The sequence below is a fragment of the Pinus tabuliformis genome, chromosome 4_1, assembly GCF_031772625.1.
Source record: "Pinus tabuliformis cultivar Carrire ecotype Pingquan chromosome 4_1, CPIR1, whole genome shotgun sequence".
NCBI lineage: Eukaryota > Viridiplantae > Streptophyta > Pinopsida > Pinales > Pinaceae > Pinus > Pinus tabuliformis.
The window spans coordinates 857768469-857912647 of record NC_142303.1 but is presented as its reverse complement, the minus strand read 5'-3'; positions in this window follow the sequence as shown (position 1 = coordinate 857912647).

Here is a 144179-nt window from a genome sequence, read left to right as displayed (position 1 = left end):
GATGTAGACTGCATTGAAACTTATTCTGCTCTGGCCATAGGAGCTGTGGGAGCGAATGAGGCTACCAATGTAGAAGGGACAACTATTGAGACTATTGGGATGACATTTACAGATGTAGTGGCAATATCACTTTGCTTCAATTGAATTAAAGTGTCCAATTCCTTCTCTATTTCCCTTAACTAATCATTGAGTTTGAGGACTAAGTCCACCAACTCTTCATGCCTCGTTTGGTTTTCCAAAACTTCCAGTGTCTGGGGATGCTGTAGCTGAGATATCTTCAATTTCTTTTTAAGTGCTGCAATGTCATCATTATTTTTATTAATTAGTTGCTTAGTGGCTTTGATTTCTTTGGGATCATGTCCCAATTCAGTCACTAAGTCTTCCAAAGACTTAATTATAGTATCCTTGGCTTGTGAGGATGCCTTCTCTAACTGATATTGAGTTGAGATATTGGTCAAAGAATTCTACAATTGATGGGCAGCTATGGCTTTACCTATAAGGGTGGAGTAAATCATTTCTCCAGCCTATTTGTTGAATTCAATTTGGTCTATGGGATGGATATCCCTTTCCAATATGTCAAAATCAATTTTCTTGTAATCTGCTGATGTCCTTGGTGGTTGCACAGTTAGCTTTATGAAGGACATTTGCATTTTTCCCTCCTTGATGTCAAATGCTGACACCAATCTAGTTTGGTTTGTAGGTGTAAGCTTGAGATATTGTGCATAAGATTTTGATTTTAGTTTCTCATTTCTAATTTTTATTTCTTTAAACCTATCTTTAATAATCCTTATTTTTATCAGCAGGCCTATTGAATGAGGAGACTTTGACACTGAGCTACCTTTCTAACATTTGAGTCTGTGATGTAGATGGGTCTTGAGTTTCTCCAGATGGAGCTGTGCGCCTGCTCATGTCAAACTAAATATTAGTTACTTCTGTTGAGCCTTCTGTGTCTTCCTTTTCTGAAATAAGATTGAGCCTTTTCCTTTTGCTCTGGCTGCCTTCATACTGCACATTGGATGTGTCCATGCCTGAAGTGGAGGCTCCCTTGTTGTAGGGAAAAGTATCCGATTCAGATGACCCTATCCCACTCTAAGGGTGATAGTACCTCAGAAACAACTGTAAAGAAAACTACTTAAGGTTTACTTCTTTATGAAAGCAAGAGAGAATGAATAAATGCACTAACCGCTGCCTTGCGCTTAATCTTTGCTCCAATCTCTTCTCTTTGCTGCTTGCTCCTAGCTCTTTGCTCTTTTGCTGGCCCAGCTACAATGAGATCCTGCAAAATAACAAAGAAGGAAACTACAAGAAGCATGCATCCATAACTGATTCAAGGATTAGCATAAATCAAATATACAATCATCACAATACATCATTGAAACAAATGCATATAGAAGAACCTCAATAGCTTTTATTAATGGAAGAAGTAAAGTTCTGAGAAGGTTACAACCATTGAAGGCCCCAATCCAGCAACACCTCCCAGCAGAAAGAATTTCTCCTCTTCACCTCCTTCAAGCAATCACCCAATAGTTCTCTAGTGAAACCAACAGCATATCGTTACTTTGCACAAAATTCCAGCCTCCTGAGCTCATAGGAGAGAGCTCAATATATAGATGAATTGAGAAAGGATGAGTCAGCTTGCAACTGATGTGTAGCTGCCTTGTGTCCTCTCTCTCTTTAGTTGATCTTCAGTTCTTGAGTCCACTTGGAGAACTTTGCTTCCACTTGGAGAAACAGAGCCTCTGACTCATCACAAGGCGAAATCCCTGATCCAAGTGTCATTTTTGGAAGATTCCAGAGCAATGACTCAGTGTGCCACTTGTCCCATCTCGCTCAGCGCAGGTGGCCTTTGTTCTACCTGCTTTGCAACGCAGGTACACCATGGAGGAGTTGAGTTTCAGCGCAGAAGCCTAGTGGAGCACCTGCTTTGATTTCAGGATTGCTTGTTTTTGAGTGTTTTCAGGTGGAGAACTGATCTGAGAGCTGTTGGTTTGCTGACCTTGTTCCTCTAGGGGTAGGAACATCATGTTTAGGGACTTTGGATCCCTTGGATTATTGACAATTCATGCCTGATGCTGCAAGGCACAAAATTGTCTATAACATCCCTCCCTATTCCTCTTCGGATTATTTTCCTCATTCTGAGGAGTTTGCAAAACTGTAGGGGTACTCATGGTTGCTTCTTGTTGTGGTACCTGCAGGACTCTTCTGATATCTTGGCTTATTCTGGGTGGAGGACTTCCTATCAGCATGGTCATGACTAGATGGACAAACGAATCAATGAAGTTTGTATAAGTGTATGGTGATGAATACTTGTGGAATAATGGAGTCCAAAATATGACAAACCTAGGCTGACCTCTAGTATTAAACTTCTGGAGGGTGAAGGGAAATCTGTCTTACTGATAATACAAAAATATATGGTATAGTATAGATAAGTATTTGAACACTCTCTCATTGTGCATTCTGGTAAACTGTTCATGCATCCTTTCAACTATGAACTAGGCATAATTGTATATAGTAGTAGGAGGCTTTCCTGGGGTGAAAATGGACATGAAGGCCAGGATGAGCTCATCAACAAATTCGTCAGTGGTGCAGCCCAAAGTACATGATAGCATAGTGAAAATATGCTTTTTTCTTTCAGAGAAAATGCCAGCAACATATGGAGGGGCATGTTTGGGAATGTGCTTCTCTTCTACAATGAAAGTTTGAAACAATTGGGCCAGTTTTGATGGAGTCAACTTGGTGTATTGGTCTAAGAAATATCCAATTGAGAGTGGGGTTAGGATTGGACCTGTTTGGACTTGTAACATCTCATTGATTGATTCAGCTATGATGGTAAACAGGACTTTCTGGTCAGGGGACATTATAGCTCTCCAGCTGGGAATGTAACAAGTATGGCACATATGGACAATTTCAGGAAAAACATGTACTTGGGGAAATTGGTATTTAGGCAAATTAGATTCCCAAAGACTAATGTCATCACAATGGTTCAGATATCTATCCCTATTCAAACAATGAAGTTTGAGCAGGACCTCATATGCACTGGTATCTCTAATTTGAAAATCCCTGTCTGCGAGGGGGAGGTGGTCTAGGTCCAAATTGTAGGTTTTAACCCCATACAGAAATTACCTGCATACGAATTCTAAAACACAGAAAATAAACAATGCGAGAGCATACAAAATAAAACACATATACACAGAGATTTCCCCCTGGATCCCAAAACTAGGACTACCAGCTTGATTTTTCATTATGTTCCGTTCAATGTTACAATACATATTTATACATGCCGAAGCATCCAATACCATGGACCGAAAACTATCGCGTCCAAAACCATGTGCGAAAAATCATGCACAATACCATAAGTAGGTCCGCCCAACCTAATATAGGGTCCAAAAACAAAATTTTCCGGGGCATTGCCCGGGACCCCATAGAGTGGGTTACCTGCACCTCTCAAACCCCCTATGACTACCCTCACTACGCAATTGGCACAACGAAGGGGGGCTCTGTCCCCCTTCTAACCCCCTGGTTAACTACGTGGGCTAGTCGTGGAAAGAATATAACACAACCCAAAATTCTCCCACTTCTTGTTTTCTTTCCACAGGGGGCCACAAGAGAGCTTAGTCATTTTTCCAACCTTGCAATGCCCATTGTTTCTCTACACCAAGAGAACTTCTCAGAGCTCACAAATTTTGTCAATGCATCTATAGTATTCTTCAAAGTTTCCACCTTTACCAGCAACACCTTTTTTTCTTCTATCATATCCCTCACAAAGTGATACTGAACATCAATGTGCTTTGTCTTTGAATGATATGTAGGGTTCTTTGCCAAGAAAATTGCACTTTGGTTGTCACAGTCTATCCTTATCGCTCCCTGTACTAACCCCATAATTGAACACAATCTCTACAACCAAAATGTTTCCTTGCATCCATGAGTAGCTGCCATGTATTCTACCTCTGTACTTGATAGTGCTACTACAGATTGTTTCTTACTCATCCAACTGACTACACCTCCAAATAGGTTAAACACATACCCACTTGTAGATATTCTCTGATCTAGATCTCCGGCCCAGTCTACATCAACAAAGCCACGAATATCCAACACTCTATCCAATCCTGGTCTTCCTTGGTTAATCACTAGTGCCACACAAATACTTGAAAACTGGCTTCACTGCTGCCCAGTGCTCCTCCCTTGGTTTTGACATAAACCTTCTCAATAATCCCATTTCATGTGAAATGTCTGGTCTAGTACAAACCATTGCATACATTAGGCTACTGACTACACTTGCATATGGAACATGGGACATGTCCTCTTCCTCTTCTTGTGTCTTGGGACATTATTCAGCAGATAACCTCACACCTAAAGTAATAGGAACCTTCACCGGTTTACTATCCTGCATATTAAACCTCTGCAGTATTGTCTCGACATACTTCCTCTGGTTTAACCAGAGCTTCCTCCTTTCCCGGTCTCTTTTAATTTCCATGCCCAAAATATATTTTGCAGCATGAAGATCTTTCATGTCGAATTTGGAGGACAATTAGGTCTTCAAACCCTAGATAATTGCTTTGTCATTTCCAACGAGCAACATATCATCCACATACAAGACCAGATAAATAACACAGTGACCAATTAATTTAAAATACACACAATGATATTCTTTGCTTCTAGTGAAGCCAAGTCCCCGTATAAATGTATCAAATTTTTGATACCACATCCTTGGTGACTGTTTTAACCCATACAGAGACTTATTTAACTTGCATACCAGTTCTTTCTTACCCTTTACTGTAAAGCCTTCAGGTTGCTTCACGTAGATCTCCTCTTCGAGATCCCCGTGAATAAATGTTGTCTGCGCATCCATTTGTTCTACCTCAAAATCAAAAGCAACAGCAACAGATAAAAGTAATCTAATAGAAGTTACATTGGCAACAGGAGAAAAAAATATCACCAAAATCAATTCCGACACCTAGGAATAACCTTTTGCTACCAACCGAGCTTTGTATTTCTCCACCTTTCCTTTTGCATTTGTCTTCTTCTTGAACACCCATTTGCTGCCAATGGGTTTCCTTCAAGCTGGCAACTCCACCAGATCCCAAGCCTCATTTTTTTGCCAATATGCCATTTCATCAACCATGGTCTCTTTCTAGAGTTTTCCATCCTCTGAATCTACTGCTTCCTTCATAGTTCTGGGATCATCATCAATAATAGATAAAGCAAAATTTGAATAGAAAGGAGATGGACTATACCTTTCTGGTTGCCTTCTTTCTCGAACTGATCTTCTCACACTCGGAGTTTGTGGCTCTTCATCTTCTGATTCCTCCTCTGTTGTAGAGTCTGATTCTTCCTCGTTTATCTCAAACTCTATCTTCTCAGGTTCCTTTGGTTGGACTTCATGTTTAATAACCACATCTTAGTTGTACACAACCTTCCTTGTTACTGGGTTCCAAATCTTATAACCCTTTAAACCATCCTTATACCCAATAAAGATGCACTTCTCAGATTTACTATCCAACTTGGTTCTTTTCTCCTTTGGAACATGTACATATGCATCACATCCAAATACCCTCAGATGCGAAAGAGAGGGTTTCTTACCAATCCATACCTCTTGTGGAGTCTTATCCTCCAAAGATGATGAAGGTGATCTGTTGACCAGGTAACTTGTTGTCTCCACCGCCTCTTCCCAGAATTCCTGTCCTAACCCGGCACCACTAAGCATGCTTCTTGCCCTTTCCATCAACATCTTGTTCATTCTTTCTGCAACTCCATTTTGCTCAGGTGTGTATGGAGTAGTCTTCTGTTATGGTATACCACACTTCTTACAGAATTTTTCAAATTCCTTACTGCAAAACTCTCCACCGTTATCTATCCTCAACACCTTTATCTTCTTCTCTATCTGATTTTCCACCAGAGCCTTAAATTCTTTAAACCTGTCAAACAGTTCAGATTTATTCTTAAGGAAATATATCCATGTATTCCTTTAGAAGTCATCTATAAATGATACATAGTAAATAGACTTACCTAGTGATGGAACCTTCACAGGTCGAAACACATCACTGTGCACAAGCTCTAATATTTGTTTCGCCCTCTTACCACCAGAGGGGAAACTCACCCAATTCTGCTTCCCATATACACAATTTTCACAGAAATCAAAATCTAGAGAGCTATTACTCATACCTTCTACCATATCTTTACCATGAAGTATTCAAAGGCCCTTCTCTCCAATATGTCCAAGCCTTTGATGCCACAACATGGTCTTCTCTCTAGAGACCACTAGATTTTCTGCTCCACTTTCAAGAACTGCAAAACTGTTCCACCCATTAACAATAGTGCTACCTTGCAGCTTGTACAGAGTTCCAATCCGAACTCCCTGCATCAATACCAGTTCTTCCCGAACCATCTTGCAGGTATCCTTCTCAAACACTGTTTTTACACCTGCATCATCCATCTTTCTTACAAAAATCAGATTTCTGGCCAATGTAGGAATATGTAGAACACCTGGAAGTGTTCTAACCCTTACACCTTGCAAATTCAACTTTATTTTTCTACGACCAACGATTCTAGCCTTCCTATCATCCCCTAAGAAGACATCACCACCATCATATTTATCATACTTGCATAAACACTCTCTATGGGGAGTGAAGTGAAAGGATGCACCTGAGTCAATCAACCATGCCTCATGATCTACATGTGTATTTGAAGAAGCCAAGTACACATCCCCACCTTCATCTGAGGTGGTTTTCACCTTTGCAGAAGGAGCATCATCAGATCCATTTCCTTTGTCAGGAGCTTTAGATTTACAATCCCTTTTGTAGTGCCCTTCCTTTCCGAATTTCCAGCACACCACCTTTACAAGTTTTCCTGGAGATTTAGATCTCCCTCTAGATTTAGATCTCCCACTCGATGACTTATTTTTGTTTCTATTATGGAACTATCCTCATATAAACAAGGCATCACAATTCTGGCTCTCCATATTTTTCCTTCTCATCTCCTACGTCAGCAAGGATGAGACTATTTCATCAAACTGCAAGGCAGTTGCATTGCTACCTATTGCAATAACCAGACTATCCCACGAATCTGGTAGAGAACACAACAAACTAATGCACTTATCTTCATCTAAAATTTTGATATCAACAAACAATAACTGACTTACCACAATATTAAACACATTCATATGTTCTATCACCGAGTCTCCATCTTTCATCCTCAAGTTATACAGCTTTTTCCGCAGGAAAAGTTTATTCACCAGAGACTTAGATTAGTACAAAGTCCCTAACTTGTCCCACAAAGCCTTCGCCGTAGCTTCCCTTGATACATTCAGCAATACTGAATCTGAGAGACATAGTTGTATTGTGCTCTTTGCCTTCCAATCCAACTTCTTCCATTCTTCATCAGACACTCTCGTTGTTTTAGTACCCGGATCTACCACGATCCACTGATCTCTATCCACCAACAAATCCTCCATCTTGAGTTTCCACAATTCAAAACTTTGACCATTAAATTTCTCGATCTCTATCTTTCCACTACTCACCATATTCTTTCACCACCAGAATCAATCTTGCAGATCTCCCACTGAACAGGGTCTACCACAGGCCCGAGAAAAACCCCTCTATTATGCTCCTATACCAATAGCTGTCATATTTCATGATCGACTCGTAAAATCCAAAATATGTTCATCCTTTCCATACTGCAAAGGTTCCATATTTTGAAAAAATCAAAAAATTAAAAAATGAAAAGAGGGTATGCCCTAAAAGAAAGATCTAAGGGCAAAAAAGAATGAAATGGTCAAAAAGAAAGGAAATGAACCCCAAATGAAGAAGACCAGGAAAGTGTGTTAGTCCAAAATGCCACTACTATTCTCTTTTTGTGAAGAATCTCATTGTGTGCAATCAATTGACTCTTGTCACAGTCGATGGATGGCCAAACAACTTAATATTGGCCAGTTCATGTTTCAAATTTCTTGTTTTAGATATAAAGAACAAAATCTATCCAAACAGTTCAAGCTTGGTAGATAAGTAGTTACGTAGAGAAGCAAGCTCAATAGCTAAATCTGAGCCCCTGGAAGAAATAAGGGCAGACTTAGATAGGATGGTAGTTGAAAGAAAAGAAGAGAGTAAGGGTTTGCTAGTTTAAATGCACCCAAGGAAAAGGAAGAAAAAATGTTAGGTATAATAGGTTGGGTAGGTAGTTTTGATGTTGCAGAAGCATGCTTATGAGTAATTTTGTCTTTCAAAGGTGATTCATCTTATTACTATCATAAATACCATGGCAACTATGTGGTCACAGATCAAGTGAGGCATGTCTAACTTCCCCTCACCCTTTTCCCAAAATCACTTACTAACCTCCCCACAAGGATGTTGGGATCTGCTCAATACTCCTAGATCACTCCATTTCATGAAAAATTTTAAGTGAAGTCACAACTTTGCTTAGGCACAAAGCCACATTTCTTGTGTAAAATCCTTTTTCTTTCCCTTTTGCCTAAGTTGTCAAACTTTATGCTTAGTGCATTCAATTTCAAAATCCATATTAACTCCTAACCTATACTATTTAGCTCCCTAGACCTATTCCCTCTCCCATATTAATATTACTATGCAATAAAAACCCCAAATTCTATTATCCCGACCCCCAGCTAAATTATAGCCATATATTAATGCTTATATGGGATCCAAGGTTTATCATAAACCCTGTGATAACCCTCCCCGGCACGCATAAGGAGTTAATTAACCTCACGTTAATTAATGAACCATATCACAAAACCCGCTACATCGCAAACCCATGGTAAATCACCCTGATATGTGATAAAACATTAAAATATTGAATGGGCCCCACGCCGTAGCCCTCCGCCAACTTCATTCACTGCCAACCGTTGGATCTGGCCCTCCTCATCCAACGGCCCAGATCGATATCGCAACCCCTCCATCGCCTGTACGTTACCGCCCAAGCAACGATGGTATTTCAACCGTACCAAGGATGTGTGGCGCCCTACCGCAATGCTCGCTGCCCCTCCTCCGATACCACCTTAGCTGATAAAGCGGTGCAGGCCAATACCACTTACCACCCCCGTTGACCCCCATGCTAACGTCATCACCACATCACCCCGCTACATGACAAAATACTTTGTCATGTTGACATCATTCGACCGAAAAGTGCCAAAAGCCCGCCAAAGTCAATTTTTTGTTGAAAAGACACGAAAACGTCATTTTCACTCATTTTCACTTGTTTTTCTCTGCATGACTATTGCATGCGGTTTACGTCCAAAGCAGCTGCTCGACCATATAGTTTTCCACCCAGCTAAATCAAGTCCACAGTCCTATTCTCCAACTCGTCCCGCAACCTGCAAACTGCACATTTCGTCTTCAAAGACAGGTATTTTTCAAGCTGTCTCAGCAAACCGGAGTCGGTACATCATCTGCTGGAACTTCACAGCAACCTACCCAAGAAAGCACTACACCAGCTGTAGGGACATCAAAGGGCAAAGAAGTGCTAGATACAGAGCAGCACATAATGACAGATCAGCCAGCAACATCAAAGGAACAGGGCCAAGGGCAAATTCCTCCTTTCCAGACCAAAGCACCAGAGATACCAGCATTACAGACTCCTCTAAATGAGGAAAGGGGTAGGAAAAGAGATAGAGAAGAGCCCACACCTGTAAGTGGACCAGCAGAGCATCCAGGGGCAAAAAGGAAAAGAATAAATCCTCTACCTGAAGAGGAAATTATTGAGGAAACCATAGAATGCCTAAGAGGCGAGAAGGAAACCAGCCCATGGATCTCACTGGTAATAGAAACATCCACTAGCTCTCATAGGCAGGACCCAGAAAGGCAGCATAGTGTGGAAGTTTCATCCACAAGGCCGCAAAGCAAGCAAGGTTCTGATATCAAAAGAACATTCATGGACATCAAGGCCCAGAATGACCCATTGAGGCTGCAACTTTATAATCAATTTCTCAAAATGACCCCCGCCAACCAGCAAAGGTTAATGTCTACATATGATATAAAAGAAGGAAAAATGATCTTGAGCCACTTTAAGCCTAAAGTGCAACAGCCACAGTCAGCAGCTGACTACATTAGAACAAATCTAGAGGTCCTTTCCAAAGACATTCATCCTATGGACCAAATTGAGCTACATAAGCAAACTGGAGAGATGGTCTACTCTACATTGGCGGATAAGGCAATGTTGGCTCACAAATTGCAGAACTCATTGAACAACACATCGGCCCAACTAGACTTGGAGAAGGCATCTTCTTTAGCCAAAGACAACAGAATAAAGTCCTTGGAAGAGATTATCATCGAGCTGGGACATGATCCCAAGGATGCCAAAGGAATAAAAGCACTGATTAAGAAGAAGGAAGAGGACATTGCTGCCCTCAGGAAACAATTGAAGCTGCCTACTACTATGCATCCACAAACTACAGAGGTTGTACAACAAAAAGCAGAGGAGGACATGATGGACTTGCTGATGAGAATGAATGAAAGATTAAGTGAGACAGAGCAAGCCTTGGAGAAAGCACTACAAGATAAGCAGGGAGAGTCGACCTCCCAGTGACTTGAAATAAATCCAACGGTCACAACTATTCCTCCTATAGGTATAACAGTAGTGCCTCCCACGGTTCCAACATCCATAGCTGAAACAACCACAGGTACCCCAGCAGCAGGCAGCAGTACCACCATGACCACAGAGCAGTTAATAAAAGCCATGGAGGAGCTAAAACTCCAACTGTCAAAATTAAAAGAGGCCAGAGAGAAATTGGTAAAGTTAGAAATAAGCTATGATAAATCCAAAATGACTGTGGCAGAAAAGACAAGAGAGGTGAAAGCATTAGAGAACAAGGTAAAAGCATTGGAAAGGGACCTCTCTTTAGATAAGCCTCTGGGAGAAATCAAAGGCATTTTGTGGGCTAACATCAGTCAATACTTTAGTGATGTATGGAGGTATATTCAGACCATTTATGAACAAATTGACTTGATAGCAGTAGCCCAAGTGGAAATTCAAAAGGCCAGAACTCTATTGGGACATAAGCCCGAACATAGCAACAGGCTAATCCATTTCTTGAATACTAAGACCAGTGAAAAACTAGCAGCACTGGACATCAGAGATAGGACAGGCACCATCCTAACAATGAAAAGAGTTCTAACCAAGAGAACCCTGATCCAGAATTTGGAAAGGAGGTGCTAGGATATGCAAGTGGAGATAGACTCTTTCATAGAAAGATTTGCAGTTTTGCATGAAAGGGGCTTGCCAAGTCTGTTGGGAAGCAATGAGTGCCTGTTGAGACAAGTTGAGTACACGCACAGGTTGGACAGACATGTTGCTGATCAAGTAAATGCATCATCAAGTACTTCAGCAGAGAAGGCCCTTCCATCTGGCCAAACTCTCTACAACAACTTGGAAAATCTATTTTATATTGAGCATGAAGTGAAACATCCTTTTACAGTCCAACCTAACTTCTTCAGGTACACAGACACTGATGAGACTTTGAGAAAGCTACAAAGACATCAATTACCAGAGGAGCATTGGTGGCAAATCATGTTGCAAATTCTATAAACATATTTCTGGTATCTTTTATATCCTTGGTAAATTAGAAGCCTTGGTACCATATGCCATAAAGAGGAGAATAGGAACAGATAAGGGTCACGTGGGGCAACAGTCTATCAAATCAAAATTAAATACGCCCGAGAAAGCAAAGGCAGCTGCGTGGAATATCAATGGAAACAGCCACCACCCGACTCACCCAGCTTACAGTCAACAAATCTCACCAACTGAGCAGCCAGCACAACAGCATTTACTTCTTCATTTATTTCTCCCTGTTTTCAAGATCATTTACTTCTCCCTTAAAAGTAGGTAGAATGAGTTATTACTAGATATTATCTATTTGAGATATTTTGTAAACACTTTTGTACAAATACCTCCCCAAGCGAAGTATTTTGGGTTGGTGATACATTTCTTAGACTGTGTTGTAACTCTGAAAACCTTCTGAATACAAAAGCTGCTACAATCCATTATTGCTAGACTTTCTGGATATGGAATTGATAGCAGAGGACCATGTTACAGAATTCTTGAATCATCTTATGGATCAATAATCTCTTTTACTTGTGTTTTCAATTTCTGTCTTTACTATATCATATATGTTTCATGATCTGAATAATAGAGAAAAAGAATAACTCAAAATTTGCTTGTTTGCACTCTGTGTTCAATCTCTGTTATTATTAATGTTTTCTTCAGAATTAGCATAAACAGGAATTCTTAACTGCTCCCTAGCAATAATCATCCATTTTCCCTCTATCTACATGATGAAGGATTCTTAATTGCCCTTCACCCACTGACTCCATCCCATCTGATTCTAGCTTATAAATTGTTCCATGATTGATTACCTTGCTCTGTAGTACCACCCTCTGTCAAAGAAACCATATCTAGCAGTTCGTCCTCATAGACTCCATTAACCCAATGGAATGAACTTCTCAGATTTACACCCCTGTTCTATCGAAGATCACCATCCAAAAATCAAACAAACCTTTGTACTTCATAACTAGCCTAATATAACTCAAAACAATGTTAAATCATAAAGAGAGAGCCCTCTCTGGATGCAGATAGGCTAGAATCTGTGTCTAAAAGATTGGTCTGTGATTATCTCGACCGTATTCCCTTTTCTAGAACTTTTGGGGAACAACCTGAGTGATAACACCCTCAACAACAAAGGCATCCCCTTGAAGCCAAAACAACTTTGATACCAAATGTAGGTTTTAACCCCGTACAGAAATTACCTGCATACGAATTCTAAAACAAAGAAAATAAACAATGTGAGAGCATAACACATAAAACACATATACAGAGAGATTTTCCCCTAGATCCCAAAACCGGGACTACCAGCTTGATTTTTCGTTATGTTCCTTTCAATGTTACAATACATATTTATACATGCCAAAGCATCCAATACCATGGAACGAAAACCATCGCGTCCAAAACTATGGACCGAAAACCATCACATCCAAAACCATGTGCGAAAAATCATGCACAAAACCATAGGTAGGTCCACCTAACCTAATATGGGGTCAAAAGACAAAATTTTATGGGCCACTACCCCGGACCCCATAGAGTGGGGTCACTTACACCCCTCAAACCCCCTGTGACTCCTCTTGCTACACAATCGGCACAATGAAGGGAGGGCTCCACCCCCCTTCTAACCCCCCAGTTAACTACGTGAGCTAGTCGTGGAAAGAATATAACACAACCCAACACAAATGGGGAGTAGTGATAGGTCTGACATCCATGGAAACCGAGGCAGCCATAAATCAGTTCTTGTGGATTTGAATTTGGCATTTTAGGGTTGTATCAAAGGGTTGGAAGGCAATTCAGAAACTTTGAGAAGGACTTGGGTATGTGGTGCTAACTTGAAAGTATTTTTCAATTAATTTTATTTAATTAAAGCACTTTAAGAGTGAACGTTTTCAAATTTTAAAAGGGCGTCTGGTAATTTGTTCACAAATACTTGGAATTCAGGTGAATTGACTTCAAACTAGTGTTCTGGATGATGGCAGAAGGTTGAAAGGGATCTGAGAGCATTGAAGGTGGTCTCTGCAACTTCTTTGAGGACTGAAATGGGGTTAATTGGTACTTTTCAGGTTTGCAGAGGTTTTCAAAGAGCTCGAGCGAAAAAGGATGGAAAAGGGCTTCTTGGCCTTTTTATTAAGCAACGGTAACTTTTTGGCGGGCAATTCTATGAATGAACAGTAGGTGGTTTATCAAGTTGAGTGGAGAGGCAGTTTCCCAGACCATCGCACCACATTTGTGGAGGGAGTGGTATTTCAGACTGGTCGCCTGACCTACTCCATCGACTGACACGTAGCAGTTGGGCGGCTGGGGAAAATCACATTATCGGGTGGGCAAAGGTCGACCGTCAGGTGCAACCGATATGGCTGTGGACCATCAAATGAGGGAGATGGTGATCAGACGACACTAGGGTGAGGGAGGTGCGCGAGTGATAAGAGCATGGGCTTCGGGGGGGCCTAGGGCTTTAATATTTGGTGGTTTGGGATTAATTAAGACTTAATCACAGGTTTAATCAATTGGGCAGGGTTTAATGATGAGATTTATCTATTCGTCGGGATATGGGGTAAATGGTATAGTTTGTAATTAAACTAAGGGTTGGGATATTTATATAGGGGATTTAATTAATATATGGGAAAAGGTATATGGGGATTTATATAATAAAGTTAAAAATTAATATGAAATGAGCGAAGTGAGCATACCCTTAGCATAAATGTAAAATTTGCGCATTTTAGTCATATACATTTCATACTTAGGATAAAACACTTTTTGTGGGTTTTGTGAATGAAATAGAATTTAACATGGAGTTGCTTTACTTTTCCTAGGAAATTGAAGTTTATTCTTAGGAAGAGGGGTTTTATTAGGGTAATGTAGGGAAAATGAATCTTATGAAGGGGATTCTAACACTTGATGTCCATAAGTCATTAAGCTAAGAGTCTGGTCCCACCAAAAGTTAGAGAAATTCTTTAAGCCTCTTTACTTGAAGGATTTAGAGTACTAGAACATACTTGTGTATAGGAAATTAGTAAGGGGAAAAATGAATGAGGGGGAGTTAATCAGATTAACTTGCAAACCTTTGTTTTTTATTTCATAATTGATCATACATATAGAAATATGTGTCTAAGCATGATGCATGTGTTTTGATCCAATCAACTTTATACTTCAACAACCTTTCTTCTACTTACCCATTTACTTACCTTACCATTTTTTTCTTCATTTTATTTGGGTGCATTTAGACTAGAAATCCCTTATCATCCATTTTTCTTTGGAAAAATAATCTATCTAATTCTAACCTTATGTCATCCAAGGGCTCAGATTAAACTGATGAGCTCCTTTTATTTTTTCTACCTATCTAATGATCTGCCAAGATGAAACTGTTTGGTCAGATTTTATTCTCTAACTATAAACATTAAATTCACAGCATGAAATAACCAAGATTAAATAGTTTGATTACCATGGATTGTGGCATGAATAGCAAGCTGCACACAATCATTATTATGCATAAAAGTAAATAGTAGTGGCATTTAGACTTGCACACTTTCATGGTCTCTTTTTGTTTTTGGGGTTCATATATTTTCATTTTTTGACCTTCTCTTATTCTTTTTGTCCTTTGATATTTCTTTTAGGACATACCCTCTTTACATTTTTTTAATTTTTAATATGGAAAACATTTGCAGAAAGCAAAGATATGTACAATATTACAAGGCTTAACCTTAGTCATTCAAAATTATGACTCCTATTGGTATAGGAACCTAACAGTGGCTCCACTTGGGGATGGCATCTTTTGAAAAGATGTCAAGAACTAATGAAGATCAGTGGCCTTTGAATTGTTGCTGATGTTACCTTGCAAAGTGTCCTTCTGTGAATCTACATTATTGATACTTATGACAGTAAATCTTTTAAAGCTTAGGGCCTTCTCTTCGGGCTTCAACTTCAAAGATCACCATCCAATCCAAACTAGACTTTGTAAATAAAGTATGTACAAATGGGAAATGAAAATTAGTAACTTGGTTCAAAGTAATGTTTTAGCATTCGACCATTCACTGGCCCACCTTCTACATCTGTACCATTAATTTCTTTCAAGAAGAAAGCATTATTTCCTCTGTAAGCATAAATGACATAGGGACCTTTCCATAGGAAATCAAATTTGCCATGTTTTCCTTTATATTCCCTCCTTGAATCCCACTTAAGCACTTTGTCACCAATGTAGAAATCTTTGGCCTTCGTTCTCTTATCAGAAATCTTTTTAATCTTTTCCTGCACAACTTGAGACCTCACATAGACCTCTTCTCTAGTTTGTTGTAGATGAATAGTTTGGTTGATTATTCTTTGGATACTATTTGGTTCAACCTGCAATTCTTGAAGTATCTTCATTACTGGTACTCCCAAAGAGGATGGAAAGATAGCTTCCATCCCATAAACTAGTTGATAGGGAGAAGTACCAATTGATTTCTTAGTAGTCAGCCAGTCCTCTAGTAACTTCTTGATGATGTTTACTAGGCTTTTGTTTGAGGATTCTGCCAATCCATTATCTTGAGGGTAATAGGTTGTGGAATGGCCAAGGGTGATATGGTATTTATTGCAGAAATCTATCATTCTTTTGGATTTAAAGGATGTTGCATTATTAGTAATGAGCTTAGTTGGAGATCCAAATCTTGATAGAATATTGGTTTCAAGGAAGGTTATGATAACAGTATCTGTGGCTTGCCTCAAAGGTATGGCCTCTATCCATTTTGTGAAGTAGTCTGTGGTTGCAAGGATCCATTTGTGCTGGGCACAGGAGGGTGGGTGAATTCCACCAGTGAAGTCTAAACCCCATTGTTGAAAAGGTATCTCTGCAGAGATTGGCTTGAGGGGTAAAGGTAAGAGCTTTTTCTGCCCCTCAAAAATTTGGCATTTGCAACAAGAGGTCGCATATTTTTTGACATCAACAAACAAGGTAGGCCAGTAGAAACCAGCTCTAATGATCTTATCTATAGTGGTCTTCCAGTAAAGGTGTCCTCCACAGTCACTTGCATGAAATTCTTGCAAAACTTTGTCAGATTCTTCTTTTAATAAGCAATTGAGAAGAATAACTTCATTATCTCTCCAAAATAGAGAATTGTTTAATATACAAAACTTAAAGGATTTCATCTTCAAAAAACTGCTTTTATTTCTAGATAATTCAGGAGGAGCTTGTAAATTCAGTAAAACATAAATAATATCAACATACCAAGGTGATTCAATAAAGGCTTGGCTGATTAGTGGAGTCACCATCTCCTCTTCATTATCTATTGCTGCAATAAATTTTATATCCAAGGCCTGACAGTTTGATTCAGCCATGAGTTTGGCTAAACCTTGGCCCTTGATTAACTTAATAGGTTTGATTTCTATATCATAGTCTAAAATAGAAACAATCCACTTTCCCCTCTTTCCATCGGGACCATCCAAAGTTAGGATGTCTTTAACTACTGAATTAGGAACGTAGGCTACTATATGAGAATATAAGATGTATACCTTAAAATCGTTAATGGCTTTGACTAAAGCCAAGGCTTGTTTTTCCATTATATTATATTTCAAGGTGGCATCTCTCAGGGATTTGCTGAAGAAAGCAATGGGTTGTTCATAGCCTTGGTCATTTTTCTGCAATAGAACTGTAGCAATTATGTGCTCAGAAGCAAAGGAAAACAAGATGAAATCTCTGTCAAATTTAGGATTGATTAACATAGGTGTTTTATTCAAGGCTAGTTTAATGTCTTCAAAGGATTTTTTAGCCTCAACAGTCCATTTTATGGTGGAGTATTTTTTCAGCATGTTATTTAGTGATCTAATTAACTCTGCCATATTAGATATAAATCTTCTAAAAAAATTAATTTTTCCTAAGAAAGATTATAACTCTTTAATGTTCCTAGGGTGTTTTATTTGCAGGATGGTTTCTATTCTAACAGGGTCTATTCTTATACCATCTTTTGAAATTATGTGACCTAACAAATTTCCTTCTTCTAACCCAAACAAGGACTTTTTGCGGTTTAAGGAGATTCCAAATTTTCTGCATTTAATAAAAACTTGCCTTAGATGATCCAAATGTTGATTGTCAGATTTTGAAAATACAGTAATATCATCTAGATATATCACAAAGAAATCATGAATTTCTTTTGCAAAGGCTATATCCATAGCCCTTTGGAAAGTGACTCATGCATTCATTAGCCCAAAAGGCAATTTCACATACATAAATGTGCCCCAAGGAGTAGTAAAGGCAGTTTTGGGTTGGTCATTTGGATGAACTAAGATTTGATTGTAACTAGAAAACCCATCCAACAATGAGATTCTGGTTGATCCAACTACCCTCTGTAAAATGTGGTCCATTTTGGGGAGAGGGTAATTGTATTTTAGTGACACTTTGTTGAGGTTTCTAAGATCCACACAGAGTCTGATCTCACCAGTTTTCTTTCTAGTTGGCACCAAGTTTGAGAGCCAATCAGAAAATTTGATTGGTGAAATTATTTTGGCATCATAGATCCACTAAAATTATTTTTCAATTGCAGGTAATAAGATAGGATTAATACTTCTAAGTTTTTGTTTGAAATGCTTTTGATTTTATTTAATAGGAATTGTGTGCTAACTAATGTTGGTGTCATAGGATTTGAGGTCCTTATAACTCCAAGCAAAGACATCCTGAAATTCTTTCAGCAACTCAATGTGTTTCACTTTTTTCAGTTGGGGGTAATGATTTTGAAAGTTTGGTTAGTTTAGGGTTTTCATCGGTGCATATATTACATTCCTCTACATCAGACCTTGAAGGTTCCATTTTAGGTTTCCTAAGAACATCATTTGAATTTAAATAAATCTTCCAGAGGAGTTAATCACGTTGGTAAGAAGTTATCCTTGAGATCAATTACTTCAGTTTCTTCACTGATTATTTCATCAGTCTCAATTTTCTCTAAGTTATCTACATCTAATTTGGTTAATTAAGTTGGGTTGAGTCTATCTATTTCATCACCTTCTATCTCATTTATTTCTATCTCATCCTTAGTGTCGAGATCAATTGATTTATCAGTATCTATATTGTTATTGGTAAACTCTTCTTCTGAAATTAAAAAGTTATTTATCTGTTCATCATCAGAAAATATTTGCCAATTTTTCAAATTAGCTGGAATTTCAGGTCTATGCCTAACTTCAACAGTGTACTGATGGTTGGGTTGGAAGGGTAATTTGTAGGAGAAGGAAAACATTGCTAAACTATGGGCTTGCATGTTATGTTTTCTAGGAATTACCGCAAACCTTGATTCTAGGAAAGTATTAAGTATTTCCACGACAGTTCCCCTATAACAACTTAATCTAGGGTCCTTTGTCATATATACACCGTCAATCTATTTTACAATTAGTTCATAGTCTCCCATGACAGAAACTCTTTTAGCTCCTATATTCCTAACTAACTTAAGACCTAAAATTAATTCTTTATACTCGGCCTTATTATTGGTACACTTAAAATTCAATATATATGAATAGCCTTTTGAGTGATTATTTTCCAAATTATATATCCACACTCCTACTCCTGCTCCTAACCTATTGACTGATCCATAAAAATCTAAATTCCATAACATCTCATGATCTATATTTACACTATCTAGTGCAACAAACTTTTCATCATTTATAGCAATTTGATTGTCTTGTTTATTGAACAGTTATGTTGTCTGGTCTGTTTCATTTTGTGTAGAAACTGCAATTTCTTTTTGTTCTACATTAGCACTATCTGAAATTTTTTCTTGTGTTTGATTAGCATTATACATGATAAAATAATCAATATATGAGTGTATGGAGTAGATGGGAAAGTTTTGAGGCTGATCATGGCTACTTACCATATATTTCATTAAGGTTTCTCGGTATAGTTTCTTACGTTGTCCAAAAATAGAGATTGTTGCATATGACATATCTAGTTGTAAGGATCCCTAAAGTTTGGCTCCCCATGATCTGGATAACAACATGCCATACTTTAGTGGGATGTCAGCAACTACAATATCCATAAGGATACTTTTGGCAGGATATTCGACTAAAGTGACACACTGGTCTTTAATCAATCCTAAACACTTTACCTAACTGGAGTCAAATGAGAATAAGTCATTATAAGGCCTTGTAATGTCTAAGTTTAATTTATCCATCACTAATTTGTGCATTAAGTTGTGAGAGGCCCTAGAATCCAACATTACATTATGTAGAATTTTGTCACGGATACTAAGGCTAATGTAAAAAGGTGGAACTCCTCCTTCTAATGGTTTTCCCTTAACATCTAGACCAAATATGAGTTCTGGTTGGTCATCAAATGAGTTCTGGTTAGGGACATTAGTATTATTTTTGCTTCTTAGGTTACACTGTTTATGAACTTCAAAGATGGCATAATCATATTCCTGTTTGTAATCAAATGATTCCGCGGACTGTAATTGTAATTTTTGTAGCATATACAATTCCTGCTCATCATGGGTTAGAAAAACAGTGTCCTCATCATTTATTCCCATTAGATTAATTTGTGTATCTTGTTCTGGATCTTCTAAATGGGATGTCTCTGCATAACTTTCTTGAAAAGAGGCCTAATGTTCTGATCCGGTCCATTTTTCCCAATGTTTTGGTTTTTTCTAAATCTGGGTTTCTAACTGGAGGTGCTTGTTGGTTATTCCATTGGGGTTTCCTTTCTTTGTTTTCTATTCTATCCATTAGTCCTTCCATACTTTTGGCTAAACTATCTATTTTAGTGTTAGATGGTGAAGTTTCATCCTTTGCAGTTCCTCTCCTTTCATTTCTAACTCTAGCCCTTTTAGCTAACAAATTGGCTTCTACACTAACTGCTACACTTTGCATTTCTTCTAATGTTGGGAAATTTCTTTCCCTAAGTTCGTATGCCATATCTGTGTCAAAACCATCAGGTAACTTTATTAACGTTAAGTCAGGTGGGGGTCTAAGGTTAACTGGGATTGCGTTATATATATTATTGAATCTAGTGCAATAATCTTGAATAGTTTCATTAGGCCCCCTTCTAATATTCTCATATTCTTAAAGGATTTGTAGGGGATTCTTTTTCTTTTCCCACCTATCAAGAAATAACCTTTGAAAATTTGCCAAGTCTACAATGTGGTTGGCCCGAAAGGCTTTAAACCACTTCTTGACATCACCAATTAAAGTTTGGGTAAAGAGTCTCATTTGGACATCTGCCTCATCTATTTCATGCAATTCAAAAAATTCAGACATCTTGTTTACATGTTGCTGGGTAGTGTAATGACCAGTAGCATGAAATAGGAAAATATTACTTTGATAATCTGCAGGCATAGCATGAAGTTGGGCAAATAAAACAAGAGGAGCATATATGTTTGCCATTGTTGTAAGTTGGGAGAGGCTAAGATGTGGGGTTGAGGTACCTGGAGATGATGCAGTAGTGGATGATGAACCAAGACTAGTAAATGATGAATAAGTAATGATAGGTTGGTTGGGAGTGTAGGTATAAATGGTGGTGAAGAATGGACTTCAGAAGGTATTATTGTTTAACTTGAAGGGAATAATGGTGAACTCAAAGTAGTGGACAATTGTTTAGAAAGCTCAGGGGTTGTGGTAGTATTAATGGATGATTGTGGATATTTCAGAATGTATTCATCAATTGATTTGTTGGCCTGTTGAATTTCAAGGTTTGCAATAAAATTAGGATCTAGAATAGTTTCATTGATTGCATTTTCATATTTTATTATAAATAATGAAAGATCAAATGGCACATCAAAGGGAAGTTCTTCTAAAAATAACCACTCATCAGGACATGAATTAGATTTAACTAACGGTATTTGGCTAACAGAACTTCCTTCCTTTTTTTATATTTTCTATAAATCAGGTTGGGATTATCAACTATTGGGGCATGGTTTGGATCTGGATTAGCCCTAGTAAAATGAGTCTTCCTAGAAGTCAAAATTTCAAAAATTTTAATTATTTTTGTGAGATTTTTTCAAAATAACTTCTAACAAATGACTCTAAGAGGCTCAGAATGTAGATTTAGAATTTTCTTAAAGCTTTATTAGGACTGAGGATTTGTTGGTCCCAAGTATGGTCACCACTATGTTATCACTCAGAAATTTCTCTAGAAGTTATTAGAAGAAAGAAAATGACCGAGGTAACCACAAACCAACTTTGGAGCATAGGCTCTACCCAACCTAGACTTAGAGAGGGCTCTCTTTATATTATTTAGCATTGTTTGCTTGGATTTCAGGCTAGTTATGATTGTTCTGAGGGTTTTTTATTTGTATTCAAGATTGGATGGTGGAATCCTTGAAACAAATGGATAGAATGATGTCTTTAGACCATTGGGCTATGGAGTCAATAGAAGGGCAGCAAAACTGGATCAACTCACTAAAGGGAATGTTCAAAGGGCAAGCTAGCAGAGTAAAGTGCAAGTCTTTGGGACAGTGGGGTGGAATGGTTTTAATCAGGGTGAGAGAGCAATTAAGGGTTCTCAAACTGAAATATAAACGAGGAATAGAGGGTAATCGAAAGCAAAGGGAAATTAAGAATCCTTTGATCTGGATTAGCAAGAAACAACCTAAACTAAGGAGCAATTAAGAATTCCTTAACTTAGATATCAATTGAAAACATTTATATGCATAACTGTTAAAACAGAGTGTAATTAAATAAATTATGAGATATTGTCCCAATCATAGCATTCAGATTTAGAAATACATTAAAGATTGTGGAAAAAATTTAAGAAAGTTAATGATAACAGATGAAAATACTTGTCCGCACTTCACTCAACACATGAATCCTCTGAAATATCTTGTCTTTATTCATCAATCTAGCTTGTTGGCTCAGTCAATGATCCAATAGATTTAGATTCATTTTGATCAAAATGCTATAGAAATGTCTAAGAATCCACACCTACATACCTCGAATTGTGAAGTATTTATACAAAAATTAGTACAAAATATCTCAAACTAATTTGAGATTTAATCTAGGATATAAAAATATCTTCTTTCAAGAAGACAGAGACAGCTATTGAACTGTGTTCATGATGTCCCTCTTATTGTGGTACTGTTGGCCTTTATGGTTTGATTTTAACCCTTTATCATGATTTTTTTTTTGATCTTTTACGTTGGAAGCTTCATCTGCTTTTGGCTTTCATCTAATGCTCTTTGACACTAATACTCTTTGACTCTTCTAACCTGTCTTCATCTTTTCACCTGGCTATTTTACTTTTACTATAAACTAACCTTTTTACTGCATATTTCTCACAGTAAATCAGTGAATTTCTCCCATGTCTCTTCATCAGGTAATTGGATCTTCAGCATCCTTCTGTGTATTTCATCTGCCTCAGTGTACTTGGAAAAAGTAGGCTTATTGACAAACAAGTGTTTTACCTCATGCTGGAGGTAAAACAAGTTTTCAAATGTCTAGTATAGTACTTTGCCTGTTGGCAATGCCCTCATTGAAGATGTGTTCACTTGGTCTTTTGCTAGCTCTCTGAGTTTGCTGTTGTAATCATGTTGTGTCATGAGATTTTCATTTATGACTAAGGGACAAGGTAACCCTTTCTCTCTCAAAATTTGAAACTTAGCCATAAATCTATCAATGGCTACCTGCATATTCTGACATTTGTCTGCCATGTTTAATATCAAGTTTCTCTTGGAAAGGACCTTCCTCACTTCCAAAATTGTTTCAATTTTGTCCTCAATTTCCAATTCCTGAAGCTCATATCTATTTTTACTGTTAAGGAATTGGATGATTTTGGTGGCATCTTCGGGCATCTCTCCCAATTCCTCTTTCACCTTTTGGATGGCTTCTGTAGCCATATTTATTAAATCTATCTGTTCAAAAATCACCTGAATAGATGGCCAAATATCATTGACAGAGTCAATGATATTGGCCCATAGTAGTTCCTTACCTTGTGCAAGAGGTTCTTTCAGTGTTAGGTCCTTCTCCATGGCTTTTATTCTTTCAGTCATTCTGGCAGCCTTTGCCACTTCTTCCTCGTGCATGATTTTGGCAAGCTTGTAATCATTTTCCAAGATTGACATATTCTCTTTTATCTTATTCATCTCTGTTGCCTGTATGAACGTCTCCTCCATATCTCTAACCAATTTTGCTGCTTCATCTCGTGTACCTGCTACTGATGTAGACTGTATTGAAACCTGTTCAATTATGGCCATAGGAGCTGTTGGAGCCAATGAGGCTGCCAATGTAGAAGGCACAGCTATTGAGACTGTTGGGATGACATTTACAGATGTAGTGGCAATATCACTTTGCTTCAATTGAATTAAAGTGTCAAATTCCTTCTCTGTTTCCTTTAACTGATCATCGAGTTTGAGGACAAATTCCATCAACTCTTCATGCCTAGGGATGTTGTAGCTGAGGTATCTTCAATTGCTTTTTAAGTGCTGCAATGTCATAACTATTTTTCTTAACTAGTTTCTCGGTGGCTTTGATGTCTTGGGGATCATGTCCCAATTCAATCACTAAGACTTCCAAAGACTTAATTCTAGTATCCTTGGCCTATGAGGAGGCCTTCTTTAACTGATATTGAGCTGAGATATTGGTCAAAGAATTCTGCAGTTGATGGGCAGCTATGGCTTTACCTGTAAGGGTGGAGTAAATAATTTCTCCAGCCTATTTGTGGAATTCAATTTGGTCTATGGGATGGATATCCCTTGCCAATACCTCAAAATCAATTTTCTTGTAATCTGTTGATGTCCTTGGTGGTTGCACAGTTGGCTTTATGAAAGACATTTTCATTTTTCCCTCCTTGATGTCAAAATTTGACATCAATCTAGTTTGGTTTGTAGGTGTAAGCTTGAGATATTGTGCATAAGACTGTGCTTTTAGTTTCTCATTTCTCATTTTAATTTCTTTAAACCTGTCTTTAATATCCTTATCTTTATCAGCAAGCCTACTGAATGAGGAGACTTCTACACTGAGCTGCCTTTCTAACATTTGAGTCTGTGATGTAGATGGCTCTTAAGTTTCTCCAGATGGAGCTATGCACCTGCTCATGTCAAACTCAATATTAGTTACTTCTGCTGAGCCTTCTATGTCTTCCTGTTCTGAAACAGGATTTAGCCTTGGCCTTTTGCTCTAGCTGCCTTCATACTACACATTGGATGTGTCCATGCTTGAAGTGGAGGCTCCCTCCCTATTCCTCTTGGGATTCTTTTCCTCATTCTGAGGAGTCTGCAAAACTGTAGGGGTACTCATGGTTGCTTCTTGTTGTGGTACCCGCAGGAATGAGTTTTCATGAAGCTATCTCTCTAGATCAATCAAGATATTTTCAACATCTACCTTTGTACTATCCCTGTCTACAAGAGTGTTTTCCAACCACTCAAGTTGATTGGCATATCTTTCTATCTCTGGTATGGGGTGATGGATGTAAGGCCCCAATTTGAACTTTTGTCTAAGTCTGGTCATAAACCCTTGAGGATCATATCTCCACATGAAACTGTTTTGAAATTTCATCTATTGTAGAATCAGATCTGTTTCCTACCCTACTTCTCTAGAGTTACAAATGAAAGGGCCTAACTGATTTTTGACTTTGAACTGTGTTCTTTTCTTGGCTGAGACAAAATTTACTTCATCAGAATTCATTATTTGCCTATAGTACTCTAGAGAAAATAACCTCATGGGGAGGTATTTGGGGAGTTTGTATGGGGCAAGTTGGCACCCATAGATTCTTATTTCTGTGTGGTTTTGGTAAAGGTACCAATCTCCCACCTTACTTTTCTTAGACAATTAAAGGACTCTTCCGATATCTTGGCTTATTCTGGGTGGAGGACTTCCTGTCAGCATGGTCATGACTGGATGGACAAATGAATCAATGAAGTCTGTATAAGTGTATGGTGATGAATACTTGTGGAATAATGGAGTCCAAAATATGACAGACCTGGGCTGGCCTCTAGTATCAAGCTTCTGGAGGGTGAAGGGAAATCTGTTTGACTGATAATACAAAAACATATGGTATAGTACAAATGAGTATTTGAATACTCTCTCATTATGCATTCTAGTAAACTGTTCATGCATCCTTTCAGCTATGAACTGGGCATAATTGTATATAGTAGCAGGAGGCTTTCTTGGGGTGAAAATGGACATGAAGGCCAAGATGAGCTCATCAACAAATTCATCAGTGGTGCAGCCCAAAATACATGATATCATAGTGACAATATGCTTGCCTCTTTCAAAGAAAATGGCAGAAACATATGGAGGGGCATCTTTGGGAATGTGTTTCTCTTCTACAATGAAAGTTTGAAACAATTGGGCCAGTTTTGATGGACTCAACTTGGTGTACTAGTCTAAAAAATCTCCAATTGAGAGTGGGGTTAGGTTTGGACCTGGTTGGACTTGTAACATCTCATTGATTGATTCAGCTGTGATGGTAAACAGGACTTTCTGGTCAGGGGACATTATAGCTCTCTGGCTGGGAATGTAACAGGTATGGCACATATGGACAATTTCAGGAAAAACATGTACTTGGGGAAATTGGTATTTGGGAAAATTGGATTCCCAAAGACCAATGTCATCAAAATGGTTCAGATATCTATCCCTACTCAAACAATGAAGTTTGAGCAGGACCTCATATGCACTGGTATCTCTGATTTGAAAATCCTTGTTTGCCAGGGGGAGGTGGTCTAGGTCCAAATGGGGAGTAGTGATAGGTCTAACATCCATGGCGACAAGGGCAACCATAATTCAGTTCTTGTGGATTTGAATTTGGCAATGTAGGGTTGAATCAGAGGGTTGGAAGGAAATTTGAAAACTTTGAGAAGGGCTTGGGTATGTGGTGTTAACTTGAAAGTATTTTTCAATTAATTTTACTTAATTAAAGCACTTTAAGAGTGAACGTTTTCAAATTTTGAAAGGGTGTCTCATAATTCATTCACAAATACTTGGAGTTTAGGTGAATTGACTTCAAACTAGTGTTCTGGACGATGATGGAAGGTTGAAAGGGCTCTAAGAGATTTGAAGGTGGTCTTCGTAGCTTCTTTGAGGACTGAAATGGGGTTAATTGGTAGTTTTAAGGTTTGCTAGTGTTGCACTGGTTTGCAAAGGTTTTCAAAGAGCTTGAGCAAAAAAAGACGGAAAAGGGCTTCTCGACCTTTTTATTAAGCAACGGTCACTTTTTGGCTGGAAATTTTATGAATGAATAGTAGGTGGTTTATGAAGTTGAGCGGGGAGGCGGTTTCCTAGAGCATTGCACTGCTTTTGTGGAGGGAGTGGTATTTCGGAGGGGTCACCCAATCTATTCCATCGATCGACACGTAGCAGTTGGGGGGGCGGGGAAAACCACCTTATCGGGCAGGTAAAGGTCGGCCATCGGGTGCAGCCGATATGGCTGTGGACCATCAAATGAGGGAGATGGTGATCGGATGGCAATCGGGTGAGGGAGGTGCGCGGGTGATAAGAGCATGGGCTTCGGGGGGGCCTAGGGCTTTAATCTTCGGCGGTTTGGGATTAATTAAGACTTAATCACGGGTTTAATCAATCGAGTGGGGTTTAATGACGAGATTTATCTATTCGTTGGGATATGGGGTAAATGGTATAATTTATAATTAAGCTAAGGGTTGGGATATTTATATAGGGGATTTAATTGATATGCAGGAAAATTTATATGGGGATTTATATAATAAAGTTAAAAATTAATATGAAATGAGCGAAGTGAGCATACCCTTAGGATAAATGTAAAATTTGCACAATTTATTCATATACATTTCATACTTAGGATAAAACACTTTTGTGGGCTTTTTTAATGAAATAGAATTTAACATGGGGTTTCTTTACTTTTCCTAAGAAAATGAAGTTTATCCTTAGGAAAAGGGGTTTTATTAGGGTAATGTAGGGAAAATGAATCTTATGAAGGGGATTCTAACACTTGATGCCCATAAGTCATTAAGCCGAGGGTCCAGTCCCACCAAAAGTCAGAGAAATGCTCTCAGCGTCTTTGACTTGAAGGATTTAAAGTACTAGAACATACTTGTGTATAGGAAATTAGTAAGTAAGGGGAAAAGTGAATGAGAGGGAGTTAATCAGATTAACTTGCAAACCTTTTTTTCCAGTTTTATAATTGATCATATATATTGAAATATGTGTCTAATCATGACGCATGTGTTTTGATCCAATCAACTCTATACTTCAGCAACCTTTCTTCTACTTACCCATTTACTTACCCTACCATTTTTCCTTCATTTTATTCGAGTGCATTTAGATTAGCAAACCCTTATCATCCATTTTTCTTTTGAAAAGTAATCTATCTAATTCTAACCTTATATCATTCAAGGGCTCAGATTAAACTGATGAGCTCCTTTTATTTTCTCTACCTATCTAATGATCTGCCAAGATTAAACTGTTTGGTCATATTTTATTCTCTAACTATAAACATAAAATCCAAAGCATGAAATAACCAAGATTAAATAGTTTGATTACCATGGATTGTGCCATGAATAACAAGATGCGCACAATCATTATTATGCATAAAAGTAAATAGTAGTGGCATTAAGATTTGCACACTTTCATGGTCTCTTTTTGTTTTTGGGGTTCATATATTTTCATTTTTTGACCTTCTCTTATTCCTTTTGTCCTTTGATATTTCTTTTAGGATATACCCTCTTTACATTTTTTAATTTTTAATATGGAAAACATTTGTAGAAACAAAGGTGTGTACAATATTACAAGGCTTAACCTTATTCATTCAAAATTATGACTCCTATTCGTATAGGAACCTAACACGAGTGAGACTATGATATTCTTGCAGGTCGTTGCTGAAAGGGCCAATGATTGAGGATTTTGTTGGTGCACAATATAGATTGAACCTGGGCCAGCTGAAACCAAGCCAAAAAATGGTTCCATTGCCGAGATCGAGATCTATTTAAGGGATATGTTGATGTGGCACCCATTGAAGAAGGAGATTCAATACTAGACAAAATTGAAAGAGTGAGAATTTATGGATCAAGAAAATATAAACCCTTTTCTGGCATCTGAGGCTTGGTTATAGAAGTACATTTTTACAGATAAATATGATATTTTCTTCGCTTCATTTCCTATCGATTTGTATGAGTGGATATTGAGGTTGATCGAAAGGAAGAACTATTTTAAAGGTGAAGAACCTATGGTAGGGACTCCTGAACTGATATAACGACTCAATAGCACTGACAACAAGATTTCAAGGGTTGTCAATATTTGGATTAATAGCATCTTGGGATGATTCATTACTGATTTCGTCGTAGACTCGACTGTGTTCTATAGCGAAGCTGAATGATGTTTCTTCAAAGGACTGCAATGTAAGTATTTAAAATCTTTGGAACTTTGGAATAAGATGCTTCTATGTGAAAATGGAGTTTTACAGATGCATCCAGATTACTAGTTTACTTATGTTTGGAAGATGAGAGAATAAATATGAACAAGAGATCAGAGTAGCGCAAAGTGTAAAGAGATATAGAGTAGATACCAGAAAGAGATCTCATGGAAAATATTCGAAGACCCTTATAGAAATTGATTATAGTCCTATTTTAAGTGAATATGAAAGTGAAAAAGGAAAAAGCCTCCCTGATAGCCCCCAGGTAGCTTCACAGTATTCGGCCTTCTAGCTTGAGAGTTACAAAAGCCAAAATCCATTAATATCCAAGGTATTTTTGGCTTTCCCCCTTACTCCTTCCCCTCCCCCTAACCTTCCAGGAAAAAGTATGGCTGACGATATTAAGCTACCTATTTTCAAAGGAACTAGATTAGAGGATCCATACTAGTTTTTGGTTTTTATGTGAAGTTGTATGGACAATGAAGAACATCAACGATAAAAATATAAAGAAAGCGCAACTTGTTACAAATTTCTGAGATGGAGAATTGACATGATATATGAAGTATTCAAATAATAAAAAAAGAACGTTTGCAGATCTTAAAACAACGTCGATAAGAGATTTTAAGAAACTAAAGTCTGAGTCACAGTGCATCACCGAGCTGAAATAAATCAAACAAAAAACTACTGAGTCCTTTTGGGAGTTTAATCAGCGATTTAAGGTGTTATTGGATAAAGTAAGCTTCAACATAGCTTCACAGCAACATCAAGAATGGTTTATAGATGTGGTTCTACCACATATCAGATTGTCATTGATGCAACAAAAGATAGACAGTCAAGCCAAAGCTCTGCAGATTGCGATGAAATTGGAAGCTTCGCCTATAAGAGACACTAATGCAGGTGTGCAACAAATTTAGAATTAGCTGGTGAACCTAATCCTATAGATACAAGACATCAAGAAAAGAAAAGAAGTTAGAGAAGAATTATGGTGTACGAAGTGCAAATCGAAGGGCCATTCTAAACAACAATGCCTTATCCTCAGGAATTACATGGCTAGCAGGGCACTGAATCCCTTGAATGCAGCATCTAGCCCATGGTTCGAAATATATAAGACTAGAGGCCAACATTGTTCAAAAGATTGTTACTTGTTATAGAAATATGTACAAACTCTGAGGAATCGATATTGCAAATTTTGTAAATCAGTAGGACATGATGAGAATAATTCTCAGGCTTATGAACTAATAATGGAGTGTGGTGCTGACACTTATAGAATGCAAGAAGAATATCATGGACATGAGGAAAATGGACAACACGGTGGTTGAGGAGGTTACCAAGGAAGATGTCGAGGTGGTGGAGCTAGTCAAGGACGTGGACATACCATTTTCTATAAATGTGGCCAAACAGGTCATTTTGTGAGAGACTACTAGAAACCCACAACGTCATGTAAGTATTGTAAATCCTTTGACCATGTAATTGAAGAATGTCATGTACTTATGGAAACTATGCAAGAAAAAAGGAATCAGTAGCAGACACAGAATATTCAAATGATGATTGCTAAAATGAGGGCCGACGAACCTCAAATTAGTATTGTCACTAGAAGTGGAGCTATGACTGGTAGTGATAAAGTGGATGAAAAGAAAGAACATGAAAGTTCATATGCTAGAAATATTGTTAAGAAAGTTAATTTTTTTATATTCAGATAGAAAAATAATTATTTATGGAAGTAAAGTGAAGTTTTATGGATACTAGAGCTTCAACCTCTAGTGCACAGCCAAAGCCCAGTCAGAAAAGTAACTGCGACATGTCATCAACTTTGACATAGGACTGTGCTCTGACACAAGATCAAGCTCTGACACAAGACCAGGATTCACCAAATCAAATAGGTATTTTAAAATATTTTTTGCAAACTTGTATGAAATTTTTGAGATATCAAAAGGTTCTAGAAGGGCTTCAGGAGTTGACAGATTCTTGTGCATCCAAAGAAACATCATGAAGTGAGATGTGAAAAGTCAATAATTTGCATTGACGGAAGAGAGTCGTAAGAGAGATGAGGCTTAGTGTGCAGATAAGAGAGTATGAGATGGATCAAATTATTCTAGATATGTGATCTAATCCTAATTTATTAACAAAGAAGACATGGGAATTAATGGGAAAGCCGAAGCTATAGTGGTCACCTATTTAGTTAGGGATGGAAAATTAGCAAAAGATCTTCCCTCTAGGAAGACTACCAAGTGTCACAATGGATATTGAAGGAGCTTGCACTACTATTGATTTTGAGGTAACAGAGATCATTGATGATAGTAACACTTATCCTGCATTACTTGGAATTGACTCGGAATTTGACAATATGGCCATAATTAATCCGAAGAAGAGACAGAGGATAATTGAAGGAAACTATATGAGAGTGATTATTCCCTTGGATCTGTTAGAGCCTAAATCTACCTCAGGCTGAGAAAGGTAGGATCTAGGGTAACATCAAACCACACTTAACCTGGTAGCTAGCCCTACCAGGTCAGGAGAGGGCTCTCGCCTTGTCAATCTCAGAAAAGATGGCCAATGAAACTGTTTTTAGGCTAGGTATGTGTACAGAGGTGTTTGATTGAATTTGATGATGTTTTGTTGGCTCAAATGTGAAAGGCAGATTTGGGTCCGAGGAATGAGGCTCAGTTTTGCAAAGATCTCTATGGGTCAAGGTAGGCAAGTGATTTGGTACTTCAAATTGAGTGAGATGGAGAGCTTTTAGATAGGTGAGGAGTTGAAAAGGGCATGAAAAACTCAGGGATCCTTCTCAAATAGCTGAAAACATAGATAACTAAACAAACCCTAGGTAGAGCACTACAATTTCAATGTATTCTACCTTTATCGTTGTTTGATTTAGTTGAGATGAGATAAAGAGAGATAATGGAATATGTAAAACACATGTAAACTTACAATTACAGAAGAAAACACAATACCAAAGCAAGATTCCACTTGAATCCCATAAAGTGCTACAAACCACTGGTCTATTCCTTAGCCAAACTGCTAAAATAAGTATACAATGAAGCTCCAAGCTTTCCCAAAAGTCCAACCATGCTAATGACTGACAAAACACAAGATATAGGCAAAAAACAACCCATCCTAGCCTCTATGGGTCGAGATCATGAGTTTAGGAGCTGTTCCAACAAATTCTAAACTGAGAACTAAAAATTAGGCAGTGGAATAGCTTGCCTCTAAAAACTAGGGAACCGATTCATTCAATAACAAACTACCTTTTCATGGATGAATCTACCTCTATGAGTGAAAATTTAGCATAATTACATCAAAATCCTTCTAGTCACTTTCAATTACATCATGAGTTTGACAATTAGAAGGATAAAAGTCAAACTATCGAGAAACTAGGCGAAAAACAATGTATTTTTGGTCAAACTGAGCAAATTTCCTCCAATGCGTTGCGCTAGTTTCCCTATGCATAGTGCCTTTTTGAAGCTGCGTTTGGAGACCTTCCCGGTGTCCAAATTTGCTCCAAGTGTGCTTATTGGAAATTTCTACCTATCTACTTTCCAGAGCAAGTGGAATTCTTGAATTTGGCCTCCATTTCCCCCCCCAAAGCTGAGTTCTCCCAACACTGCTTCATGTGTGTCCAAAAAGGGGCAGAAAGGTAATTTTTGAGGTGTTTTTGACCTTTTTGGAAGCTCAAAACCTGTCAAAATTTCTTGGCCATTGGTAGGCATGCATATTTTTCCATGAAAAATCCAAAAATGCTGAGTTTTCCTCAAAAGGAGGTCTCCATCAAAAGTGAGTGCCAGGTGGCACGGCACATCGGGCAGAAAGCCTTGTTTTTTAAGGCAAAAATTCCAAAATTGCAAAAAGTGTCCCAAATTTTTTGAAATTTGGGCTAAGTGTCCTCCATTAAGTTCTGTGTTAGGCCAAGGAAGCTTCAGCCAAGATCTAAAGCCTATCTTGCTCTTTTCGCCTCCATGATGCCTTCTTCAACTTGGCTTTCAAATTCCTGATTCTTGCTTTGCACAACATATTTCTTGACAAGTAGTGGTATGCCATGTTTCTCAACATATTTTTCATTGTTGGCCTTCTCTAGAATCTTCTCCACGTGGATATTTTCCCTCTTCAACCAATATTCATGATCGGCATTGATTTCTTGTTCAAGTGTTGTGAGCTTGACTTTCCTCCTTTTGGCAACTTGCTGGTTTTCTCGTATGTTTCATAGCTCCATTATGGTTTGCTGATCCTCTAGCTGCTTGTTTCTTTGCTCCAAATATTTGATTATCGACTTGGATTTTTATAGGTTGAGAGACAAATGCTGAATGTCATCTTGTTTTTCCTGGATGATCTCTCTAAGCTTTGAGCTTTGTGAGCCCAAATCGGTGTCATCATCCTGAATAAGAATAAAATCTGTCTCCTACCCTCCTGAAGGCCCCTCATCATGCAATGGCCACTTGCCCTTGTCCTGTACCTACTTTGTTGATGGAGGAAGCAAGACCCATTCCACCCCGAAAGGAGATAATACTCGCTTTGCTGCTGCAAACAACCTTCTAGTGCCCTTTTGGTAGGTGACAAACACTAGCACACTAGCGATTTGTGTCACATGAATCTCCTACCAATGTGAAGGTTCACCTGTCTCATGAAAAGCTGCTAGAGGTACTTGATGACCTGTGAAGACCTCATGTGAAATGAAATCCTCCCATGAGATGTTCTATAAACCAAGCTGATGCATGACCACAATCTTGATTACTGCAAAATGATATATGATGTTATACTGCTGTTGAGGAGTCTTCCTGTGCACTAAGGTGGTCATCTTCTCAATGTTTTAGCAAATAAAGTAGGGAGATTCATCATTCTCACCCTAGTGAAGTGCATCAACAATCTGATATGATAGGCATACAGGCGAGAAAACCAGTCGTCATAGTTGAAATACTTAATTATGAGTTTCATCAAGGGAGCATATAATCTTTCAGATACCGAAAGGGAAAAAATCTGCTGAGATGTCTCTGAGAACCAGCATTGATGTAAGGCTCATAATGTTCTCTGTCAATCTACTGCCTTCTATTCCACTACTCATCGACATTGGGAATGCCAGTTGCTAAAGAAATAGACTTTGGTGTTAAGGTGAATGTCACACCTACTAGAGTGACTTGGCCATTATGAAGATGGAGCACAAAAAACCTAGCCAACTCATGATGGTACTGGACTCTCTCTACCATCTCACAGAACTGATAATAGGATTGGTGTTGAAAGCATGTGACAGCAAGAGGACAGGCCTGCAACTCGGCAAATGAAGTAGGCTCCTCCCATATATGTTTACCACCCTTGTGAGGTCTCCTTGGTGCATGCATTTCTCTAGGAGAATCACGAGTGTCTCCTCATCTCGGTCATAGGAAGGATCAAACTCCATGTTTGCCATTGAATGAGTTTTCTTGATGAGTATGAAGAGATTTATGGTGTTTTTAGATTTCTGCTACCCAAGATGAGAATGTATGGGGGACTGCGAAGGGATAGTGTATGTGGGGTTTTGGGAATGGTATGCAGGCTTAGGGACAACAATTAGGGTTTAGGAATTTGTAACGAGGGTTTGGGATAGTGGGAGTTAGGGATATGGGTTTAGTGAATTTAGGGATATGGGAATTAGGGAATGAATTGATGAAATTGGAAAATAAATGAAGGAATCAAAGAGTGAGGGAATGATGGAGTGGACTTGGTAGCAAAAAGACAAATTGCAAACCCTAAGAAATTGTTTTTGAGCAAAAATAGAAAGGAGGTAGGGTTTGAGTTTTATCTCATTAAATCACCATAAACTTTAAGAGAAACTCATTCACTGGCAGTGGAAGAATGCTTGACTTACTTGCACACCTGAGGATTCAGTGAATTTTGAAATTTGGGACAGTTTGTGGGTGAAAACTAGCTTTAAACCCAATGCGTCGCACCACAAACCCAATGCACCGTGCCACTTCAATGCGTCATGCCTATGCATTTTTTTGCACTGTGGAGGGCGGCCCAATGCACCACGCCAACTCTATGCACTGCACCCACGACCCAATGCACCACGCCCCTAAAACTTGCACAGTTTGCTGCAATTTTGCCCGTTTTCTCCAACACGACCTTTCTCTTGCTCAGTCCTTCTCCTTTAGATGCAAATGAGCTCTTTGAACATGAAAAGTGATTTATGTACAAGAGATTTTAATTTTTCACTCATAAAACCCACTTTTGTAATGTTTGCATTTTGACTTACTTTTCAAACTCTGTTTTTGGGCAGTTTACTTTATTTTTGCCTTTGATGAACTGAATGATTTTGACTTTTTGTTTGCCTTGCAAGGGATGGAGTTGTTGAAGCTTGGAAAGGTGACCAGGGTTGCCATTGAAGTTATTTTCATATGAAAGAATTGAAATTACATCAAATTTATACATAAGAACATAAAATACTCTGTTTTTCCTCAAAACAGGATTTTGAGGAAAAATCAATCATTGAGTGATTATGGAATTTATTTTTACTGGAACTTTATTTGACTTCCTCATGCGCCTGCTGACAATTATTGAGAATTTTGAAGACCTCATCAACGAAACCCTATACCTAATGGTACTAAAAACCCTAAAAAAGACTTTTGCAGATTTAAAGACAAAAAATGGCTATAGATGATCTAGATGAATCGAAATGGGCCAGCAGGTAAAAGACATGAGGGAAAATGTATAATAAGTGTTAAATTGGAAACTAGGGCCAAACTCCATGTGGGTTAGCTTATTTCTGGCAGCTGATATTTTTATTGGATCCCTCTCGTCGAGAGGTGTAGGATTGATCCAAAGATCATCCGATTTCGATAAGTATTTATGGAGATATGAATTTATTTTGTTTATGTAATTATTATCAAGCCGACCAGCACTTATGTAGGCTCTAGAAGCCCAACCGATGTGTTTATTCAACCTCTACATTTTTAGTACAAATAAGAGAGGATTTGATGTCATTTAGAACACATTCTCCATGAGAACTCCTCCTCTCCACGTCTTGGGTTTTTGGAGAAGGAGGAGAACCAAAAGGATACGCTGGTCTAGAAGAAGCCCTAGCGGCAGATAAAGTCCTAATCACAGTCAACGTGTTGCCCTCAAAGTGATGCCCTAAATTCGTGTCTATGGAAACATCTATATGCTGGATATAATACAACGTAGCAATATATCCTAATACGTAGCAAGAAGATATGTTCTCGCAGCAAATGAAAGTACTGTCAAGGTGTGAAGTTGCAGTCATGTATTAAGGCATGAAGACGCAGTCATGGTAGCCATGTGAAGCACAGTTGGCCGCAGCATGAAGTGAAGCCGCAGGCATTAGAATCACAGTTGTTCTTGCAGTCAAAGAAGACATTGAATCCACGTGAATCTTGTGTACAGGTATACGCAGATCATGGAGAATACGCACAGGCAATATGCAGCTGAAATAGATATATACACACGCTGCAATAAGTCTTGTTACACACAGTTCTAAGTGAAGGTTATACACTGTCTTATACGCTGTTCATAATGGGTGAGACATGCTGTTCAAGAAGCCCTAAACGCTGTCGCTGTAATATATATACCTAGCTGCAGCGCGCTGTAATGATATGCATCATACGCTATAATGAGACATAGCATAACACACAGCATGGAGAATACGTTGTCTTCATGAAGACAGTCAGCGTGATGCCTTAACCCTGGATCCGTTGCCATCACTACACGCAGTTCATATATATATATACACGTTGTTCAACGTTGTTCATAATATGACATATCTATACGCTGTTCATATGCACAGAGATATCTACTTCTGTTATAACTGTTGTCCAACATGATTATGAAGATCGCTGGTCTAAGGAGGCCCTAACCATAGATAAGAGAGGACTAATACGCACATCCAGAGAAGTGTCCTAGTTTGTTTGAAGGACTGTTTTCAATAGTGCTTGGTACCCTAATCGTCATCATGATGACAACAGCAAAGTATGTACAACATAATGATGGAGGGCAGTAAAGTTGTGTACAACAACTCAGCAATAGAACAGTGTGATGCAACATGGAAAGCATGAAGCTTGGTGAGATCATGGGCAGCATGGGCAGCATGAAGCATGATGATGCATGAGCAGCTGAAGTATGAAGTCATGGACAACTTGATGTATGGGCAGCAGTGATCATGAGCACCATGAATATGCAGGATGCATAATGATGATGCCACACTATAAGGTGCAGTAGATGAACGAAATGGATAGGTGAAGTCGTCACCTAGGAGATTTAGTTGAAGCAGAATGTCTTCAACTGATCTCATCATAATAGGAAATGATCTATGCTCAGATCCAGATAAGTCAAAGTGTTGACTTCTATTGTAAATGTATTATCTCTCTCTCTCTCTCTCTCTCTCTCTCTCTCTTTCTCTGTTGAACTTTGAAGATAAAAGAAGATTTGATCAAAGGGTTTCCCCACACATTGTGGGGTTTGTCCCTGGCTTGCGCCACATCTTGTGTCCTCTTGTCTTGGCTTGTCTTCTGCGTTTTATATTTATGTTCTATCTGCAGTTTATCATAATGCTGATGTGATTGCTAACTGTGAAAATTTAAATAAATTTCTCTAGCATAGAACATACCTAATCTTAACATGGTATCAGAGCTGAGGTGAAGACAATGCCCAAGCAAGAGTGAAATAGCAATCACCGAAGACAGTTGGGACAAGACAGAAGGATCAATGGGTTCCTCATAATTCACCGAGGGTGAATTCAAAGCAAAGAATGTTATCAGAATGGCGCAGTGGAAGATTTTGATGGTCCATCTTAAGATCACTTCATTGGGAAGTTCGGATCTAAGGGTGGAAGGAAAGGCAGATGCCTTGTTGAAATAAGTTCGACTGTTATGCGAAGGATTGTCCGAATGGCAGAGACACATCTCTTAAAGATAACAATAATTCCTGGGAAATCTTCAATGATCAAAAGAATGATTGGTAATGTAGGTCATCAAGGAAATGGTTGACTCTTCCACGAAAGCAAGGAACCCCAAAATCTCTTTTATGTGCTTGATCGAACCTGATGTCCATCTCGGAAATGGAAGTCAAAGGTTGCAGGGTGGCACTTATCGATGGAAAGGTACGTGTTTGAAAATAGATCTTTTAAAGATGTTTCTGAGTTCAAGGTTGTATCACGTTGCAGGAAGTCCACTGGGGACCATGTCCATTGACTCAGCTCTAGAGGTCTGTGAGTCGAATGGTGACTAGGATGCCTGAATTCAAAAGGAAGCATGAAGGTACATGTCTGAAATGTACCAAAGGAAAATATTATAAGGGTACCATTCCCCTCATGCAGCAGGTTCACAGGTTTGGAACAACCCAAGGAGTTTGAGAATCATGATCAAGGAATCTCATGTATACAGGTGGAAGAAAGCCCTCTATGGCTTGAAGAAAAACACCTCAGGCATAATATGAGAGGATTGATAGCTGTCTAATGCAGCTGAGATTCACTAGGAGTGAAACCGATCCAAACCATTACTCGAAGGTTGTGGATGATAAACCTCTCGTACCGGCACCTATGTCTGACAGGTGCAAACCCTCTCTTTTATAGGAGACAGAGGGAGTTGGATTCTGAATGTGGGAAGATAAGATGCAAGCTTGTGACTGCCTTGAGGATCTTAACTTTTAGAAGTTATATGGTAATGATGTCGGACCAGATTTGGGAAATGCCTCTGAGTTTCATAAACTCATTTGCGTTGATGTTCCTGGAGAACCTCCATCCGGACATCTGTGTTGCAGTTAGCATGGTGAGCTCATATTTGGTTGAGCCTCACTAGATTGGTGCCAAGAATCTTCTAAGATATCTTCAGGGCACAATCTCTCATGAATCGAGATACACTGCTAGAAATATGAAACCACATGATTATTCAAATGATGAGTGGGCAGGAAGTATGGAGGATCACTAGAGCACTTCTCAGTGCTGTTTGGAATCTGCCTTGATATCCTGGATGAGCAGGAAGCAGAAGTCAGTGACTCTGAGCACCACCAAGGTAGAATACATTGCTGATAGTATGGCCTTCTGTGAGGCAGTCTAGTTGCTGAAGCTCTTCAGTGAGCTATTTGTACACATGATGAATACCACTGTGAATCTCTGTGACAACCAGAGATGGGATTCGATTATTGAGGAATCCCGTATTTGACAATTGCTCCAGCAGATAGACATCAATTATTGCCTTATCTGGGATATGGTAAGTCGATGATCAAGGAGGCTCCATCACACTGAGATGATGTACAGGACAGAACCCTGAGGAAAGATCAAATTTGTGATTTTCCCAAATGACTTGGAGTCGTCGAGAGACCTTTGTAAAAGGGTCCTGCATGCTGCATACATTGAGCTCTACGAGCTTTGGGGGGCTTGCAGTTCTATTGGAGCAACATATGACCACAGGGTGACTCACCCTCCCCTGGTGGTGCGCACTGAAACAAGATGATTCGCTCTCTTGTGGGACAAGATGATTCGCTCTCTTGTGTAGCAGGATGATTCGCTCTCCTGTGAGGCCTGGATTGATGTGTTCTCCATGGCGATTGTAGTAGGATTGATGTGTTCTCCTGTGAGGCCTGGATTGATGTGTTCTCCATGGCAGCCTGGATTGATGTGTTCTCCATGGCGATTGTAACAGGATTGATGTGTTCTCCTGTGAGGACAAGATTGATTAAGTTCTCCTGTCGAGGCATCCTACCCATGCCGTCTGGGACTCATGGGAAGTACCTCTCATATGATCAATGAGTAGGGAAATGAAGTTAGGGACCATGGTAGTACCGATGGATGCATCGTTGTATCTACCGTACTCCCTACGCTAGGATGTCCTCCATCGATCTAGGATCAATGATACTGGTCTAGGACCAATGGTAGGAGTTGTACATGCTATGACGCTGACTTCGGGTCAGCTGAGACTGGTCTGGGACCAGTTGTACATACTCTGAGACTGACTTCGTGTCAGTGCAGTACTGGTCTGGGACCAGTGAGAGTGGTACATACTATGACGCTGACTTCGGGTCAGTTGAGACTGGTCTGGGACCAGTGGTACACTCTCTGAGACTGTGATACTGGTCTGGGACCAGTGGTAGGAGTGGTACTTACTATGAAGCTGACTTCGGGTCAGTTGAGACTGGTTTGGGACTAGTGGTATGCACTCTGAGACTGACTTCAGGTTAGTGGAGAATGATATGACTCATTCTCGATCAATTCTTCTTCTTCATAGTTTAGCGGAGATGAGCAGAGCCAGCAGAGCAAAGCAGAGCTAGTAGAGCTAAGCAGAGCAGAGCCAGCAGAGCCAACAACACTGAGCAGAGCAGAGCCAGCAGCGCTGAGCAGAGCAGAGCTGAGCCAGCAGAGCAGAGCAAAGCCAGCAGAGCTGAGTAGAGCCAATAGAGCTAGGCAGAGTAGTGCAAGGTACTAATGGCAGAGATAGTACAGTCGTACATATGGATCAGCGGATGGAGTTCTCCCTAGTTGAGAGGGAGTGTTAAATTGGCAACTAGGGCCAAACTCCATGTGGGTTAGCTTATTTCTAGCAGCTGATATTTTTATTGGATCCCTCTCGTCGAGAGGTGTAGGATTGATCCAAAGATCATCCGATTCCGATAAGTATTTATGGAGATATGAATTTATTTTGTTTATGTAATTATTATCAAGCCGACCAGCACTTATGTAGGCTCTAGAAGCCCAACCGACGTGTCTATTCAACCTCTACATTTTTAGTATAAATAAGAGAGGATTTGATGTCATTTAGAACACATTCTCCATGGGAACTCCTCCTCTCCACGTCTTGGGTTTTTGGAGAAGGAGGAGAACCAAAAGGATACGCTGGTCTAGAAGAAGCCCTAGCTGCAGATAAAGCCCTAATCACAGTCAACGTGTTGCCCTCAAAGTGATGCCCTAAATTCGTGTCTATGGAAACATCTATACGCTGGCTATGATACAACGCAGCAATATATCCTAATACGCAGCAAGAAGATATGTTCTCGCAGCAAATGAAAGTGCTGTCAAGGTATGAAGTCGCAGTCATGTATTAAGGCATGAAGACGCAGTCATGGTAGCCACGTGAAGCACAGTTGGCCGCAGCATGAAGTGAAGCCGCAGGCATTAGAATCACAGTTGTTCTTGCAGTCAAAGAAGAAACTGAATCCACGTGAATCTTGTGTACAGGTATACGCAGATCATGGAGAATACGCGCAGGAAATATGCAGCTGCAATAGATATATACACACGCTGTAATAAGTCTTGTTACACACAGTTCTAAGTGAAGGTTATACACTGTCTTATACGTTGTTCATAATGGGTGAGACATGCTGTTCAAGAAGCCCTAAACGTTTTCGTTGTAATATATATACCTAGCTACAGCGCGCTGTAATGATATGCATCATACGCTATAATGAGACATAGCATAACGCACAACATGGAGAATACGTTGTCTTCATGAAGACAGTCAGCGTGATGCCTTAACCCTGGATCTGTTGCCATCACTACACGCAGTTCATATATATATATATATATATACACGTTGTTCAACGTTGTTCATAATATGACATATCTATACGCTGTTCATATGCACAGAGATATCTACTTCTGTTATAACTGCTGTCCAACATGATTATGAAGATCGCTGGTCTAAGGAGGCCCTAACCATAGATAAGAGAGGACTAATACGCACATCCAGAGAAGTGTCCTAGTTTGTTTGAAGGATTGTTTTCAATAGTGCTTGGTACCCTAATCGTCATCATGATGACAGCAGCAAAGTATGTACAACATAATGATGGAGGGCAGTAAAGTTGTGTACAACAACTCAGCAATAGAACAGTGTGATGCAGCATGGGCAGCATGAAGCTTGGTGAGATCATGGGCAGCATGGGCAGCATGAAGCATGATGATGCATGAGCAGCTGAAGTATGAAGTCATGGACAACTTGATGTATGGGCAGCAGTGATCATGAGCAACATGAATATGCAGGATGCATAATGATGATGCTACACTGTAAGGTGCAGCAGATGAACGAAATGGATAGGTGAAGTCGTCACCTAGGAGATTCAGTTGAAGCAGAATGTCTTCAACTGATCTCATCATAATAGGAAATGATCTATGCTCAGATCCGGATAAGTCAAAGTGTTGACTTCTGTTGTAAATGTATTATCTCTCTCTCTCTCTCTCTCTTTCTCTGCTGAACTTTGAAGATAAAAGAAGATTTGATCAAAGGGTTTCCCCACACATTGTGGGGTTTGTCCCTGGCTTGCGCCACATCTTGTGTCCTCTTGTCTTGGCTTGTCTTCTGCATTTTATATTTATGTTCTATCTGCAGTTTATCATAATGCTGATGTGATTGCTAACTGTGAAAATTTAAATAAATTGCTCTAGCATAGAACATACCTAATCTTAACAATAAGCCACTACCATTAGATGATCCATGATCCTAATGGATTGCAGCTAATCGAATGAGACACCTAACATGCAATGCAACAAGAGAATTTGATCACTGACGGAGGGATGAAGATGCCGACACTAACATTGGCTCCAATGGGGATGGTAGCTCCTTGGAGGTGCCAAGAATTACAGATCTCTAGGAAAGCAGGCAGTGCCTTCATCATTGGGTAATGGAGTCAATAACTTCAGCAAACCAAAACCAATATCTTGACTCTAAACTGACTCAATTACAAAGACTGAAAACTGACTCAAAATAGACTCAAACTGACTCTCACTCAACTAAAAACTGACTTGATACTTAAAAACAACCGACAAACTGGAAATGATGCTCAAAATAGAGCTTATTCATCAAAACCTACTGTAATAGTTCCATTCATCACTTGATCAAGTGAAATGAAACAACCAATGCAACCAAGTAAGTATTCCTGCTGCTGTTTGAATTCTCCGCAAGTGCTTGCTTATGAACAACAAGTGTTATAGACATTTTTGGGCACTGCAACCCCAAGCATAAAATGTCCATAAACCAAGGGCTCCTAAGTCCCTAAAAGTTTTGTTCCAACCCCTAAAAGAACAAGCTCAACTGATTACAGCTTCTCCCAGAAGTTCTCCATGAAAAACTACTAAGAACTGGTCAAAACTGGACAATTTCACCTGCTCCATAGGCAAAGTGCGTTGCATCTCACCTAAATACACACAGTGGGTGTGTTTCATTTCAAAAATCCCTTCTATGGGGTGTGATGAGCGAGAAGAGACAAATGGCAGTGTCAACCCGCGAAGTGGAGAAGCATGGAATCTTCCAGAAACTTCTCCTGTGACACTTGCCTCTCTGAATTCGACCAAGGATGAGTAAGAGATCATCAATCTCCAAGTGGAAGCAAGAACTATCAGAGGGAAGACACTAATCAAATCACAGGCTGACTCATCTCCCTTACAGACATCTATATATGGATCCCTCATTCCAAAGATCCAGAGGCGGGAATTTTGCATCTTGTAAGGAATTGTTGTTGGTTTCTTGAGGCAACATCATAGTGTTGGGTGATCTAAGCTTTTCATGAGGTGAAGAAGGGCTCACTTGCTGAGAGGATGATGCTGGGTCAGAACAACTGGTTGTAACTCTCTTGGCTCTTTCTTGATTATCATTAAAGCTATTCAAGTTTTCCTCCATACTCTTGTGTGATTTATGTTTTATGTATTTGTATGGTCAATTTACATCTGATCATAGATTGTTTATGATAATAGATCCATGTTCTTGTATAGTGTTATGCTGCTTTGATTCTACAAGTACTCTATGAAGCTGGGTATACGAGAAAGCAAGTAGCAAAGGACTATCAGAAGAGAGGGGAATCGAGCAAGGAACCAAGCGCAAGACAGAGGTTGGTCTCCTTTATTCTTCTCTCATCTATCTTTCATAAAGGAAAACAAAAGTAGCTTTACTTTTTTTGTTTCTAAGGTAGCTACCAGCCTTAGTGGTATTAGCAGTTCTGCATAGACACTTTTCCCTGTAACAAAATGGCGACTCCACTGGGGAGCGAATAGATTGATTGTTTATCTACATTTGTTTACTTTATAAACTTACAGATGGAGCCTGAAGTCAAGCCAACTAGCCTTTGAACTTCATTTGCTATGCAAGTGGAAAGTAGATCAACACTGCTTCAGTCAATCTCCGGGTTTTGTTTATGAATTAAACAATTGATTTACAAGATTTCTAATTGCCCTTGTGGTGGCTCTAGTAACCTCCTTAGATCTACCCCTGTGATTGATTTACTAATTACCACTTGCTCAGCCAAAATCCCTGAACTGAACTGCAAACTATGACCCAGAACCCAATCAAAGTCTCGTCCCTGGTCCAGTGCACTGTCTGTTCTGTGAATCTCAAATTCAGCGCACTTCCCGAGTGTAGTAGGTGCGCTGCATTTCAAATTCACTGTGTTATAGGTGCGCTGATCAGACTAGGCATTGTTCCTAAATTTTGGTTTCTGTGTTCACTCTTTTCAGATCTATTCAAGAGTTTTGCTACCTGTAGTCAGTACACCTCTGTTTGAAACCCCTTTCCTTGCTATTATTCCGCCTCCATTGTGCAAAGAACTGTAAATGTTTTTATGTATTTGTTGAGTCATTTTCAGTTCTCCTTTACAAAAAAGTAACGTAATTGTACTGTCATTTCTTGATTTGAAAGTGTCGCAAGTGTCGTTTTCAGTCATAGAAGAGAATCTGATTGTTCTTGATAGTTGATTACCCTGTTACTATTGTATTCGATCTGAATTAGTAATTTTTCTAGTGTCGAAAGCAAGTTTTCATTTCCAAATCGCAAAGTGTTGTCATTTTCTTCGTTTTGATTTTGAAAAGAAACTTGTTAGTAATTGTCGCTTTGAAAAATAATTCAGATTTGCGCATTATCTTTCTTTTTATCATTCACATATTAAGAAGGCTAAAAACAAATGCATGCATGTGCATTTGCATTTAGACTGTTTGGTGGTTTGATTTAGGACAGTGCATATAGTGTGTGCTCTATGCTCTTTGCTGAAAGAATACTGTCTCTCTTTCCTTAGTAGCTAGGATTTTCATTGCACAAAGAAGATAAAAAGATTGTTTATCATCTTAGATTGCATTTTAGGAATTGTACATCTACATCACGTGGTGAACCTGAAAGGAAAATTTCTTAAGCAAGATCAACTATAAAATAAATTTAATGAATCTAACAATGCTTTGGAACCTAACACACAACATCTAGAAGTCTAGGCTAGAGACGTATTCTGGCGTTGTAAAGCCTGGTAACTATTGTTCTCACTGTTGGTTGGGTGATTCCTCCACTTTGAGACGATAAGTGCCAGTACGGACTTGTGCTCCCACGTACCGTCGAGTATATTTTGGGAGACCACAATAGGCTTAATCCTTTATCCATAGGAAGCTGTGTCTGCCGCCCTATTGATCGCAATGCACTGAACACAGCATTTGGGAAGATTGACTGTCGTACCGTACAAAATATTCTGCAATTTTGCGATTGGTTTGGTAATCCCTTTGCCTAGATTTCCAAAGCAGTCCCTTTCGTTCCTTTTCAGACTCCTTAACGGAAAAGGTCCATTTGAGCACTTGTCACTTAAGGATCATTAAAAATCGAAGGCGACTAGAGTCGTCTTTTGTTTTTTCTCAACTCTTAAAAATTGAAAAAAACAAGTTGTGTCAAAGCGTCTAAAATTTATATTAAACGGAATAATCATCACCTTTCCTACGTTGGTCTTAGGTTGAGAAAATGGAGTCCACCAACAAAGGAGTTCCCCTTGGAGGAAATCCTAGTCCCTTCTCCTCTTGGGGAGATGTTGGTGCACACCATATGGCCACATTGTTGCTTCCAGGATTGACAATCGGGTTGCCCGTATGGCTTTTCTCAACCTCCGTCGTTCAAAACACCGCAATTCGTGAACAATCGAGTCAGCAACTAGACAATTCCAGAGTTACCCCCCAACCCTATACTTCATCCAATTCTTCCTCTCCTCCTTCCTCTTCGCTTGATGAGGCTGGTAAAGCCAAAACTCAAGTACCTGAGAAGAAGAAGGAAAAGAAGAAGAAAGAGAAGAAGAAGAAAGACCTAAAGGTGAAAAGGGGTAACCAAGCGTCGTTTAGCAAAAATCCACACACTGCACTGACCAGGCCTAAATCGTCATGTGTCATTTGCAAAGGAGACCACTATCATAGAGATTGTCCTTGCATCCCTCGGATCTTAAGGGACTGGTCTCCTCGTTTGCACAACCCAGTGTCGTCAACCTCTGATGATCATGTTGAAAACACACCTTCGACTAGTGAAAGTGAAACCCCTGGACAAAAAGGAAAGTGAAAATTTCCTTGTAAACTGTGTGAAGGCGATCATGCCGTCCACCGTTGTCCCTTCTTAGATGAGGCTAAAAGAGTTTTGGACGATCGTCCGGTTTCACTGTTACGACTTCCTCCTGGATATAACAAACTCTTGCTGAGTCCGTCACTAGTTGAAAATCCGGCTGACCCACCCAGGTGGTCGGCCGAAGTATCTATCACTGAAGAAAAACCATTTGAATCCATACCAGACGAAAGTCAAAAGGTCGAGATGGCAGTTGACCCGGTCTTGCCTTCAGAGGTTCCATCTTCAGATGATACAATCACCGAAGAGAACAAGGATGGCACCGTCCAAATTCTTTTCGTAAGCACAGACTCCAAAGAACATGGGGGCAATCTACCCGTTCGTTTACCGTAGCAAGGAAGTTCATCAGAGTCGTACCCGACCATCTATTCGGTCCCACTTCCAAGCAACCTAGTTGTTTCCTTTGACTGGAATCAGCTAGGCAGACCCCGTTTACCGGCTAGTGTACCATTCCGAATCATTTCTCAAGTATATAGAATGGTTATGGTCAGTACCATCATAGATGAAGGGGCTTCTGTGAGTATCCTTTCCTCGACTGCTTGGAAAGCACTTGGTTCGCCATCGCTTTTGCCTGAGATGAGAAATCTAATAGGCTTCGAGAAAGGAACCAGTCGACCGTTAGGGATCCTTCCCAATGTGCCCATAACATTGAGAGGGAAAATCGTTCACATGAACGTAATGGTAGTCCAAGGACCCATGGATTATAATCTACTCCTTGGGCGAGACTATATTTATTGCATGGGAGCCATTGTCTCATCACTCTTTAGAGTAATGTGTTTTCCGCACGAAGGAAGAGTGGTCAAGCTCATAGACCAGCTTTCATTTCCCAGTTTACACATGGCAAATAGCCATATACCATCCCTGAATGGTCTTTTCATGCAAGGAATGTCTCATCAATCCCCAGTCCTTCCACCTGATGAGCACGAGTGATTCGGGGGACATGATTGAAACCCAGGGGGCATGCACCCTGGTCTGCTTCGGCAGGAAAACTTCAGGTATAGGATAGGTTTCCACAAGAGATATATGACTAGTCTGACACTCCCGTCCATGATTAGAAAAGGGGGTTAGACTGGAATAAGATTCCCTTGTGAAAGTTATGTGGGTGGAGGCGTCTATTTCGGTAGGCATCGCCGAAGAAGTGTTTTGTTTGCGGTGCAGATAAAACAATATCTAGTAACCTGAAAGAGGTAAACCTTTCCCGATAAAACAAATGTTTTGTCGGTAGATTGAAGGGTGACCTTGAAACTCTATTTTATACCTGGGGGCATGCAAACTTTTTGGCGTGCAAGCGAAGAGTGACCATTTATTTTTTTAAATTTGTAGCTCCTCTAACCCTTTAAAATCGTAGGATTGGTCGTTTCCTAACTTGCATAAAAAAAGGATGTGGGGCAAAGATTTGAAAAATTACCGTTTTTATATATGAGACATCCCTATTATGCGACTGGATATATTGAGCAGTTTTAACGCGGACTTCATGCTCGTTAAAAAATAAACATAAGTAATGAGCAAATGTTTCCCCCAGCGTTTAAGCTCAATAAAAATGAACCAATTTCCTGTAAATAACTGTCATGAATATAGTACTTCAGCCTTTAAAGCCTTGGTCGTGTTCTCATCATCACCTCCACTCTGTATTGGCTGATCATTCACCTCCATTTGATTGTTTACCCCTTTTGAGGAACAACTGCGAAGAGTGATCCTGTTAGCCATCCTTGTAACACTGTCGTGATTGGAAAATTCCAAACCTTACCTGGAATCAACTGCTACCCAAATTTATCACTCGTTCCTCAAAGACGAGTCTCCTTTAAGCTCTTTTCAACTGACTCGTAAAATATGAAAAGATTGCCAAGCCATTGGCCTCTCCAGCTCGTTAAAGGGACCGGAAGTGCTATCCCTCCTTTAGATTTTAATCTTTTTGGACCTGAGGGATTATTACACAAAAAGATCGAGCGCTTGTTTTGTTCAGCTCGTTAAAAGTATCAAAAATTCATCCCTTCTGTATTGTTTTATACTTTTTTGGACTTAAGGGATTAGATGATGAAAAAGGATTTCTGGAGTTTCCTTTGCGTCCCTTTTCAGACTCTCTAAAATTGAAAAGGATCGAGTTATCTTTGTCGTTAAACTCGTTAAAACCTAATAGCGACAAACTTGTCCATAGCAGACAAGAACGAGTTTCACTATCGCTAGGCTTGTTAAAACATAGCGATGGGTTTGCCCAAAGGGAAAATTATAGAACAAGCATATGTTATCCTCCTCAAGCTTGACAAAAATAAAGAGGTACTGGTCAGCAATGACTAAGGAAAAATTGGGAAGAAAACTTGAAGAAACTTTGTTGGTAGCAAGTCGCTCTTGAACATGACACTTTCACTCCGCATCCAAGTCGGGTTGGGTTGTTTCATTCACCGGTCACATCACCATGGTCACATCACACCATCCACATTTGGGGTTAATGCTACCAATCCATCATGTCAGTGTCACCGATATGTTCAAGAGAAGTCACTCAGAGAATTCACCTGTGTCTCACCCGCTGTAATACATTTACGCTCCATTCTTTCATGATCGCCACCTTGAACCTTATATCACCAGATCGTTTTCACCTCCATTAAAATTATTTGCTCCGTTCCATGTCATTGATGTGGGATTCATTAAGGCCCTCATATGACAGATCACTTCTTTTCGACATCAGCTCATTATCCAGGAAGTCGATCTAGGAACACCCCTTTCAATACTTTGAAGCTTGCATGCCTCAATGGCAAGTTTCTCACTTCCGGCGACAGGTTTACATCAATGACCTTCGACCGAAAGATTTTGTGTGGTGTTCGATACCAAGTCCCTTATTCACACCACGTGAATTGTACTGTAGTACCTTGAGGATCATTATCATTATCGGTGATTCCTCTCACGCCTGTTAACAGCTTACATCATTGGCTAGTAATCAGGCAATGTCTTTCCATGTTCGACTCCAGAACACCTCTCACATGGATCGACTTGTACTTTGAGTGAAGATCGAACGAGATTGAAGACCCCAGATCTAGTTTCATCCATCTGGGTTGCGATATATATTCAGGAAAATAAAGACATCAAATGTACATCGTTCCTGCACAGATAATCATCCAATCTAAGGGATGATGGCTCTACTAGAATCATCCGTCTACACTCAGACGATTGTTTGTCCTATGTACATGAAAATGAATTTATAAAGCTGAGCATGGGAATGCCCGACTCAGCTAGATCATGAAAATATTATGAAGATAATGTATTGTATTGTATCTTATTACAGGTCTCCTTTCAGCTTGAAAGAACTTCGGATCCTCATGATAAAGCATTTCACCCGACATCAAAAAGACTAACGACCTCATGCTTTAGGGGGCAACTGTTATAGACATTTTTGGGCACTGCAACCCCAAGCATAAAATTTCCATAAAACAAGGGCTCCTAAGTCCCTAAAAGTGTTGTTCTAACCCCTAAAAGAACAAGGTCAACTGATTACAGCTTCTCCCAGAAGTTCTCCATGAAAAACTACTCAGAACTGGTCAAAACTGGATCATTTCACCTGCTCCATAGGCAAAGTACGTTGCATCTCACCTAAATACAGACAATGGGTGCGTTGCATTTCAAAAAGCCCTTCTATGGGGTGCGATGAGCGAGAAGAGACAAATGGCAGTGTCAATCTGCGAGGTGGAGAAGCATGAAATCTTCCAGAAACTTCTCCTGTGACACTTGCCTCTCTGAATTCGACCAAGGATGTGTAAGAGATCATCAATCTCCAAGTGGAAGCAAGAACTATCAGAGGGAAGACACTAATCAAATCACAAGCTGACTCATCTCCCTTATAGACATCTATATATGGATCCCTCATCCCAGAGATCCAGAGGCGGGAATTTTGCATCTTGTAAGGAATTGCTGTTGGTTTCTTGAGGCAACATCATAGTGTTGGGTGATCTAAGATTTTCATGAGGTTAAGAAGGGCTCACTTGCTGAGAGGATGATGTTGGGTCAGAACAACTGGTTGTAACTCTCTTGGCTCTTTCTTGATTATCATTAAAGCTATTCAAGTTTTCCTCCATACTCTTGTGTGATTTATGTTTTATGCATTTGTATGGTCAATTTACATCTGATCCTAGATTGTTTATGATAATAGATCCATGTTCTCATATAGTGTTATGCTGCTTTGATTCTACAGGTACTCTATGGAGCTGGGTATATGAGAAAGCAAGTAGCAAAGGACTATCAGAAGAGAGAGGAATCGACCAAGGAACCAAGCGCAAGACAGAGGTTGGTCTCCTTTATTCTTCTCTCATCTATCTTTCATAAAGGAAAACGAAAGTAGCTTTACTTTGTTTGTTTCTAAGGTAGCTACTAGCCTTAGTGGGATTAACAGTACTGCATAGACACTTTTCCCTGTAACAACAAGAGAGAACTACTGAAATGCAACTCCCATCAAAACTTGTGGACAGATTTATTGAATGATATGGGTTTTCTATCTGACTCCAAAAACACTGCATAAGGATCTTGAAATTCATGTGCACTGGGACTTAGCTCATCCAATGGATTACTTTTCTCCTCCTCGTACCATGAATGTAAACTTTGATCTGAGCATTGTGACGAGACTCCTGCTGAAAATGATAAAGAAACCAGCTGTCAGATCAAGTTTGTATCAATACTTTTGTCAAGCTCACAGATAAGAGAAGGACTTTGACTGTAGACATCATCTAAAACATCAGCTATTGGATCGTGAAAAACTTTACAAGATTGCTACAACCCATTTTATATTGTTTCTAATGAGATTACATGATTTCCTACAGGTTGCTCATTTGAAGATATACTATGCAGTTTTCCCTTTAGAAATTGAAATGATTCAAAACAAAAAGCTACGGAATCATCTTGCATCATTTGATCATATGTTCCAGCTTCCAAGTCTTCATCTACAACTTGACAATCAATGGGATTCGGGGGCTGCAACTCTGGATATGAAAAGTCTTGAACAAGGTTTTCATTGCTCTCAAGATGGTCCAGATCAAGACTTGTCATCAGTTGATTTCTAATTGCATGAAAGTTGTCTCTAATGAAATGAAACGAAGCAAAACAAAAAGGAAAAGATCCTTCACTTACTTCAAAATTTGCTGCACTTTCCTCCTCATTGCCATAGCTGATATGTATCGATTGATCACTGTATTCGAGCTGCTGAAAGTGAACTTCCTCCCTCCACAAACTAGCTGCTGATTTGTCTGCAAGTTTAGCTTCTGTTTGGAGAACATAATCATCATCATACTCATCAAACTGAGGCAAATCGTCAGTAAAAAATACATCACCAAGAATACATGTCATATCAACAGATCTCTCTTCTCCAAGATGATCTATAAAACAATCATTATCAGATCTATGACAACTGTGATAAGAAAGGAAATGTTTTGGATCGGCCACTTGTTCTTCTTCAATCAACGAGCCATGGGCTTGAACATTATACTCATTTCTTTTGATGATCCTTTGCATCATCTCTTCCACTGCACTTACCAAAATGTCAAGCTTTACCTCTAGAGATGTCGATTCCTCGGGATCTATGTTTTTCATCTCTTCTTCCTTTAGCTTTTCCCTTTTGATCAGCAGATTAGCCTCCACATCTACTGCACTATTTTGCATCTCTTCAAGTGTTGCAAGGTTCCTTTCTCTCAGCTGAATCTCCATTTCTGGATCAAAGGCTTCTAGGTAGTGCAAGAGAGCGGATCCAAGAGGAGGTCTTATATTAACCAGCATCGAAAAATAGACTTGGTTAAACCTGGCTGAAAACTGTTGTACTGTCTCCCCTCGCAATCTTTTCAGCTGGTTATACTCTTCTATAATCAGGAAAGGGTTATGTATTACCACCCACCTATCGAGGAAAACTTTGACAAACTATTGGAAATATGAGATGCTCGCATCAGGCAAGGTTTTGAACCAACTCTTGACTTTTCCTTGCAAAAAAAGAGCAAAAAGCCTAATACTGACATCTTCTTCATCAACTTCAAAAAGGTCAAGAAAGGACTCAAAATTCAATACATGTCTCTCAGCAGTGATGTTGTCGCATTCACCATCAAATCTTGGTAGATATAGGTCATGATTTTTAGGGAAAGCATGGGATATAGGAGGTAAAATTAGAGGCTTGTATCGATCTGGAATTTTACAAGGTATAGGGGTATGTACAGAAAGTATAGAATCAGCCTTGATCTCTTGAGGCTCATCAGTTTGAAGACAGTCATCACAAGCTTAAAAAAAATGGTCTTGATCAAGCTCAAAGGCATGCAAATCTTTGGTATTCACAATCTTCAAAGGGAAGGAATCAAATTCAGGCTGAGGATCTTTTCTCAAATACAATATACTTTGCAAAGCCTTCTTGACATTCTCGGGAAAAGAGAAGAAATAATTTATAACAAAGAACAAAATGTCTTGGATGAAATTCCAACTTGAATACCTGATCTTTCCATATTGTCCTTTCATGTTTCTGTTGGTCAGGTTCATCCTCCAGTGGAGTCCTTGGATCTGATCTTGAAACTGATTTAGAGTCGCCAGGTGAATGATTTCAGCCTTGCTGTGTCTGATCATTGTTCACCATCAACAATCAGATCTGAACTTGATTACATTTTACTGAGGAAACCAGATGTTCAGTTCATAAACTAGACCGAAGATTGACTGAAGCAACATTCATCTACTTTCACTAATGCAAAGCAAGAGCGTTTCGAAGGCTACCTGGCTAACTTCAGGCTCCATTTGTAGTTTATAAAGCAAACAAAAAACAAGAAAACAAACTTGTTCTTCCCCAGTGGAGTCGCCACTATGTTAGAGCCTAAATCTACCTCAGGCTGAGAAAGGTAGGATCTAGGGTAACATCAAACCATGCTTAACCTGGTAGCTAGCCCCACCAGGTTGCGAGAGGGCTCTCTCTTTATCAATCTCAGAAAATATTGCCAATGAAAGCTTGAGATGACTGATGTAATGACTGATTTTAGGCTAGGTATGTGTATAGAGGTGTTTGATTGAATTTGATGATGTTTTGTTGGCTCAAATGTGAAAGGCAGATTTGGGTCCAGGGAATGAGGCTCAGTTTTGAAGAGATCTCTATGGGGCAAGGTGGGCAAGTGACTCGGTACTTCAAATGGAGTGATATGGAGAGCTTTTAGACAAGTGAGGAGTTGAAAAGGGCATGAAAAACTCAGGGATCATTCTCAAACAGCTGAAAACATAGATAACTAAACAAACCCTAGGTAGAGCACTGCAATTTCAATGTATTCTACCTTTATCCTTGTTTGATCTAGTTAAGATGAAATAAAGAGAGATAATGGCATATGTAAAACACATGTAAACTTAAAATTACAGAAGAAAACACAATACCAAAGAAAGATGCCACATGAATCCCATAAAGTGCTACAAACCACTGGTCTATTCCTTAACCAAACTGCTAAAATGAGTATACAATGAAACTCCAAGCTTTCCCAAAAGTCCAACCATGCTAATGACTGAAAAAACAAAAGATATAGGCAAACAAAAACTCATCCTAGCCTCTAGGGGTTGAGCTCATGAGTTTAGGAGCTGTTCCAACAAATTCTAAACTGAGAACTAAAAAGTAGGCAGTGGAATAGCTTGCCTCTAAAAACTAGGGAACTGATTCATTCAGTTGCAAACTACCTTTTCATGGATGAATCTACCTCTATGAGTGAAAATTTAGCATAATTACATCAAAATCCATCAAGTCACATTAAATTACATCATGAGTTTGACAATTAGAAGGAGAAAAGTCAAACTGTCAAGAAACTAGGTGAAAAACAAAGTATTTTTTGTCAAATTGAGCAAATTTCCTCCAATGCGTCGCGCTGATTTCCCTATGTGTTGCACCTTTTTGCAGCTGCTTTTGGAGGCCTTCTCGGTGTCGAAATTTTCTCCAAGTGTGCTTGTTCAAAATTTCTACCTATCTACTTTCCAGAACAAGTGGAATTCTTGAATTTGGCCTCCATTTTCCTCCCCAAAACTGAGTTCTCCCAACATTGCTTCTTGTGTGTCCAAAAAGGGGCAGAAAGGTAATTTTTGAGGTGTTTTTGACCTTTTTGGAAGCTCAAAACCTGTCAAAATTTCTTGGCCATTGGTAGGCATGTATATTTTCCCATGGAAAATCCAAAAATGCTGAGTTTTCCTCAAAAGAAGGTCTCCATCAAAAGTGAGTGCTAGGTGGCTCGGCGCATCGGGCAGAAAACACTGTTTTTTAAGGCAAAAATTCCAAAATTGCAAAAAGTGTCCCATATTTTTTGAAATTTGGGCTAAGTGTCCTCCATTAAGTGTTGTGTTGGCCCAAGGAAGCCTCAGCCAAGATCTAAAGTCTATATTTCTCTTTTCACCTCCGTGATGCCTTCTTCAACTTGGCTTTCAAATTCCCGATTCTTGCTTTGCACACCATATTTCTTGACAAGTAGTGGTATGCCATGTTTCTCAACATATTTTTCTCGTTGTTGGCCTTGTCTAGCATCTTCTACAAGTGGATATTTTCCCTCTCCAACCAAGATTCACGATCAGCATTGATTTCTTGTTCAAGTGTTGTGAGCTTGACCTTCCTCCTTTTGGTAGCTTGCTGGTTTTCTCGTATGTTTCATAGCTCCATTATGGTTTGCTAATCCTCTACCTGTTTGTTTCTTTGCTCCAAATATTTTATTATCCACTTGGAATTTTCTAGGTTGAGAGACAAATGTTGAATGTCATCTTGTTGCTCTTGGATGATCTCTCTAAGCTTTGAGCTTTGTGAGCCCAAATCGGTGTCATCATCCTGAATAAGAATAAAATCTATCTCCTACCCTCTTGAAGGCCCCTCATCATGCAATGGTCACTTGCCCTTGTCCTGTACCTACTCTGCTGATGGAGGAAGCGAGACCCCTTCCACCCCAAGTGGAGATAATACTTGCTTTGCTGCTGCAAACAACCTTCTAGTGCCCTTTTGGTAGGTGAAAAACACTGGCACACTAGTAGTTTGGGTCTCATGAATCTCTTGCCGATGTGAAGGTTCACCCGTCTCATGAAATGCTGTTGGAGGTAAGTGAGGACCCGTGAAGACCTCATGTGAAATGAAATCCTCCCATGAGATGTGTTGTAAACCAAGATGATGCATGACCACAATCTTGATTAGTGCAAAATGATATATGCTATTACACTGCTATTGAGGAGTCTTCCTGTGCACTAAGTTGGTCATCTTCTCAATGCTCCAACAAATAAAGTAGGGGTGTTACAGGGAAAAGTGTCTATACAGAACTGCTTATCCCACTAAGGTGTGGTAGCTACCTTTGAAACAAGCAAAGTAAAGCCACTTTCGTTTTTCCTTTATGAAATATAGATGAGAGAAGAACAAAGGAGACCAACCTCTGTCTTGCGCTTGGCTCCTAGTTCGATTCCTCTCTCTTCTGATAGCCCTTTGCTACTTGCTTCCTTGTACGCCTAGCTTCACAGAGTACCTGTAGAATCAGAGTAGCATAACACTATACAAGAACATGGATCTATAATCATAAACAATATAGGATCAGATGTAAATTGACCATACAAATGCATAAAACATAAATGACACAAGAGTATGGAGGAAAACTTGAATAGCTTTTATTGATAATCAAGAAAGAGCCAAGGGAGTTACAACCAGTTGTTCTGACCCAACATCATCCTCTCAGCATGTAAGCCCTTCTTCACCTCATACAAAGCTTAGATCACCCAAGACTATGATGTTGCCTCAAGAATCTAACAACAATTCCTTACAAGATGCAAAATTCCAGCCTCTGGATCTCTAGGATGAGGGATCCATATATAGATATCTGTAAAGGAGATGAGTCAGCTTGTGATTTGATTAGTGTCTTCCCTCTAATAGTTCTTGGTTCCACCTGGAGATTGATGATCTCTTACTCATCCTTGGTCGAATTCAGAGAGGCAAGTGTCATAGGAGAAGTTTCTGGAAGATTCTATGCCTCTCCACCTCGCGGATTGACACTGCCATTTGTCACTTCTCGCCCATCGCACCCCATAGAAGGGCTTTTTGAAATGCAACACACCCATAGAGTGTACTTAGGTGAGATGCAATGCACTTTGCCTATGGAGCATGTGAAATGATCTTGTTTTGACCAGTTCTGAGCAGTTTTTCATGGAGAACTTCTGGGAGAAGCTGTAATCAATTGACCTTGTTCCTTTAGGGGTTAGAACAACGCTTTTAGGGACTTAGGAGCCCTTGGTTTATGGACATTTTATGCTTGGGGTTGCAGTGCCCAAAAATGTCTATAACAAGGGGAGATTCATCATTCTCACCCTAGTGAAGTGCATCAAAAATCTGATATGATAGGCATACAGGTGAGAAAACTGGCCGTCATAGCTGAAATACTTAATTATGAGTTTCATCAAGGGAGCATATGAGTCTTTTAGATACCGGAAGGGAAAAACTCTACTGAGATGTCTCTGAGCAGTTTTAACGCGAACTTCATGCTCATTAAAAAATAAACATAAGTAATGAGCAAATGTTTCCCCCATCAAGCGAAGAGGAAGGAGGAGAGGAAGAATTGGAGGAAGTAGAAGGTTGGCGGGTAACTCTGGAATCGTCTACTTGCTGACTCGATTGTTCAAGAATTGCGGTGTTCTGAACAACAAAGGTTGAGAAGAGCCATACGGGCAAGCCGATTGTCAGTCATGGAAGCAACAATGTGGCCATATGGGGTGCACCAACATCTCCCCAAGAGGAGAAGGGACTAGGATTTCCTCCAAGGGGAATTCCTTGGTTGGTGGATTCCATTTTCTCAACCTAAGATCAACGTAGGAAAGGGTGATGATTATTTCGTTTAAAATAAATTTTAGACGCTTTGACACAACTTGTTTTTTCAATTTTTAAGAGTCGAGAAAAAACAAAAGATGACTCTAGTCGCCTTCGATTTTTAATGAACTTGAAGTGACAAGTGATCAGATGGACCTTTTCTGTTAAGGAGTCTAAAAAGGAATGAAAGGGACTGCTCTGGAATTCTAGGTAGAGGGATTACCAAACCAATCGCAAAACTGCAGAATAATTTTTACGGTACGGCAGTCAATCTTCCCGAATGTTGTGTTCAGTGCATTGCGATCGATAGGGCGGCAGACACGACTTCCTACGGATAAAGGATTAAGCCTATTGTGGTCTCCCAAAATATACTTGACAGTATGTGGGAGCACAAGTCCATACTAGAACTTATCGTCTCAAAGTGGTGGAATCACCCAACCAACAGTGAGAACAATAGTTACCAGGATTTACGACGCCGGAATACGTCTCTAGCCTAGACTTCTAGATGTTGTGCGTTAGGTTCCAAAGCGTTGTTAGATTCATTAAATTTATTTTATAGTTGATCTTGCTTAAGGAATTTTCCTTTCAGGTTCACCGCGTGATGTTGATGTACAATTCCTAAAATGCAATCTAAGATGATAAACAGTCTTTTATCTTCTTTGTGCAATGAAAATCCTAGCTACTAAGGAAAGAGAGACAGTATTCTTTCACCAAGAGCAAAGAGCACACACTATATGCACTGTCCTAAATCAAACCAATAAAACAGTCTAAATGCAAATGCACATGCATGTATTTTTTTTCAGCTTTCTTAATATGTGAATGATAAAAAGAAAGCTAATGTGCAAATCTAAATTACTTTTCAAGCGACAATTACTAACAAGTTTCTTTTCAAAATCAAAAATGAAGATAATGACAACACTTTGCGATTTGGAAATGAATACTTGCTTTCGACACTAGAAAAACTACAAATCCAGATCAAATACAACAGTAACAGGGTAATCGACTATCAAGAGCAATCAGACTCTCTTCTACGACTAAAAATGACACTTGCGACACTTTCAAATCGAGAAACGTCAGTACAACTACGTTACTTTTTTGCAAAGGAGAACTGAAAGTGACTCAACAAATACACAAAAACATTTACAGTTCTTTGCACAATGGAGGCGGAATAACAGCACGGAAAGGGGTTTCAAATAGAGGTATACTAATTACAGGCAGCAAAACTCGTGAATAGAACTGAAAAGAATGAATCACAGAAACCAAAACTGAGGAACAATGCCTAGTCTGATCAGCACACCTGTAACATAGTTAACTTGAAATGCAACGCACCTACTACACTCCGGAAGTGCGCTGAATTTCAGATTCACGGAACAGAGACTGCGCTGGGCTAGAGATGAGACTTTGCTTGGGTTCCAGGTCACAGTTTGCAGTTCAGTTCAGGGATTTTGGCCGAGCAAGTGGCAATCAGTAAATCAACAATGGGGATAGATCTAAGGAGGTTACGAGAGCTACCACAAGGGAAATTAGAGAGTTTGTAAATCAGTTGTTTAATTCATAAACAAAACCCAGAGATTGACTGAAGTGACATTTATCTACTTTGCATTTGCATAGCAAATGCAGTTCGAAAGCTACCTGGCTTGACTTCAAGCTCCGTCTGTAAGTTTATAAAATAAACAACAAGGAAGATAAACAAACAACCTAGTCGCTCCCCAGCGGAGTCGCCATTTTGTTATAGGGAAAAGTGTCTATACAGAACTGCTTATCCCACTAAGGTGTGGTAGCTACCTTAGAAACAAACAAAGTAAAGCTACTTTCATTTTTCCTTTATGAAATATAGATGAGAGAAGAACAAAGGAGACCAACCTCTGTCTTGCGCTTGGCTCCTAGTTCGATTCCTCTCTCTTCTGATAGCCCTTTGCTACTTGCTTCCTTGTACGCCTAGCTTCACAGAGTACCTGTAGAATCAGAGTAGCATAACACTATACAAGAACATGGATCTATAATCATAAACAATATAGGATCAGATGTAAATTGACCATACAAATGCATAAAACATAAATGACAGAAGAGTATGGAGGAAAACTTGAATAGCTTTTATTGATAATCAAGAAAGAGCCAAGGGAGTTACAACCAGTTGTTCTGACCCAACATCATCCTCTCAGCAAGTAAGCCCTTCTTCACCTCATACAAAGCTTAGATCACCCAAGACTATGATGTTGCCTCAAGAAACTAACAGCAATTCCTTACAAGATGCAAAATTCTAGCCTCTGGATCTCTGGGATGAGGGATCCATATATAGATATCTGTAAAGGAGATGAGTCAGCTTGTGATTTGATTAGTGTCTTCCCTTTGATAGTTCTTGCTTCCACTTGGAGATTGATGATCTCTTACTCATCCTTGGTCGAATTCAGAGAGGAAAGTGTCACAGGAGAAGTTTCTGGAAGATTCCATGCCTCTCCACCTCGCGGATTGACACTGCCATTTGTCACTTCTCGCCCATTGCACCCCATAGAAGGGATTTTTGAAATGCAATGCACCCACAGAGTGTACTTAGGTGAGATGCAACGCACTTTGCCTATGGAGCAGGTGAAATGATACTGTTTTGACCAGTTCTGTGCAGTTTTTCATGGAGAACTTCTGGGAGAAGTTGTAATCAGATGACCTTGTTCCTTTAGGGGTTAGAACAACACTTTTAGGGACTTAGGAGCCCTTGGTTTATGGACATTTTATGCTTGGGGTTGCAGTGCCCAAAAATGTATATAACAAGGGGAGATTCATCATTCTCACCCTAGTGAAGTGCATCAAAAATCTGATATGATAGGCATACAAGTGAGAAAACCGGCCGTCACAGCTGAAATACTTAATTATGAGTTTCATCAAGGGAGCATATGAGTCTTTTAGATACCGAAAGGGAAAAACTCTACTGAGATGTCTCTGATAACCAGCCTTGATGTAAGGCTCATAATATTCTCTGTCAATCTGCTGCCTTTTATTCCACTACTTACAGGCATTGGGAATTCCAGTTGCTAGATAAATAGACTCTAGTGTCAAGGTGAATGTCACACCTACTAGAGTGACTTGGCCATTATGAAGATGGAGAACAAACAACCTAGCCAACTCATGAGAATACTAGACTCTCTCCACCATCTCACAGAACTGATAACAGGATTGGTGTTGAAAGCATGTTATAGCAAGAGGACAGGCCTACAGCTTGGAAAGTGAACTAGGCTCCTCTCGTATATGTTTACCACCCTTGTGAGGTCTCCTTGGCGCATGCATTTCTCTAGGAGAATCACTGAGTGTCTCCTCATCTCGGTCATAGGAAGGATCAGACTCCATGTTTGCCACTGAGTGAGTTTTCTTGATGAGTATGAAGAGATTTATGGTGTTTTGTGTTATCTACTACCAAGGATGAGAATGTATGGGGGACTGTGAAGGGAAAGTGTATGAGGGGTTTTGGGAATGGTATGTAGGCTTAGGGACTGCAATTAGGGTTTAAGAATTTGTAACTAGGGTTTGGGATAGTGGGAGTTAGGGATATGGGTTTAGTGAATTTAGGGATATGGGAATTAGGGAATGAATTAATGAAACTAGAAAATAAATGAAGGAATCAAAGAGTGAGGGAATGATGGAGTGGACTTGGCAGCGAAAACACAAATTGCAAACCCTAAGCAATTGTTTTTGAGAAAAAATTGCAAGGAGGTAGGGTTTTATTTTTATCTCATTAAATCACCATAAACTTTAAGAGAAACTCATTCAATGGTAGTGGAAGAATGCTTGGCTTACTTGCACACCTGAGGATTGAGCGAATTTTGAAATTTGGGAGAGTTTGTGGGTGAAAACTAGCTTGAAACCCAATGTGTCGCGCCACAAACCCAACACGTCGCGCCACTTCAATGTGTCGCGCTTGTGTATTTTTTTGCACTGTGGAGGGTGGCCTAATGCGCTGCACCAGCTCTATGTGCTGCGCCCACGACCCAATGTGCCATGCCAGCTCTATGCGTCGTGCCCACGACCCAATGCGCTGCGCCCTTGAAACTTGCACAGTTTGCTGCAATTTTGCTCGTTTTCTCCAACACGACCTTTCTCTTGCTTAGTCCTTCTCCTTTAGATGAAAATGAGCTCTTTAAGCATGAAAAATGATTTATGTACAAGAGATCTTAATTTTTCACTCATAAAACCCACTTTTGTAATGTTTGCATTTTGACTTACTTTTCAAACTCTGTTTTTGGGCAGTTTACTTTATTTTTGCCTTTGATGAACTGAATGATTTTGACGTTTTGTTTGGGTTGCGGGGGATGGAGTTGTTGAAGCTTGGCAAGGTGACTAGGGTTGCCACTGAAGTTATTTACATATGAAGGAACTGAAATTACATCCAATTTATACATAAAAACATAAAATACTCTGTTTTTCCTCAAAACAGGGTTTTGAGGAAAAATCAATGACTGAGTGAGCGATTACTGAATTTATTTTTACTGGAACTTTATTTGAATTCCTCATGCACCTTCTGACCATTATTGAGCATTTTGAAGACCTTATCAACGAAAGCATAGACCTAATGGGACTGAAAACCCTGAAAATGACTTTTGGAGATTTAAAGACAAAAAATGATTGCAAATGATCTAGATGAATGTAAATGGGCCAAAAAGTAAAGGACATGAGGGAAAATGTATAATAAGCCGCTACCATCAAATGATCCATGATCCTAATGGAATGTAGTTGATCGGATGAGACACCTAACATGAAATGCAACAAGAGAATTTGATCACTGATGGAGGGATGAAGATACCAACACTAACAGGATCCATCAGAAGGAGTAAGATATATAGAACCAGTCAAAGAGGAATATTGCGTAATTGTAATAGACAATATCTATCATATGACAATGAAGGAACATGATTGTGCTAACCCTACGATAGAGGGCAAGTTGAGTTGGAAACTTGATAGTTATTGTACCTGAGACTCAGAGGAAGAGTTGGAGAATTGGCAGAATATGTTGCATGAAGTATTCACAAGGAATTATGCAGGAATTACTAAATTAGTTCATTGTTTGGTATCTGAAGTATGTAACCTTCCTTCTTATTATGGCTTAGGTGAAGTAAATACTTTTCTTAATGATTATGAAGAACAGCTTCCAGAAAATCAAAGGTTTCCAGCCTTGGATATAGCCCTGAAAACTACCCCTGCTAGGTGGTGGAATGCATGCCAGAAGAATATAAGAGGTTGGTAGGAATGTGGAAGACTGATGGGTATATGGTTTGGACAGATAGATACAAAGATGGAGATAAAATATGATGGTGAAACTAATCCTAGGAAGCATATCCATCTATGCAATACAACATGGAAGGAGATTCCACAACAAGAATGGGTACATGGATTCATTCATACATTAGAGACAATCCCTAAGAATTGGTACCTAGAAACATAGCTTCAACATGGTATCATAAAATGGGTAAATATGGTTGATGGCTTCATATTAACATTCAACTTTGAGGATGATTACCCATACATAGATTTGGCCCTTCAAATAGTCAACATGAGGATCTTTGAGAATGTAAACCCACTCAAATGGCAACAACCAGATTGGGTTGCCCAAGTAGAAAATGCACTAAAGTGTTATAACCTCACTACAGATGGAGGAGAAGATCCTCACAACATCAAAATAACAGAGAAGAAGGATACTGTGAAGTAACTGGACCTGAGATATTGATACCAGATATGACAAAGCCACTAAATACCAAGAAGGTGAACATAAGATCAGAGAAGGAACCTAAGTTTGCAACAATAGGAGACAATCAGTGATGTTATAGATTTATTTCAGTAATATCAAGAACTATTTCCCACCAAGTTTTCAGAAATGAAGGGTATAATAGGAGATCTAGGAGTCATGAAGATTCCCCTTAAGCCTAATGTGAAGGTAGTCAAACAATGATCTTACAGGCTAAACCCAAAGTAAGGAGAAAGTGAAAGTAGATCTTGATAAGATGATAACAACAAGAATTATTGAACTAGTAGAAGAATCAGAATGGGTGAGTTATATGGTGGTGCAAGAGAAGAAGGCTCAAGGAAAAATTAGGATCTGTGTTGATCTATGAAAGTTGAATGATGCATGTTTACATGATCCCTTCCCTACGCCTTTCATAGATGAAGTGCTACAAAATGTAGGAGGCCAGGAAGCTTACTCATTTACAGATAGATTCTCAGGTTATCATTTGAATTGAACATGAAGAGTGGCATAATACCACATTTTCTATAGAATGGGGCTCATATCAATACATATTAATGCCTTTTGGATTAAAAAATGCCCCTGTTATATTTTCTAGGGTGGTGGTTATAGCTTTTAAGGAATACATCGACAAGTTTTTAGAGGTACATTTTATGATTCAAAAGTATTTGTATTATTGAACAAACATGTTGGAAGTTTAACACTTATGATCAACACATGTAGACAATATCAAATCTCTTTGAACCTAAAGAAGTGCATATTTTGTGTACCTTTTGACATATTGTTGGGACATATTGTCTATAAGAAAGGACTATTGGTGGACCCTACTAATATTGTTATCATTGTGAACTAGCCTCCACCTAAGATAGTAAGACAGCTTCGCACTACATTGGGACATACTGGGTATTACAGGAAATATGCTCAGATCACTGTGCCTATGGAGAAATTGTTGAAAAAGGATGTAACTTTTCAGTGGAATGAAGAATGTCAAAAGAGCCTCAACATATTGAAAGAAAAAATTGTAGTTACACCTATACTAGTGTTACCTGACTGGAATAAGGAATTCCATGTCCATATGGATGCCTCTTGTATAGATTTGGGAGTGGTACTGGCACAAACTAGTGCAAGAGAGATTGCTCATCCTATAGCTTTTGTAGGTAGGAATTTATATAAAGAATTAAAGAATTACACCACTACATAAAGGGAAGGACTAACCATGGTATATGCTTTGCAGAGCTTTAGATACTATTTGTTGGGGTCACACTTTAAAATGCTTATACATCATTTTGCATTGAAGTATTTGGTTAATAAGCCTGTAATAGGAGGAAAGATATAAAGATGGTTACTGTTATTCTAGGAATATGACTTGGAGATCATTGTAAAACGAGGGAGACTGAATGCAGGAATGACCATCTGTCAAGACTGGAAATAGGGGATGAATTAACCAGCATAGAGGATAATATCCCTGATGCATATTTATTTTCAATCAGAGATGCAGATGACCAATTCGCAACTATCATTAATTTTTTGACCACAAGAATGGCGCCTTTAGAGCATATTATGCAGCAAAAGAAATAATTAATGGTTAAGGAAGATGACTTTTCATTAATAGTAGGAAAATAATATAAGACGAGACTAGATGAGATACTATGCATATATGTTCCTGAGCATGAAAGACATATGATTCTAGCAGAGGCTCATGGGGGCGTAGTTGTTGGACACTATGCAAGAAAAACTATTGCATAGAATATTTTGAGAGCATGATTGTGGTGGCCTACACTACATAAATATGTGAAGGAGTACTATCGAGCAAATGATGTGTGTCAAAGAGCAAAGAGGCCTTCCAGAAGAGATGGGATTCCATTGGTACCTCAAGCTACATTGTAGGCCTTTGTTGGACTAATCAACCCACCTAGAAAGAGAAATCGTCAAGTTCATTTTTGAGTACATATTGTCTAGATTTCGATGTCTAAAGATTTTGATGAGTGACCAAGGTTCACAGTTCCTAAATAAGACTATTGAAGCATTGATTGAGGAGTTCTAAATTTATCATGAGAAGAGTACCCCTTATCATCCCTAAGCGAATGGAACAGTAAAAAAATTTAATAAAATTTTGGAGAATGCGCTTACTAAGGTATGTAATGTGAATAAAGATGACTGGGAGCTTAGAATTCTAGTAGTATTATGGTTGTATAGGACCACATGTAAAAGGGTGATAGGTCAGGCACCCTTCAAGTTAGTTTATGGGAAAGAAGTTGTGATTACCATGGAGGACATTGTGCTTAGCTTGAGTATTGCAACTTTTATAGGTATGGTAGACCCTCATATAATGGAGGAAAGAATGTCGTAGTTGCTTGTTAAGAAAAAGAAGTTCTAGGTAGGATTATGACAATAAGTTTGTAAAATTTCCAGGAAAATTCAAGATGCATTGGCTGGGCCCATACATTATCAAGCATATTACTAATGGAGGCGTAGTTTAATTAGCAAAGATAAATGGAAAATTGGTTTAAGGAAGATTAAATGGTAGTAGGTTGAAGCTATATAGGGACAACCCTACCCCTACAACTTTGCTCTAAACAAAGAAGAAAAGTCTTAGTGCCACCTGCAGTTGAAAGTGGGAACTAGAATATAAACTATGCTATAGAGAGAGCTTCGACGTAGGAAGTTAGTTTGTTACAGCCTAGTTTATGTCAAAGTTCGTAGGAGCCTCAACGTAAGAGGGGTTGTTCGATACAATATGGGATGCATCGAAGTTCATTCGAAAAATATGACGTTAAAAGGGAAAGTTAACGTTAAAACATGTGGAAAGATGTATTTATGAGGATAGATTGACCATATCTAGGGATAGGTATGCAATTACTGAACACAATCTGAGCTAATGATAGGGGTAGAAATTCATATTTGTTATAAAAATCTATGTCCCACCTAGATTTGGCATTTTACTGAATTGAGAATTCGAATATTTCTATTGCAAAGAAGTTGTAGAAATTTTTGCATGAATATCCTTAAGACTAAAGAATTTATTCGTATATTTAGTGAGAAGGGCTTAGCCAAAGTCATGGAAGCAACATCTGAAGCAACATCAGCTGATATGCCTACAACAAAGTTACCACCCACAACAACATCATCATGCATGCAGTGGACATCCCCATGAAATAAAATGACTAAAGAATAGAGAATGAAGAAAAAACAGGAAAGGAGACATGTTGAGAAGCCCAAACAGGTGAGAGATAGTCAGGAGGAAGCAGAGAAAGTGCAAATGGAAATAGATGGCACAGTGTTTCCATCGCCTCTCCCACCATATATTCCACCAAGAAAACTAGATTCAAAACCAATGAAAGAGTCGAAGGACGCAAAGCATGGAACCTTCACACCTTTATTTTCAGAGTCAGTGTGATTTATTGGAGAAACCCTTGGGAAGATTCCGAAGCTGAAGTTTGCAGACTATTATTTTAATGAAAAAGAAATATCCATAGTTCATACTAGATAGATACTTAAAAAAAGGTACACTGCCCTGAGAGTGGTGTGACAAGGTTAGAACTACAGTAGTGGACATTTGGATTGGTGCAGTAAGGCTTGATGAATATGTTGAATGTTCCACACTTCGGTAGAAGTCTAGGAAGTAGAGCTTGTGTGAGAAAATTGGTCGTGATGGTGCACGATGGATGCCTATGGATGGGGAAAAGAATCTCTATAGACCTAGTGCTAATATGGAGAATCAAAAGACTACCTTATCAAGGGTTCAACCTCAGAAAGGAGTTTGTTGGGAAATATCATGACAAAGCTATAGAAGAAAACATGAAGAAGAAGTTTGGACTAAAAAAAGGGAAGGGAGGTTATGATATCAACTCGATTAATGACCAGGGAGTTCACTTCGCAACACATATATTAGCGAGAAAAATCATGAGGAAGTGTCGGGCTAATGAATTAGGGCGACTACTATGAGGCTAACGAGAAAGGTAATCCATCTCATTATGCATGGTTAATTTTGATAATTTTGATGTTTGCATGGAGAATGCTGGAAGATTCGTAATTCTCTCTAGTATCCTCAAATGTTTGTGAAGCCACATGGTATGCCTCGTTGTGGTATACCACTAAACTTGCACGAGCACAGGATAAGTGAATGTTTTTTGTATTATACCATATGGACTTAGACATCATAGTGTACCAACACCCTCACCTTTCATCGAGCCTATACAAGAAGTATAGATCTCTTGCAAATTTTAAGGCTAACTTCCACAAAATATACATACATGCTCGCATGGACACAAAGAAGAAATGGCATCCCTTGCTATATTTAGTGACAGAAGATGATCTCCTAGAACAGATACAATAGTGGCCTATAGAGTGGACAAATGTGCTAAAGACAAAGACAGAGGATAGTCTAACAAAGGAGGATACGCTGCAACACAGTAAAGAGAGTGGAAACAATAAGGATGAGCAGGAATCAGAACAAGAGGATAAATATGACGAGGGTCAGCAGGATCGTCGTGCAGGTGATGACCACAAAAAAGAGTCTAAAAAGATAGAGATAGACCAAGTTTCCACAAAGAAGAGGAAGGCAGGCGCTAAAGCTGCCACACAAACCAAAAAGAAGCAGAAGGTAGATAAAACAAAGGACCTAACACCATCGGTCTTCACTGTTGGGGACTTGGATCAGATTAAGGATAGAATTTAGGAAGCAACGAAGTAATCATGGAAAAATTTAGAGGATCACTACAATGCACTTCTAATAGGTGTCGAGGAGCGAATTGTAGAACTAAAGATATTGACATAGATAGATAGATAGTCAGTGTAGGCAGAGGATAATATTGGAGAGGAAAGACCAGTAGAGACTACACTTGCAGCACTGATAGCATTGATACCTTCTAGATCCCTGTAGTTTGACTTTGCCAAGGTAAAACATCAGGCCAAAGAGTGGAGGTATGTGAACATGAACATCATAGCAGTACCACTTCAAAGATTACACAAGCTGCATCTAGAGATCATAGATGAGGTGAAGCTGCATGGACAACACACTTCATAGTTAAACATTCAGGTAGAGGGAGAGTGAGCTTCACTACAACAGAAGCTCGACCAGGAAATCCAAGAAAGGGATATAGCATTACAACAACATTAGAAGTTGAAGGAGGTGGTCAAAGAAACATGCCATGAGGTTCTAGACATTGATGTCCAAGAAGAGGACCTAGTGGAGGAAAAGGTCGCAAAGCTTACCCTTGCAGTAAAATGATACAAGGATAAGATTGCAGAAGTGAAATTTACATATGTGATGAAGATCATCGAGCTACAAATGAAACTACAACCAACCACACCACAGGAAGTGCGAGAGAAGAGGGAGACCAACTTGAAGGATGAAATGGTCGGGATCTCCGCAACAATGGTAGTTTGTGGGAAGATTTTGCATGATAGCTTACATATTTGGACTTCCCTACAAGAATATCTAAATGTGTAGAAACTACAAGAGGATATTCAACAAAAGCAACAACAACTGGAGGAGATTGGGGCAATTGTGAGGACTTTACCAATCTCACAGAAGCTCGTAAAGATTAATGAGAGAAATTCCTTCACAAGAAGATAGCTAAGGAAGGAAGAGAAGACTCTGACAGAGATAACCCAACCATGGTAGGATGAGGCTCTCGAACTGTCGCAAGCAGTGCATGAGAAGCTTTAAGAGCTTCGACATAGAGAGACAACAATGATGCAAAATGCTACAAAACTTGTGATAGAAGCACTGTTGGAGGAAGTGCGTAGCGAAGAGAAGAAGGTCATAAACATTCTACAATAGTTCAACAGTGCCTACAGCAACATTGTAGGGAAGATTAGAGGAAAATCCAATGACTGACTCAGGATAAGTCACATGTGAGTGTTGGGGTCCTATTGGGCGCAACCCAATTTGGCCTAGATTTTGGCAAAGACTCCGCATTTTGTGGGGCGGAGCAGGAAGTGGAGCGCACAATGGAGCGCGAAGTGGACTGTGCAGTGGAGCATTTTGAATATACAGCATGGTGTTGTAAGGGCTTCAGGGTAGGCCAAAGTCACTCCTTTTTGTAAAAGTGCACTATTTTGTAAAGGATCAATGGTTTTGGGACCATAGTTGCTTGTTTTAGGGAATCCATGGTATTTGGACCATGGTATTTTAATGTTGTAACCCTTCGATGTAATAGTATATCTAGGGTAAAATAATAAGAAGAGAATCACCTTGAGTTAGATCTAGATGACTTTTATGGGTGAATGATGGTGATCTATAATTTGGTAGAGAAGGCGAGGCTCTGCAACTGAGTGTGCAGAGGCCTGAGTCTGCAGCTGAGTGTGTAGATAGCCTACAGCTTAGTGCACATGCCAAGAACTATTTGTTGTTCCAAGATTTATTATATTAAGAAAAAATTCTTGTAGACATAACCCCACATTAGGGTGAACCAGGGTATTTTGGTGTATTGATGTGTATACTTTCTTATTATCTATTGGAGAGTAGCAGTTATTACAGTTGCATTTTACTTCAACACAATAATGGTTTAGGATTTAATATGGCATGTTCAAATGATTAATATAATACGATGAAGTGATTTATAAATGTTAAGAATAAGATAACATAATAATACCACATCTCATAATCCTTCAAGGTTGCAGAAACCTGGTTCTGCATCCTCCCATAGTCACTTCAGGTGAGACTGCGATCTTCTTGCAGGTCATTGCTGAAAAGGCCAATGATTTAGGGTTTTGTTGGTGCACAGTATAGATTGAACCTGGGTCAACCCAAACAAAACGAAAACCAACACACCGTCTCCCAATTTTCAAGTTAAACCTACTTTAATTAATAGAAATAATTCAAATATCGCTTTCCTAATTATAGAGATACGTGAATGGGGTTTATTTGGATTTGTAATCTAACCCACCAAAGAGTCAGTATGGATATAATTTTTGAGAACCACATTTTCCCAGAGGTCATCTATGGATAAAATTCTCTAGCCTACTTTTTCCACCAAAGCCTTTGCGAAAAGAGGAATACTTTTTAGTCACCACCATCCCCATGCCTTTTGAATGGAAAGTCTGTCCCATTTAACGCAAGGCACCACATATTGAGCTTTTGATTCTGCCCATAAAAACCGTAAGCAGATCTTCAAAAGTTTCTCCAGTACCACTTTAGGAATCCATGAGAAATATATCCAGTAAGCCAAAATTATGATAATATTTTATTAATAAAATTAATATCAAAATTTAATATTAAAATTTAATAATAATATTGTTTATTGATAACATTTAATAAAATTCATTAATAAGATTTACAATTGACTAATAATATTAATATTAAGGTTTATTAATAAGGTTTAATAACTTTATTGATAATATTATTTAAGCCTCAACAGTTCTATAATAATACATTAATAATATATTAATTTACACAAAGTAAGATGTCTCCTTATTGAGAACAAAAAAGAATTCCACAACATGATAACATAGCCAAGCATGGTTCACCTGTATAGTCAACCATGCTCCATCTTAGTCAACAATATGTTGATCATAGTCATCCATAGTCAACCTGAGTCGAATATAGTCAACTTCAATCTTCTTCATTATTTAGCTATAACATATATGGTTGACCATAGTTGACCATATTTGACCATAGTCAACCATGGTCAAGGTTTAGAAAGGTTTAGTAATAATTATATTAATATTATTACTATTACTGTTAATAATTTTATAACATTTTTCAATAGTGCAACCATATTCAACAATGTTCAAACTAGCTTAGATATGGTCAACCATATTCATCTATAGTCACTACAAGGAAAAGACCTTCTAGTGGAGGTTTTTGCACAAGCCCCTATAAAAATAGCCCAAAAATCCATTTGTAGCGTAGGTCACTAGCGGAGGTGGGTGGGCGAATGTTTTAACAGATGTTTTCTTGATGGTGTGTCTAGAATATGCAAATGTAGTAGTGCTTCACTATACATATAAGCACTAGCGCTAAATAGAACATGGTGCACAATGGTAGATTTATTTAAAAAATGGCGCGCTAAATAACAAAGAGCACCAGTGTGTATACTAATTTATAGCACCAGAAAAGAGTTAAATTTATAAAAATGTTGGATTTAATATTCATTTTTCCCAATCCCGTGCTATAATGTGACAACGACTCGGTGCTAAACCAGTACTACAATACCTTGTTGTGTGCCTAGTATACCACACACTGATAATTGAATAATCAATAACACAGGATAAAGGTTAAATTTTAAAAAAATGTCAGTGCTATATATGCCTGTAACACCAGTTCCCTTCTTGCAGTAAAACACCTCGGTGCATTCTTAAAAGGAGCACTGCTATAGTTTTTATTCCTTTTTTAGAATGTGGTGCTATATTCCAATGAAGCACCAGTGTCTTCATGTATTAAAATGCTCCTAAGTGTCTTCTAAAGAGAATCGCTAGGCAATTTTTAATTTTGAAAAAGTGTGGTACTATAGTCCAATAAAGCACTAGTGTGGGACATGTATTCAAATGCCTTGGGGTATCTTAACAAAAGGACTGCTATAGAGTTTTTAATTAAAAACAAAAAACAATGTTCTTGGATATTTTTCACACCAGTGCAGTTATGATAACGTACCAAGTGAGGGTTACATAAAAAAAAATCTCGACCATAAATTTCATTTTTACCATCTATTTTTTTGTAGAGTTATGAAGCACCAATGACATTATTGCCTCATGAAAGTGCCATGACATCAGTGCTTCTCTTGCTCACCATCCTTTCATACCATGCTCAGTGCATGGCTTTCCAATTCTTTCAAATGGCGGTGAAATTTCTTTTCTGAATTATGTGTCAACAATGCCTCCCTGATGACCAAATGCCCTAGTAACGTCTATTTTTCTCTTTAATTTAAATTTTTAGTGGATTAGAATTGCAAAATATGTAAAAACTTCCATTATTTTTGAGAAAACAATTCCTATGCATTGCGTTCGACAACCTCAGCTCGCATCGATCGTCATGCACCTTGTAAATTTACACGGTGCACTGTCATTCTGTGCGTGAACCTAATGCACCGCTATTTTTGCGGTGTGTTTTGTAAATTAAAATGCACTGAGAAAAGCTATGAATTGTATGCCAGTGCATACATTTCTAGGTTATGCCCGGTGTGTTTATATTTACCAAACACACCGCAAAAATAATATTAAAAAATATAGCTCAGTGCATTCGATATTGAAAATTCCGTAGCGGTGCGAAAAGGTTATACATGTGAATTAGTGTAGATGTTTAAGATACACCACGATGAAAATGTATATATGTGGACCAAAAGCAGTGCATCATACATATGTACACATTGTCTCCTATCCGTTTGTGTTTGATAGTACACCAAAGCTAGTGTATTACTATTTTTTGGGTTCACTGGTGATACATATACATATATATATATATATATATATATATATATATATATATATATATATATATATATATATATATATATATATATATATATATATATATATATATATATATATATATATATATATATATATTGAAAGTTATGTTACCATATTTATAAATAAATTTTTCATTTAATAAAAAAAATTATGTTTTATGTATGAGGCCGATGTATCTTATATGCCAATCATGTAGCAAACCAATGCATATGTGTTATGACCATGGGAGGCTCGAGAGAGGGAGATGGATTTACACCCTTATCCTATTAGCGCACCGACCTGAGCACTATTGAGGAATGTATGCCTTCTTATGTACTATGAGGAGGATACATCCCTGAAGGTGCACTCTACCTTAATGACACATCTGATCTACCGATGCAGTGTCCAGGAGTAGGGTTTCCGTGATGGTCCTAAGGAATGGTATAGTCCCTCTGAGGAGGACATATATTTTATCACTGGCCTATCTAGGAGACAAGAGGATTTTCTCCAACTCCCTGATGTCCTCTGTGGGGTTGTAGCAAAGAGTCATCTTGTCTACTCTCATAGATATGTTAGGACTCCTGTAGCCCATCCAACAGATTTTCAAGTGCGTGGTGGAAAAGTACGGATTGTTTCTTTTGCTACATAATGAGTTAGGTGCTTCTCATTCCTAGTGACCACCATTTAAAACTATACTAGTGATGGGTCATGCATTAGTTTCCCTGTTTTGTATTATGTCGATTCTTTGATGCAGGTGGAAATATCTATCAGATGGTCTGCCATTTTTTTGAGGCAATTTTGTACAGATTTAGATATATGTCATGCGATGATACATGTGAAGACGAGCTTCCCCTTCACTCTAGATTTTTTTGTTTATTTTTAGAGAGGTTTCCTGATTTGAGGCCTACATTTGACCGTCGCCCTCATAGGCGAACGATTGAGGTGTGGATGCACATGTAGGGTCGGATAATTCCCATGAGGGGCCTGCTAAAGTATCCAGCCAAGATTTCGGCCCAGGAACTAGCACTACTGGCCAACGAGGATGACCATGTTTTTATTTTGGTGCCATTTCTGTATGCAGATACTAATTAGAGACAAATTCCCAACATCCTCTTCACACCAGATGAGCGTATAGATGATAGAGGTAATATTAGTTTTTTATTTAAATTAATATAATTTCATTTTATTTTCTTAATTAATTAGAATAAAATTTATTCTAAGATGTTCTTTAACTTTTTTTAGTAAATTGTGTAATGGAATTGTCTAATTATTTTTGTGGACTATATATTTTTTAGACATCGCCACATTCCTTGGGGACATGCCTCATCCCCCACTAGAGGGAGAAAATGAATATATTGGCGAGGACCAAGAGGGTGAGGCACATCCTCGTGGGGGCATGGGTATGTCGGCCCGTAGGGTTTTTCTAAGATTTAGGATGGACTACTAGGATAGGTTGTCTAGAGTTCTGGTTAAGGAGGGAGTCCTCTATGTGAGGGCTCGACACATCAGCACATATCATAGGGTCATGGATCTATTGATGTAGTGTCCATGTGAGATGATGAATCTTATGCATCACATCATTGGAGCTAGTATGCTACTAGAAGCGAGGAGGGATGCAGGGCATGCAATACTAGATATGTCAGATGAGCCTCATGCAATGCTACCCCGTCGGATCATGATGATGAGGGTGGTGATCATTCTTATAGGAGTACTGCCCCATCAGATCATGGTCAAGGTGCCAATGATCCTTCTGGTAGTACACCTCCTCATCATTCGCCTAATGATCATATGTGAGAGCTAGAGGATGTGGCTCATGTTTCTCCTAAGAGAGTAGACCAACCACCTCCTACTCCACCTCAGAGTTCGACACACATTGAGGGAGTAGTTGACCATCCATAGTCTTCTGTTACAGACTAGGTTGCCACTAATACATTTTTTGTACTAGATATTTGATAGTAGTTATTTGACTTGTTTGTGTGTGTATATCTATATGTATATATATATATATATATATATATATATATATATATATATATATATATATATATATATATATATATATATATATATATATATATATATATCTATATATATATATATATCTATATATATATATATATATATATATATATATATATATATATATATATATATATATATATATATATATATATATACAAACATTTTTTTGTTCTTTTTTACGTACTTAATTTATAGGTTGGTGTTGATTTGTATATTGTTAGGTCATGTTAGATATGTTCATTTAATGTTCTTGCAGATAGATGTGTATGTGATAACAGTTATTTGACATGAGATGTATATTAATTTGAGGATGTGTGTGATGCTGATGTTGAATTAAAATGCTTGTATTTTGTTAGATGTGATCATGATGATGATGCCTTGTTATATTTTTAGATTTGTGTGCTAGATAATAACATTTATATGTGCTAGAGGTGTATACAACTAGATGATCGTAGTGAATTTGAATGTGTATTTTAGATGATGATTATGTTTGCTAGATGGTTATCATCATGATGTTTATTTTGATGAAATAATATGTATTATAGATTATGTATTGGTGAACTTATATCAATTTTTTATATATGAAATTTCAATGCAGAACGACATATCTATCTATCTATCTATCTATTTATATATATATATATATATATATATATATATATATATATATATATATATATATATATATATATATATATATATATATATTACAAAGTTTAGTTATGTTGAAACTATGATTGTAAAATTATGATAAATATTTTTCGATTGCTTAGATAGTTCATTCATATTCATTCTAACCTAATTAGTAAAATATTTCAATATTCACAAGGAAAAAATAACTAAAGGTAAAATAATTTAGTTAATTATTAATAAGACGAAAATGTGTAGCTTATTCAATTTTTAATATAAAATATTATTAATAATAAATTATTCAAAAGTACAATTCAACCAATGAAAAATTACACTATAGTCGATCTATATATAGAGATAGAAAACTAGTACTATATATCCATTTTAATCACACATTTATCAATTGCTAAAATAGATTAAATCTTTTGACACGTACATCTTTTTTCAATTTCTACATTCTAAAAAGAGATTTTCATGTAATGAGATTTCATCCATCTTGGATCTTGGTAGATCCATTGCTAAGATGGATATATATTGGTTTATAAAATTCAATCTATTGTTAAATTTTAAAAACATAAGTCATATTTTTTTAAAATTAATTTAGATTTCATATAACTTAAAACAATCTATTTTTTATAAAATTTAATGATCACTAAAGTTATGATATTTTCAAGCAATTTTAATTAATATTTATAATAACCCTTACCAATTTATATTAGAAATTTCTCTCTCTAAATATGATTAGCAAGGAATGTAAAATAAAGCTTGTGAAGATACTAGTAGCCAGGGATTTTCTCTATTGGAAGTTATCCCTTAAAGAGGCAAGTGCTTTCTTTCTAGTAATAAAGATATAACATTTTGGTACTATTTTGGTTATTTATTTGCTATTGTAGTGGTTTAAATTTGTTGGAAATAATACTGAGAGGGAGGGTGAATCAGTATTATCAGAACAATAATTTAATTTTCAAAACTGATTTGTATACACTACTTCAGCTTAATGAACTAGCATGTATACACAACTGTACTTAATGCAACTAGTGTATATGCAGAGATCTTTTGATTTACCCAAATTATCATGCATTGAACTTTAACCAGAATATCAGAAATTCATTAGATAGTGCAGTAAAAGTAGAATAAAGCATCACACATAGGAAACACACATGAACACCAAGATATAAGGTGTAAACCCAATGTGAATAAAAACCACCTACTTTTGTTGTCTCTGTCTACCTTTAATAATAAGAAAATTTATGTTTACAATTTTTGTACTAGTACAGTCTTATACCAGTATGCAAGCTTCTACCTGTAGAAGGCTACAACCTTCTATCGTTCTCCAGCTTCTACTGGAAAGGAGCTACAACCCCCTAGCTCTTGTATTAGCTGATATGTTTACTAGTATGTAGGTGCTGACCTACAGAAGGCTACGACCTTATTTCTTCCTCTAGGGACCATGTTTCAGAAATTTTCAGACTGGATCCATCAACAACATTATAACTGACATTCAATCATCAAATATATCTGCATCACCCAATCACCTTTTTAACCAATCACAACCGAATCAATCAATCACTTTGACAACCCATCAATCTGATCATTCAGAGTACTGTCACCAGACTATAGTAACTAGAACCCAGAACTCTGCAACAACAAACAGCAGCAACTAAACATATTTTATAAGGTATAAGCTATTTCCATGTGTCGAACATACGTGTACACACACTTCTCTCAAAGTCAACTAGAGTATACATCTGCAAATATAAATTCAGAGTTTTGTAGCTATTCCAGACTTTAGTTATACCCAGATCATATCGTTTATAGAATAATATATGCATCAGTACTGAGATCTAGAATATACATGAGCATAAACACATAATGATAGTTCATTTTACACCTTAAGAACCCAATTCATCATTAGATCTAATTCCTCATCATCAGTTAAGGTTCATTCTTGGTTCAAATCCAGCTATGCACCATAACCCAATAACCTGCATACTAGATCTCACACTTCATCAGATATTCGATACTTGCACGCTTTGGCCTAATGATCTTCTCCTCCTTTTATAGTTTGTAGGCATTTCTCAATACCATGGACCAAATACTTCGGACCAAAAACTTAGTTTTCCAAGGTATACATGCTTTTCATGTTGTGAAAGTGCATGTGTACATATACATGACTTGTATACAGTGAACTTGCATGTATACACAGCTTGGTCAATGGTTAACCTGCGTATACCTCTCTTTCTTCATTCTGTGTAGTCTAATCTATAACTCTGTGCTGTTAACCTGCTGTACTGTGATCTGTCATCTATTGTACTGTGATTTTTCATCTGAGTGAGTTACCATCAAGGACAACACCTGTATCATAATTCCAACAATCTCTCCCTTTGGACTTGATGACAACACCAAGTCACTCTCCCCCTTTCACATCAAGGGAAAATGGTCATGCTCCCCCTGAGTACATTCTGAATTCTCTAATATGCTGAAGTGTGTTGATTGAGCTCCCATGATCGAGTCCACACTCCCCCTGAGCACAAGCATGGTCTGCAAAAATATGTTCTAAAAGAATAACATGAATCTATACATACATCACCAATGACCTTCTTATCACCAATGAATCATACATACATCCATCTCCCAACCAAGTGGGGATATACCAAATTTGACTCATCCACCCAACGAAGTGGGAATATACAAATTGTTTATTCATGAAAAAAACAAGAAACATTACATCATCTATCCCATGCATAGTGGGGTTACAGATTAGGTCTTTTCATGACCTTTACATTAAATGATATACATGACATATATAACAGAGACAAAATATCTTAAACAATACCATGATAGTCTTCAGCAACTATCATCAGCAACATCTATCAATCAGCATCTAGATCAGCAACCATGGTCTCCCCCTGAATCTGTTCCACCTATTCACTGTCAGATCTGATCGTTGCATATGTCAGTAAAATATATCAAAGCATCATCATCAATCAGATATACATCAGGTTATCAACAACTTTATGAGGACCAAGATATTTCCATATGTTATCAGTAGATTGTAACCATCATCAAACATAGCAGATAATTGAGAGAACCATAGCAGACCCTGTTTTCTAAGTCTGGCCCACTGCTTTTCTTCAAAAAAACATATACATGATTGTGACCATAGAAACCCTCGTATGTACACGACTACGCTTCATGAAACTCACGTATAACCACCTTTTTCTTAAAAAAATAGGATTTAACAGCAGGATGTTGCAACAACTACTCCCAGCTTTTGTTTGAGATATTCAAATGTCTCTCTGGGTAGTGGCTTAGTGAATATCTCAACAACCTATTCATTGGAGGGAACATACTCCAATTTAACCTTTTGTTCAAGCACTTGTTCATGTAGAAAATGATATTTGATGGGTATGTGCTTTGTCTTGGAGTGCATGATTGGATTCATTGAAATACTGATGGCACTTGTATTATCACATTGAATGGAGATGGGTGGGGTACATGTGATATGAATGTCTTGCAAGGTTTGCATCATCCAAAGTAGTTGTGTGCAGAAAGATGCAGTAGCCACATATTCTTCTTCAGCTGTAGATAATGCAATTGAACTTTGTTTCTTGCTAAACCAAGGCATTAACCTGGAACCCATATAGAATGTACCACCACTAGTGCTTTTTTTGTCATCCACACTTCCTACCCAATCTACGTCTGTATATGCATGAAGTGTAAGATATGTATCTCTAGGATACCATAAACCAAAGTTTTGTGTTCCTTGAAGATATTTGAAAATCCTTTTGACTGCCTGAAGGTGTGATTCCTTTGGATTTGCTTGGAATCTTCCAACTATTCCTACTGCATGCATGATGTCAGGTCAGGTACCTATTAGATAAAGCAGACTGCCAATCATGGATCTGTAAGTTGGTTGATGTACCGCTATTGATTCATCATTTGAGCTAAGACTACATCCTATTACCATTGGGGTACATACTGGTTTAGAATCTTCCATGTCATACTTTTTCAGGATTTGTTTGAGATATTTGGTTTGTGAGAGAAAAATACCATCTTTATTTTGCTGAACTTGTACACCAAGAAAGTAGGTAAGCTCACCAAGCAAGGACGTTTCAAATTCTTGCTACATTACTGAAGCAAAATTCTGACTCATGGATTCTACATTGCTACCAAAAATGATATCATCAACATAAACAATGATTATTAGCAATTTACTAGTGTCAATCTTTGTATATAGATTGCTATCTGTTGACCCCTTTGAAAAACCCTATTGGTGGAGATATTTGTCAAGATGGTAATACCAGGCCCTTGGAGCTTGTTTTAGACCATAGAGAGCCTTTCTGAGTTTGCATACAAGTTTTGCATCATTTCCAAGAATCAATCCTTCTGGTTGTTCAATGTAGACTTCTTCTTCTAAGTCTCCATTAAGAAAGGCAAATTTTACATCCATTTGGTATACTTTGAATTTCTAAAAACTAGAAAGAGTAAGAAACATTATTATGGCTTCTAGTCTAGCAACAGGTGCAAAAGTTTCTTCAAAATCTATACCTTCCTGTTGAGCATATCCTTTGCAAACAAGTCTAGCCTTACTTCTAATAACTTCTCCATTTTCATTCAGCTTGTTTTTGAATATCCATTTGGTTCCTATGATATTCTTATCATGAGGTCTAGGAACTAATTCCCAAGTATTATTCTTTTCAATTTGCTCAAGTTCTTCATTCATGGCCTTGACCCAACATTCATCTCTACATCCTTCATTTACATTTTGAGGTTCAGTGGAAGATACTAATGCTAGATAGCTTGAGGCTTCAGCAATAGTTCTTCTTGTCTACACACTTGCCCCTTTTTCCCCTAAAATTTGAGTTTCCGGATGATTTTTCTGAACATACTTGGATGGAGTCTTTTTTTCTATTGTTATCTCTTCTTCTGGTGCTTCATTGGTTTCTTCTTCAGAATCAGTGTGATTTGATGTGGGAAAATGATCCTCATCTTCTTCATTGTCATAATCTTTGGTTTTTATCTGTTTTGGATTTTTGTTTGCTTCATCAACCACAACATCAATACTTTCAATAATTTTTCGAAATCTTTTATTATAACATTTATATCCTTTACTTTGGGAAGAGTAGCCAAGAGGAATACCTTCATCTACTCTGGGTTCAAACTTACCAAGTTTTTCATCAGTCCTTTTGATGTAACATTTGCTTCCAAAAACTTTGAAGTATTTTACAGTCGGAGTCGTACCATAATAAAGTTCATGTGGAGTTCGAGTGTTGTTTACTCGAACATTTTCTTGTTTGATAATAGTGACGGTGGCGAATGCAGCTTCACCCCAGAAGGTCGCACGAGTTCCAGATTCATCTAGCATAGCATGAGCCATTTGTTGAACAATTCTGTTCATCCTTCTACCACTCCATTTTTCTGAGGAGTCATTACGATGGAGAATTGCCTTTTTATTCCATGTTTTTCACAAAAATCAAATAATTCATCCTAGGTAAATTCCCCTCCTCGATCAGATCTGAGGCATTTGATTTTGCGATCTGATTCATTTTCAACCAAATCTTTGAAGGCTTTGAACTTTCCAATTGCTTCATATTTATGCTTTAGAAGACATATCCAACACATTCTAGAAAAATCATCAATGAATAATATAAAGTATTCTTCTCCAGAAAGTGACTTTTTCCTTGATGGTCCACATAAATCAGTATGAACAAGTTCAAGAGGCTTACTAGCTGACCCTTCCTTTTTGATGAAGTGAGATATGGTTTTCTTACCAAATTGACATGATTTGCATATAGTATTTTTAGGAATGTTGATATCTGCAAGATCACGAACAGCCTAGAATCTGCATGCTTTTCTTATTTGAGAAAAGCTTACATGTCCCAATATTTTGTGCCATAGCCAATTTTCATCATTTTTGCTTAGATAGCACTATTTTTGTCCTCCCTTGAGTATGTATAGGTTGTTTGGAGTTCTTGTACCTTTAATCACAGTTTCTCCTGTATCAAGCTCATGAACAACACATCCATTTGATCGAAACACTACTTCATTTCCTTGATCACACATTTGACTCACACTCAATAGGTTATGCTTTAAGCCATCAACATACATAATATTCCCAGCTTTAACTTTTTCTTTCAAGAAAATAGAGCCTTTACCTTTTATGATAGTAGGAGTGTCGTTTCCAAATGAGACACTCTTTTCCCTTTCTAAGGCATTATATGAGTGTAGTTTTTCCTTGTCACCTGTCGTGTTTTGAGCATCCACTGTCGATGTACCACTGGTTTTCTTGTCCTTCTACATACAAGGCTATACCACATCTTTTTGTTTGTGGTTCTTTCTTTCTCCATATTTTTGGATTTAATGGAGTTTTCTCCTTTTGAGATATTTGCCGAAATTTACTCTTGCATTCAGATTATTCGTGGCCAAAGTTGTTACAGATTGAGCATTATATTTCATTTTCAAGAAGAGAAAAGTTATTATAGGAAATTTTCTTGATCCATGTCACATTCCTTTGATTTTTTGCTTCTCTAGTCATGATGGTTTTGTAAGAAACACATTGAGTAGCTTTGTGTCCAAAATTATGACATGAGAAACATTGATCATTAAAGAAGTTCCTGCGATTATCAAATCTACTAACCTCGTGGTTGTAGTTTCTATTCATTTTTTGAAGCAAATTAAGTACGATTTACCTAAGGTTGGTTGTGGCTTATGTTCATCCTTGAAGTAAATTAAACCTAATTTACCTGGTGATCTACTTTATGCCTTCACTGACGATTGTCAAATTGTTCACTGCTCTTTGCTGCATCAAGATATCTTTTAGTGGAGGTTGACGGCTTCTATGATTGAGATGCTTCTTCAGTATATCCAAGACTTGTCTTTATCAGAGGAGAACGTTGCACTTTGATAATTTCATTTAAGGTTTCTGATCCTTTAGCAAATCTAAGATTGAGAGCTTTTATTTTCTCAAGATCCTTTCTTAGACCCACTATTTCACATTCTAGTTTTTCATTGTGTTTCTCTATTTCGAAAAGTTGGTATGTCAAGGTATCTATAATCATATTCTTTTCTTATAAATAGATTTTGAGTTTAGATATTTCTTCATAAAGGTCATCTTCATCTAAAGCATCCAAAAAATCATCATCTTCATAAGCTATCAGAAGTCTATAGTCATTACTATTTTCATATTCATCACTATTTGATAAACCATCATTATCTTCATGAGTATAGTAGCTCTTTTTACTTACACTTTGTTTTCTATTCTATTTTGCAGATTCATTCCCTTTATCATATTTATCTTTATGAGGACATTTGGAAACATAATGAATGACTCTACCACAGGAAAAACATTTGAAAGGTAGCTTATCTCTGAATCTTTCGAAACCGCGTTAAAGCTTCTTGACAAAGTTCACTTCCTCTTCTTCTTCTGAAAGATGTCCTGATTCATTAAGTTCTTCTTTTCCTTTTGCTAAAGCTTTAAATGCAACTTCTCTCATATCTGATGGACCTCCTTTTCTCATCTCAAAGCTAGTTAAGATTCCGTGAAGTTGTGTCATAGTAATAGTCTGTAGATCCTTCTTTTCTTCTATGGCAGATACTTTTGATTCAAATTTAGCAGACAAGGATCTTAAAAAAAATTTAACTAAGGTAACTTCCTTTATCTCTTCACCCAGATTCTTCATGCAATTAAAAACCTCATCTATACGTAAGAAGTAACTAGCTATAGTTTCATCATTGTGCATCTTGAGAGTTTCATATTGAATTCTGAGAGTTTTCAGTTTAGCACGTTTTACCTAAGAGTCTCCTTCGTAGCTTAGAATGATTTTGTCCCATATTTCTTTGGCTGATTTGAGCTGCATAACTTTGACAAACTCTGATTGTGACAGACTTCCCAATAATGTATTGACAGCCTTGGCATTGGTTTCATATTGCTTTTTACCTGTCGTATCTGTAGGAATTGCCGATGGAAATGTATATCCTCCTTCCATGATTTCCCAAACATTTTCTCCAAGTGATTGAAGATAGGTTGTGGTTCTTACCTTCCAATAAAAAAAGTTACTCCCACCAAAGATTGGCGGTCTGATGGATCCCCCGCTTTCTTGATTACTCATGATGATGGATCTTCCTTCAAGTGATCAAGCTTCTTCTGAAGGACCTGCTCCGATACCAATTGTTGGAAATAATATTGAGAGGGGGGTGAATCAGTATTATCAAATCAATAATTTAATTTTCAAAATTGTTTCATATACACTGCTTCAGCTCAGTGAACTAGCGTGTATACGCAACTGTACTTAATGCAACCAGTGTATATGCAGAGATATTTTGATTTACCCAAATTATCATGCATTGAACCTTAACCAATATATCAGGAATTCATTAGATAGTGCAGTAAAAGCAGAATAAAGCATCACACATAAGCAACACACATGAACACCAAGATATAAGGTGGAAACCCAATGTGGGTAAGAACCACCTGCTGCTATCGTCTCTAGCTTCTTTTAATAAAAAAAAAATTCTGTTTAAAATTTTTGTATAGGTGCAGTCTTATACCAGTACGTAGGCTTCTATCTACAGAAGGCTACAACCTTCTCTCATTCTCTAGCTTCTACTGGAAGGGAGCTACAACCCCCTGGCTCTTGTACTAGCTAATATGTTTACTAGTATGTAGGTGCCGACCTACAAAAGGCTACGACCTTCTTTCTTCCTTTAGGGACCACGTTTCATAAATTTTCAAACTAGATCCATCAACAACATTATAAGTGACATTCAATCATCAAATATATCTGCATCACCCAATCACCTTTTGAACCAATCACAACCGAATCAATCAATCACTTTGACATCCCATCAATCTGATCATTCAGAGTACTATCACCAGACTACAGTAACCAGAACCCAAACTAGAACCTAGAACTTTGCAACAACAAACAACAACAACTAAACATATTTTATATGGTATACGCTATTTCCATGTGTCGAACCTACATGTACACAGGATTTTTTCAAAGACAACCAGTGTATACATCTGCAAATATATATTCAGAGCTCTGCAACTATTCCAGAATTTAGTTATACACAGATCATATCATTTACAGAATAATATATGTGTCAGTATTCAGATCTAGAATATACATGAGCATCAACACATAATGATAGTTCATTTTACACCTTAAGAACCAGATTCATCATTAGATCTAATTCCTCATCATCAGCTAAGGTTCATCCTTGATTCAAATCTAGCTATGCACCATAACCCAATAACCTGCATACTAGATCTCACACTTCATTAGATATTCGATACTTACACGCTTTGGCCTAATGATCTTCTCCTCCTTTTATAGTTTGTAGGCCTTTCTCAATACCATGGACCAAAACTACCTAGGACCAATACCTTGGACTAAATACCTAGGGTCAATACCTCGGACTAGATACCTTGGACCAATAACATGGATCAAGTTACCATGGACCAAATACTTCGGACCAAAAACTTAGTTTTCCAAGGTATATGCACTTTTCCTTTTCTGAAAGTGCATGTGTACGTATACGCGACTTGTATATAGTGAACCTGCATGTATACGCAGATTGGTCAATGCTTAACCTACATATACCTCTCTTTCTTCATTCCATGTAGTTTGATCTATAACTCTATGTTGTTAACATGTTGTACTGTGATATATCATCTGTTGTATTGTGATCTGTCATCTAAGTGAGTTGCCATCAAGGAAAACACCTGTATAATAATGCCAACAAAATTTAACTCTTTTTAATAATAAATATGAGTTAAATAATAAAAAAATCAAACCATGTTAGATTTAAACTTTTGACAAATAATACATTTTATTATTTCTTAATGAACATCTGAAGAAATATTATTTTTTCCACATACATATCACGATATAACCACTAAAATTCATGTTTTGACATTTCTCCTCGCTAATATTACATCTTGTTCACAATGATAAAGACATATCTACTTTAAATAATTTACTTATAAATACATTAAAAATATATATTTATTTTACATAATCTAAATAGGAAAAAAAATACATCACCAAGTCTATTAGAAAGTCCAACAAATGCCTCTTAATTTATCATTTAATTCTTAGCCATAAAATATTTATCAACCCAAATTTTATGTATAATTACCATTGGAAAGAAAAGTTAAAATTGTTCCATTATCCATGAAGAAAAAATTAAAACCTCTCATGCATCCATGTAAGCCCATTTGTTTCTCTTATGGTCCATAAAAATATGTCATGAACATTTTATACATGCATAAGACCTCCTTTTAGTTTACATAAGGTTGCAAGGCTGTAATCTAAATCTACTAAACATGACTTTACACCTCATGTCAAGAATTTAATCTCACATATTAATACATAATTTTTTCACTGTTAAGTCCTCATAGAGTTATCACTGCATGATTTATATTGATTTTGAATTAAACAAGAAGAAAAAACATGTGAATTGATTAATAAACCAATAAGTATCTAAATCAAGAATAAATATTCAATGTTGTCTCTAAATTCTCTATTTTCTCATTTTGGTCATATTCTTCTCATTTTCCTATTTGAGAAATATTATGACCTTCAATTCTTATTATCATAGATACTTTACACAATTGAAAATACTTAGTTTTAAGTGTAAAAATGGGTCCAGCGCAAAAAAATGTGTGAAAATGTTTGTGAATATTTCCAATTATATAAAATGCCAACAAGATGAATAAAAAAATATTATAATTGGCAAAATAAAGAAAATAAAAACATACAACAATAGTATAAATGATGAAATAACACAAGTACATATCACTCTCCATTGTCATCACCCTGATTATCTTCCTCACTTGGCATGATAACACTGTTGTTTTAAAAAATATGTTTTGATATAGGGTCATTTCTTAATTATAACCACCAATCCATATCGAACACATCTGGGCAAAAAAACACCCGGTTGTAGTGTTTTGGGAAAACATAAGGCGCCTTATCTTCATGCCACATCTTTATAGAGCTCATAGATATCAACGCATTATCGTGATCATCCTTTACATTATTCTGATCAAATGTGTCCCACCACCTCCACCTAAAAATAACACATTGGGATGAAGAGAAGTCCACTTGAATGAGATCCTGTATCTTTCGAATGTAACCTAATGTCCCCCGCATTAGGTTTTGATCATGGTGGAAAGCATGATAATATTAGTCGAACTCAACTTCCACTCCATAATCTTATGGCATGCATCCATCATTGACATCCTCTATGCAAAAATGATGTCCATAGCTACATAAATGGGAACAAATGTACCTATAAAAAGTGAAAAAATCACAGTTTCATGTGTTTAAAAAGCCGAACATAATTAAAAATATAAAATATATATAGATGTTACAATTTGAAGGTGCAGTATGAAGTTAAAAATGTACAGAAGTATATTATTACGAATTTGGTCCACCCAATTCCTATGTTTAGCACATCCTTTTCATCATGCGGGTAACAACTAGATGCACCATTTTTCTCTCTGACTTGATTAACAACCCAATTGTTAGTGAATTTCATTGGCATATTTTCTTTTAAATGATCAAGATAAGGCACACTTCTACAATTAAATGATTTGAATTATCTCACTGTCCCATTTCCTCCTCTTCCGCTCGTATAATGTGACCCATGATTGTGTCACTTCCATATTGTAAAGAATGAATTTGTTAACGACTTCAATTTTTTAATTCATTGATGAAATCAAACCAACATATATAGTACATATGGGATCAAGATATGCATTAATATGAAGTTTAGTTTGAGTATCTACAGTGTGGAAATTAGAAAAATGATAACCCACTTACTCTTTATCATGTGCCTCTTTCCATTTGTTTTGAGAAGCTCCCCTTCTCTTTTCTCTTCATCCCTTTCGTCATACCAAATTGCCGTACCTGGTGTGTTGTCGATCTACTTGATGTAATCACTAGCATAATAGAAAGACTCATACAATATATACCCCTCTTCCATAGACCCCTCAAGTTTGGCCTTTCTTTCGAAAAAAACTTTTCAATTTCTTCATGTACCTGTCTAAGAAGAACATCCAACGATAAAAAACCACCCGAATTAATTCAACCTCATCTACTAGGTGAATTAGAATATGAAACTTGGTGGTAGTTCCCTCTCAAACATACAAACATTCTCAACTATCTCTTGATGCCATCATGGAATGCTAGACATATGAATCTACTTTGATGTGATCCAATGTACAAATGAAGATAATCTAGATATGGCATGTTGTAGGTCTTGGGGGAAGTCACGGTTCAAACACCAATTCATGAGTAGAGGATAATGACACTACACAGTAAATAGTACATTGTACAAAATTTAATTATAAAATATCGCATTGCATAAAAAGAAAAGAAAAGAAAAAATCATGTTTTTGACATACCTACTCTTAGAAGGTTCAAATGGTCATTAGATTTCAACCTTGACAAAAGCTCTTCCACAGCGAAACCACACCATAGTGAAGACTCATATAAATAAGGCCCTCTCACACTCATTATAACTTCCTTTGCCAAAGAAATAACATCCTTCTTTAAAGTCAATGGGGCATTGCCTTTCTTGAAAGACCAAGAGGGACCAACCTCTCCTCTAGTTTCTTGTCCTTTCCAATGTTTAGTTTTTAGTTTTTGAAGAAATAAGATCTCTCCTAACAACTAATGTGTCATTTCATTTCAATGATATGTGCCTCCATAAAGAAGATGAAACATTTTTAAATATATGCATGGGATATAGTAACTGGAAAATCTTAAGATGCTCCCAATATGGGAGCTCATAAAAGACATATTTCCTTTTCATCCCAATGGGAAATTTCTTAACATAGATGTCAAATAATTATGGATCATCGGACATAGTCTCCCAATTTCAATCGAACATTTATGTAAACTCCTCATTCTCTCTCTCATATTCTCTAAGCCATTCAGTTGGTGTCATTATTATAGGACTTTGGGTTCTCTCTGGTTTATCATTGAAAGTAAATGTTTCTCTTCAGTAAGGGTGTTCTTTTGGGAGGAATACCCTGGAGCAATCATACACTAGCTTTAGTAGGTGGTCAGATCACATAGCCTTCAGAGAAGGTCCACAACATTTGTTGGAAATAATACTGAGAGGGGGGTGAATCAGTATTATCAAATCAAATACTTTTTCATTTCCATACTCAGATTCATATACGCTACTTTAGTTAAGGGAACCTCTGTGCACATGCAACTGTGTCCAATGAAACTAGTGTATATCCAGTAAACTTATGATTCAGTTAATCCATTAAATTTTGATCTTTAGTTAGTGCATCAGAACTTTATTAACCATATGAATAGTAAACATGCGCAGTAAAACAGAACAGATCATCACACACAAGAAGCACACAAGAACACCATAATCTGAAGGCTACGTTTCATCCAATTTTCATACTAGACCCATCAATATCATTGAAGCACAAAATCAATCACCACTTGCATCATCAATCTCTGAATCACCCAATACTAAATCACTAAAACCCTGTCAATAAAATGCACTCACTAGAACACAGAGTAGAACATAGAACTCTGCAACAATATTCAAAACCAACTGCATCATTAGAAATCATGCATCAGAGTACATATGCTACTTGGAAGAGCCAAATCAGCGTGTATATGCAACTTCACCAAAGTGAGCCAGCGTATATGTCATCAATTACTTACTTATACTTCGCTGCACTCACTGACTTCAGACATACCCAGATTATTACATATACAAGGATAATATGTATGTTAGCAACCAGATCTAGTCCATCAGATCACATAAAGATAAGTGATTATGATCCTAATCCATTATAGATCTCATCCATCAACACTGAAGCTAAACACAATCAACCAATCTGAATATGCAGAATACTGACACCAGTAAACAGTCACCAGAACTCAGACTTTGCATCAACAACTAGAACCACCTGTAACTTCAAACATCATAATTTATATGGTATACGCTATTCAGATGTATCTAACCTACGTATGTACGCACTTTTATCAAAGTCAACCAGCGTATACATCTGTAAATATTCATTCATGATTTGCAGCTATTCCAAACTTGAGTTATACCCAGATCATAATATTTACAGAACATTACATGTGTCAGTATACAAATCTATAATAAGCATGATCAAACCATATAGAGATGATTCATTCCAAGCCATTAGATCTCGATCTATCCTTAGATCTTGTTCTCCATCAACCGCTGAGATTCCTCCTTGGCTCAGATCAAGCAAAGCATCATGAACCCATAACCTGCATACTAGGTCTCATACTTCATCATATATTCAGGACATTCTGTGTGCCTTTGCCTAATGATCTTCTCCTCCTTTTATAGTATTAGGCCTTACTCAATACCATGGTTCAAAACCACTTAGAACCAATACCTTGGACCAAATACCTAGGGTCAACACATCGGACAAGATACCTTGGACCAATACCATGGATCATAATATCATGGTCCAAATACCACAGACCAAAGCCCAATGTACACACCTTCCTTTGCATGAAATTTCATGTATACGTATAAGCACCTTTTGGTCGGCTAACCCACGTGTATACGTGGCTTTATCAATGGTAACCTCCGTATATCTCTTTTCTTCATTCTGTGAGCCTGAGCTGTGATCTGTCATCTTAGTAAGTTGCCATCAAGGACAACACCTGTATCATAATGCCAACAATCTCCCCCTTTGGACTTGATGGCAAAGTTAACTTGCCATACTGAGAACTGTCATCTTAATGAGTTGTCATTATACATTACATCTGAACTGATTCCTTTGAGCTGTCATGTATTTTGTCACATCCGATATCTCTTCTGTAGATTCATCTAGCTATATATAAGTGAGTTGTTATGCTACAAGTGGGTTGCCTTCAATTACAACACATTCATCATAATGCCAACAATATCCCCCTTTGGACTTGATGGCAACAACAACACCAAGTCACTCTCCCCCTTTGACATCAAGGGCAAAGGGTAGACCAAGATATTCTCTCCCTTGATATACATTCTGTTGTCCATACTCCCCCTGAGTACCTACTGAAATCTCTGATTGAGCTCCCCCTTTGTATATGCCAAGATGTACCAATTCGTCCATGCTCCCTCTGAGTATATGCTGAAATGTCTTCTCTATTAAAGTGCGTTGTTCATGCTCCTCCTAACTGTAAGCAAGGTCAAAAAGATGTTCTACAAGAAGAACATGACTCTATACATCATAAATGATCTTCCTATCACCAAGGACTCATACATACATCCATCTTCGAACCAAGTGGGGATATACCAATATTGACTCATCCACCCAAACAAGTGGGGATACACCAAAAGCTTACACATGATAAAACAAGAACATTACATCATCCATCCCAGGCATAGTGGGGAAACCAAATAGGTCGTTACATGACCTTGATAATAAAGGAAATACATGACATAAAGACTAAATATCTAAGACAAGACTATGATAGTCATTAGCAGGTATCATCATCACTGTATGATCTGCTCCATAGGCATCTTATCAACAACATACAGATCATCAACCTGTATATGTCCATTAGTGTAGAAGTCATCAACCTATAATCAAGGTATGTTTGCATATAGATGTCAACTCATCCTCTTGAACATTATCATAGCCTTCCATGAATGAATTCTCCATATGACAACAAAATAATTCACATTATATGATATATGAAAAACTCCATATTCATCTCATCATCATTAAGGTCTGCATGATCTTATATACCATCCATGTATCATCACTTGGGAACATCCCTCATCTGCATCAATCAACATATCAACCTATCATCATATAGGTAAGAACTCATCATCATCATGTCTCCAACAATGCAACTTTGAGTAATCATCCATGTATCCAGCATACTGTATATAGCATTATGTATCTTGAGCTCAAGATCTTTTGTCAAGACTTCTTGATACCATCAACAGCAACAATCCTCATCCACATGAGGGCCAAGAGCTATAGGAATCCTTATGAAGATCACCATGTGAGCACCATATATGCATCATCAGAGAATCAACCACAAATCTGATATGAACACCAACTATGTAACCCCAAGAATCATATGAGATTTTGTCATGGATAACTCATAACCATATCATAGCAAGATGTATCACTTGGCCATATAAGCATCATCACCAAGGACTACTAACCATAATGCCAATAATGCATTATTAAAAGCATGTGCTCCCGCTAAACCTGTGCCATCTTGCTTACTGTCAGATCTGATCATGCATATATCAACAAGAAGTATCAAGGCGTCATCATCATTAATTTAGGATCAAAACACTTTTAAACATCTTACAAGTATCAAGACATTTCCACACATCATCAACAGATTGTAACCATTATCAAACATAGCAAGTAATGGACTGAATCATATCAGACCCTTTTCCTGAGCTTGTCCCACTGCTTTTCCTCAAACTAACATATACGCGACTGTGCAGTAACTAACTCGCGTATATACGTGACTTCCCTTTATGAAACTTGCATATGAGATTTAGGACACTGAAGTTTTACACTTTCAGCTCCCTCTGAGTCTGTTATGTCTGTATATTGTGTTGTGCCACATCTTTCTGATTGTACTTCCTTCTTCCTCCATATCTTCAAGTGTGATGATGTTTTCTCCTTTTGGTATGGTGCCCATACTTTGTTCCTGCATTCCTTTGCTATATGTCCAAGCTTGTTACATGCATAACATCTTACATGTTTCATATTCCTTCTGTAGTAATCAACAGATTTGTGACCAAACATATTGCAAGAAAAAAATATCCCTTAAAGTATCTGGAACATGATGATCTTTCTGTGTGATGGTCTTGAACCATTCTGCTTCTGCATTTGGCTGCAACATGTCCAAGATTATGACATACATAACATTCAAAATTATTCATTGGAGGAGTAAAAGATTTTCTTTGAAGAATTTCTTTCCTTCGTTGTTGATGAGGTTGTCCTCTCATCTCCTTGTTGATCCTTTTAGATTTCTCATTAGAGTTCCTTGTCTTGTTTTGTGAACTAGATTCACCTTCAATAGATTCATGAAAACCAAGACCAGTTTTGATAGCAGGAGACCTTTGACTACTAAGAATATCATCCAAGATCTTAGTACTATCTTGAAAGCATAAGAGCTTATCCTTTTCTTCTAAGTTATCTTTTAGAATATTTACCTCAACCTGATGTTGCTCTTCCTTTTCAAGATACTGCTTCTTCATGTTTTCTTCAGCTTTTCTTCCTTCTTCCAACTGATGTCTTAATTCAACAACTATGTTTTCTTGTTTTTCAAGAGCTTGGAGTGGTTCTTTATTCTACTTATTTGATTCTTCAAGATCTTCTTTTAGCGAGAGGATCGTAGCTTCAAGACTTTCATAGTAACTGGATCTTTCTATGAGTTTCTTTATTGTTGTGCTCCTTTCATTTACTTAATTTCTTAATGATGTTACTTCATCCTGCAACTTTTGACATTGATCTTCCTTTTCCTTGAATAGCTTCCTTACGTTGTTTCCTTCCTCTAGTTGAGCTTTTAGATTGGTAACTTCTTTTTTGGAGACACATTCCCTTTTGTGCAATAGATCTTGTTGATCTCTAATTTTGTCTGTAAGCCTTTTAAATTTTGCCTCTATTTGATATCTTTCTTTCTCACCCATAAGAGCAAATTTAGTTGTTTCACTATCACTTTCATCATCTTCAAATGGATGGAGAAATGTATCACTAGAGGATAACAAATTCATACCTAATAGTTCTTTTGCTTGTTCATCCTCATTCTGAAGTAATTCTCAATCTGAAGTGTTTCTTCCACATATTCCCCAATTGATTCTCCCAATGTCATAGTTCCTTTGAGATGTCTTCTTCTTCTAAGGTGCTTTCTTCTTTAGCTTCCTTCCCATTGTTCTACTGATCTCCTTCAAGCGATCAAGCTTCTATCAAAGGACATGCTCTGATACCAATTGTTGGAAATAATACTAAGAGGGGGGGTGAATCAGTATTATCAAATCAAACACTTTTTCATTTCCATACTCAGATTCATATACGCTACTTCAGTTAAGGGAACCTACGTGTACACACAACTGTGTCTAATGAAACTAGCGTATATCCAGTAAACTTATGATTGAGTTAATCCATTAAATGTTGATATTTAGTTAGTGCATCAAAACTGTATTAACCATATGAACAGTAAACAGGTGCAGTAAAACAAAACAGATCATCAAACACAAGAAGCACACAAGAACACCATAATCTGAAGGCCACATTTCATCCAATTTTCATACTGGACCCATCAATATCATTGAAGCACAAAATCAAGCACCACTTGCATCATCAATCTCTGAATCACCCAATACTGAATCACTGAAACCCTGTCAATAAAATGCACTCACCAGAACACAGAGCAGAACACAAAACTCTGCAACAATGTTCAGAACCAATTGTATCATCAAAAATCATGCATTAGAGTACATACGCTACTTGGAAGAGTCGAACCAGTGTGTATACGCAACTTCACCAAAGCAAACCAGCGTATATGGCATAAATTACTTACTTATAACTTCACTGCACTTCCTGACTTCAGACATACCCAGATCATTACATATACAAGGATAATACATATGTTAGCAACCAGATCTAGTCCATCAAATCACATAAAGATAAGTCATTATGATCCTGATCCATTATAGATCTCATCCATCAACATTGAAGCTAAACACAATCAACCAATCTGAATATGTAGAATACTGACACCAGTAAACAGTCACCAAAACTTATACTTTGCATCAACAACTAGAACCACCTATAACTTCAAACATCATAGTTTATATGGTATACGCTATTAAGATGTATCTAACCCGCATATGTACGCACTTTTATCAAATTCAACCAGCATATACATCTGTAAATATTCATTCATGATTTGCAGCTATTGCAAACTTGAGTTATACCTAGATCATAATATTTATAGAACATTACATGTGTCAGTATACAGGTCTAGAATAAGCATGATCAAACCGTATAGAGATGATTCATTCAAAGCCATTAGATCCCGATCTATCCTTAGATCTTGTTCTCCATCAACCGCTGAGATTCCTCCTTGGCTCATAGCAAGCAAAGCATCATGAACCCATAACCTGCATACTAGATCTTATACTTTATCAGATATTTAGGACCTTCTATGTGCCTTTGCCTAATGATCTTCTCCTCCTTTTATAGTCTTAGGCCTTACTCAATATCATGGTCCAAAACCACTTAGAACCAATACCTTGGACCAAATACCTGGGGTCAACACATCAGACAAGATACCTTGGACCAATACCATGGATCATAATACCATGGTCCAAATACCACGGACCAAATCCCAATGTACACGCCTTCTTTTGCGTGAAAGTACGTGTATACATATACGCACCTTTTCGTCGGCTAACCCGCATGTATACACGGCTTTATCAAGGGTAACCTGCGTATATCTCTTTTCTTCATTCTATGAGCCTGAGTTATGATCTGTCATCTTAGTAAGTTGCCATCAAGGACTACACCTGTATCATAATGCCAACAATCTCCCCCTTTAGACTTGATGGCAAAGTTAACTTGCCATACTGAGAACTGTCATATTAATGAGTTGTCATTCTACATTACATCTGAACTGATTCCTTTGAGCTGTCATATATTCTGTCACATCTGATATCTCTTCTGTAGATTCATCTAGTTATATATAAGTGAGTTGTTCTACTACAAGTGGGTTTCCATCAAGTACAACACATTCATCATAATGCCAACAACATTTACATCCATGATACATTTTTGTTACAAGACTTGCGAAGTTATTGTATACAAGACAACACACTAGCAATCATGAAGATCAGAACAAATTCAACAAATTAAATTAATATGCAAAACAATATTGTTATGTATATAAACAATTCAATAAAAATGTAATTTACCAAAACAAACTCCTAATCCTGGAAAATCATGTATTGTGTAAGCACATATGCCATACAATTTAAAACACCTCTCTATTATTATGGGTCGTAATACATCATACATATGTATCCCTTCCGATAATTCCTTCAATTCATCTACCGATGGTTGTAAGTAGATATCCATATTCTTCACTTGTCTTCTACTAAGGACTACGAGAGCCAACATAAGATGTTCCTTATTCATGAAAAAACATGGGGGGGTATTATTATTGATCACTACTACAAGCCAAACATAATATTTGGTGTTTTCGAGGGAAATAGGGTTAATTCCATCCATGGCGATGTTGAGTCATAGACTTTGTACTTCATGGTTGAATTTTTTAGGGCATGTATTCTATATATTCTTCATGGCTATTGAATCCATTAGGATTCTCATAACTCCTAACTCACTTATATGTGAGGCATGTCATCCCTACAACATAGCTAATTCTTTGCAATGAAAGAGCATTTGAATCCTTGGGATTATAGGCATGTGCCTCAACATCTTATGAGAAGGACCATGTGATTTACCCATTTTTTAAGTCATGGTACCTATCATGCCCACATTTGAGACATATATCTTTGTATGCATATTCTTCTCTATATAGAATTAAATAATTCAAACATGCATGATCTGATATGTACTCAACACCAAAGATTTTCAACAACTTCTTTGCCTCTTCATAGCTACCCGACAAGACATTATCACTTGGAAGAACCTTATCTTTGAATAACCTGTGGTTGGTGGGGAATATAATTGTACAATGTCAATATCTAACATTCGTAAAATTGACAATTTTTAATGTTGATTGTGTGATACTATTTCTCAAAATATAAGGGACTTGATCGATCATGTAGGTGAATTACCTCAATATTGTCAAGGAACATGCATTATACATGCCAAAATTTTCTTTCAAGTTGTACAACAACATCGTTGGCCCAATATGAGTAGACTTTAACTTCCCAACAGTCCAAGGAGAGGGGTGGTGGAAGCCGATTTCAGGCTTTCAAATAATGTATCAACCATATGAGCATGATCTTCTAGGTCATCGTTCTGGAAAGCATCTAACAATGTTTCCTTCATAGTCATTGTATCCTGTAAGTAATCATCCATACTAAAATCTATTTGATTGCCTCCATTCCCAACTTGTGATAAAGAAATACTCTTGCTATAGTCATTCCTAATTGGTGAATTTGGACATTGTGGGAATTGAATAGGTGGTTGATTCAACCATTCTTTGTATGCTTCCTCTCCGATTATTTATCTTAATGCATCCTTATCTTGAGTTTACATTGTAGAGGGGTGCACTGGAAGATGGTAGGTACGTTTCTCATCATCACTAGAATCATAATTTCAAAAAAATATCAAACGTCATTAGTACAATATCAATGATATTAGTAAGCACGTCAACACAATTGGTTTGTTGAAATTACATTATACCAAACAACCATTACCATTGTTGATCTTGGATTGTGGTTGGAAGATTCCATGTTCTAATTGGGAGGATGAAGAGGCTATCCATTTTCATCTACCAACTACTTGCAATATGTTGCTCCTGATAAGAGCTTCCGACATTTTTTAAAAGAAGGAGTATTTTATGCATCTGAACTTGAATCTGAATTAAGATCTTGCAAATTTGGATACAATTTTATTCAAATTGACATGGATTTAAAAAACAAATCAATTAGATAATTGAAATATAAATAAAATCTCAACTTATTGGAGATGGAAATGGAGAACTTGGTGAAGGAATTTGATCAGCAATATGGAACGAGCTGGAATTTGAAGAATTGGCCATTTTATATTATTGATATTTTGTCTTTACGTTTGAGAAAAAATAGAAATATTTTTTTTTGCATATCTAAAATTAATTTCTAGAACCATATAACCATAATTTGAATTTCAATATAGTTTTGAAACCATTTTTTGAGAATAAGGCAACTTTAAGCAAAAAATGTATACTATGAACTATTGTAATTCATGTTGATGCATCCTAAATGATAATTTGAGATTGATATGGAATTTTATGTGAAAATAGAATTTCAGGTAGTTTTGAAACCCTACTGGTGTGCTGATTAGAACAAATCACATTGACGCATTTAAATCATAACAACACTGAGGCGCTCAAATAATACTCGCACTAGTTTCTGACATTCCAAAAATATAAACCATGTTATCATATTGTTCCTCTCGTAGTCAAATGAACCAATGTGTTTAAATAAAAACAACACCGGTATGCACTTGTTTATGATATTTCTGAAAATAAAAACAAATTTTAACATGTTGGTGCTCTTATAAGAATTACAACATTGATGCATTTAAATACAAACTGCATCGTTGCATTAAAATATTAACCGCACTATTTTGGAACTTCGAAAAAAAATCTATCATGTTGGTGCGTTGAAAAAAGTTTGCGCCCCAGTAATTTCAGTGCACTTTACTTGTAAATGCACTAGTGCTATTTACTATCAAATGCATCGACGTTCAGATTAAGTGGAAAAAAAGTGTGAGTATTTTTTTTTTAATTGGAAAATGAGTGGAAAATGTATTTTTTGAAATATAATTTCATAAAGTCTTTTAAATAGTAAAAAGTTATTCACTATTTCAATATTTTACCCAAAATTTCAAGGGAGTGATTTTCAAGAGAGACATACGAGGAGCATTATGCGACAACATAACATTTTGGAGTACAACAGAACTATTTAGAAGATTAAACGTTGAAATGTATGGTGATTCACTCAAAACCCTCCATATCAAAATTTTTAAATTTTAGTTGATTTTACCAATAAAAAAAATTACAATTTATGTTAGGGTTTAATTAAAAGAGAAATCGTTTGCAAGAGAGACATATTTGGAGCATTATGGAGCAACAAATTATTTTAGAACCACAAAAAGATCATACTTTGAAAGGTATGGTGATTCACTCAAAACCCTGCATAGAAAATATTTTAAATTTTACTGTTAAATTTTTTTACAATTTTTGTTAGATTTGTTCAAAATTCAAAATTAAAAAAAAAGACCCTGTATAATAAAAGATTTACTATTGATTTTACTAGTAAATATTTTTACAATCTATTTTCCTATTTAGATTTAATTAAAATTCATGAGAAAAACAAAAAATTCAATGCTTACCTTAAACCCTTTCTTCTTCTTACTTATGTGACTACAAAATTTCACCTTAGGGTTTAACTCCCTCTACCACTTCACAATTAAGGTTTTTAATTCTAGGCATTTTAGATTTAATGGGTTTGTGTACTTACTAGATATAGGGTGTCTAACATGTAAAGTAGGGGGATCAATTATTGAATTAGATCCAAACCCTCTCGATCATGCCCATTTAAAAAAAAAAAACATAATATGTTTCGTAGTTCACTAATGTAATATAATGCACTCATGCACCCTGTGTAACACAATGCACTCATGTCTACAACAAAACAAGAACTTTGCACCAGATTTTAGTGCAATTTTTTTCCAATTAGGATGAGCATCTTGGTGCTAAACCTGACTCTATTGTAGATTTTTTAAAGTGTCCTTCTCTGCACCAAATTTTTCATCCCTTGTTACATTAGACTTTGCATCAGGATTTGCATCTGGTTTTATGTCAAGTTTTGCTTCTAGTTTTGTGTCATTTTTTTGCATCGCTTTTTTCTTCCTATTTTGTAGCATTCTTTGCTTCGAGTTTTATGTCATCATTTGCATAACGTTTTACACCATATTTTACATGTAATTTAATGCCTTTTTTTGCATCTACTTTGTGCTAGTTTTTGCATCTAGTCTTATGCCAGTTTCTGCTTCTAATTTTGTACCTATTTTTACGACTGGTTTTGTGCCAGTTTTTGTGCATGTTTTTGCACCATTTTTGGCATCTAAATTTGCATCCTTTTTGGTGTCTAATTTCGCATCATTTTCAAAATCCAAATTTTCATCCCCTTTTTCCTCATTTCATGTCCACATTTGCATCTCATTTTGTGTCCACATTTGCATCTCGTTTTATGCCTAGGTTTGAGTCTAAATTTGCATTTAGTTATGCATTATTTTTGGAACCCAATATGGTGTGCTTGGTTTCAACCTATTTTTAGCCCACTTTTGCATCCCAACTTTACACTATTCTTTGTATCCTCATTTGGCGTCTAAATTTGCATTCTTTTTTGTTTCATTTTAGCACCCAACTTGGCCTCCCCTTTTTCATACAAATTTATGTCTATTTTTTTTTCCTTTTTTTCATCTAGTATGGTGTCCATTTTTGAGTCCTTGTTTGCACAATATCTTTTTTCTATGCCCTATTTTGTTCCCTTTTGTATCTAGTGTTGCACATTTTTTACTTTTGGTTTAAAACCATTTTTTTTTCCTTGTTTGCATATTGCCTTGATGCATAGTTTAAATCCAATTCTACTTATAGTTTTGCGTCCATGATTACATCCACATTTGACTTCTTGTCTAGAGTGTACTTTCCATTCCATTTATGACGCCCTTTATGTGTTCATTTTACTAATTTCAATTACATAGTGAAGTATATTAAAGTTTCTAAATATCATTAAATAAGATATCACAATTCAAATTGATAACATAATGTTTGTAAATAAGTTTAAAGGAAATTGAAAACATTCATCCAAGAAATGGAAGTATCATGATATATAATTATTCTACATCAATTGTTTTTTTACAATTTTCAATATACATACATGACTACCAAGTCAACACCTATATGAGATATCATTATTATAAGGTAAATAAACAATGTCCATCCAAAAATAGTAATGTAATCATACATGATAATTCTCCATTAAAAAACATTGACAATTTTTAACACATATATAAAATAACAAGATAATACTACTAATAGCATCATCATCTTTAAACAAATCGACTAAAATTCAAATGTGTGATTACAAGGTCAAAATATCTCATGAATATCATTATTCTAAGGTAAATTCAAAAAATCCATCCAAAGATAATAATATCATCATACATAATAATTCTCCATCAAAATAATGTCGATAATTTTCAAAATATACATAAACCATCTAAAATTTAATCTTATAATGCATTTATATGTGGTGAACAGAGCACCTACATAAGAAGTGAGGTCGTGATCCTTAATCAAACCACTATTCAACAAATGAAAGCTTGAACATACAAGTGGGAGTATCATATTCATAAATTCTCTAACCAAACATCGTTGGTATCATATACATCAATTTTGTAACCAAACGTTGTTGTTATCATTAATACATAAGGCTAGTGACATTTTAAAATAGCTGAGATATGGAAAAAATTCCAAAGGTTTCCATATTCTTTAGACAATATCATATACATAAAGTTATAGGCCTTCCAAGATATGAAGAAGAGTTCAAAGGTTTCCATAAACTTTAGATGGTCTACACCTGATGCATGACCTTTCAAAAGTATAACATGGTGACAGAGTGTGGTTGTAAGTGCTACAGATGTTTCTACTATTGCCGATGGTGTTGAAGCCTCAAGATTAGGATCTGAGGTTGTTTCTACTACTACCATTGGTATTGAAACCTCACATATAGGATTCAGAGGAGATGAAACAGGTGGAGTAACCGATGGAGGAGCAGAAAAAAATGGAGTAGAAGTGACATGTGGCATATACTGGGGGTATGGACGTAGCGTATACTAGATATATGGTGGGGGTGGGTTCTAGAAAGGTCTCCACATGCACATATCCTTGTGTAGCAGGAGAGGCCACTCACAAATTCTAATGATGCAACCTCAAATAGTGGAAATGAAAAAGCATAACATCAAAATTATGCATGCATTTCCCCTTTGTTGTAAATCCTTTTTTCTCATGTGTGAACCCATTGGATGGAGCTACATTATTAAAAAACAAGTATTAGTTGTTAGGTCAAACCAATCACAAGACGAAAATTATAATAACATATATCTAGCCATTCAATATAGTTGCAACAATTCCTTATTATCTAGTGAATGGGTAAAGAAGATTCATTATAAATAAATAAAACAACAATTCCAATATAAATCAAAATATCTCATGATTGAAAAGGTTAAGATTAAATCAAAATTCAATATAGATTAATAATTGATCAAAACAATATTGATTACCATATACTATGTTGAGAGTTATAATATTAAATATCTAACCATTCAATCTAGAAGCAATGATTCCATATTATCGAGTGAATGGGTTAAGCAGATTCATTATAAATAAAAAACAACAAATTCAATATAAATCGAAATATCTCATGATTGAAAAGGTCATCAAGTGAATAAAATAAAATGGAAGGTAAATGCCACACCATTCTCTTGGAGGAAGGATTTCGCAGAAAGGAGGCTATATGTTTAGAACGTGCCAAAAGCATCAGTTAATTAGTCAATGTGGCTACAACTCCACAGATGCAAACATTTTTTAATTAAAACACATGTATTAGGGAACTATAACTACTATGGACATATAGATTTCACAACAATAAAATCATTCTATTCTTGGAATTAATTAGACTAACTGGAGAAAATTTGGTGGTTAAACCTTAATGCTTATTCTACTTTTGCGTGAAGCTCGTATCGTTGTTACACCAACCTTATCGAAATCCATGCATTAGAGCAGTAGATCTAGCTATGGATATATCAATCTCACAACAATATTTTTTTATATCAAAGCCCATCTAGTATTGTTAGTAGACCTACATTATCAAAACTTGTCTATAAAGGAAATAGATCTAGCTATGGATATATGCATTCCAGAACAATAAAAGTCCTCTATCTAAAACCCTTGTATTAGATATGGATATATGCATTCAAAAATAATAAAAATCCTTTATCTAAAATCCCTATGTCAACGAACAAGATATATAAATCACTTGTATCAGGGAATTAGATCTAGAAAACCCCTGTATCGACAAAATAGATTGAAGAAACTCTTCTAGCAAACCCCGATATATGTGATAGATCTAGCAAATATTTGTATTATCAAATTGGATCTATCAAACCCCTGTATAATTGAACTAGATGTAGCAATGAATATATGCATTCAGAAGAAATAAAAATCCTCTAATCTTAAAAGTATCAAGAATAAGTGTAATATACGTCAAGTTGTCGAAGCTCAAATGCTTCTTCTACTTCTTAGTTGTGCATTTGTTATAAGAAAAAATAGATCGATATATTGAGAGAGCCTATAAATAAATGAGGGAAAAAAGAGATTAGGAAGGAAATTTAACAATAAAAGGGGAGGAAAAAACCATATTCTAAGCAAATTCAAAAATAAATAAATAAATAAGGAAAAAAAAGAATATGGAGAAAATTTAATTATTAATTAGTTAATTCAAAACAAATTATTTCTTTCTATTTTTAATATATAATATCTAATTTAAAACCATTTTATTTCCAATTTAGTTATATATTAGCGCCACGATTTCATGTTATTTATAGGACTATTCATAACCTTATTTTAATTCAATTAAAAAAATACTTTTTCTTTTAATATGGTTTCTAATAATTTATTATATTTGTATTTATAAAAAATATATATTTATTCTTTTTATTTGTTTAAATAAGTTATTGTTTTGTTAGCTTTTTTTTACTAATTAAAGTTGACTTTTATTTTCATTTTTTGATACATAATTTCTAATTTAATACTATTAGCCTTAGCCTTATTTATAGGACTTTTCATAGCTTATTTTCATTCAAATTAAAAAATATTGTTGTTTTTAATAATAACTTCTAACAATATACTTCTAATATATTTATATTTATAAATAGTAATATTTATAAATACTTATATTTTTCCTTATTTTGTCTTTTATTATTTGATGTTTTTATTTGCTTAAATAAAAAAATAAAAAAAGAATTATTATTAATTTTTGACTAAATAATGTTGACTTTCTTTTTTATTTGATTTTTCCATTGAATTCTCTAAAGCATTTGTGCATTACTTATTTCTTATTAGATTAAGTCCTCCATCTATGTCATGATGATGAGTTCGAAATGTTGACCCAAAAATATTGTTGTGATTAATCCAAAGAAGTCATTCTCTTAAAAAATATTATAGTTTATATTAATATTTATTTTTGATATCCACGTTATTTTTTATCGCATAAAGTTTGTAAAAGCTAAAATATATATTAATTTAGGTTCACATTCTCTAAAATACAAAAATCTATATTAATTTATGTTGAAGGTATATTCTATTTTTCTAAAATATAGAAGTAGAGTAAGGTAAAATTAATACTAATTTAGGTTATTCTAAATTTGTAAAATACAAAAGGAGATTGTATTGATTAAAATAATTATCCTTACCCTAAATCTACCAAGCATAGAGAAGGATTCAATTTCTAGTGATGTAAACCTCATTTTCACTGCAAAATGTAACAAAAGTTTTGCACCTTTAGACATTTGATCCCTCTTGACATTTGATATATTTGGAATTAAGATAGATCTTTTTTCCTTTTATCAAATGTTGAGAGAGATCAAATCTCTCAAGATGCAAACTCATTTTGAGTGAAAATTTTGAGAAAATGTCAAAAAATGTGATCCCTCTCGACACTTAATAGATTCCTAATTAAGATGGACATATTCTTGTTCTTTATAATTATATTTATATTATATATAAATTTCACATCTCTATCTATAAAAATTATTATTATTGATTTTATTATATTCCTCATAATACATATAATTCCATACATCTAAAGGGATTTTTTTTAGACATGTTTTGTTATTATTTTTATTTAATTTTTAATGTACTATGCATATCATAGAGTATATATAAAGAGGGAGTCTAAACATGCTTAGAAAAAGAGTTTACTATAAGTATTATGTTAGTGTATGTTTATTAACTAAATTTACATATAAAATTTTGAAATGTCATACCTACAAATCTGAGTCTCCCCTCAATGGAATGACTAAGACATGCTAGGTTGGGGAGTGCATGGCCATCATACCATCAAGCACTAAAAAATGAGGATGTGGCCATGTACCCTCCCCAGTGTCATTAACAAGCCATCATGAAGTTGCATTGAGTATCATTTGACATCACTCCAAATTGGTGTCAGATACCCCCTGGAAGTAGTATTGGTTTAATGGTTGCAACTAAGTTGAAATTAATGGTAGTTATGATATTGTAGTATGTATTTCTAGATCTTTCATTGATTTAATTCTTAGCCTACATACCTCTATAGAACACTCGTAATTTGTAGGTGTGGCCATTTCTCTAAGAAATAGTTATAATTTGCATGAGGTAGAAGTTAATTAAGGCTACAAGGGCTTGTAATGTGGTCAATTATTACCACTAATGGGTTATTATTCTTCAACTACAATAATGCCATAGGAGGTTGCCTCTAAGGATACTACTTTAACTTTGTATAGTGAATAATTTTATACCCTTTGTTGTTTCATGTATTTATGGTGTTATATCTTAGTGCATTCCCTGTGGATTGATTACATTATTTTATCTTTTATTTTTTGTCGCGTTGACTCTCAACCCATCACTTAGACTATTATAGTCAAGTTTGGTTGGGTTTATCCTTCAATTTGGATATATTTTTTCAAGACAAGAACAATCTTTCTCCTTTTAGTTCTTCTTTGAATCCTTCCTTGAGAAAATCCCTCATCTCCCAAGTTCCTCTCCTCCTTGGCTTCCACTACCCTTCACTTCCATGTCGTGAGAAAACATTCATATTTTAGGAAGTTTGTGTTATCATTCATTCAATCTTACAATGCATTGTCGATGCATTCAAATCCGACGAGGAGTGTCCCACTACATAAAACAAGGAGGCTTTTGAGCCCAATATAAAGCTTAAACTTGAACACCTCTATATTGCATCCACACTTACTGAATAATCATGAAAAAATAATGGTAGTGAAACATGACATTGTAGGAAATCATAGATGTTTGATAGACATCAAAGTCGTTGGATAGGTAGCATATTGTTAACACAATACACACCAGAGGAAGATACAACTAATACATGTATATTGTTATATCTACTAGCATTTGAAAATTCTATTGGGTAGTATATTCTTGGATCATAATGAGGTCAAGGAGGAACTTCCATGTTTTGGATGAGTTACAACTTTCCATACAAAATATTACATCACAATGAGGCTACTCTTCAATATTGTGTAGGAAGTCTTCCTTGTGTTGGAGATGCAAAAGGGGACACAAAAACATACACAATATTTGATGAAATCTTTGACACAAAAGAGGATACAAATGTGGATGCAAAAGTGGAAGTAAATGTGGGTGCAATGGTATATCCAAAATAGGGCACAAATTGTGGCTCAACCAATGTGGATGCAAAAGTGGATACAAAAAAAGAAACAAAAGAAGATGCAAACTTGGATGAAAAACAAGATGCAAAAAGGGATGCAAAAGTGGATGCAAATGTGGGTGAAATGGTGGACACAAAATTGGATGCAAAAATGAATGCAACAAAAGCGGATATAAAACTTGATCCATAAACCCGACATAAAAGTGGATGCAAAAAGAGATGCAATATTTGATGCAAAAGAGGATGAAAATGTGGAAGCAAAAGTGGAAACAAATATGGGTTCAACAATAGGTATACAACATGGCACAATTGTGTCACAACAAAAGTGGATGTAAAAGTTGATGCAATGATAGATGCAAAAAAAGAAGCAAATTTTGATGCAAAATAAAATGCAAAAAGGGATACAAAAATGGACGTAAACATGGGTGTAGCAGTGGGTGAAAAAGTGAATGCAACATAAGTTTATGCAAAAGTATATGCAAAATGAGACTTAAAACCCGATGTAAAACTTGATGCAAAGGTGGATAAAAAAAAAGGATGCAAAAATAGATGCAAAATTTTATTCAAACATAGATGAAAATGAGGATGCAAACGTGGATGAAAAATTAGAAGAAAAATTGGGTGCAATTGTAGGTGCCAAACTAGGTGTAAATTGTGGCACAACAAAAGTGGATGCAATAGTGGACATAACAATGGATGCAAAATAGGATGCAAATGTGGATGCAAAACAATATGCAACAAAACTAGATTCAAAACTAGACGCAAAACTTGGTGCAAAAGGGAATGAAAAAGAGGATGCGAAAATCGATGCAAAAAAAGATGCAAAATTTGATGCACGTGTAGGTGAAAAAAAGTGGATGTAATAGAGGATGCAAAAGTAGGTGAAACAAAAATCAAGTGCCAAAAATGATGCAAAGCCTAGCAAAAAACCTAGTGCAAATAATGGTGCAATACTTGGCACAAAACCTCATGCAAGCCCTGGTGCAAGACTTGGTGCAAAAACTGGTGCAATTTTTGCATCAAATTTTGCACCATATTTGATAAATGGATACAAATAGCACCAAAAATGGGCTCTATATGCAAAAAAGGAAGCAAAAATGGATGCTAATCACATGGTTCTATTGTATTGATCATAACCTTCTCGGTTTTGTCCAGTCAATTGATTAGTGCTCTTGATGTAATATAACGTACCAAAGTGCCTCTCCTAAATAGCATCGTTAAGTCATTGCAGTGCATTTATCATTAAAAATCGCACCGTAATAATTTAATATTATTTAAAAAATATTAATCTTCATCAATGATGCTAAATAATTAAATGTGTGATGTGTTTAATGGCTTAAACACACTAGCGTGTTGATTGAAATAAACACACTAGTTACCAGAGCTTTTTTTGGTTGAAAGTTATTTGATTTGTGTATAAAATATATTTAATGGCTTCTACATTGAATGGTACAAGTTGTATATTGATAAAAAAATGCCTATGAATGTGTCAGGTAACAAAAATACTGATTGATGCAATGATAACACATCTGAAAAAGCATAGAAGACACGTTCTTTGTAATTTCTTTACAAAATTAATATGTTTGAACTATATGTAAGTTTAACTAATTTGTATTGGTTAGTGTGTGTCATGCAGAGCCACAAAATGAAGAATTTCGGTAATATTATGATCTGAACTTAACTAGGAATGAAACAAAATAACCATAAATACAGAGATGCAACAAAAATAACACTTCATTTGATTAATATCAAATACTGAAATAAGCTTACAAACATAATGGAAATAAAATAGCTTTGGCGATGGTAGCTTACCTATGAGAAGAGATGTGGTGGCTACATGCATATGAATTGTGTTAAAATGAGACTCAATGGCCTATTTACTATTGAAAAATAGTGGAAAACCCTAAAAATACAAAAACCTAATCCTAGGAGATGAAGCGTCAAATTATGTGCCCCATTTGGGTAAATTGGTATATCAACTTCCTGGGGTCATAACTTTGGGATATGATCTTTGTTTGATGCGCACAATAACTTGCTAGAAATATATTTATGAGGACTACAACTTTTGAATGAAAAAAATCAGTCAAAATCTCACGATTACCTCGATTTTCCAAAAAACATCATTTAGGGCCTCAAAACGGCTTCAAAAGTTTAGGACCTGAAAAACTACCAAAAATTGTAAATTGTGCTACAATTTAGGAAACTGAAAAACTGAAAGCGATAGTGGTGGGGGTCCAAGTGGAATTGGTGGGTGGCCACCAACATCCACCTCGATCAGTCCTCCCCCATTAGGAAGCAATGGTCCACATTGCGTTGAGTGCCTCCATGAGATTGGGAAACTTCAACTGAACTTGGTCCCTGGTCAGCCACTTGTCTTGGTGGAAGAATTGGCCAGCATTGACAACCTGCTCAATTTTGGGTTGTTCCGTGCAGTCTGCATTTAACTCTATTGGTGTGAGTTTTTCTGCAATATCTGATGTGTCCCGTAATGGTGGGCAATATGGTTGAAGGTGGTCCACATTGAACACTAGGTGCAAGCCAAGGAATTGGGGAATGTTGAGCTCAAACGAATTGTCTCCCATAGCCTTGGTAATGGTGTAAGGACCATATCAAAGTGGTCTGAGCTTCCAATGGGCTTTGGTAAGGAATTATTTCTGCAAATGCAACCAAACTTTGTCACCCACCTAAAACTTGTGTGGCACTTGATGTTGATCATGTCGCTCCTTGTACTTGGAATTTAACTTATCCAAGATGTCATGAACCTGAGGGTGGATATGTTGGATGCGTTCAACAAATCCGATCACTTTATTAGCCTCAGAAAATACATGTGTGGATTATGTTTGTGTAGTCGCACGAGGCACGACAACATTAATAAAAAACAATGGTTGAAATCCTAGACCCACTTGAAAGGGAATGCAACCAGTCAAGCTATGGAGAGCTCTGTTATAACTTTGTTGCACATAGGGAAGACTGTGATCCAAAGTTTCTGACTGATTGGAGTCGTACATGTGGAGTATGTGAACTATCATCCTATTAATGACCTCCATCTTCCCATCAGTCTGGGGATAGAAGGTAGTCGACATGATGAGGTTGGTGTCCAATAGTGTATAGAGGCTTGACTAGAATGTGCTCAGGAACCTACTATCCCAATTTGATATGATGGTCTGCGGGATCCCAAAATGTACCCACACTCGTTCAGATAAGAGTTTGGAAGTATCCTCTGCCATGATACTCTTGTTGTAGGTCACAAATATAACTATCTTAGAAAATATGTCCATGCCCAAAAGTACACAGTCATTACCGTGCTTGGTAGAAGGGAGGTAAAACATATAGTCCATGGAGATGGATTCCATTGATTGACTGGGAGTAAGTAAAGGAGTGTACATGCATTGCTTCCTGATGGTTGGCTTGGCGATGGCACAAGTAGTGCAAGATCTGATGTATTTCCCAACATCCAGTCATAGTTTTGGCCAATAAAAGTACTTTTGTGGTACAACCACAATTTTCTCCACACAAAAGTGTCATGCGACCCGACTGTAGTGTGCCTCCCAAATCAACTTGGCGTGCTCGCTTGAAGGAACAAAATGTGGCCCAGGTAGCATAATAATGCTTCCAGTTGGTGGAAATCAATAACTTTCTTTCCATATACTAGCGTCTGGTATGTGGAGGCAAACTATGAATCATTTTTGTATAATTGTGACCATCAAGAGGTCTCGTCACCACAAGAGTTAAGAACAGTAGTGAGTGTTGCAACTAGGGGCCAATTGAGGCAGTCTGCAACATGATTGGTGCAGCCATTTTTGTATTTAATGTTCAAGTGGAATTGTTGCAGGTATGTAGACCACTTCTAATGGCAATCATTCTGCAACTTCACTGGTGTCTATATAAACTGAAGAGGTCAGTGAGCCATGTGGATGACTGTCTCCTTCCCCAGAATGTAATGCTTCCATTATTGAAAAGCCTGCATGATGGAATACATCTCTTTATCACAGGTGGGGTACTTCCGAATTGTATCAAAAAGTGTCTCACTATGATAGGCCACTAGATGCATGTGCTAGGTGAGGACTGCACCAATAACATAGTCAGAGGCTTCTGCCTCAATTTCAATTGGTTGCTGCAGGTCTGGTAGTGTGAGCACTGGTGTAGAGAATAGGCAGTGCTTTAGCTCAACGAACGCCTTTTGTTGGGACTCGAACAAGGAAAACTTTTCTTTCACCCCGCGCTTAGTAATCTAACTGAAAGGCAAAGTGATATGGGATAATCCCAACACAAACATATGATAAAAATTTGCAAGGCCAAAAAAACCGGGAAGCTCTGTTAGAGTGGTTAGGGATAGCCAATCCCGAATGACTTGGATCTTAGTCGGATCCACATGCATGCCACACTCATCTATGATGTAACCTAGATATTGGACTTCGCTCATGCCAAAGGTGCATTTCTCCAAGTTGGCACACATTTTTTGTTGCTAAAGGGTTTGAAGAACCTGTCGAATGTGTTACAAGTGTTCTTCCGAACTCTTGCTGAAGATGAGGATGTTGTCAAGATAAAAAACCACGAATGATTTGGTGAAGGGCCGCAAGGTGTCATCCATTAGACACATAAAAGTAGTAGGGGCATTTGTCAACCCAAAGGGTATAACCAACCATTCAAAAAGGCCTTCCTTGTATTTGAAGGTGGTCTTCCATACATCTGTGGGCTCTATTGGAACCTGGTGATAACTAGAATTCAGATCGATTTTACTGAAATACATGGCCCCCTTAAGTTGGTCATCAATCCATGGGATTGGATATCTATTCCTGACAGTGATTTTTTTTAGTGCTCGATAATCAATGTAGAGCCAGTAGGTCCCATCCTTCTTTCATACAAGTACAATCAAGCTTCCACAAGGTGAGGAGCTTGGTCGGATGTGTTCTTTTTGCAGTAACTCCTAGATTTTCCTCTTGATCTCTTCATTTTCCAAAATGGAACAGTGATATATCGTCTTGTTGGGTAGAGGTGCTCTAGGAGTCATATCAATCAAATGCTTGACCTGACAGTGCAAGTGTACCCATGTGGGTGAGGAGAAGATGTCCCTGTATTCTTCCACGACCGTATCCACTTGCTTTCTCTACATGGAGGAACCCTTCTCGGGGGAAATGGATGTGGATACGATCTTCCCCTTACCTTGAGAGTGAATTAGAAAGAAAATAATTTTCCCAGTCTAGGAGATGATCTTACTGCATTTCTTAGTAGAGATCAAAGAGATGGCGGTAGGCGGGGCTACCTCCAGTATCCTATATAACTTATTACCCAAATAAATAATAATAGAGTGAGGTCTAAACTAATATACAACATGTCACTTCCACAAGTATGGTTGTCCTAATAATACATCACAAACTTTAATAGGAGCAACATCACATAGTACCTCATCCATGGAGGGCTTGATGTTGTAGGGAAGGGGACACTGTTGGCTGACGTGGAGATCTCATCCTTGGTGAAGCCATCCGATGTTATACAGTTGCAGACATGTTGTAGTCCGTAGGCCCAACCGCTTCACGAAATCTATTGAAATGAGGTTATTTTGGTTCCCGCTGTCGAAAATGAACTACAACAAAGAACCATTCACCCATGTATGTGAGTGGAAGAGGCATTCCCCCTCCTTTGGATCTTCAGGTGCAATGTTATGGATCTTGGTCATAGCCACAGTGGCACTGGGCTCCGCATCAATGGTCTGCTTCCCTTTGTCATTCCCCTTGTCTAGTTCTAACTCAGAGTCTAGAACATGTGTCTGATTTGAAAGCCCTCATCTCAGCCACCAGTGATTTCTTGGCTCGACATAAATTGTGCCTTAAGTGGAGCTCTTATGGAACTCACACCAATTTCCTGTGTCCTTCTTTATCTTTGTGGTGTTATTATTTGCTTGCGGCTTCAGTGGGTTATCCTAGGTAAACCCACCTTAGATTTGTCCTTTGCTCTACAGTTTGGGGGCACATTTCCCTTGTTTTGGATTCACAAATCCAAAGTCTCACTTTTTCTATTTAAACTTCTGCTCAATCTTGACAACCTATTGGTACACTATGTCGAGCGAGAAGATTTCCAAGAACTCCATCTCATCCTCACTGTACTTGTGTAGACAACCACGGTACTTGAGTACCAAATATCGCTCAGAATCCTTGATACCGAACTTTGTTCGAAGGGTATGAAAAACATTGGTAAAAAATGACACGTCTTGGTCCCTTCCCTGCCGCGTCGTGGTCCATGTTATGCATTTATCCTCATAGCTCTTGACACGGTAGTACTACTCCTTAATGGCATCCTGAAATGAAGTCCAAGTGGATGTGGTTGAAAATAGTGAGGGTGTACTTTGGTTCTTCTTCTCACAGTAGGTTTCCTAGTAGTCGTTGATGTGGGGGCAACTTTGAGAAGTGTAAAGGTAATCTTTTCTCGACTGGAAAAATCATGAATAGAAAAATATCCTTCTAGCAGATTTAACCATTTATTTATGGTGTCAACATCTATTTTACCTTCAAATATGGGGATGCCAAAGTTAACTTGTACCTTGAAGGGTGTGGCGCTTCTAGAGTGGCTACTGGAAGGAGATTCGTCACCCTGGGTAGCCATTGAAGGATCTGGGAAAAGTTGTCCATCATCAAGTCCCTTTGTCATTCAAGGGCTTCTTCGAGAAAGGTTTTAAAAGGATATCCTACCCCCTCATCCTTATTTTCTTCCACCATGGGAGGCCGTTGGTGTTTGTGAGGTTGGTCTTGCAAAGGTTTGACCAATTTGAGCCCTAACTCCTTATATCTCGACCTTGTTGGGGACATGCAAAGAAAAGATGAGAAAGAGAAAATCTCTTTGATATCACTGATCTGAACTTAAACAGGAACTCAAAAAATTATAGATATAACCATAAATATAGAGATGTAGTAGAAATAACACTTCATTTCATTAGTATCAAATATTGAAATAAGCTTACAAATATAACGGAAATAAGGTAGCTCGGGCAATGGTAGCTTATCTCTGAGAAATGATGTGATGGATACATACCTCTAAACTACATCAGAATGAGGCTTGAAGGCCTATTTATGATTTAGAAACAATGGAAAATCATAAACATCCAAAAAACCTAACCCTAGGTGATGAAGCGCCAAAACTATGGACCCTGTGTTGGGTAAATTGGTATATCAACTTCCTGGGGTCATAAATTTGGCATACGATCTCTGTTTGATGCGCACAATACCTCGTTAGAAATATATTTTTGAGGAATAAACTTTAGAATGGGAAACATCAGTCAAAGACTGATGCTTGCCTTTGTTTTCCAAAAAAAAACGTTTAGGGCCTCAAAATGGCTCCAGAAGTTCAAGACCCGAAAAACTACCAAAAATAGTAAACTGTGCTACAATTAAGGAAATTGAAAAATTGATAGAGAAAATGTTGGGGGTCCAAGTGGAACAAGTGGGTTGCCACCAACATCCACCTAGATCAGATTGTTTTCAATCGAAGTGTAGAAGAGCGTAAAAGTCTGATAGAAAAATTGTAAAAGGATGAATCAGATGAATGAAAAAATACTATTGAATATGATTTTTTTTTTTGAATTTTCATTAATAATATACTTAAGAATATTATATAACATGTTTTAAATAATCTATTAGTTCATATATGTTTAATGTTCTACAAGGAGCAACAATGAAGGAAAAGATCAACGTCGTTCTAAGAAAAGAAGAAGTATAGAACATGTAAACAATGATGAATTGGTCCCTAGCTCATGTGGAGTGGTGCTAGAGGTTAATGAAAGGGGGATTTTTTTTTTAATTGAGGGATATGGTGGAACGAACGTATAGACGTATTTTCCACTTATAATACAAAAATCAATCCATTGATTTTAGGAACCAAATTATATCTGAATTACAGGAAGTGTTTCTAGCGCAATGGTCAATGAGAAATGTCAGACTTGCAATAACAAAAGCATACAACAACGAAAATGAATCATTCAAAAGGTAATATTCCTAATTAAAAATCTAATCAATGTATAACTATTTTATTACTTTTTTCAAGAATATTATGAAAATCCCAAAGGATAAATGAGCTTATATGTGAAACATGCTAGTAGGAATGTCCAAAAAAGTGTACAAGGAGATGGTCAAAGAAATGAACATAATTGCATCGCAGGAGGAGCCATCTCAACAAAAACTTGCTTGAAATATATGAAATCATGATTGAATTTGTACATATAAAAAAATAATTTAGCATCAAAGATTAATTTTCAAGTATTCTTTTTTTGCAGAAAATAAAACAAAATGGAACTCATTCAAGACATAAAATGGGTCGACAAGGAAGAAAATGGTTGATATCAAAGTTGGTGAGTAGTTGTTATTTTTTCCTTATAACAACTCAAGGTTTCATTTTTGTATATTTTAAGTTGTTTTAAGACAACCATCCTTGAATGGCTTCAAATAGGTGCTAACATACAAAGAAGAACCAATCAAAAGAATTGATTAACATTGGGTTAAATATGGATTGTGAGTATATGTTGGCATATCAAAAGTTAATTGTGGAATTTGTGAATATCTATGTTGTTTTAATTCTCTGAGTTTATAATTAATAAAACAAAAAAATTCTTTATATTAAATCTATGATTTATAATGGGGTTTAAAACATGCATGAAACAAAGTATGAAACTACGCCAGTAGAAGACTTGTTGCAACAAGACATGAGACTTGGTTTTGAAAACATGTGTACAATTTATGAGTCACTTATTGCTATGGTACATTGTTACTAGATTTACATTAATGTGTATTATTTATTTCATTTTTCATTATTCTAACCAATATAGATACACTCATTACACTTTATTTTTATGTTTGCAAATGGAAGAAGATCAAGAAGACAAAAACAATCAATGAAATTAGCAAAACATTCATCTAAATAATGCAAGTCATGAAAGTAGCTCAAGCATTGACAACAATTCCAATGAAGAATGATGATCTATTTGGGTACCAATGCAACCTATTGTATTTTTTGAGATAATTGTATGTGAAAATGAAACATTTTGTTTAATGTAATGGACATAGTGTCCCAATTGAAAGACAAAGGGTTACCAATAACAATCCCATGTTGTATGACAAAGAGCCTCTTATTGATATATAATAAAATGCATTTTAATTTATTCTATTGTGTTATCCAATGCCATTGTGAAATGTTACACCATTGATTAAATATTATTATGAAGAGATGTGAAATCTGATAATATAACGAATTAATCCAAACATCATATACAAATGCACTAATCAAATTTTAATTTATATGAATACTGGTATAAGATATATGTCAATTTTGCGATGAATAAAACATTTAAAACGTTACAATAATTGCACTGTCACAAGTCAATGTTTCCAAAACAGAGAGAATCTCATATAAAAACCAGTGTGTCCATAACATAAATATGCACCCATGCGGTATGTTATAAAAGCATTGTGACAATATATTTTTTGCATGACTGATGCCTTTTCAGAAAATGACACCATCGGGACATTTAGTTGTTCAAGCATCGATATTGGTTGCAATGAACACCTGGTGCATTGTAGTTCTCAAAGCACTAGTGCTTTCATAGAACTAGCATCCCGATCCTACAAAATATTATTTCCATCCACAATGCATTATTAAAATTAATAGCACTAGTAATTTTATATCCTTAGTGCACTGGTGTGTTTATACAAACCATACGCATCGGAGTTGCGAGTTTAAATAAAAGAATTGGGTTTGCAATATTTTTTTGACCGTCGCCATGTTGTTCCTTAAAAGAATGCCCCAGGGGATTTTTTAATGTATAATCACCAGGACAATACACATCTCAGGCACATGTGTTCCTTATGTTCAACACCTCAATGCTTTTAGTTTTGTATGCATCCCCGGTGCTTTTATATATGTAGTGCACCGATGCTACTTGTTCCATGAAGCACACTGCAAAAAACAAAATCCACTAAATCCTCTGAATGTCCATATTTTTTAAGTCGTGATGAAGTTCCGTTATAATCTTTGCTAAAACATCTGCTATCACAAACAAATGTTTTAGTGAATGTTTTTTTTGAAATTTTTTGCCAAATTTATAACAATAAAAATCTACGTTTTAACCTCTACTAGAAGGTATTTTCCTTGTAGTGAGTTAAAAATTGACAACCATGGTTAGCAATGTTCACCCATGTCAACCATGATTAAGCCTAAACATTGGTGTTCAAAAATTGACATTGCAAATATCATAAATAAATATAAACATCACAATGCATCAGACGAAAATCCATCAATGGTTACGTAAATATATGTTGTCAAAAGGTCATCAAATAGATAGCATTATGGAAATCAAACAATTTTCATAATGTGACAATTAACAAATCACATCACAATTTGACGACATTGAAAGGTGACAAACAAAAAACAACATCTCAAAGTAAAAAAAAACAAATGATGTCATAATATGATGAACAACAATTGACATTACAATTACACAAATAATAATAATTGTCACAATTTGAACCATGTTTACAAAGTTTATTGGGCTGACCTACACTTACTAGGTATAATAGGTTGATTCACATTTTCTAGGTCAACCATGGTCAACCATAGCCAACTATGGTTAACCATAGTCGACTAGGTAGACCTAGGTTTACAAGGTCTATAATACATTGATAGTATATTAACTATACATTAATTTATACATTGGCACATATCACTTATGGTTGATTATGGTTAGCTATGGTTAATATGATCAACCACAATCGATATGAGGATTAATTTCAACCATAGTTAACATGGGTGGCATGGCAAACCATAGTCACAATGGAAAATATATTTAATATTGTTCACAACATGGAAAACAAAAAATAACATCACGATGATGAACAATAAGCAACGTTGCAACGTGACAAACAACAAACAAAGTTGTAATGTAATGAACAACAAAAAATGTCGCGATTAGACAAAGCTATGACATCATAATGTGGGAAACAACAAACAATGTTGTAGTTTGATAAACAAGAGATGACATTGCAACATGATGAAAAAAAAACGATGTCATAATGTGACACCACATTAATAAACCATAGTCAACCATAGTGAACTAAGTTGACCTAGGTTTTACTAGCCTCACATACGTGTACTAGGTTGACCTATGTTTACTAGATTGACCTATGTTTACTATGTTGACATGGTTTTACTAGCTTTGTTAGGTTGGTCTAGGTCTACTAACCTAACCATGGTTTACTAGGTTGACCTACTTTGGCATTGGTTGACTAGCTTGACTAGGTCAACCTAGATTTATTAGGTTTAGTAGGTTGACCAAGGTTTAAGTTTGACCTAGGTTTACTAGGATGATCTATTTTTACTAGGTTTACTAGGTGAACCACAACCAACTATGGTCAACCATGGTCAACCATGGTCAACTAGGTTTACTAGGTTGTCCTAAGTTTTCTAGGTTTACCAAGTCAACTTAGATTTACTAGGTTGACCTCGGTTTAATGGGTTTATGAGGTTTACTCATGTTTTATAGGTTTAATAGGTTTACTATGTTTACCTAAGTCAACAAGTTCAACCATAGTCAATCATGCTCAAACTAGCTCAACAATAGTCAACCATGATCACCATGGCCATATATACTTTAGTTGGTCAACCATGGTCAATCACATTTACCAATGTGTTTAAATATGGTCAACATGTTTATCTATTATGAGTCATAGACAACCATAGACAAGATGGTCAACCACGATGAAGTTGGTTAAAGGATACTTAGCCACAGTCAACATGGCTAAGATAATTAATCGTGGTCAACCATAGTCAACCATGGTCAACCATAGTCATTTATAGATAAAAATTGACAACCATTGTGAACCATGTTCCCCATCCTCATCCATAGTTCACCACAATTAGCATTTGTCAAACAAGCTCAACCATGGTCATCCATTGTTAACATGGTCGCCAAGTTAAACGTGGTCAACATCGTCATCCATGGTCATGTTTATTCCACCATGATCTATCATATAATCCATGGTCAATCATCATAATCATGGTCAAGCATGGTTGACCATGGTCAATGAAGGTCAACTATGGTAAACCAAGGGAAACCATAACCAGCCATACTCAACCAAGGTCTACCTCAATCGACCATGGCCAACCTTGTCAAACCCTCTTGAACCATTACTATAATATTCGTGTAACATTAACATTAACATTAATGTAACACCAACCATGGTCAACCATGGTTGACAATGGTTGACAATGGGTAATCATGGCCAATGTTAACGTAATGTGAATGTAACAATGGAACAATCATCAACATTAATGTAACATAAATTCATTGTCATATTGATGGTTGACCACAATCAACCTTGATCAATCATCATCAACCTTAATCAACTGTCTTTAACCTTGTCAACCATGGTCAACCCTTGTCAACCAGTTTTTACCATAGTCAACCAACATGAAGCATAGTGAATCATGGTTTACGAATCTGCCCAATACACGTTGACTGTCTACTAGCACAACCACATTAGTAAATATGGTTGATATACAATCGACAACGTTTTCCACATTTTATATGTCAATCAACATATAAAAATGATGTCAATCAATGTATATCAACCACATTTACAAATGTAGTTGTGCTAATTTTTAATTTAATTAAATCTAATGATAACAACATCATCTAAAAAAATGTATATTTTTTTATCAACTTGAAGCTAAATAATCTATTTTTAAATAAAGCTACCACATATATATAATTGTAAATATTTTCCAATCTTTTTTTCTTTTTAGTAATTAAATTAAGTTAGGAATCAATGGAAAAGAAATCAAACTCTATTTTTTTTAAAGAGTCCTAACTTTAATATTCTTTTTTAATATTTAATAAAAAACCAATCTATCCACCAACAAAATCCTAGGCTGATATTGAACATCAATATTTTATCTATACGTTGTAAAGAGCACATCTTTAATTATGTTAAAGCCACTGCCATTGAAGGGGAGAGATCTCGTTCAAATAATGAAGATGGCGGGAGAATTAGAGAGGACTAAACAAAACTTGTTGCTCGTAGGGGCGGGGGAAGAAGACGGAGACGACCTGAGGCATTCTTTGTTCCAGCAGGGATCAAACCTCGTAATCAAAACGAAACAAACAAGTGATGTAGTAATTTTATTACAGTGGATTTCTTAATTAATCTGACCCTATGTGCTCGTTTCTGATGGTGTTTTTGTTTGTTAATTCATTGCCTTAAAAACGTGGGATCCTCTGATGTTCATCATGAGATTCTTCCACACATGATTATTTCCTCAATCGCCTTCACAGACCTGGCGGACTGATATTTTTGCATCCGTATCCGGTTTCTGATGCCATTGGTTCTTCTCTAAGGAACACACCTTAAAGATACCTTTATTGTTGTCATTTCTTCTTCAGTTGAATTGGTCCAAGCTCTTCCCATCTTCACTAGCATTTTGATAATTTGGTATAATAATCATAGGATAAAGGCATGGTAAGGGTTCTACTGATGAGGGAACAAGAAACATGTACGAAATGAAGTAATGGTTACTCCATGGTGTATGGTTGAATAAAATCAAAATCAAAATCAAAATGGAGTGTTTCTTAGCTGCCGTTTTTCCTTTTTCATTTTAATTTGTCTAAACAGAAATATTTTAATTTTTCTGTATTTTATGGTTCTTTTAGAGTGTTAAATATATTTATGTAAATCACATATAGAAAGACCTTTGTCTTTCGAACCAACCAGTGTGGTTCATCGTGAGGACAAGTTGAAGAAACAGATCTAGCAATTGCATGTTATATAGTCTGAGCAGAGCCTCCAATGGCTATCTTTACCAACGGCTAGCCATTGGTAAAGATAGCCGTTGGAGGCTCTGCTCAGACTATATAACATGCAATTGCTGGATCTGTTTCTTTAGCCATTGGTAAAGATAGCCATTGGTAAAGATAGCCATTGGAGGCTCTGCTCAGACTATATAACATGCAATCGTTGGATCTGTTTCTTCAACTTGTCCTGACGATGATCCACACTGGTTGGTTCAAAACACGTCGACAAAGGTCTTTCTATATGTGATTTACGCCGAAGTTCTACTTATAACTATTATGGATCACAGAACCCTCAATTTAACTATATTTATATATCTAAAAACTCAATTTGAATAACAAAACAATCACACTTCATCCCAAAAGAAACAGCATTGGATTCCAATTAAAGAAAGGGTCAAAATTCCGATATTTGTTTGATTAATGAATGTTAATTTATGATACAATGCTTACTTGATTTATTTCCTCATATGGCGTGTCAATGTCACTTAAGGAAATCATACGAAAAAAAACTTGGACAACATGTGACTTGTGAGTCCCCACTTGAATTCATGGTCATGAGCATTTTAGAATTGGCATCATAAATTCTAGGCCATTCACTTTTAGTTATTTATGGATGAAAGGAAAAGGATATTCTATTGGATGGAAATTTATGACTCAACCATTATGATTAAGGCACTTCTCTTTCTCACATATGGGAAAATATATTAAAGGATATAGGATTTCCAAATGAAAATTGGAGTTGTACAAAATAACTTAGAAATCTTTGAATCCTAGTGTGGATATCATACTTCTTATTTTCATAAACTTTGATTGTAATATCTTTTAATGGTGAGATTATGAATCAATAATCTAACATGTTTTTTTTTGTTATTCTTAATAGGAATTGTATGTATATTTTTAGAGATTCATAAGAGAAAAATACACAAGTTAGAAACACAAGATGGGGAGGAGAGGCATTCCTACTTAGATTTGGAAATTATGGAAGTTGTGTCTACATCGATTCCAAACCCTAGTCATACTACAGGAAGGAAGAATCAAATTTTGAATTTAATGGTCTTATATTGGCAAATGAAAACCCTATTGGGTTTCGTTCTGAAAGATAAACAGGTTGAAAGGTACAATGTCTTTTCTACCTTGTAAGACATTAAGAGAATGTTGAGAAATCAATGTTTTTGTTTGAACATAATTGATGCAAGGCTTGCCCATGTGAAGGGGCACTTACATTGTGAATTTGATAATATTGAACCTCCACGATCAAGTGTAACAGCTCCAATCACTATCTCATCTTTGTTAGACAGTTAATCCTCGGATTAGATTTGTGATATGGTGAGTGGTTATTAGACTTCAAGAAGACGTGGAAACTGAGTCAATGATTTCATTATGTATTTATGTGTACATTATGTACATCATTATTTGAGATGATCATTAATATATGTTTGAGTTTAGTTTCTAATTTGTTGTCTTACAATAGTATCAAAGCGTTTTAATGTCTCCAGTATAAATGAACTATTATGCCTCTCAATTTCTTACACTTTCTATTTTTTTTATTTAGCACAACCTATTAATAAAACCGTTTGTGTTTTATAATGTAATGCGGATTTAGCGTTATGTTGAGTTTTGAGACCATAAAAAAATGTGGAGAAATGTTGGTCTTTCAAATCCATGATAATTCTAATAAGAAATAAAAAAAAAAATCCTTAAATAACTAAATACATGTATTTCTAATTAATACATGCATTTCTAATTTTTTGATAATAAAAAATATTAATTAAAAAAAAAATTCTCGAACTCATCTTAGCTCATCTTTTGTTTGAAAAAGGATCAATTAAAGGAAAAAGATAGAAGCAAGAACTAAGTTCTTTATTATTATAACATTTCTCATCTTCAATCACAAATATTTTTGTATATAGTTTTTGAAACCATATAAAATATTATATTGTATTTATTGTTTATTTGGATAGGTCTGTAACAACAAATATTTCCAAAAAAAATTGGAGTTGCACCAATAAAAACTGGGGAGATACTCGAATCGCATAAAAACATTATACTTCTTATTTTCATAAAGTCTAATTATAATAATTTTTCTTAGTTTATAAGATCATGGACAAATGATTTAAAAGATTACCATTTTTGTCACTTTTTATAGGAATTGTATCCATATTTTTAAAGATTCAGCCAGAAGCTTAAGTTTTTGTTTGGAAAGAAGGCAGACATATTTGTATAATATTTTTAATCTTAATGAAGATTGAGGAATATAGCTGTATATGGTTTTTTTAAAACAATATAAATTTTTTATTATTTATATTGAAATTAGGTTATAAATAATAAATTTCTAGATTTTTTAATAAAATTACAAAAAACTTTAGTTTTTTGTTTCTTAATTTTTATTTGGAAAACTATATTAGGGATAGAATAGCATATTATAAATCATTAAGAAAATTGAGAGGAAAAATAATGGTTTATAAAGTTTGAAAGTTGTCGAGAGCAAAATCATATAAGAAAATAGTAAGAAGAATAAAAACAGCCTTGTGCTTCCTAACTAGATTAAAAAGTAGCTGGAACATAAATATTTGGAATATAAAAATAGATCCACCTTATTGAGTTGAGCTTCATCCTTGAAGGGAGAACCTTTTCCTAACTTTAGAGGAAATCCAAGCTCCGGATGTGCGAGGAAGTATTCAATATCCAAGAGTGGCAGCTTCCGATTTTCCAACTTGTTTAGAATTTGATTTCTTACATCTCTATGGCTCAACAACGCAATGCCCACTATAATTTTAAATCCCAATACAAATCTAATGTAGAGAGATAATAATTTTCCCTTCCTCTAGTATTCGTTGGGTCAAAATTTTATGTTTCATTGTTATCTAAAACCTTCAAATATTAATTCCATTGATGCCCATGCCTGAATTCCATCTATATTTCATGGTGAGTTGATGCCTCCATGCAAAATTGAGCTTGCAAACCACCAATGTCCCCTCACTTTCCACTACCTCCAGGAATGTGAGATTTTTCACAAGCCATGGTCATAGTGGGGTAAAGAGTCTTCCTAGGATTAATAACCCCAAATCAAATTGATGGATTACATGTAACAAGGAAAATACTTTGGAGCCTTTAGCAATGTCTAGAAAGGTGTTTGCATTAAGCAACACATGTGAAGAACAACCATCAAATTATGTGAACGGAAAGAGGAGATGACAGAGTAAAATAATGAAGATTAATGTGAACAAAGGGGAAATACAAGTCCATGGTGATAAGAGGAAAAAAATAGTAGCTAGTTTGACTAAATGTAATGAATAAGCCAACCCAATATCTCATGAATGAAACTAATATCGAAAAATATTGAGACCCGGAAAACATGAATGAAGCTAGTGTGAGCTACCATACAAGGTGGTGACCATGTAATTCAAGGATAGAGCTATGTTGGCTACAGTTGGGCAGGCTAGCTAGAAGGTCTAATGTTCATCCATCTCCTCACCAACATTAAAAATTCCATCAGAATATATGTGTGTGTGGGGCGGGGTAGGGGGAGAGAAGGGGTGTAACAAGAATAAAAGTAGTTGCATCAAAACTAGAGGATCTTTTTTTAATCCAAAGTTTATTAAAATGATGAAATACATAGTTTGGAGAACAAAACATCATATAGAGAAAAAAAATTCATGGAAAGGTGGGTCTCGAGAATTATATAAAATTAGATTTCTAAATGATTGTGTATAAGATCTAGAAATACTTGATAATAAAAAAATCATGTCAAAAATGTGTTTATTATTGAAATTGTTACCCAAATACAAACTCTCATAAGCATATACAAAAACCATAGGAATAAAACCACATCTCCAAAAGAGAAAAATATATGCTCAAATAAGCATGGAGCTGAAATTGTAGGTCCCATAACAATCCACTAAATGACAAGAAAAATGGCCTAGTCCAATTCGGAAGTATTAAATCAATGAAGATGAGAGTCATGAAATCTCAATGAGGTTGGTTGATCTCTAAAGTAGAAAATGTTGTAGATGCACACCAGTGGAAAACATTGTTAACTTCCCCATAAATGCTTATGAGAAAATAGGTGCTAGTGAAGAAGCATGATAGAGGATTCAAAGAGAAGAAACACCATCAACCAAAAAGTGAACAATGAGGCTTGTACGTATGGAAAACTTAGCTCAAACATGGTAAAAAACACTCATAAATATCTTTAAACACTGTTACCATCAACAAAGAAGAAAATACTAGCAATGTAGGCAACACAACCTCTATCATCATGAAACTCTCCCCCCCCCGAAAGACGATTGAGGGAGAAATGGAAACCAACAAGAAACCAAACATCTATTAAAATTATTCAATGACCATTCATCAATCCAACCACAATTGACCCTAATGGTTGGAACTAGCCCATTGTTGATCCTTTCATATCTCTTTTACAATGATTTGAATGTAGGGCTACTATGTGACCAAGAATCCTAATGATTGGGTGATTCCCTCTTATACATATGCATATGTAGATATGGATAAGTTTACGGTTACACATACTAAAAGTTGGGTGCAGAAAAATTGTCATTTGGAATGACATGAATAACCATGTTGTCGATCTATTTACCAGAAATTAACCTAGCATGTTCTTCTGGGACCTCACTCTAAATTCTTTTGACAACAAATGACACCTCCACAGTCTCGATAGAGATTGATGTAGGTAATGGGAAGGAAACAAGATAGTAATCAAGACCTATTCTTGATTTCTGCATTGTATGGTTAATAAGAACAACAATGCCCTATCCATTCTTCCTAATTCCTCTTCTAGTATAGCCCATTTTGTTGGGAAATCATGGCCCGATGCTGGTAGTGTATTTTTAAAATCTAAGTGAGACAAAAGAACCATTATCAACATCATTAGGTGAGATTTACAACTCACAATATAATTCCCCTTTCCAACATTCTAAATGTGATTAACTTCCAATTAAATGTGTTTCTTGTAGTCTTGCAAGTCCTAAATGGCCTCATCATGCTCAATCAACTACTGTGACAAGTAATCATAATATGTTTTTAGAGTTTGATGTTGATCCAACAATCTATTATTATTTTTGTGAAGAGGGTCTACTTCTTCCTGAAGCAGTTCCATTGAGGATTTTAAATAGAAAACTTCCATAGATCAATGATTATTTTTCTCCTCCAACTTGCAAATATTCTTCTTCAAAATTGCATTTTATGAGTCAAATAATTACTCAAATTTCTCCTCAAAACCATTAAGTAGGTGAATCCTTTCCTAAAAATAATCTATAAAATTTTGGAAATATTTGGTTGTGATTGACTCCAGAATCATTCAACCTTCCTGTTTCTCTCAATCAGAGTGTTGTGGAAGCAATACTTAAGTGTGGAATTTTATTTTTGCAAGATAGAAACTATGAATTACAAATGAAGAACCTCATTACGAGGTTGATCCACCACATTTTTTTAACTCAAACGATTAGATTGATATTAAATCTACGCCAGTACGCAACATGAAACCCAATGAGAATTAAAATTTCTCAACTCATACATATTGTACAAGAGAAAGCATGAACAAACACCTGAGACCTTCTAAAAATTATTGTAAACATAAAAATTGTGAACTAGATAGTAACTTTAAATTTGACAAAAATTCCACCCCAAGAAAAACTTTACAATAAGCTACCATTCCTTAATGTGGATGATATATTCACATCTTGTCTGATGTGGCTCCACAAGTGGCATTGCTAGAGGTGTACTTGTCTTCTCCATTCCGTTGAGCTCAAATTTTAGCAATATGGTGACACAATGTATCATTTTTACCTTCTAGTTAGTTAACACATGCTTTAATATGTTGCCCATCATCCATGAGAAAGAGAATTGAATTATGAAGACTCTGAGTGTGCTTGTGGAAATCATTATTTGTTGGATGATGTCCAACCAAAGATTTAGGACAAGAACCACATATATTGGTACCTCGTCGGGCTATAGGGGTGAAGCCAAAACAGTCCAAGCATCTGGTTGAGAAGAAGAGGGAGCACCAAGTCGAGGAGCACAAAATTCTGGAGATAAGAGTTGGATTACAATTACAAGTAGAGGGGACGGTAAACACGTCAATCAGAGAGCACATACAAAGGAGGGATATGGAGGAGAAAGGGAAAGGGGATACTAAGAATGCAAACCTTTTCAAGGAAGGAACTAGATTATATACTCTCCACGACTTCAACCAAAGTAGAGAGGCACAATGCTCTAATAGAAGAAAACCAAATGCTCTAGCAAGGGAGTTCAAATTGGTGCATTGAAGATTAATAAGGGTCTGGTGGTTCTCTTTTAACTAAATTTCTAACTTAGAGGCCACTATACATTTTATAGAAAATATTGCAACTTTAGAAGGTACCAATGAAGACCATACCGCTAAAGAGAAGACTACTAAAATTGAGAATTGAGATGTCTTGTAATACTTTGTCATCACGCAACCTCTCAAATGGTGACCTTCCTTTTGAAGACCTAAGCCGACCAATAAGACCAAAGTCAAAGATGATATACAACACTTAGGAATGGACAACAATATTTTCACCACAAAGAAGATGAATCAAATAGGAAACTTGAATCCCTTCACTCTTGTGACAAGTAGAGGAAAAATGAATCCACCTACCACCAAGAAGATTACCTCGATCTAGCTTCCAAAAATTGGGGGAACTCTCCTAGAATTACTCTAAATGAAATCTATGCATGAAAAAATCATGAACGCAAAAATTTCCCATGCTCCAATATTTGATTTAGCCTTCAATTGCAATAAATTACTCATCTTTTTGACCCTCATGGAATCTTGAGCAAGGATTGAATTTCTAGGAGAGAACACATTGTCCATAGGTAGATCCACATGCCTGGAGAGGGAGGGCACATTTGGAGCATGTGAACTACCATCCACATTCATCTTTATGACTACTATTATTCTAATTGAAATGAATTGGCTCTCCATAGTGAGGTGGGACAAAATTTGATGCCAGAGGTGCCAATTTATTAATTTATTCTTGTTGTGCACAATTATCTAACTTCCTTTGAGGGGACAAGAGAATACACCTAGATAGAGCTTCATGGGGTAATTTTCATGCCTGAGACCCCATTAATCACTAATTTCGCTACTGCTAGGTGGAACAATTGATTTTCTTAAGAATTTTCTATTGTATTATGATGTCTCAGAATGTGGAAATAAGACATAACAAGAAGAGACCAAAATAGTGGAGATCCTACAAAGAATGATGTTAAGATAGTTTTTTTTTTCAAGGGAGGAGCCCTCAACAATGTAAACTTTCAAATGGGAACTGTAAACTCAAAATAAGAAATCTATCCAAAAAACCCCCAAAAACCCTGAAAAAAATCCCAAAAATAAACATTTTTTTGTGCAAAAAAGATGAAAACAACGCACTGAAAAAGAAAAGTGTTGATGGTAGAATAACATTTTTTTCAAGGTACAATTTCAACATATTTTAGAAATGGAATTAAAGATAAAATAATGGACCCAAAAAACCTTAAAATCCCAACAATTTCCAGCAATGTCGTTAAAGATAAAATATCATGAATCTAAAACACCCTAAAATTCTAATTTTTTTAAACCTTAGCATTAAAGATAAACTATAATAGCTCAGAAAAACCTTAAAATTTCGACAATTTCTCAACCATGTAGTGAAAAAACCATAATTTTTCAACATATTTCAAGCATGATATTATGAACAAATTATATGACTAAAAGAACTAAAAAATGAACACTTGAATGAAAGAGTCATTCTTCGAAGAGTAATTTTTATTTTAAAGGCTAAAAGTTTAGCTCTTTTAAAATCTTAACCTAAGACAACTTATTTCACCTACACTGATGCTCATGGACCAGGGGCCTAAGATGCTAAATCCCCTCAGCCGCGGGCGTGTCCAGGGGCTTCTCGCACGCCCCCACATAGGCTCGCGGCTCAGGGGCCCTAGGCACCCAGGACCCCTGGGCCACGGACCTGTGTGGGGGCAGGAAAGGTGCCTCTTCCCAGGCTCACAACCTAGGGGCGTTGGGCACCCAAATCACCTATATTGCGGGCATGGGCCTAGGAGCAGGCGGGCAAGGCACCCCCACCAAGGCCTGCAACACAAGGGTCCTGAGTGCCTAGGACTGATTCTTAGGATAAAACCTGGGCACCCAAGGCCCAAGGTCATAGGCCTAGGAGAGGGCAGACGAGGTGCCCCGCCCAAGACCTCAACTAAGGGGCCCCTAGCTCATGAGCCTCGGTGGGGGCAAGTGAAGCACCCTCACCTAGGATCGTGGTTTAGGGGCCCCTATATCATGGGCTTGGGTGGGGGCGAGTGAAGGGCCCTCTCCCTGGGGATGATTCTTGGAATCGGCCCTGGGCACCCATGTCCCCTAGGACACAGGCTTAGGCACGGGTGGGTGCGGCGACCCCACCCAAGCCCTCTAACCAGGGGCCTAGGGTTGATTCCATTAATCAACCCTTGGCACATAGGGCCCCTCAGTCATGGGCCTAGGCTAGGGTGGGTGTGGTGCCCCCGTAAAAGCGAGTGGCCCAAGAGCCCATGACATCGAGGGTTTATTCTCGGAATTTGTCGTGAGTGCCCAGGGGCCCTGGGCCACACACCTAGGCCAAAGAATGGGCAGGCGAGCCACCCCCCGCCTAGGCCTGCATCCCAAGGGTTGTAGGCACCCAAGGTTGATTCTGGGAACTGCCCCTAAGCACCCAGAGTCCTTTGGCAATGGGCCAGGGCGAGGGAGTGTGAGGCACCCCTTCCTAGGCCCATGACCCATGGGCCTGGGGTGCCCAGGGTCCTGATGAGCCTCGATATTGCAACAAGAATGCTGCAACTCCCAAGGCTACCGACTTTAATTATCAACCCGGGGTTCGTACAAACATAAGATGTATCGGCACTATATGTGCAGCATACAATGTGTCGTTCCTTTGCTGTCATAATGTAATGGAGTGTATGTACTGAGTTCAAATCCTAAACTAATTGAAGAAAATGAAATGTTAAAAATGGAACCTTATCCTATTGGAAGAAAGAAAGTACAAGGAAAGAGAATGAAATCAAATGCTAAAACACACCATTTTCTAACTAACTCCTAAGAGGCTTTGCTTCAAAAGAATGCTAAGTTAACATGTATGCAATCCTACTATCCTAAGCATACAGATTCAAACCATCAAACCTTCTACTGTTGTGCATGTAAATGAATAAAATAATTTTGTTTTTCTATTTGTCTTTTTCATGTGAGAGTGTGAAAGCTAATCTCTTTTGGTGATGTAGCGGGTGGCTTGGAGATGATGGTGAATGGTCAGAAGGCTTGGGAGACAAGTAGTGACCCTTTTCTAGTTTCCTCAAGTATTTTTCCTCAATTTGGCCTCAAAACAGGCTTTCCTGTAGGATGCTACAGTGATTTCCTACAAGATCCCCTGATTTCCTACAAGATGTATAGATTTACAATACTTCATCGCATGGCCAAGAAAATCAAATCCAAATTGGATGGGACAAACTTTTGCATTAAATAGGATGTCTTAGGTCCCCATTCCAAGTGGAATCACTCAAAAATACCTCTGTTAACCCATGCAAAAGAAATAAAAAACATTACTAGTCAAAAATCTAGAAATCTGAGAACTATTGAGCTAGTAAATCTAAAAAATTCCTAGCCAAATCAAGTGTAAATGCAATGGAGTAATTTTTGTTATGCACTAGAATGTTTTTTTTATCTAATTCAAGTGGAATCAATTCGATTTAAGTTCATTAGAATGCTCTAAAAAATAGCATAAATTTACTGTTCTTTGCTAAAAGGGAGGTCCAACAATCTATATTTGGGAATGAGAAAACTAATACAAGCAACTCAATGATTATTATGAACTTCCAAATATTTTCCAAGGATGAAATAATTCTTGTGATTGTACAAAATAACTTACATCAACCATTTAACTCAATCCTACAACAAGAAATCATTAATTCTAAATGCAAAAACAGAAAGAAATAAAAACAAGAGATGCATGTGAATAAGCAATGAAAAGAGGGAAAGAAAATGATACAAAAGAGCTCTAAGGTTCTTGGGATGGCCAATCCAAAGGAAAATCAGAGACCTATGGAGGAGAACAAGATTTAGAAGCTGAACATGACACCAATATTCATTATTTTCATCAATAGAATTACATCACTATAAGAAAATACAATGGAGCCGCAAGAATACAAGCTCTATCCACCATAACACTAATGAAAATCTCTCGAGAGGAAAATTCAACTTGGTACTTACACAAAATGATTAGGAATCATTCCCCATGAATGGAGGAAGCTTTCCCCACCAAAATCCCTTGATTACTGGATCTAGTCCCCAATACTAGGAATTTGCATTAAATGGTAGGGAACACATTCCTAGATTTTATCAATCATTCCCTAGAGCCAAATTCGACTTGGTACTTATACAAAATGATGAAGAATCATCCCCCATCAATGGAGGAAACTTTCCCCACCAAAATCCCTTGATTAGTGGATCTACTCCCTTGATTGGTGGATCTGCTCTGTTGATTAGTGGAACACATTCCTAGATTTTCTCAATCATTGGATTTCCACAATTTGTGCCATAATTACATAATATCTTGTTGATTTTATTATTTATTATTGATCCTCCAGTAGTAGGGAACAAGTCCCTAGATTATATCCTCGAACAACTCCTCATAATCTGCTGAATATTCTCATAATATTCCACAAAAATAAATAATATTAGGCACAAATGTTCAATTATTCATAAACCTTCCTAATGAATATATTAAAGTTAAAAATAAATTATATAATGCAAAAAGAGAAGTTTAATGTGTTGAAGGATTATCATAAGCCTTAATTTATGTTTCAACTTAGAGGCATGGGCCTTAATTTATGTCTAATTTAGAGGCCCATCATACCCCCCTGCTGAAAGTGTTGCTCATCCTCTGAGCAACTTAATGACCTCATTGTGCCTCATCCATGGCCCTGGTGGCCTCTCTCTTGTGCATTAAGAATATTGGCTGCAAGTTCTGAAAGGACAAGCCCAAAAACATATTTGTGAAAAGAAAGATAAGTGTTTCTTGAGACCATTAACTTGCCTTCTTACCCTTATTCGAGATTGGTTTTTGAATATTTTTCAATTTGGCAAGGTCTTTCACACCCTTGTCAACCTTCTACTTCCTTTCTCCACCATTTGAACACCTCTAACACCTTCAAAATGCATTTAGATGAGAACTAGGTCATCCTGTAGGAATTCCTGTCAAAACTATAGGAAACCTACAAGAAACCCTGTTAAAACTACAGGAAACCAATTTTGAGCATAAATGATAAACTGAGGTTAGGGTGGGACCTCAACTTGACTCCCATGCATTTCTCCCATTTTTAGGCCTTGAACAAAAGCTAGAAAGAGATTAGCAACCTCTTGGAACACATCTTTTCATCACTGCAATTTGAGCTCTATTTTGATGGTGAATGCCTTATTTCTTTTTGTTGCCTTCTTCTTCTCTTTTGTGGCCTAGATGATTGCCTAATGGCCTTGGAGTTCTCTGTTTTGATTAGGTTTCTTTTAGGCACCGTCATTTTGGGTTTTAACACACTTTTTTCCTTTCTTCCTTCTTTTAGCAACATTTTGCCTTCCTGTAGTACTCATTCCTTCTTCCATCAGAGTCTTCTAACTGTATGGGAGTGAAATGAAATGATGAAGAGGGATTGGATGATGATGCTAGGGCTCAAAGGGAGTACTGTAGGTTTTTGAAAATGGAGAGGTTTCTCTTCTTCTTTTTTTGAAGAATGAAATGGGATTTATGAATGATGAATAGATAGTGAATATGAAGTGGATGGAGGGCTTGGAGTGTTGTGGTGACTTGGCGTTTGCAAAAATTTCTTCTTTTAACTACTATCCTCATTCCTTGAAATCATCACCCTTCATAATTTGACTTTTCAACATTGCATGAGTGAAGGAGTGAGCTACAATCAACTAGTTGAAGGTGGCTGAGACTGCTGACCCATCCTTAGCTTATAAAACCTAATCTCTCATGCATTGACAACAAATTTATAACTATAATATGCTGAAGAGAAGAGGTCAAGAATATTGCATACCTGTACCTACTTGATGGTTGTTGGAGAGACATGCATGTTTTTGCTGAGTTGATGTTGATGTGCATGTGTTGGATGGTGATGTTGATGATCCTGATGCTACTACTAAGCTATGGAGGAGCTTCTTTCACCTCTGGATTTCCTTTAAAATTGCTCATTGCCAATCCTGTACGTGATGTTCTTTAGCTTGTAAGGTTATAGGACATCGACTTTTTTTCCATATCTCCCAAATGGTAGACTGGATTGAGCTGAAACTTTTTGAGCATGTTTCCATCATCATTATGCACCTACCCATAGAAAAATTTTGGTCAATGGATGCATAGATCTCAAGAAAAACTAAAAATGGTTGAAGGTGATGGAGGTCGATTTCTTGGAAACCATGCACTGGGATTTATTTAAATTGTTTGGGCATGTTACCATCCTCCATATGCATCTCCCCATGAAACAAATTTTTAAATGGATGCATGGATATTGAGAAAATGAAAAAATGGATGAAGGTGATGGAGGCCAATTTCTTGGAAACCGTATACTAGAATTTGCTAAAACTACTTGAGCATGTTACCATCATCCATATGCATCTCCCCTGAAACAACTTGGCAAATGGATGCATGGTTTTCAATTTATGGAAAAAAACAAATTTCTTCTCTTTGTATTTTTGTATCATGTAGTAAAACAGAGCATCTTGTAGTTTTTTAGGACAACAAGCAAACTGAATGGTAGAAGCTTGAGAATGATGGGTCGATGGTGAAAATAGATGAGGGTGATGGATTGGCATGGCCTTGGCCTTATTGGGGCATTTGAGCAAAGGAGGATAAAGTCAAAATTTGACTTCTTTTCACTAGGCTTGACAAATTTTCCTTTTGGTACCAACTTGTTCTTGTTGCTTGCAGATGTTGGACAGTACATGCATTCATCAAAGAGATGCATGGAGAAAGGATTTATTTATTTTTTTCTCTTTTTTCTTCTAGGCCTACTAGCCGCCTCAACAAGGTTTTCAACTAGTAGGTTTGCCTAGGTGCCTCAAAGGAGGTTTTCACCTAGGATTTTTTTTTTCTACTTCTTTTTCATTTTTCAACCCATTGACCACCTCATGGAGGTTTTCAATCAATGAGCCAATCTGAGGTGCCTCCAAGGAGGTTTTCACCTTAGATTTTTTTTTTCTTTTAATTTTTTTTTTCTTCTACCCTACCCTACCTGAAGAACAAAATCGCTTTCAAGTATAAGAATACTTCCAATGGAGCCATGTGCACATTAAGATGACAAAAAAAATGATGTGGAAGCTTGAAATGTATGTTTTGACATGTATCTAGATTTCAGAGACCAAATGATTTGACTCTGAAAGGATCAAGCATATTTGAGGAAGAGAGTGATGCTGCAACTTAGTGACTGTTTGGAACCATATTTCAATATAGTCGCCCCTGGTAAACTTGCTTATTTGAATCATTCTTCTTCATGTCTTCTTCTACCATGACCTTCAAATCTTCCTCTTTTTGCTGATCGTTCTCTTGAATACATGGAGGATTTTATGGTAACCATGAGGAAGTTCTCTCGATCTTTGATTTTGATGTATGCTCTTCATCAATCACAGCCCATGGTTTTGTGGTCTTATTATTTGCATCTTCTTCTTTTGGATGTGGCCCTTCAATGATATCAAGATGATCTCTTTTTTTCAATACTCTTCCTGAGCTATGGTGAATACCATTGATCTCAAGAGGAGATGTTTGGAAGTGTTGTACCTCAACATTGTAAGAGGGTTGAGCTACTTTAATGTGTGGGTTTGGGAATGGTGGTACAGGTAGTTGAGTGAGAGTGTATATTTGAGATGGATGTGGATGGGGTTGTGGTTGTGGTTGTGGTGGAGGTGAATGGTAAGGATAACATGGAGTTTGGTATGGAGGATATTGATGAAAATACTAAGGATATTGTGGATGGCTCCCATAAGTTCCTTGCTAACCTTGTTGCCAAGATTGTTTTCAGGGTTGAGATGGCCAATGTTGCCAAGGAAAGGGCGTGTTCCAATTACTTTTAGGTGGATATGCATAACCTTGAAATTGTGAATTAGGCTCTTGCACGTATCAAACTGAATATGTTTCCATGGTCCTCTTAGAGCTACATAACATAGCTGCATTGGAAATTGACTTGCTCCATTGTCATCTTGGTAAACTTCCTTCAAACTTGGTAATGATGGACAATGTTTAACATCATGTGATTCTGCAACACAAATATCATCATTTTCTTTCCCTTCATCTTGCATTCTTAACATTTCTACTTGTTTTTTTAGATTGTTAAGAATTTTTGTTTTAAAATCATCAAGCAAATTTCCAAGTTTACCTTGACTTACCAACCTTGATGCTAATTTACCTACTTTTGCTTTTCCTCTTGATATGTGTTTGCATGTTTCACAAATTTGCTCGAATGATAATTCATATACATTACCTCTACTCATGATATCAAGGAGATCAATCCACTCATCCCTAATTTTACTAAGTAAGAGGGTTTTTAGTGTGTCAGATCCTAAATGATGTAGTTTTACCCTCTTAACATTGTACATGAACCTCTCTATTAGATCCTCAAGGCTCTCATCTTCTCTTTGATTCATTCTAAATATTTCTTCTTTAAGATCATGATATTTATATTTTTCTAGGAATATCATTCCATGATCTTATTGAATTAGTCCCTAAACTCATGAACCATTTAAGAGCTCTATCCTTCAATGTTGCTGAAAACAATCCCAATTTTTGAGTTTTTAATAAGTAACCATAAGATCTACAAACAATCTCAAATTCAAAGAGAAAGGTTTATGGATCCTCTAACCTTAGACCATGAAATTTTAGAAGAAAAGATGGAGGGATGTTCTTCATGTGCACACTTCGATCAGTATCTTGAATGTTAAATCTGATAGGATCTTCCTCATTGTCATCATCGCCATCAATTTCTTCTACATTCTTCGTCGTGTTCTTCTTCTACCTGCAAAAGGGAATGGTGATATGGCTCTTACTACACCACGTGATCAATTTGGGGGGTGGGTTGGTGTTGGGGAATTTTGTTTTGTTTTTATGATTGAATGAAAACTATAATGCAATGCAATTTTCTACTTTTGAAATTAAATATGCCTAATGAAAATATTTTTTTGCTTTTGCAAAAATTAAAAAGAAATGAATCAACTAGGGAAGAAAGCAATGCATACTTGTATACCTACCCGGCAACGGCGCCAAAAAGTTATGAGTCTTGGTATTGCAACAAGAATGTTGCAACTCCTAAGGCTACCGACTTTAATTATCGACCTGGGGTTCGTACAAAGTTAAGAGGTATCGACACTATATGTGCAACATACAATGTGTTGTTCCTTTTGTTATAGACATTTTTGGGCCCTACAACCCCAAGCATGAAGATTCCATAAACTAAGGGCTGCTAAGCCCCTAAAAGTGTTGTTCTAACCCCTAAAAGAACAAGGTCAACACATTACAGCTTCTCCCAGAAGTTCTCCATGAAAAACTGCTCAGAATTGGTCAAAACAGGATCATTTCAGCTACTCCACTGGCTAAGTGCATTGCATCTCACCTAAATACACTGTGTGGGTGCGTTGCATTTCAAAAATCCCTTCTATGGGGTGTGATGGGTGAGAAATGACAAATGGCAGTGTCATTCCGCGAGGTGGAGAGGCAATGGAAGCTTCCAGAAACTTCTCCTGTGACACTTGCCTCACTGAATTCAACTAAGGATGAGTAAGAGACCATCAATCTCCAAGTGGAAGAAAGAACTATCAGAGGGAATACACTAATCAAATCACAAGCTGACTCATCCCCCTTACAGATATCTATATATGGATCCCTCATCCCAGAGATCTAGAGGCTGGAATTTTGCATATTGTAAGGAATTGTTGTTGGTTTCTTGAGACAAACATCAGATTGTTGGGTGATCTAAGCTTTGTCTGATGTGAAGAGGGGCTTCTTTGCTGGGAGGTTGATGCTGGGTCAGAACAACTGGTTGTAACTCCTCTTGGATCTTTTCTTGTTTATCAATAAAAGCTATTCAAGTTTTCCTCCATGCTTTTGTGTCATTGATGCTTGCTACATTTGTACGGTCAATTTACATCTGATCCTAGATTGTTTATGATTATAGATCCATGTCTTTGTCTAGTGCTATGATTCTGTGATCTTATAGGTACTTTGTGAAGCTGGGCGTGCAAGGGAGCAGGTAGTTGAAGACTATCAAAGAAGAGAGGAATGAAATCAGGAGATCAGCGAAAGACAGAGGTTGGTCTTTCTGTTCCTCTCTATCTATAATTCATAAAGGAAAAATGAAAGTAGCTTTTCTCTATTTGTTTCTAAGGCAGCTGTCACACCTTAGTGGGATAGAGCAGTTCTTTATAGACACTTTTCCCTGTAACAAAATGGCGACTCCACTGGGGAAATAATTAGTTTGTTTGTTTATCATTCTTTGTTGTCTATTTCATAAACTTACAGGTAGCATTCGAACTGCATTTGCCATAGCAAATGCAAAGTAGATAATTGCTACTTCAATCCATCTACTGGATCTGTTTATGATTTAAACAACTGATTCACAAACTATCTGATTGCCCTTGTGATAGCTCTTAGATCCTCCTTAGATCTACCCCTGATTGTTGCATTACTGATTGCTTTTTGCTCGGCCAAAACCCAAGAACTGAACTACAAACTGTGACCCGGAACCCAAACAGAGTCTCGTTTCTGGCCCAGCGTAGGTACTGTTCAGAGAATCTGAATTTCAGCGCACTTCCCGAGTGGACAAGCTGCACTGCATTTCAAATTCTTTGTGTTACAGGTGCGCTGATCAGACTAGCTCTGTGCAGTTTTGGCTTCTGTGATTCATTCTTTCCAGTTCTATTCCTGAATTTTGCTGCCTGTGATCAGTATATGTCTGTTTGAAACCCCTTTTCCTTGTCGTTATTCCGCCTCCTTTGTACAAAAGAACTGCAGATGTTTTTGTGTGTTTGTTGAGTCATTTACAGTTCTCCTTTACAAAAGTAGCATAATTGTACTATCGTCCTTTGATTTGAAACTGTCGCAAGTGTCGATTTCAATCATAGGAAAGAGTTTGATTGCTGTTGATGGTCGATTATCCTGATACTATTGCTTTTGGTCTAAATTTGTAATTTTCTAGTGTCGAGAACAAGTATTCAGTTCAAAATCATAAAGTGTTGTGATCGTCTCCATTTTTTGATTTCAAAAAGAAACTTGTTGATATTTGTCACTTGAAAAGAAATTCAGATTTGTGCATCAACTTTCTTTTTAGCATTCATATACTAAGAAAGTCGAAAACAAATATATGCATGTGCATTTGCATATAGACAGTCTGATTGGCTTGATTTAGGAAAGTGCATTTAGAGTGTGCTCTTTGCTCTTTGTGAAAAGATTTTGTCTTTCTTTTCCTTAGTAGCTAGGATTTTCATTGCACAAAGAAGATAAAAAGTTTGTTTATCATGTTAGATTGCATTTTAGGAATTACATCTACATCTCGTGGTGAACCTGAAAGGCAAACTTCATAAACAAGATCAACTTAAAATAAATTCAATGAATCTAACAACGCTTTGGAACTTAACGCACAACATTTAGAAGTCTAGGCTAGAGACGTATTCCGGCGTCGTAAAGCCTGGTAACTGTTGTTCTCACTGATGGTTGGGTGATTCCTCCACTTTGAGACGATAAGTGCCAGTACGGACTTGTGCTCCCACGTACCGTCGAGTATATTTTTGGAGACCCCAATAGGCTTAATCCTTTATCCATAGGAAGCCGTGTCTGCCGCCCTATCGATCGCAATGCACTGAACACAGCATTCGGGAAGATTGACTGCCGTACCGTAAAAAGTATTCTGCAATTTTGCGATTGGTTTGGTAATCCCTCTACCTAGATTTCCAGAGCAGTCCCTTTTGTTCCTTTTCAGACTCCTTAATAGAAAAGGTCCATCTGAGCACTTATCACTTCAGGCTCATTAAAAATCGAAGGAGACTAGAGTCATCTTTTGCTTTTTCTCGACTCTTAAAAATTGAAAAAACAAGTTGTGTCAAAGCGTCTAACATTTATTTTAAATGGAATATTCATTACCCTTTCCTACGTTGATCTTGGGTTGAGAAAATGGAATCCACCAACCAAGGAATTCCCCTTGGAGGAAATCCTAGTCCCTTCTCCTCTTGGGGAGATGTTGGTGCACCCCATATGGCCACATTGTCGCTTCCAGGACTGACAATTGGTTTGCCTGTATGGCTCTTCTCAACCTCTGTCATTCAGAACACCACAATTCCTGAACAATCAAGTCAACGACTAGACGAGTCCAGAGTTACCCACCAACCTTCTACTTACTCTAATTCTTCCTCTCCTCCTTCCTCTTCGCTTGATGGGGCTGGTAAAGCCAAAAGTCAAGTACCTGAGAAGAAGAAGGAAAAGAAGAAGAAAGAGAAGAAGATGAAGGAGCCAAAAGCGAATGGGGTCAAACGAGCGTCGTCTAGTGAAAATCCACACACTACACCAACCAGGCCTAAATCGCCATGTGTCATTTGCAAAGGAGACCACTATCACAGAGATTGTCCTTGCATCCCTCAGATCTTAAGGGACTAGTCTCCTCGTTTTCACAACCCAGTGTCGTCAACCTCTGATAGTCATGTTGAAAACACACCGTCAACTAGTGGAAGTGAAGCCCCAGGACAAAAAGGAAAATATAGATTTCCTTGTAAACTGTGTGAAGGCGATCATGCCGTCCACCGTTGTCCCTTCTTAGACGAAGCTAAAAGAGTTTTGGACGATCGTCTGGTTTCACTGTTACGACTTCCTCCTAGATATAAAAAAACTCTTGCCGAGTCCATCACTAGTTGAAAATCTGGCTGGCCCGCTCAGGTGGTCGGCCAAAGCATCTATCATTGAATATAGACCATCTAAACCCATACAAGACGAAAGTCAAAAGGTCGAGGTGGCAGTTGACTCGGTCTTGCCTTCCGAGGTTCCATCTTCAGATGATACAGTCACTGAAGAGAACAAGGATGACACCGTCCAAATTCTTTTCATAAGCACAGACTCCAACGAACATGGGGGCAATTTACCCGTTCCTTTACCGCAGGAAGGAAGTTCATCAGAGTCGTACCCGGCCGTCTATTCGGTCCCACCTCCAAGCAACCTAGTTGTCTCCTTTGACTGGAATCAACCAGGCAGACCCCGTTTACCAGCTAGTGTACCATTCTAAATCATTGTTCAAATATATAGAATGGTTATAGCTGGTACCATCATAGATGAGGGGGCTTCTATGAGTATCCTTTCCTCAACTACTTGGAAAGCGCTTGGTTCGCCATCGCTTTTGCCTAAGATGAGAAATATAACAGGTTTTGATAAAGGAACCAGTCGACCGTTAGGGATCCTTCCCGATGTGCCCATAACATTGAGAGGGAAAACCGTTCACATGAACGTAATGGTAGTCCAAGGACCCCTAGATTACAATCTACTCCTTGGACAAGACTATATTTATTGCATGGGAGCAATTGTCTCCTCACTCTTTAGAGTAATGTGTTTTCCGCACAAAGGAAGAGTGGTCAAGCTCGTAGACCAGCTTTCATTTCCCGGATCATACAGAGCAAATAGTCATATACCATCCCTGAATGGTCTTTTCATGCAAGAAATGTCTCAATCTCCAGTCCGTCCACCCGATGAGCGTGAGTGATTCGGGGGGACATGACTGAAACCGAGGGGGCATGCACCCTGGTCTGCTTCGGCAGGAAAACTCCGGGTATAGGGTAGGTTTCCGCGAGAGAATATGACTAGTCTGTACTCCCGTCCATGATAGGAAGAGGGGGTTATTCTAGAACAAGATTCTCTTGTCAAAGTTATGTGAGTGGAGTAGCCTCCTTCACTCACCTTTACCTATTTCGGTAGACATCGTCGAAGAAGTGTTTTGTTTGCACTGTGAATAGAACGATCTTTGGGTAACCTGTAAGAGGTAGGCCTCTCTCGGTAAAACAAATGTTTTAACGGACTAAAGAAGGGGTAACCTTGAAACTCTGTTTTATGCCTGGGGGCATGCAAACCTTTTGGCTTGCAAGCGAAGAGCGACTATTTATTTTTTTAAATTTGTAGGTCCTCTAACCCTTTAAACTCGTAGGATTGGTCGTTTCCTAACTTGCATAAAGAAAGGATGTGGGGAAAAACTCTAAAAGTTGTCGTTTTTATATGAGACATTCTTATCACACGACTGGATTAATCGAGCAGTTTTAGCACATAGTTCAAGCTCGTTAAAAAATAAACATAAGCCATGAGCAAATGTTCCCCCCCGCGTTTAAGCTCGTTAAAAAATGAACTATTCACCGGTAAATAACCATCGTGAATGTAGTACTTCTACCATTAAAGCCTTGGTCGTGTTTGCACCGTCACCTCCACTTTTGCATTGGCCGATCATTTAGCCCCATTTGATTGTTTACCCATTTTGAGAAACAGCTGCGAAGAGTGATTTCACTAGCCATCCTTGTAACACTGCCATGATTGGAAAATTCCAAACCTTACCTGGAATCAGTTGCTACCCATTTTATCACTCATTCCTCAAAAGACGAGTCTCCTTTAAGCTCTTTTCAACTAACTCGTAAAATATGAAAATATTACCGAGCCATTGGCCTCTCCAGCTTGTTAAAGGGACCGGAAGTGCTATCTCTCCTCTAGATTTTAATCTTTTTGGACCTGAGAGATTATTACACAAAAAGATCGAGCGCTTGTTTTGTGCGGCTCGTTAAAAGTATCGAAAATTCATCCCTTCTGTATTGTTTTATACTTTTTCGGACTTAAGGGATCAGATGACGAAAAAGGAATTTTGGAGTTACCTTTATGTTCCTTTTTCAGACTCTCTAAAATTGAAAAGGACCGAGTTCTCTTTGTCGTTAAACTCGTTAAAAGTATAATAGCGACAAACTTGTCTATAGACGAGAACGAGTTTCACTATCGCTAGGCTCGTTAAAACATAGCGATGGGTTTGCCCGAAGGGAAAATTATAGAACAATCATATGTTATCCTCCTCAAGCTTGACAAAAATAAAGAGGTACTGGTAAGCAATGACTGGGGAAAATTGGGAAGAAAACTTGAGGAAACTTTGTTGGTAGCAAGTCGCTCTTGAACATGACACTTCCACTCCATGTCCGAGTCGGGTTGGGTTGTTTCATTCACTGGTCACATCACCATGGTCCCATCATACCATCCACATTTGGGGTTAATGCTACCGATCCATCACATCACTGTCGCCGATTTGTTCAAGAGAAGTCATTCAAAGAATTCACATGTGTCTCACCCACTACCATACATTTATACTCCATTCTTTCATGACCGCCACCTTAAACCTTATATCACCAGATCGTTTTCACCTCCATTAAAATCATTTGCTCCATTTCGTGTCATTGATGTGGGATTCATTAAGGCCCTCCTATGACAGATCACTTCTTGTCGACATCAACTAATTATCCAAGAAGTTGATCTAGGAACACCCCATTCAGTACTTTGAAGCTTGCATGCCTCAATGGCAAGTTTCTCACTTTCGGCGACAGGTTTACATCAATGGCCTTCGACCGAAAGATTTTGCGTGGTGTTCAACGCCAAGTCCTTTATTCACACCGCGTGAATTGTACTGCAGTACCTTGAGGGTCATTATCATTATCGGTGATTCCTCTCGCGCTTGTTAACAGTTTACATCATTGACTAGTAATCAAGCGATGTCTTTCCATGTTCGACTTCAGAACATTTCTCACATGGATCAACTTGTACTTCGAGTGAAGATCGAACGAGATTGAAGACCCCGGATCTAGTTTCATCCATCCGGGCTGTTATATATATTCAGGGAAATAAAGACATTAAATGTACATCATTGCTGCACAGATAATCATCCAATCAAAAGGATGATGGCTCTGTCAGAATCATCAGTCTACACTCAGACGATTGTTTGTCCTATGTACATGAAAATGAATTTATAAAGTTGAGCATGGGAATGCCCGCCTCAGCTAGATCATGAAAATATTATGAAGATAATGTATTGTATTGTATCTTATTACAGGTCTCCTCCCAGCATTGAAAGAACTTCGGATCCTCATAATAAAGCATTTCACCTGACATCAAAAGATTAACGACCTCATGCTTTAGGGGGCAACTGTTATAGGCATTTTTTGGCCCTACAACCCCAAGCATGAAATTTCCATAAACCAAGGGCTCCTAAGTCCCTAAAAGTGTTGTTCTAACCCCTAAAAGAACAAGGTCAACACATTACAGCTTCTCCCAGAAGTTCTCCATGAAAAACTGCTCAGAATTGGTCAAAACAGGATCATTTCAGCTGCTCCACTGGCTAAATGTGTTGCATCTCACCTAAATACACTGTGTGGGTGTGTTGCATTTCAAAAATCCCTTCTGTGGGGTGCGATGGGCGAGAAATGACAAATGGCAGTGTCATTCCGCGAGGTGGAGAGGCAATGGAAGCTTCCAGAAACTTCTCCTGTGACACTTGCCTCACTGAATTCGACCAAGGATGAGTAAGAGACCATCAATCTCCAAGTGGAAGCAAGAACTATCAGATGGAAGACACTAATCAAATCACAAGCTGACTCATCCCCCTTACAGATATCTATATATGGATCCCTCATCCCAGAGATTCAGAGGCTGGAATTTTGCATATTGTAAGGAATTGTTGTTGGTTTCTTGAGACAAACATTAGATTGTTGGGTGATCTAAGCTTTGTTTGAGGTGAAGAGGGGCTTCTTTGCTGGGAGGTTGATGCTGGGTCAAAACAACTGGTTGTAACTCCTCTTGGCTCTTTTCTTGTTTATCAATAAAAGCTATTCAAGTTTTCCTCCACGCTTTTGTGTCATTGATGCTTGCTACATTTGTATGGTCAATTTACATATGATCCTAGATTGTTTATGATTATAGATCCATGTCTTTGTATAGTGCTATGCTTCTGTGATCTTACAGGTACTTTGTGAAGCTGGGCGTGCAAGGGAGCAGGTAGCTGAAGACTATCAAAGAAGAGAGGAATCAAATCAGGAGATCAACGAAAGACAGAGGTTGGTCTTTCTATTCCTCTCTATCTATAATTCATAAAGGAAAAACGAAAGTAGCTTTTCTCTGTTTGTTTCTAAGGCAGCTGTCACACCTTAGTGGGACAGAGCAGTTCTATATAGACACTTTTCCCTGTAACACCTTTGCTGTCATAATGTAATGGAGTGTATGTACTGAATTCAAATCCTAAACTAATTGAAGAAAATAAAATGTTTGAAATGGAACCTTAACCTATTGCAAGAAAGAAAGTACAAGGAAAGAGAATGAAATCAAATGCTAAAACACACTATTTTCTAACTAACTCCTAAGAGTTTTGCTTCAAAAGAATACTGAGTTAACATGTATGCTATCCTACTATCCTAAGCATGTAGATTCAAACCATCAAACCTTCTACTACTGTGCATGTAAATGAATAAAATAAATTTGTTTTTCTTTTTGTCTTTTTCATGTGAGAGTGTGAAAGCTAATCTATTTCGGTGATGTGGCAGGTGGCTTGGAGATGATGGTGAATGGTCAGAAGGCTTGGGAGACAATTAGGGACCTTTTCTAGCTTCCTAGATTATTTTTACTTAATTCAGCCTCAAAACAGGCTTTCCTGCAAGATGCTACAGTGATTTCTTAAAGGATCCCTTGATTTCCTTTAGGATGTACAATAATTCATCGAATGACCAAGAAAATCAAATCCAAATTGGATGGGACAAATTTTGGCATTAAATAGGATGTGTTAGGTCCCCATTGCAAGTGGAATCACTTAGAAAGACCTCTGTTAACGCATGAAAAGAAAATAGAAAACATTACTAGTCGAAAGTCTAAAAATTCGAGAACTAGTGAGCTAGTAACTCTGAAAAATGCCTAACCAAATCAAGTGTAAATGAAATGTGGTAATTTTTGTTATGAACTAGAATGTTTTTGTGATCTAATTCAAGTGGAATCAATTCGATTGAAGCTCATTAGAATGCTCTAAAAATTAGCAGAAATTTATTGTTCTTTGCTAAAAAGGAGGTCCAACAATCTAGATTTGGGAATGAGAAGACTAATCCAAGCAACTCAATGATTATTATGAACTTCCAAATATTTTCCAAGGATGAAATAATTCTTTTGATCCTACAAAATAACTTACATCAACCATTTAACTCAATCATACAACAAGAAATCATTAATTCTAAATGCAGAAATAAAAAGAAATAAAAACAAGAGATGCATGTGAATAAGCAATGAAAAGAGGGAAAGAAAATGATACAAAAAGGCTTTGAGGTTCCCGAGATGGCCAATCCCAAGGAAACTCAAAGACCTATGGAGGAGAACAAGAGTTAGAAGTTGAACATGACACCAATCTTCATTATTTTCATCAATAGAATTATATCCCTGCAAGAAAATACAATGGAGCTGCAATAATACAAGCTCTCTCCACCATAACACTAATGAAAATATCTCTAGAGGAAAATTTCACCTGGTACTTACACAAAATGACTAGGAATCATTCCCCATGAACAGAGGAAGCTTTCCCACCAAAATCCCTTGATTAGTGGATCTAGTCCCCAATACTGGGAATTTGCATTAAATGGTAGGGAACACATTCCTAGATTTTCTCAATCATTCCCTAGAGCCAAATTCGACTTGGTACTTATAAAAAATGGTTAAGAATCATTCCCCATGAATGGAGGAATATTTCCTCACCGAAATCCCTTGATTAGTGGATCTTCTCCCTTGATTGGTGGATCTGCTCCCTTGATTAGTGAAACACATTCCTAGATTTTCTCAATCATTGGAGTTCCACAATTTGTGCAATAATTCAACAATATCTTATTGACTTTGTTATTTATTATTGATCCTCCAGTAGTATGGAATAGGTCCCTAAATTATCTCCTCCTCCAACTCTTCATAATTTGCCCAATATTCTCATAATATTCCACAAAAATAAATAATATTAGGCACAAATATTCAATTATTCATAAACCTTCCTAATGAATATATTAAAGTTAAAAATAAATTATCTAATGAAAAAAAATAGGTTTAATGTGCTAAACGATGGTCATATGCCTTAATTTATGTTTTAAATTAGAGGCACGAGCCTTAATTTATGTCTAATTTAGCTGCCCATCAGGACCCTAGGCTTTGGGCCTCAGTGGGGGTGGGTGAGGCACCCCTGCCTAGGCTCATAGCCTAGGGGCCCTCGGTACACTGAGCTAATTCTAGTAATCACCTAAGGTCAATTACGGGAATCACCCAAGGTCAATTTTAGAAATCTACCCTAGATGCCTAGGCCCAGTGTAAATTCTAGGACTCACCCATGATCGATTCCAAGAATCACCTAAGTTC